We start from the raw sequence: 142,132 nt of genomic DNA on the forward strand, positions 1-142,132 counted from the left end.
AGTGATCCCAGGACTGGCAGATATAGTTGCTGTTGTCAAGTATTGTAAAAGTATTGCTATTGTCAAGTATTGTTCTGAAACATAATGCATAAATGCAGAATGATGCATTTACTTTGATTTCTGTCTGTAAATAAGGAAAACCCATAGAAGCCAACAGAAGAAGGATTCTGCAGGCCAGGAGGATAAAATCTGCTTAGGCGAGCAACAGTGTTTTCAATATAGTGTCTAGAAAAAAATGTGTTGTTTTGCCATATGGAGAGAAAGTATTGGAACTGCAGGGAGTTGTGTACAAGATTCTGCCACAAGAAAATCTTAGCCAAAGTTATGTGGTTTTGTTTGGTGCTTTTAAATTTAGTTCTTCCTAAATGTTTAATAATGTAGTTTCAACAGTGCTTTCCTGGGTAATGTAAGCCAAGTTTACCTGGTCAATACTATGTCCAGTATATTGAAACTGAAAAAGCTAATTAAAGGAAGTTAGTGAGAGAATTGGAGAGTTCATTAAATTGGACAAAGATTGGAGAAAGGCAGCAATCTTTGGTGCATTTTTAAAAAGTCAGACTTAAGTATTTGTAATTTCATTAGTTAATCCTTTGCTAGATACTTCAAAACAGAATAAATGAGACTTAGGGAAATGTTACTGAAATGTTACCATTTAGATAGTGGCCCACACAGTCCTGCAGACTGCAGTGGTTGCACATCATCTCTATGGCACAAAATCTGGCTATTGGCAGGTCCAATTTTAGTGGAGTTGTTATTTTTATCAGTTTTGTCTCCTCCATTTTGTCTTCACTGTTACATTTTAGAAGTAATCACTCAATCCTGAGCTTTGTAAGCATTCTTTTGTATCAAAGAATGAATTTTATACATTGCAAGTTCTGAGCTGGAGGTAGATATGGGAGAAGTTGGAACAGATATTAGTTTCTAGAATGGATAATATAGCTTGAATAAATATATTAAAGAATGCTTGAGTGAATTATCTTATTTCTGAATGTTTTAAGGGTTTGCAGTGACAAAGCTTTTGGGGGAAGGAGCAACATGTTCAAGGCAAGCTGAGATATGTTTAAAGAATCTAGGTTGTAAGGTGTGATAGGTTCCCAAAGCAAAGACATTGCAGTTAACTCCCTTGCCAAAACTGTGACCTACGCTCAAAATTGTGTAGGTCCTCCAAAAACTCAAAAAATTATCATTTATGTCACAGTTATGTATGATGTAGATAGGAAGTACAAGGGTAGCTTGGCCTGGGAATCCAGAGGAAATATTTGGAAGGAGTGGCTGAGAGAAATATGTCAGAGACCAACAGATACTTGGGAAGCTCAGGCATTGAGGCTTGAAGGTTATATTAGCCAGAGTGTCAGGATTCAGTGGGCCATACAACATCTGTCCTGTGAGCACAGAATGTGTGCATTGCTGGGCCACTGTAGCCTCTTCAGGACACCTCGTGGTCCTGTCAGTCTGCCACCTGCTCTCTGCAAAGCCCCTCAGCCTTGTGTAGAAGTCTGTTGGTGCTGCCTTCTCGCCAGGGCTTACAAACTTCAAAGCAAGCTAGTGAGCTTGTGTTGGTACTTATCATGTTGCAGGCCACAGCTGAACTCCTACCATGTAAGCCTGGGCTGCATGAGCTCCTGTCTCTTTGCAGGAGGCCTTTTGTCCTCTAAGAAAAGCTTGCATTTATCTGAGGATGAAAGAAATGAGCCTCTCACTCTCCCCAAGCCTTCTGTATTGTAACTATACAGAGTCAGTATGTATCCTAGTTCCAACCTCACCCTTATCCTCTCTGGATGTTGTACTGCATGTCTGTTTCTATTCTGTTGTCACTGCAGCATGCATGTGCTTAGTGTAAGCCTTGTGTTACTGTATTAAAGCCTCTACAAATATAAATAAATTATTATCTCATTAGTGATGGGAATCAGCTTTATCTTCCTGCTGCTATTCTGCCTGTCTTCAATGGTAATCAGCCACAGAAATGTTCCAGTTCAGAGTTTTTATTCTCCTTTCCTTTTTTTCTTCTCAAGAGAATGTCTAGTAATGTAGTCCCAGCCTATATTCAAGAAAGTGCTTAGCAGGAAGCAGTTGGCACATGACACTTCTAGCAGGTGTTGTGCTTGCTAAAGCCACCTGATACAAATTCATAGCTGGCTAAATATGAAGAGATTTCTTTGAAGCAGCAGTACCTTATAGGCAGGAGTCCTTATGTGCAGAGTAGTGAAAACATGGTAGCTCTTCTTTCCTCAGGGCTCCAGAGAATCATCATTTTGCCTTGGAAGGAGAGATGGACAACAGTGCCTACAAGGTGACACGGGGTCCTCTGGCACATCCCAGCTATCAGCTTCAGTTTGCTGTGCAGCAGCTTCAGCAGCAGAAACTTCAGTCAAGACAGCTGGTGGAGCAAAACCAAGCACGGCAACAGGTAACTAAGAAAAATTCCTGCCTGGGATGTAGCAGCACTGACTGAGTCTTAGGTGTGAAAACAAACCCAGAGACAGTACAGATGGCAGAGATTTTGTCAAGGAAGTAGCTCTTAGTGGGTTGCAACAAAACCAGGATTACCTGCAGTGATTTTAATAGCATTTTGATACTGTGTTTCCCAATAGCTTCTTCCATTATGTTGGCATCTTAAGAGCTGGAGAACCTATGAAAAAGGGCTGGATGACTCCTAGATGCCAAAGGTGGACCACTGTGTGTGGAACAGCATTTTCAATCTGCTGGGAGAAGCTTTCAAGGTTATAATGACTTAAATGATAGACTTGTTACCTTACTTTGTTATTATGGAGAGAGAGAAATGTATTCTGAGTGATGTCCAAAATGCTTCCCTGCTAAAAGGAAGGAAACCTTTGGGTGATCAAACCTTCATTCAAAACAACTTGGTCTCCAGTAGCAAGGAGCTGTTTGTTAGCAATCTGGCATGACTGGACTCCCATGAACAGACCTAACATATGGAGGTCTGGACACTCACTCTCCCTCCTGTGAAGCAGATGAGTCATTAGTCAGGGCCCTTGAGAATAGGTTATAGACAAATTGCCCTCATCCTTTTCTGGGAGTATCTTGAAGGAGAGGCCCTTGTGCTTTTTGCTCCTTGCTCTCCTCCTTTCAAGGCCCTTACTTAGCCATTAGTTACCATCCTCAACTTCTCTCACCTACAGTTTACTTGCTCTCGCTCCACGCAGGAGGTCTTTCTTTCATCTCTGTTCACTGGGCTTTGGGTGGGCAGATGTGGCTGCTCACAAGCTCAGGAAAGGGCCATAAACTGGCTTGTGCCTGTGAGGAGGCTGGAGCTGGCCATGGGGCCTGGCTGAGCCCTCTTCTAACTGCTGACATTGAGCTGATGTTATTCTTGGCCTGGGGCAGAGCCATTACTCAGGGGTTTCTGTTAAAATGATTCTTTGTTAAACCTCCTCTCACCCCCACAACATTCCCCCTCCTTTCTCTCCCTCCCTTCTCCTTCTGAGCCAAGCATTTTGGAGTTGCTGTGTTGAGGTTATTGCCATGCTCCAGGACTCAGGCTGCACTGAATTTGATGTTATTGAAGAAAAATACTTGCTGAACATGGGGGCCTTCAGACTTTCTGTCATGAATAAAAGGTCATCTTAATAAAGTGATTGTCTCTTGGACACTTCTGTGCAAGACACTGTATGGAGCCAGCATCCCTCCTCTTCCAATAATAGTTGCGTCAGTTCTCTGATGCCCACCCTGCCAGTCATGATACTACCCTTGCCTTCCCCGGCACCCTCTCTAGCTTTCTGTCACTGACCTCTTCTTTCTGCTAGTTAGCTTCTCAGACTTTAATCCTTTAACTTGGCCTTTATAAGAACTGCCTTCTCTTTTCTGCTGCTTATGCATTCTCTAACCTACATCTTCCCATTCACACTGCTTTGACTTCTGCACCACCCTTTCATGCTGACCCTCATTTGTCCTCCCTTTTTAGGCAGAGTTCATGTAGCTTATCCTAGCCTGCCTGGCTTTACCACATTTCCCTGTCAGTGTCACCTATGCTACCTATCTCCCATTGCCTGTTTTGTTTCTCTTCCTTCCCATGTATTGAGATCTACATCATCCTTTGTTGTCTTGCCTGTTACATTCAAATTTGTCAGTCTCCCCTCAGCAGAAGAAATATATCTCCCAAGACTGAAGGCCTATTACTTGAAAGAGTGTCATGATCTCTCTTTGGAGAATGCATGCAGGATATCCCTGAGACACTTTCATCTGATTGTTCAGGTTCTTGTTATGGTTAGAAGGCAGACTAGCTATTTGTCAGTAGCTGAAGTACATCTATTAATCAATGTATCTTGAGCTGCACCCTGAGTGTGGCATGACCATGCAACATGCCCAAGTGCCAGTCTTTCCTTCTGTCTCTGGCAAAGAGACTAGTTACATGTGTGACTATATATATGTGATCAAGTAACAGAAACACCATGATTAATAATACAGCAAATGCTTCTCCTGTACAGTAACCAGCTCAGTATGTTGGAGATGAGACGGAAATGCACTGGATGCACTGGAAAGCAGGGATTTTTTTAGTCAAGTATCTGTGTCATAAGAATCCCTCCATTTACCATGCAGTAGATCTGTCTTATCATGTGTGTTAACATGCAGGCTTGTGTGCTTTGTTGCAGCACCCACTCTTGGTTGAACACTTTCCAGACACGTAAGAATGATGATGATTTCTCCAGGCATTTAACAATCTGTGGAATATCAAATACTGTGTGGGTGGAGGAAGAGGAATTATAACAAACAGTTTTCACTCATTGTTTGCAGAAGCTAGTTCACACAGTGTAGTATGGTAAGAATAGACCTTTGATTACAGAATAGGTACTTGATTACTTGGACAAAAAGAAAAACACCAAACTGGCTGGATGAGAATTTAACAAACAAATGGGTGGAGTGATATGGACCAGGAACAGACACAGACTCTGAGAAAAGTGAACAAAAATAGGAAGGAGAAAAGTTTGAAAGTAGAGACAAGAAGCTTAAATCTGACGTCAGTAAAACCAAGGAACAAGAATTACAAAGTCAAACCAAAAGACAAGAAAAACAGGCTTATAGCAGTATTTTTAATGTGTAAAGGATACTTCATGTGACATGTTATGACCTAGATGTTATTATCACTGCTGCTGTTGGCAAGACAGTTAATATACCATCATTGTTTATTCTCTAATTGTTTCCTGTACTGGAAAGATGCCATTAGCTGTTAGGGAGGTTCCTTCTTTGTGTGGCTATGTTCTGTCTGCTTAGCCTAGCATCTACTGGATTTAAAATTTTATGCCAAACATTTCACATGGGAAAAAAGCTAAATTAAAACAGGGGAAGTACAATTGTATGGTGGAATGATCCCTGTCAGTCCTGCTTACATCAAAAAGGCTCATGTTAAATAAGACATGAATCATGTTAATGAGTTGTGTGGGCAGTTACGTGATCACAGTTTCAATCACTAGTTTAAATAGATTTTTATGCTGTAGAAGATTAGGCTGAGTTCATCTTAATTCTCCTCTCAGTCATTTAAAAATTGTATGTCCTCTGAAATATTCATTATTTTATAAAGTTCAGCAAATTTTTGTCTTTTTAATATTTGTGATTCCCTTTTGACGTACTTTTCATTTATTTAGATCTGACTGGAAATGCTGAGTACTGTGAATAATATTCCTAGTGTTGCTAGAACTATATTATTGCTGCCTGAGGATACAGGGCATCTCTGAATGCAGCCTCATCAAAAGTTTTCTAAACTGTTATATATTGAACTGCTGTCAGATTTGCAGTATCTCTTTTCCTTCCTTCCTTTTCTTGTTCATTCTTGTTTTGCAGCTTTCTCCCTCAGATTGTTTTCCCACTAAATGTGCTAACTGCCCATTTTTCCTATTTGAGTCTTGTGATACTGATGAGTCAAAGTCTCAGTGTAAGTAAAACAGAACAACCATTCTAAAAGCAGTAGTCTGAGCTGATTTATACCAGCTGAAATTTTGTCCCCATGTTTCTGATCCTGTCACTATTATTAGAATTATGGTAACGCCCAGATGTATTAACTGTCTTTCCAATACAATGATACAGCCCAATCCTTGCCCCAGAGAATACCAAGAGAAATAAAACAGAAGGCACAAGTCAACTGAATAAAGTATATTTTTTTTCTTCCTCTGAAGAATTTACCAAAGAGGACATGGTTCAGAGCAGTCTGTGCATACCATGAGCTTGTTCTTCTTCAAGACCCCAAGATACTCTTCTTAGTACTCTGTGGTAATTAATAGTACATTTTGAGCCTGCTCTTTATTGCCACTTGGTGAATTTTCAATGCAACCAATTGTTGTATCCAAACTGGTTTAACTGAACGCATTAGTATGTATTCAAATAATTTCCACTAAACAACTTACATGACTGGAAAGGTCTTCCGAGGCTATTAATTCTCTGTATTTTTGCAATGTTATCTGAAACTGCATTTCTAAAAGTGGTGGGTTGTGTTTTGTTGGGTTTGCTTTATTCTTTTTTTTTAACTTAAAACCTCTTTATTGTTTATTGCTTATAAACATCTCAGTTTGCAGTGTCAGGGATTTGGAACTAGCTGCACGGATCTTTATGCAATACATATGTGTGCGTGCATCTGTCAGTTCTCATACACTGCTGAGTCTCTCATCTTTTTCAGATTTGCTGATCCAATTGAATGTGAATGATTGTGGGATAGAAATCTCACAGCTATGTTTCATACAAATTACATTACAATCAAGAACCAGGAAAGGGTGTTTGACTACTGTTCCCATTAAGGCAGTGGCTTCACTATGAGACCACTCCTAATTAGGCTGCATAAAATCCAACACAAGAATGCCCAGACCCTTGAAGGGAGGCATAATTTGGGGTATGCTTTATATTAGATACTGTAAGACAGATTTGCAGGAAATGAGCTTCATTACCTCCTCTGGTCACACAGTGAACATGTTTTTGCTTGCAACATTTGTTCCATTACTGTGCTAGGGATGGGTGTTAGATACAGCGATGGTAAGTGCCAGGAACATTCTTTCTGTTTTTGAAGATCATTAATATATCTGCTTTTCTTCAAAGTACCACACTACCTCTGCTTTTAATCACTAACAGCCCAAGCTTAGCTGCTACTGACTGATACTCTTAGATGTTCATTGACCTTACTGACAAGGTATACACATTGAGATTTTCTAATTTAAAAAATTCCTTTTTTTGTACAAGGAATACTTTGTTTATGGTGTTGTGGATGTTGAAACAAGGAAATATTGCTTCAGTCTGTGATGTAGGGAAAAATACTTTCTCTGTCAGTGCTTTCCTCATGGGTGAGACAGGGTTAATGCTGTTCCTCCTGCCCAGAAAATTGTGCACAGGAATTAACTCACTAATTTTTTAGAGAAATTTAGCTAAAACGTCTTATAGCTTTTTTAGTATTCTTCAGATTTGTAGCCCTAGAGACTTGTTAGGGTATCAAATGTCTCCTCAACATCAAGTTAAATCTGCCAGCCTGGGAACTGTAATTGAAAGTTTTTCACTTGAAGCAGCAATAGTTGTAGGGTGCTGCCTGCTTCAGGACTGCATCTGTCTAGGCTTCTGCTCTCCCTAGGCCCTTGGTCTTCAGAATCATGAGCTTATAAGGTCTGTGTCCTATGTTTTGGATGTGCTAAAAGCTTCCCAACTCTTCCTTTGTGTGGTCAGGCTTCGCTCTCCCCAGCTGTCCTCTTTATTTGCACAGAAGCTTCTCCTGGTTTCCTGTCCTGTCCCCATGGAGTTCACAGCAGGGCAGAATACTTTGTAGCTGAATCCAGAAGCCATGGTCCTTGTCAGCTTCCAGTCTCCCCATCCTTGCCTGGAAGACAGCCAGGATCTTAGCACAGTGTGGAGACAAAGGCATTTTCAGAAGTCTGTAACCCCCAAGAAAAACATCCATGACCTTTCTTTAGGCAGGTTTCAGTGCAGTTTTTGCTGATCGGGCTTCGTTAGAGCATCCATGCTTGCTGTTTCTTCAGAGTCATGGATCTCCTTGCCAGTGTATATTAACACAGGCAAAGGGTTATGACCATTATGTGTTGTGAACTCCAGGATCTTAGTGATTTTGGTAACAAGAAAAAGAACATCCAGGAAAAATGCATAATATCAAAAGAACTTATAGGAAAGATGGATAATATCATTTCACAGTGAAATGTCACTGCTGAATGAGAAGTGGGTGCAGTGACTTCAGGGTCTCCGTTCCCAGCCCTACGACATGTCAGGCTCTGAGATGCAAGAGACTAAGTTCCAAGTTCCATTTTAGTTTGTTTTTCTGGGGAGAGGTGGGGTGTGACTGCTATTTTCCAGACTACTGCACTTGTACTAGCTTCCTTATTGAGAATCTGGAAGCTGCAATCAAGGTAGAGCTTCAGGGAAGGGAGAGGTTAAGAAGGATTGGGAGCCCAAGGGCATCTTGTCAGTGAGCTCTGCTTAGGAAACAGGCCTGTTTTGGCTCCTGCATTTCCTTCTCTCCCTAGAGTTCTGCCTGTCAGAAACGCCTTCCCACACACCACTGCTCTGCCATTTGCCAGAGAATTGCGGGGGAGAGGGGCTTTTCCTGTCTGTGTGCTGAGACTCAGCCAGCTCTCAGACTGTGGTTTTCTCTGGAGCCTGGAGCCCATTTGCTGTGGCTTTGTGTATTTTCCACCCGAGGAGAAACTGAGGACAAACTCAGTGAAGGGCACTGCTCCCAGGGTCACACGGAAGGCTCAGCTCTCCCCCTTATCTCCTATCACTGACCTCTAGATGCCAGATTACAAGGTTATGGTATTGCCTCTGTTCTGGGAATCTGACTTCGAGGAAAGACAAAGCAGAACTCCCAGCAGGTTGCTCCTTTCTGAAGAGAGTTTAGCAGTCTGCAGAGCTCCCATAGAGGAAATCTTCTCCACTCCCTGCTTTGCCAGGCCATTGCTTAGCTCTCCAGTGTCTCATAACAAGCAGATCCTTTTGTTCCTTGTGTCACATCTCCAACATGCTTACTCTCCCACATGCTATAGGAATAGAAATATTACTGGGGATTTCCTTTTTGTCAGCCGTGGAGTTAAAGTTCCTTTTTCAGAAGAAGGTACCCTAGAGCTTTTGTATTATTCCAAGCACCTACACAATTACACCAAATAAGTAGCATTGTATCACCCCATTTCTAGAACTGTGTCTGAATCCTGCCTCCCACATAAAGAATAATTTAGCAAGATAATACAGTCAATGTACTGAAATCTTTACTTATTTGTGGATGGAAGCCCACTGCAAGGTTAGATTAGGGTTGGGCCTCTTGTTTTTTAATCCAGAATAGTAGAATTCTGTGGCAGTTAGTGAGCTTGTCTGCCTTCCTAGAAGCTAGTCCTGGTTTCTAAGGGCATTGAATTCACTGACTTAACAACTTCTTATGTGTGGGACTTTCCCTGGAGCTCTGGGGTTGCCTTCACCAGGCAGCTATTATCCCTCACAAAAGTGTCACCCACCTCCATCAGTATTCTCAGCAACGTTCACAGAGGTAATCACCAATTACTAAGGGATTTTTTTCTTTTTTTACCCAGGCTGGTTTTCCCAACTACTCACAATCCAGCACCAGTCATATATCTATGCCAGCTGGCTCTGATGCCCGCAAGACATCAAATGCCACTTCTAGTGTCCAGAAGGCAGCCAGTTTGCACAAAGTGATGCCATCCCAGACTACAGCTCCTCAGCTGGTTCCAAAGCCTCCAACAAACCACAGACAGGCAGTGATCAGAAAGGCTGCAACCCAGAGGATATCCAAGTAAGTTATATCTCTTCCATCCACAATAGGGACTTGGCACTGGTTCCCCTGAAAATGAATATTGGAGAAGAAATTGTCGACATCTGACTCTGACAGACCTTTTTTGGCTGGGCTGTCCAGGATAAATCTCAGAATGACCTGAGGTGTACATACTGGAATAAGCATTGCACTGTGTGAAAGCTGTGTGTTTCATAGGGGTATGGAAGGTAACTGTAGCAGCACACAAAGGTAAGGACATAGGAACTGTCAAATTGATCCCAGAGTGGGATTCAGTAATGTAAATACAGGCTGCTAGTGGCATTTTGGATTCCCAGGACTATTCCACCTGACTTCCAGCTGCTCTTCCAGATGAGTACAGGTCTTTTGTAGTTCTTGTATTGTATCTGTCAGTCCCATGCAGATGTCTAAAATAACTTCAGAGCACCAATTAAGGTACATCTATGTTTAGGCACTTCAGTCACTCTCTCTGTCTAATCTTTGATAGGGGCTAGAATCTAGAAGAGGGTGCCAAAAAAAAAAAAGGCACCAAAAAAACCCAAGAAAACTGCAACAAAGCAATTCAGTATCTTTAACAAGATAATCTACCCCTGAGCCAAGTTTTCCCATAAATTTAACACACCATGTTGAATTTAGGCCTTCAAGCCCAAGTGTTTATTTCATTTGAAATGCTTATATTGTGCCTGATGTAATGATAGCTTTTCTCATTAACTGTAGAAATCCTTCTTTTAACTTTTAGTAAGCTTTTAGTTAAATAATGCTTGCTATTGTAGGGTAAGTGGATGGATTTGACAGTTATCTTTAAAAACAAATGCTGTCTTTAGAAACAAACAAAAATATTCACCATGAAATTTTGCTTGAAGATTATGAGTTTCCTTCCTTTCTATTTCTTGGTATGTCTTCTCTTTTGTGAATTATGAGAAAATGTGAGCAAGGCTTCTGGGTTTTCAGCTTCCTCAGCTCTCTGTTTATCTCCTCTTAAATGGCAGCAGTGCTTTAGTCTAAATCCTTCATCAAGTTTTTCCTCATATATCCTCAGGCTTGTTTCATCCTGAAAAATTGATTTCATAACTTCCTTCCTTGTACTTACTCTACAGCCAGAAGAGTTGTAAAGCTTTCAGAGCAAGCTCCTGTGAGGTTTCCTGATTCTGTTTTCACTTCCTGTTTAAAGAGAGAAGTTTTAGTTTTAGGTTACTGATGAAAGACACCTCATGAAGATGCAGTCACTGTGTGTGAATCAAATCTGGAACTGCAAGGCATATTTAAGGAACTTGAATAGAACTACTTTGGGGAAGTTTGTGTATTTGCTGCCTGTACTCTTGCTATCTTAAGAGATAGCACATAGAGTTAATCCCCCAAAACTATTTAAAAAGAAAACAAGATGTTAGTAAATTTTGTCAGCTCTGCAAATGCAGATGTGAGCACCAGGTCTGGCAGGTATGCTCTGGTGGCTTTGCTATCTGATTTCTTTCATGTTGGGTGGCTCTTGTTAGTACAGGTGACAGGCAGTGTCAGTGGGTTTCTCTGCTGGGCAGCAGGGATGTGTATTTGAAGATGCCGGTGTGCTGTGCTCACTTCTTGGCAAAGGAAATGTTTATCCTTGTGAGATGGAATTGCAGCTCCTTGGACAGACTTTACTTTGCTGCATTTTTGTGGTTTCTGCTCTGTGACAGGCAGGAGTGTGGGAAAACCGGAAAAAGTTCAGCACCAAAAATGCACAGAAGGGGGAAAAAAAGCAAAAGATTCCTTCAGAATTTCAGAAAACTAATCCAAGTATTGAAGGCTGCAAGGAGCCGCTCCGGAAATATTTTCCAAGTTGCCTTTCAGTCTCCAGCACAAGGCTCCAAACCCATTCTTGCCATTCATGGGATCTTGCAGTAACATTTTTTCACTTACATGGAAAACAACAGTGCCTAGCTGTATTTCCAGCACACTGAGAGCTGATCGTTTAAAAACTGCTATGTCTCAGACTAATTTAATCCATTCATTGTTGTCAGGAAAAGACCAGATACACATCTGCAGGGGAGAGTGAATGGAGAAAGGCCTCTGTGTCAAAGAAACATGGACTGGAGGAGAAAAAGATGTCTTGCATGGTTTAGCCTGTTTTCTACAGGCCCTGATAATTTGTACAGAGTATTTTCAGACTCATTGTGTAGTCTGCTTTCAAAAAAGTCCAGTGGTAGAAACTCTACTGTGTGCTCTAAAAATCTGTATAAGAATTTAGACAACCTTTTAATCACCTAGTGTCTCCTGATGTGCTGAATTTTTCTTTTGAATTCTTTTCTGAATTTTTCCTTTGTTTCAGCCTGTTGTACCTTGTTTCTCCTTCCTGAACTCTAAACACTTTCTCATGTAAATACTTTCCATCTTTTGAATATTCCTTTACTTCTTGGAGTAACCTAACTTTGCTTAGACTTGTTGAGGTTTTGTTAACCTCAGATAGTAGTTCTACTTGCCAAGTCCTTAATTGTCTTGAATTTACTGTATTTTCTTCAGTTTGTCAGAGTGCTTGGGCTGTGGCCCCCAAAATTGTACTTTCCCAGTGAGACTACTGTGTCCTTAGGTTATGACATGGCAAATATCCCTCTCCATAACATCTTTTTGGCTGCTTCATTTGTCTGTCAGGTCACTTTTGATTTGCTGCCTTCTTTCACTCTCTAATACTTCTTGGCTGTTTTTCTGATATCTTTCCTCAAAGGGGATCTCAGGGCTATGTATTATTTACATGAGACTCACTGAAACTAATCCCATTCTGTTGTTAGAGCTCTCATGTCTCTTTCTCCCCCCATATATTTCAGTAAGCCAGACCTTATTTCTGTTTGCTCTTGCACTGCCTGGCTTTTGTTTGACATCCTAATAAAGATCTTTTTGAAGTTGTTTCTAGAATTTCTCCAGAGACAGGACTGTGATGACAAAACTAAAATCAACTTTGTCTCTTTGACCTATCTCCTCCTTGCATGCATTATCAATTCTCTCCCAGCCAGCACACGTGGCTTCCAGAAAAGGAAGAAACAAGTAGAAACTCAACTACAAACAGAATGAGATGCTAAAGATGAACAATACAGACTAATTCAAAAACTGTCTAGCTTGGACACTTTCCTGGTTGAAACATAAAGGAAAAAAGTAATGGAGCAGCCAGACAATTCAGTTTTGTCTTTTCAGTTCCTGGCTTCTCTTGTTTTTGTAGAAGGTGGTAGGTTGACTTTATAATGGATTGTGTCCAAAGCAGACTCCTTGCTTAAACTAACAGAGTGGAAAACTGGGGCCCATATTAAGGTGTGGAAAAAGACTAACTGGGAGAAATGATTTAGTATGCAGCTCTATGCTGAAATATAGTGCCATAAAATGGTCTCACAGGGCCCCACAGTTTTGATCAAAGGTGCTTGTATCACTAATAGATATATTTTTGAACAGCTAACACAACAAGCTCTTTTTTCTTTCCCAGAGTCAGACTGGGTCTTTCCCACTGCTCATGTTGCCACTGCATATTGACAGGTAGTGGTTCTGTGAACCATGAAGAGACCTGCTGATATTTTGAGATAGAGATGACAGATACAGTATTTATAAGCAATGAAATGAAGCAGATGTTTCCTGGAAGCAGTATTTGGTGTATAGTGTCTTCACATTACAGATGACAGCATGCAAAGTAGAAAAATATATTAGATCAACTGTTCAGAAGAGTGAACTGGTGGTAGATGAAAAATCTTTCTGCTTTTAGGAATGCCTAAGTCATAATAAATACACATTTCTGTGCTATCATTCACAAAGTAACTTCTCAGAAACCTTCTCTCTGTGACAGTGTCAAGAAGAGTAAGGCTTTGAACAATGTGTGAACAGAACCATCAGTCAAAGAAAACATCTCAGAAAAATTATCTGTCAATATTAGGCCAGTGTATATAAGGAGAGGAAATGCTAGGTAGGGAAAAGGGAGTATATTGTTCAAAATGTTATCAGAGAGAGACATAGGCCAGTGTATATAAGGAGAGGAAATGCTAGGTAGGGAAAAGGAGCATAGTGTTCAAAATGTTATCAGAGAGAGACCAAGATCATCAAGTTTACCAGCAGTAGACTGGACCATTACAAACTGTTGGGGATATTGATCAGCATGGCAAAATTTCTTGTACTGAACATCTCTCTATAAATGTCATAACTCTATTCAGGAAGCCTTTTGAAATAAATATTTCTTTCAAGTTCTACCACCACGGAACAAAAATCTTTCTACCATGTTCTCTTTTGTTGTATGTGGTGCTAGCAGTAGAAGAGCCAAAGTTCTTCTTTATTGTAACTAGTACAGAAATAGGGTAGAAGGGAATCCATTTCTCTAGGGTTCAGGAAATCTGTCCCAGAGTGGGGAGGAGTTCTGACTGCAGTTGGACACAGAAGTAGCCAGCTTTTCTAGGATCCACTGGCCAAGCCTAGCAAATGTGCCAAAAGCAGATGATGATCACAGAGTGAGGCCCTGTAAAACATTGTGGCTCTGTTTTGTATCCTGTCTTACCCATGTGTGAAGTGTCTTTAGTGAGCCAGGTACATCACACACAGAAACTGAGTGCCCACTGATAAGAGGACAGGCAGCAACACATCTAACAGTCACTGGAACCCCTTTGGCTGTTTTGCTACTGCTGTACTGCAGCACACTTGTTTTTTCAGCTCCCGAATATCTGGGTTAATCAGGCTGCGTGACCCTTAGACATTTTTGGCAGTAAAAGCAGTGCATCTGAGAGACATGCCTTGATTTAACACCCTGACACAGCTGGGCTCACTAGACCTGTAGCTCGTAGCCCTTGGCTAGGCTCAGGTCATACACACAGATACACATGCAGGGGTACCCCATCCAAGAACAACAAAGAGGACCAAGCTTCCCTGGCTCTGGGTCTTTACTTCTGCTGCTGTCCTCTTGTCAAATTGGGGCTTTTTGTGATGTGAATGTGTTAGTGTCAGATCTCTCTGGTTCCACTGGCCCTTTAGATGCATCTGTAGCATCCCAGAAAGAAGTTGTTAAAACAAAGGTGTGCAAAATTCAGTCAAAAATATTTATCTTTCACCTGTGGAATGGAATTTGCAGTCTAAGGCTGGGCAGCTGAATGCTAGTCTAGTACCTAAATTAAGGAAGCCAGTATCAGTTTTGAGGAGGAGTTAGCCATATAGGAGATAAAAAAGAGCAATGACAGATATTTAAATGGAGGGGACAGTTGGGATTGTTTTTGTTAGTATTGAATAAGCGATGGAGAACATAACAACGGCTTGCACTGGAGAAGTGGAAGCAAAAACAATGGAGACATTGACAGTAGGAAACTGAGAAAAAGCAGTAGGATTTCAGTTTAAGCAATGGATATGTTCTGGCACTGAAGCTTTCATCAGGACAGCATAGAGAGTATGAGGAAGAGGTCTTGGCATGGTGGGAGATCCCAGGAGCAGAGCTGAGAATGAGCTCTCAAAATGAGGTGACTGCTGAAACTGCTAGAATCAAGGTACCCAATGGTGTGGGTAGGCAGAGAAGAAGGGCAAGTCTGTAGAGATAAAGGAATTCTCTGAACAATAAGGTAGAAGAGTGACTGTTTCCTGTTTTGCTTTTTTAATGTTGTACTTGCTGGTATTCATGATTAGTTTTTCAGCTACTAGTCTTGCATTCCACTTACAGAAGGGTGAGCTGAATTTGGCTGTCAGTTTAGCTGTGTAAACAAAGTGGACAAGCTAATTATGAGCATGGAACCTCTATGTAAGAAGCATAAAGATCCATCTGGATTCTCAGCTTCCAGAAGGACCATGCAATATCAGCAAAAAAACCCCCATAAGTACAGATCCAAAATTCTCTCCAAGAGACAATAAACACAGAAACAGGCACCTCATTTGACAATAGCATTTCCAGTTAAGACTGACTGAAAGTAAGGGATTGCGGTATGCAAATGTATCTGCATCCCTCTTCCTTCATGTGTAGACTGAAAGTCATTTCCCTGGAATCCAGCTGAAATAAAATGCAGGAGTTCCCTCTCTGTCCTTTTAGCTGTCAGAAACACCTGGATTTCTGGCAGTTTGCTGACCTTGAAATCTGGAAGCAAAAGGTTTCAGATAAAACCATAGAAACTGCATGTGTTTAAACGGTGAATTACTATTTAAACAGTGAGTAACAGTCAGTTAGTTGTCAGGGCATCCCATGGGGATTGGAGATCATGATGCTCTTCGGGGGAAGAGCTGACAGGAACTGTAACACTGCAGAGCTAAAAGAGTGAAGAAGGACTCTGGCAGAGATGAGTGTACACACAGAAAATCTGTAGTGATCGGAAATGAGTTGGGCCAGAAGGAAGAACAGCAAGGAGGAATAAGGGAGGAGCGAACAAACCAGGAATAAAAGGATAGTTGTATAGATTTTTAAGGACGGCATAGATGCTTGCAGCTGTATAGCTTGCCCTTCTCTTGTGAGTAGACCCAATTTTTCTGTAGGAGTACATGGTCTCAGTTTGCAATGAATCTTTCCGAGTCAAAGTGCAGTTGTAGTCTACAGAGTATAGTTTTGCTGTAACTCAAGTGCTGAGATCAATGCAGAAGGATTTGCATAAGGTATCTGCTTGAGGAATGGCACTGGATTACTGAAAATTAGATGCATCCCATGTGTCTCAGTTTGCAAGATAAGTGAGAAATCTTGACTAAATGAGCTCTCTCTGCTGAGGCAAGATGCAAAGACTTAACTCTTGAATGTAGTATGTTTTGACAGCATGTGCATTTCTGTGCAACAGTTGCTTAATCTCTTTAATTCAAATCATTGGACTAAGATGACCACAGCATTGCTATTTGCAATGTATGTTGGTGGTCCAGAACAATTTACTATCTTCTTTATACTCCAGAATCAGCTTCCAAGGCGTATGAGACAATTAAGTGTTTTAGTCACATTGAAATTTCCCTGGTGGCTTGAGTGTTCATTTGTCTTGCTCTGCTTTTTGGAGTCAGTTGCTGTCACTGCATTTTTCGTACCACGTTCAGGCACAGCTTCATGGTTACAGTCCCAGTGAGATTATGTAAATTAGGGGAGTTTTCATTTTTTTGTTTGAGGCTTCTATTCTTCCTTACTATATCACTTGCCTCTGTCTAATTTTATGGTTTTACCTCTTAGGTTGACCTCCACTGAAAAGCAACTGAATGGATTCCAGAACAGCCTTCACAATGCTGCACCCTGTGAGCCAGGGACATATTCCACAGGTGAGTGACAGTGCCAGAGACCGTGAAAGTGGGGATGGGTGTGCTGGGATGCTTTCATCTTTTTTCAAGAACTGGCAGGGGAAAAAACTTATCAGCAGGAAGAAACACAGCTGCCTCCTCTACATGTAGTGGCTCCTAGGTAACAGTCTGTGTTCAGCTGTGCAGGGAATTTATACCTCCTGGGATTAAAAAGACTAACCAGAAGGGAGCAGAGGCTGAGGTTTTTAGAGTTGGAAGACCCCCTTAAAATATGGCTGGGGAGGGAAAAAAACACCTTGGCTCAAGTGGTTCCTTTTTGCTTTAGACTTTGGCTCAAGATGCCCTCTTGTTTAAGCTTGGCCCGTAATAAAGGACCAGGACATTCTTTACATTTTTCTTTGGTCTTGGAAAAAAGCTCTTAGTGCAGATGCAGAAAGACATAGCTGAGACTTGTGAATCAGCTGCATAGTGAAGTCAAGTAGTAAATGTGAAAGCATCTGATAGAAAATCACTGAGAGTTACAGAATTAAATCTTCATCTTTCCCTAGTGGCTAATTAATTCAGACAGGTTTATCTGCTGATAAGTTCTGAGCAAATGAAGATCCAATCATTTATGCAGACCTATTGACAGGTAGAGCATAGTCTTGTAAACCCATACTATCTGTGGCTCACAGTAATTTGTGATAGTGTAGTGGAATATGTGGAGACAATATGTTCCAGAATGCTTTGAAAAATTATGTTTCTGATCTTCTGTTTTGAAATGGAACTGTGCAAACATGACTTAAGTGTCACTAATGCAGTGATCTCTGTGTTTTCAGAGGCTGAAAGAAAAGTTTGTGGAGGGGTTCATCTCTTGGATATTAATCTCTGAAACTTAAAATATGACATTTCCTTTATTTATGTCAGTGATTTTTTTGCTGATCCTCTACCACAAACATTCAGCTAATGCACTTAACATACAGTTCCAAACTGCCTCCCACACTTTACCACCTGCCAAAAACTCCAGTTTTCCTACCAGAAATTTTATAGAGTGAATGGCCACAGTCAATATAAAACACCCTATGGTACACTGGAACATGACAGTGTACTCTGGCATATAGTGGGATTATCAAAGCAAATAAAATTATGTCAACCCTCTATTATGTGTATAGCTAAATCAAAAGTTTTGGTCTACTGTATAGTGCAATTTAAGTTTTTAGTACAGTATATAAAACAAGGTTAGAGATAAATTTAAAAGTAAATGTAAAAATGAAGTTCTCAATATATTGACAAAACTGATTTGTTGAATGGACTTAAAAGAAGTCATGCTGGATTCTGCCTTCTTTTTCACATTTTCAAGAGTACTGTTACAGTTGCCACCCTGTAATTTTCACCTTTCCTGGAGAATCTCTTCATCTCCTCTGGATACTGTTGTTATGTGTGTCCATGATAACTGTAGGTAGCATTTTGCTATCCATCCCCATTTCTGTGAATACCTGCACAGTGCATGCATGAAGATGGATGATAATATGAATGATGGTATGCAACAGCCAGAGCTGGAGCAATAATAGAGGCTAGATAACAACTGTGAAGCTCAGGAGTCACTCCTCTGTGAATAATTGTAATCCAGTGAGAATTGAGAACTTCAGCTCATGTTTCCTTCTGTAGAACTGGTCTAGCTGCATTGTGCTAAACTACCCTCTCTGAAGCTGAAACAAAGGGTTAGCCTGCTGTTTAACTAAGAGGATCAGGGCTTAGGTAGAGCCCAGGTTTGGCTAGGGGTAGGCTAGTAGAACCATGATGGGTGGGTCACTCAAAGCTTTCTTGCTGCTAAGAGAGGTCTATAGCTCCAAGAACAGTGTTAAATATTGCCATGATTAAACTAACTAGAGCAAAATGTTTCTTTGAAACTGGGGAATGATATTTTCTTCAGCTTTGCACCAAGCTACTGGTATGTGTCAGAGGCTGTTGTGCCCAGTTTGTGTCTCAGAAACTACTCTGCAGTAGTAGTCCTTGCTGCAGGAACAGCTGTTTTTCTTCTTCACTCTCTCCATTGATTGCTTACACTAGGGCCCCAATTTCCCCTCAGCAGCAGTTTACTTGGGGTTACTGTTTCACATGTATTTAGTATCTTAGATACCGACTGGAGGGGTTGGACACACAAGTCATAAAGCAAATCACAGAATAAACTGCAAGCATTTAAAGATGGAAGGCTGTGAAAAGCTGCAGATACAAAAGAGGAACCAGGCAGAACCGCTGTATAAACACATACACACAGATGTTGAGAAATGTCTGAGAAGCTTGAATAGGCCTTCTCCTCTAACAGCCTATCTGAGAACAGTTATGGGGCTCCGTGAAGAACCATAAAGGTGTCATAAGTGATCTTACCTTGAGCCAGGATGTTGCTGAGAAGAGAGAGTCAGGCAGTATGGAAACTTTTAACTAGACTGTCCAGAAGACAGTTGACTAGTGGTTAGTGCTGCAGCTGTAAAATAGCAGTTATAGACACTGATGTGCAGTGGGTTCAGGCTCCTGAGAACAGATCCTTTGAAATAAAAGGGAAAATAAAAGTCACCATTTCTGCAAGGTAGCTCAGGATTCTGAAACAAGCCACCACTACAATAAAAGTAGCCTTATCCTCATTTCACAGAGAGGCAGAAGTTGTGGGAGCTGTCTGTCACTGGTGTAATGAGAGGGAAGGCAAAGAGCCTTATGACTCTATACAGCCAGGAATCTAAATTTGTAAGATAGCATATGGGGGTTATTTGTAGTGTCTGAAGAGACAGGTTCTTAGCAAAATTTGTGGAAGTTTAGCAGGATTTATTCTAATAAAGAAATACTAAGAATTACTAGCTCTAGGGAACATTTAAATTGCTTGTGACCTGAGTTTTCACTGAACACCCAGCTACTTTCAGTGGGTTACTGAAAATAGAGCCATTAACACATTGCTTTTTTTGTTCTGTGTTACTTTGAGGGTCCCTCAGCATGATTGTTTCCCTTTTTGTGGAATTCAGCATTTTAGTTAGTATTATTGAAACAGGGTGATTTTGAATTAAGGAACCAGTTCTCTTTTCAAAAAGTCTTCTTCAGAGTATAGCTTGCTGAGTAACAGCTAAGTACTGTGGTTGGTTGTTCAGGTCCAGGTTGTCTTTAGGAGGCTGTGCTTGGTATATGGAGGCTGTGCTTGAGTTCAAATGATGGTCAGGTTGGTCATTTTTGTTTTACTGTATATTTTAAGAATATAAGGTGTATGGAGACATTTCGCCATGTTTTGCTGGTTTATTTTCCTTTCCTCTCAAGTGGCATTAGATAAATAGTATGTGAGTTTGTTTTCTCCATAAAGTGAAGGTCTAGGAAAAAAAGTCATTTTTCACCAGAATTTAGCTTTTGAACAAGCTGGCAAGAAATATCAAGAATTTTTTTGTAGTTATGTGTTGATCTCAAAATTAGAAATTATTTCTATTTGATTATTCTTCATTTTTGAAAATGCTAACACAAAGGAGGTTTTGGGGAGACCAGAGGATGAAGAGCACTTTATGAAAATATAACAGCATAGTCCAAGCAGCTTCTCTGTTCCTGAATTGGACTCTTGTCTCCAAGAGTCTGGAGAGAAGAACAATCTTGAAAGTATAGTTAACCCCTCGGTGCATCTGTAGAGTAGATACTCAAGTTGATTTTATTTGGTTTGGTTTGATATGCAAAGGTTAACAGCAACTGTTGAGTTGCTGTATGAATGACACCTGTGTTCTTTAGGCTTTTATCCTTCATTTGCTGCCAGCTTCTTTAGAGTTTGTGACATTTTTATTTTAAAAGCTTCAGAAGACAGAACACCTCTGGGGTTCTGTTTTGCTATGACAAAAACATAATGTACTGATAAACTATATAATTACAAATATGAATCATTAAAGCTGTGCAAGACTGATGGCTCCAAACTTGACAGGACCTTCATCTTTCCATAATCAGACTGATTAACAGTAATGCAGTTTTATTATGCTGATGTTTATATTACCAGGGTCCACATAACTCTTCCACTGTGTCTGCTGAGAGGAAAATACATAAGCATAAGAATTAGAGGAGGTCAAAATTAATAATAAGCATTTCAAGTTTAACAGTGAAGATTGCTAATTCATGCAAAGTCTTGGATCTCTACCTAGTCGGGTTGAAAACATGAGTCTAAAACTAATTTATTTGTATTTTAGTTCTCTGGAGAATACTTGATGCAGAAAGTGAGTGTCAAAACTCAAGTCTGAAACTAGGATGAAACTTCTTGAGCTAGTTGGAATAGACTTGATTTTATTTCCCATGATTCTCAGTTCTGTAGTTGTGCTTAGTTGCAGGGTGATGAACAGTTGTCTGTTTATTTTAGACATTCACCTGCCTCTGTATCTGCATGATGCCAAGTCCACAAAGTATGCAACTCTTTGAAATAAAGTGTGTTATCATCTGTAAGGGCTTGAAACTGCATCCTGAACTGCAAAGAGACTAGAAGAATATGGGGATTAATAAAATGGCTTGGATCTAATCCATGTAGAAGACAGGCTGCTATTCTTAATTTTCTAGTGATATCCTCCTTTAGGCTAAGGTGGAGAGCAATGTCTGAAAGTCATCCAAATATGATGGGTGTGTAAGCAGTGTGGTCCAGTATGGAGCAATGAATGGAGCCTGCTTGTAAACTGGCAACACTAATGAGCACTTTTGTACTCACTCTTCTCACCATCTAGCATGCCTCAAATTTTTTTCACTTTACAGAAAAGCTACAAGTAGACTGTATATTTCTGAAGTTTTTTATATCCAAGATTATTGTATGGACCTTCAAAACAAGGTCATATTGTTATAGGTCTTGTTATTGGAGACCTGAAATTAGAGTTTGTATTGGAGGTGCTAAGTCTTGACTGGCTGTTGCTTACCCACAGCTTGAACATAGTTCTTGAAATGCAGCCTCTTTAGATTCCTTTAGCAGGTATGCAAATGTACAAGCTTCTAAATTGTCCTGGTCCAGGAAAAAAAAAAAAAGGCAAGTAAACACAGCAGGCATATAAACAAGACACATACAATTACTTAATATTTTTTGCTGTATCTAAACAAACAAAAAAACGTGTGGAATTTGGAGATTCTTTTATCAACAAGAATGTCTCAACTCTCTTGGAGCCTAAAGGGTGGGGATGGGATGTAATATGTACTGTTACCACTGTGCATGGCCTGTGTCAGTCTTCCAGCCATTTGTTACAGTGGAGTGGAATTCCCAGCTGCCCAGCCTTGTCCAGACTTCCTCAGCTTCTGCCAGGTTCCCTGCAGCCTTGGAAAGCAGTAGATTGTTGAACACCAATGTGTTTATTTTTATGTTGTTACCACATTCCCAGGAGGAACCTTGACTATGATTTCAGCTGGTCTCACCACACTGTCCAAATCCTTCATCAGGAGCAGCTGGGAATAGAAATCACTCAGGTTTCTCCACAGCACATTGCTGGTACACTTCCTCCTTCTCAGTAATCCTGTTAATTCCAGTCTTCATTTGCCACCCTCATGGTTCTCTGTGTTGTTGCTGTGACTGACTGCACAAATGGTCTTCAGTTCAAAAGATGACCTTCAAATGGGCACCTCAAGTAACCTCTTCCTCAGACTGCTTTGAAGACCCAGGCACAAGGTATCTTATGACACAAAAGAGCAACTTTTGATGTCACCTCGTTACTTGTCTTTGTCCAGGAATGGAGTGGTGATGAGCTCTTGCACATAATCCTTTCAGAGCCACCTGTCTGGCTGAGAAGCTCTGGGTGGATCATTGAAGAGGGAGCTCCTGTGTGATATCCAGCACTTTGCATTTCTGGTGCAGTCTCTCACCCTGCATATAGCCTTTGTTAACAGCAGTTCTGTCAGTATCTCTGTAATGCTGTCTCCATGCAGAGAAAGGATCATTGAGAAACAGAACTAGTCTCTTTTATCATACTTTGGAAAGCTGGGCTTGACTTGAATCCTACTATTGTGCCTCCCTTTTTGGGAGGGCAAAGAATCAGTTACAATGGAGGATATTTAGTTGCACATTTGTTCTTATCTTCCTAAAGCCATTGTTTTTTTATGCATCACAAAAACATCCTGAGTAATTTCTCTCTTACCTTACTGACTTCCACAGTTTTATAAGGAGAGCACACAGGAAGGGGTAAATATAATTTCACTGCCTTCTTTAGTTGCTCAGTCAGTCCCAGGTCAGATAATGACACGCAAGCCTCTAGTATCAGATGGGCCTGAAGGGAAAAGAGAATGGTAAAGAGGCTTTTTTATATCCCATTTCTTAGTACTCTTTGGAGGGGCAGGGAACTATTGTCTTATGACTAACAATGAGCAAATATTGATGTTTCAAATCAGCACCTTTAAATAGATACAAGTTATCAACAGGACATGACTGTGTTAGAGTTCTGAGAAAAGTGTATGTAAGTCTCATTAAGTCTCAGCAGAGTGTAAAGTGCTGCCAGAAGCAGCATTCCAGGCCCTTCTCAGATGATATTATCCAACTCAGGCATCGCCTCTCAGATAGAACTGAGGGTCAGTGTTCCCTTCTGATCATCAGAAATTACATTTATTCCTTAACTTGTGAGAGCAACCTGCCTCTCACAGCTTTACTCAAACTTTTGCCTTTCTTTTTTGAAAGGAAGGAGCTTTTTCCTGTTGCTGCTGATCTCATGCCACTGAAAGGACATTCCACATCTCAGGACTCTTCCTGAGAAAGCAGGAGAAAATGGAAAGAACAGTCTTTACAGTCAACTAACCTGTCTAAGAGCTAGAACTCAGCTTGAATTTTAGGAGCCTTCACTTCTGACTAACTCAGGAGCAGGATAAGTGATGACTGCAGGCAGTTGGCATTTTTGCCTGACAGGAAGCTTGGGCATTGCTTGTTCTCAGTAGTGAGGCGATGGCGAACTGCCTGTGTTTCCTTGCTGTGTTGGAAATGTCATTCAATATCAGGTGTGCAAAGACACAGGAGAGGTTATATAATATTTTTGCTGCTTCTGTCTCACATCTGGTCCTTTGGCATTAAGTTACCTATAGAGGGAATAACTTTGCCCATCCAAATTGGATTTTGTTTTAATCTGGCATTGTTTTACTGAGGCTAAAAATAGAAGCCACAATGCGTGTGAATAGGCTAAAACGTGTATCTGAAGTTATGAAATGAAATGTGGGGAAGAGCCAGAGAAGAGGGAGCTACAGTGAACCAGGGAGTAGAGAGGTGAATAGGAGAAATCAGAAAGAAGGCTGTCAAGTACAGAAGGACATTAGCAGTTGGGATGAGAGTGTGGTAAGTGTCTTTAACATGGGGAGCAGGAAGGCTCATGCTGACTTCCACTGGTATTTCTCTACTTGTCAGTGAGTCTGCTGGCTGCTTTTTTATGCAGGAAGACTTCTCTGGAATACAGTTGTATATACTGTTCATGGCATACACATCACACTCCCCATCCCCCAAGAAAATTTTCATGATTTGGAACTTCTGCTTTCCCTTGCCTGCCTGGTCCAACAAGTCAGGTTGAAATTGTGCCCAAAATATGGGGGGAGGGAAGGGTGGCTTTCTGTTTGTTGTCAGCTGTCCTGGCTTGCTAGTGTCAGTCACCCATGGATATAAATAAACCCCATTTATTTATTGCCTTTCTTAGTTATACTATATATTATCAAGAGAATGCTGAGCATCATTCTAAGATCAGAAATTCACTCTGGAATTAAAAAAACCTGAATTTCTAGGATAAATTTCTAGCTTTTCAGGGAGAAAGAAAGTTCCTGCTTTCAAGACTAGATTCAGGAGACTTCAAGAAAACTTTCTGCAGGTAAGATGAAACAGTCCAAACTAGCTGTAAAAAATATTAGCATGGGCTCCTGACCCAGTACTGTCATCTAGCCTTGTGCTTGTTTCTGTCTTATTCCTGCAGCTTGGAAGCACAGTAGATTAGGTGCCGGTTTGTGAACAAAGCTATGTACATCTGTGCTGGGAGTCTATGTGGCAGTGAATTTTAGTGTGCAGATATCTCTTAAATGACTTCATGCAACTCCTTTGATTTTCTTGTGACTCAGAATCATATCCATAAAAGGGAGATAATCCTTTTCTTCCCACTGTGACTGTTCTGAGTTTTTGAGGTGCAGTCATGGGTGACATAATAGTGTGTAAACATGTGGACAGACATATGGGCAGATACTTTGACACCTCATGGCAGGCAGAGAATAAAGGAGGCTCATGCTGTTGTATGTGGTGATTCACTGCAATGACTCTCTATCACTGGAGAGAATCAACCCTTAATGCTGGCTTCTGTCAGCAGTGAGCTTTTTTTCTGTTCCCACTACTCAACCAGAACCTCCATCTACTCAAATGCAAGGAGATGGAATGTTCACCAGTAGCTTTGAAATTATCAAACTTCAGAGCATTATATACATTCATATTTATGAAACTAATGAATTGTCAGTGAGCTCCACTCTTGGTAGGAACATACATATTTACTTGTAGACATAGGAATGTCCCTCTCTGTGCCGAGCCCTCAGGGTACAAGAATATACAAGAACTCAAGGAAAGTGATTTTAACTCAGTTTGTGAGAAAAGACAACTGTGTTATGCATTTCTGTAGGAATAGGACGGGTCAAACATCTTCAAAACAGGAAAATGGAGTTGAAGTTGGCTGCCTTCTCTCATGTGCCTTTGTTTCCTTAATTTCAGCATATTGCCAAGGAATACGTTTCTGGACTGGTATCCCATCTTAATGCACATGGTTGACAGTTTAGCTCCTAATTCAGTTTTCAAACTTTCTGTGTGGTGACATAGCTGGCAATTCCACTTTCTAAACATCTTTCCAGATCCTCTCTGCTCTGTGATGTTTGGCTGTATGCTGGACTTTCAAGGAGAGTGAGTGTATTTTCTTTAAATATAGTGATATTTTTAATAAACATCTCTCAACAAATGTCACTCATGTTTAGGAGCAAGCTGATGTGCCAAATACACAGGACAAGCTTTACCTACTAGATTAGCTGTAAAATGCAAGCTGTCCAAAATAAACTTGGTACATTTCTAAGTGTTTTGGTTTTTTCTTTTTAAAGGGCTGTCTAAGGATGTTTAAGTAAAAGAAGTGAAGATGACATTGACATTTTCCCATAATGTGCCTAAATAGTCAAATGCTGCAATATGTAGAAGTCAGAACTGTATCTTTATAATACTTGGGCGAGGCAGGGGGGGTGAAATTCCATATTCCCAATGTGTTTCTTTTTAAAGATCAACCTTTCACACCCCTAGCTCTCCTGCAGCAAGGTCCTCAGCATGTGTTGGAGTGGGGAAGTAGACTCCCATGCAAGCAAATGAGTAAAAGACCCAAAGAAAGAGATAAAGTATATTGCTATGGGAGAAAGATTTAGAGGAGGGTGCATGTGAAGAGATGAGTCACGTGAGTCAGAAGCAAGAGTGAAGAAGGTATTCTGGTGCTTGAAAGGAATACCAGAAGTACTTTTTCACACAGTAGCTTACTAAGTCAGGTTTTGTTATACTGGTCTGTGATCTCATCTGTTGTGGCAGAGAGGTTGTGTGATAGGAACACCCAGGTTTCTGATGATGGCTGAGATTTGCAGAGCAGTGCATCAGTTTTCCCCACAAAACAGTCCTCCATGATTGCTCAAAATCTTTGAGTAAAAAAACTTTGGTTTTTTTTCCCAGCTTCTGCTCGCAGAGAAGGATTGACTCAGAACTCCAGGTGAGGAATCCCAAGAGTTCCTTCAAGTATGGGACAAAGGAAGAAGCAGCAGCAGTGACTTCACACCATCACATTCCCGTATCAGGCAAAAAGGAGAGAAGAGGGGGCCTTGGTGAGAGAACAATCCACTGAAAAGGGTATCTAAACATCTGTGAAAGCAGATTGTGGTGATACACCTGCAAGCTGAGATGAATGAATGCTTCTGAGAGCATCTGCTGCTGAGTCTTTATCTCTTCCTTCCATTTCTTGCTGATCACTAACTGTGAGATCTTTCTGTAAGACAAAAGATCTTTACTGCAGCTGTTCTTCCTAAAGTCCAGGTTTGAACATGAAGTCTAACTTGCTCAGCCATCCAGTCTGGTAATAGCCAAGATTCCACGCTTTCATCACATGGCAACCATCACCAGAGAAAAACATTAGAACATGCAACTGGAGATGTCTGTGTTGGTTGCCATCTTGAATTTTGGCACACAGCCATAGAAATTAACAGTTTAAATAAAGTCATTTCATTTGTTTGTTTTGGTTATAATTTCAGTTATTAATTCACACACCCAAAATATTTGCTCTTATTATACTGGACAGGATTTTAAAGCTGTCTTTGTTTCACTGTAGGATACTTGTATTCTGTGTGGTTTATTTCTGTATTTTGATTTCTGTTTGTTTAGACTTTGTAAACTTTTTTAATTGGCTGAAGTTTGCAGACCCAGGCTTGAACCCTAAGGCCCAGGTGGCTCTTATCAGTTGCAATAGTGTCTTGGTGAAGCACTCCAGTTAAAATTTGCCTGATGTTGTGAAAATTAGTTTGCTTGTGTTAGAAAACAATGTCAGCAGCTGGAATTTGTATTGGAGAGAAGATCCATCTATCCTTAAAATGAACAGGAAGCAGCTTCAGCTCTGGCTCTTTGTTGGTGCCAAGTTAAAGGAAAACTTAGTATTTTGCAACTTCTGCCTTGTCCAACAGCAAGGGGTGTGATTGATAGTTCTCAAAGGTAAAAAATGTTCTGTTGCTTGTATCAGAGTCTTCAGAGATTGGATTCGACATTCAGTTTGATCTCTCTTTTTAATCCACTTTCCCCTGTCTTTTGTAGTTTGTATAGTCAGTGTTAAGGGATCATTCAAATATGTTGACAAGTAGATAGTGATCAACCCAAAGGACTGACAAAAGAAACTGTATCAGAGAGGGAAGGTGTTTTCTCTTGAAATTATTATGTTCATGTTCACTCTTGAATTCCACATATTTTCTGTCACTCAAGACCAGACAAATTGTGAGAAGGTTAAAGAATTATGTTCATATCTTATTAGTTTCACCATCATTCACTTCAGTCATGAATTAATAGGACAGAACATGCATTTTTCTGTTTCTGGTACACGCACACATATGACACACTGAACACTTGTCTGAAGTGCAGCTCTCTGATACAGCTGTTCCCTTCCTTAGCTTATCTTTCATTTCCATTAAACAGTCATGATCACATCCACTTTCTTCACACTTTTGTTGGCTCATGATTAGTGAAAGTGTAGCTGAGAAGTTGTTACTTCAGACTTGTGTACATTCTTAGCAGCTGTGGGCTTCAAGACCTTAGGTCTGTCTTCTCACAGCCTACTCTGCTATGCATGGTATTGGCTGTTGCCTCCAGCTCAGTCAGAGGGACTATTTCCATGTAAGATTGAGCTTCAGTAAATAACAATTCCATTCCTTTCTTCTTCCCAAAGGATCTGAGTTATCCTTATTCCACTGGGTGTTATGTACAGGATTGAGTAGCTGTAGGATAGACATCCTTATGGACCTCTCATCTCTGCTTTTGTTTTCTAGTTTGTTTGTTCAGGTTATTACAGCCAATACTGAAAATTGTAGAGAGGTTTGTAGGATAAAGATTTAGTTAGCTCAGGAAAGGTGATTGTCTTATAGGAATCATTGTCAGAAGCAACAGTCTTGCATCTTTGTCAAGAAAATTACCAATTAGTGCTGGCTTATTATGAACACAGGTGAATTGTGTTGTCAGCTTTGCCAATTTCACACCTACTCATTTTGGGATAATGATTTGAACTTGGTTACAGACATTTTTCCTGAACTTCTTTGTATTGCATGTTACATGTAGCCACCCCCCACATCTGTAACTGTGATTACTTGGTAGCAGTATATTAAATATCCTGTCTCTGAGATTTTTTAAATATTCAGGAAAATAGACAGTGCAGTCTAAGACCCTTATTTTGAAGGGGTGAATTTTGTCAGGAGCAGCGAGGACTTGAATACTTTTGCCTGAGAAAATTTTTATCCTGCTTCCGACAAAAAAAAACAGCCCAGGAGTATCAAGACTGGTCCTTTACCTGAAGCCAAGCACCTAGACCATGAATTCCTATTTATTCTCAGGATGTGCTCAGCCAGAGCATCAAATGACATAGCAGTATTCCTTTGTCTTGAGCATCTGCTGATCCCATCTCTGAACACAAATGCTGATACACTGGGAACATGTGCAATAGAGAATCAGGAACAAATTCTGCAATTCCTGGCTTATTTTTTCCACCCCATGTATTCTTCAGCCTGGAGTCCGTATGTCTTTGTGCATGGTGGGTGCTGTGCACTGAAGAGTAGCATGTATTTTGTCTCTTAGCAGCTCTGCTACCTCCATGTCTGTCCCTTTCCATAAGCCTCTTAATGCTGCAGTTAAGAGATTCACTGGTGAAGCATAGGAGTGTTTCCCACCCATCTTGGGAGAAAAAGCATTTTACAGGAAGTATTTTCTACTACAAGGGAGAGAAGTAGAATAGTAAACCGTTTTGGATATATAATAGTTGCACAAGGGGAGTAGAGTTACGTGTTCCTCACGTGTGGTTTATTTTTTCTCTGTATTCATCAATGGTTCCATCAGAAGTGTCCTTCACTGCAAGACAATTACTGAGAGAAAGTCCCAGCAATCATTCAGAATCTCAGTGGTGACAGTGAATAATGTAATCAAAGGATCCCCCTCTTCTGTGATCTTTGTATCACTTCTAAATTACAGAGCCTTTTCGAGTGACAGAGAATCAGGCTTGTTAGGCTTGAAAGCAGTAATGTGCACATCAGAGTCCTGGAGGCTGAGCTAATGAAGAGTTCATACGGCAGTTCTGCTCTGTTTTAGGTGATGAGAATATCGTGACAAAAATTAAGGGCAGAGTTGTTAAATTCTCTCTTTTCCAGAAGAGCTGACTTGTGCTCTATACGTGAAGTATCAAGTTTCCTTTTCACATGTTTTATCTTGACCTTTAAAACAGCCTCACAAGGCTTGTGAGTGCCATCAATGGGACATCATGTTGTGACCGTAGACAAACCACTTAGTCTTGGATGCCATCAAGATGTACTGAAATATCGATTCTCAAGACCAGGTATGTTTTTGGACAATTATGATTTCTTGGAAATGCTCCTCATTATGATGCCTGCAAGGTCAACAGGTCTATCTCTGATACTGGTTCCACATAGTGGAAGGACGTTTTGGTATGGAGACCTTTGTTTACTAGTAGGAATCTCAGTGCTGTGCCTTTTCCTCATAACAGATACTCTCCATATGCATGGAGTTGAATGGCTGGCAGTGCTAGACCATTCTTCTTTACCTGAGGAGCTCATTGGTGTACAGATGGCTTTACAGAGAACAGCCTTGGATTCTCAGCATGCATTCTCTAACACCTGTACCCTGTACTAATACAACACTTCCTGTAATTTTGGATTATTTGCTGAACCAAAAGTAGTCTGTCTCCCATTTTATTTTTTAAGATTTACTTGATGAAACTGCCTAAGACTTTTTACCTCAGTCAGTTCTCTATTTGCTGATAATCCTGGGCTCACTGTTTGAATCTGAATGGATTATTTGCTGGCGTATAAATAGTTGGATTTTTTTGGTTGCAGTTAAGTGGCTGATTGATCCTCTTCAAATGATTTCCTTTCTGAACATATTATTCTCATGGTTCTGTCATAAGTTTCTTCCAAAAGAAGCTTCTGAGCTTTACTTAAATCTGGGGCTGGGCTTTTTTTTTCTTCTACACCCTCATGTTTCTAGAGCTGAGACATCTTTATTTACAGCAAACATCAGGAGAACCTTATTTACCTTTACAGAACTGAGATTGCTTATACCAAGAGCTTAACATTCATAGTTTTCTTCATGCAGAAAGTGGTTAATTGGAAAAGAGATGAGCACGGGGTATGTAAGGGAGAAGCTGAAAAAGGAGTAATAGTTCACAATCATGCCTACTAGAAGTAGGAGCATCAAATGAAACTAACAGATACAAGTTTCAAAGAAAAAAAATAAAGAAATTGGGAGGAGATAGCAACTTTTTTTCCTCAGTACATACTTGACCTGTGGAATTTCTTCTTACAAGATGTGAATACAAAAAAGAGTATGTGGTTTGAAAAGGCAAGTAGACAAATCCATGAAAAATTAATCTGTTAGGGCATATGAAATATTAAAACTGGAAACCAGGAAGTTTCTAAGACTTTTCAAATTACTATTCTGGGGAAGTCTCACAATGGGCTGTTCCAGTTTTTAACTTGTGTATCAGGCATGGGCTGTTGACCTCTGTCCAACAAGAGCTAGGCTAGGTGGTCTTGCAGTCCAGCATTGTATGGGTTTTTTATTTTGACAGTTGCAGTACAGGCTACTAGAACAGCCAGGACAAAGCTACTTTCATGACAATGGCATGTTCCACCAAAATTCATCATGTGGTCCTTGAGTTTTCTCAAGAAAAGTGTCTGTTGCTGACATATGCCAAGTTGTCACATGCAAATTATGTATGCTTTCACCTGGCTGAGCACTATATATTGCAGAGGCTTTCAGAATGATGAAACTTTTAAAAACACATAAAGGACACCAAGATCCACCTCTAGACAAATTGGGATTTTAGAGGAAAGTAGGTTGCTGTATGGAAGTCATCCATAATATAATCCTTGTAAATGGTTAATGGTGTAAATATGGAAAAAAACCTTTCCACTAAGTGAAACTTTTAAATTATCTTATTCATACACATTTTGCTTCTTGCCATCTTTGTTTTCTAAAGAGCTCGAGTTCAGAGCACCTTCAAGGTGAATGTGCACAACCACAGCATGTCTTAAGGAACCTGGTAACTTGTCCTTCCCACTTTAGAACACTGTTGTCCTTTTCCAAAGAATGAAGTTTCCCTGCTGACTTAGAGATGAGTAGTTAGGAAATGCAGACTGATCTCAAAATTGTTGGATTCTGAGTCTTCCTCTGCAGTTGTAATGCAAGAGGACAACTCCACTGAGCTGAAGGTGACAAGTAACACCAGTCTGCCCTGAGGAGTCTGCTCTATTAACTTACCAAAAAAGGATTTTATTGGCTCTCATTGAAAAGGAGTTTCCACTGCTGTTTTGAGTTAAAAGAAAAGAATCACTGATCACTGTGGAGACCCTGGTATGAAGCCTTTGCCAGTGGTATTCAGTGAATCATTGTGGTTCCCAAGGGAAAAGACTATACTTAACAGGGCCTCTTCTCTCCAAGTCCACGCCTACAGCACAGACAGTGAGCTTGAGAAATCTTCTATTCTTTGAAAAGAAGTGGTTTCTTTATCTGACCTATCAGACAAATCAAATTTGCCTTTAAAAGACCAAATTGGATGCAGCTGTTAAGGATTTAGGGGCTGTTAAAGATGTGTCTTTTATTAACAAAATTTTTATCATTTGTTCAGGGCAGGTGAAAGAGGTGCTGTTATCTCTAAAAGCAATTTCAACACTGTATTTGACATTTTGCCTCCTGCTGTTCTGGAATGGGCAACAGAAAACAACTCCAGAACATGAATTCAATTTGGTGCCCCTGCAAGAATATTTTATAAAATCTTATTTCACCATAATTATAGTAATGGTAGTCTCCTTCCCTCACACAAAGGGGAGACAAGTTACAGTACTCAGTTATGTTCTAAAGTCATAAAATCTCCCCCAAAAATATTTTGGGGTTATTGAGCTGATCCCTCTATCTTGAGTATTATCATGTCAAAAATCAGGAGGGAGTCTTTGAAAAGTTTCTGTACTGACAAGTCGAAATGCTTGACTGTCATCACTTCCTCATTCTTCTATAAAGCTGTTTCTTTCTGAGTCTAGTGAAGAAAAATGGCAAGGGATTTTTTCCACAGTTTCCAGTAATTATTGTATAGGATTTACCTCATGGTTTTCATGTGGTTTTGCCTTATTTATATGATCTTTTGAAAAAGTTGTGCTGTGTCAGATATATTTAATATAATATAGATATATTTAATATAATATATTTAGTACACCTAGGATGTCTTAATACACCATTCTTCAACGTGCAGATGGAGACCTGTGAATCTGCTGTGAAGTTTTAGGCATCCCATGGGTGCCAGTATTTACATTACTAATGCTTCCAGTTGCATGATGCTTCCCCCATTCAATCTGGGCTTTTCTTCCTTCCTGAAAGTGTTTTCTCCACTATTTCTAAATCCAGAAATTCTGTGTGGAATTCACTTTGTCTGTGATATCAGCCTGGATTTTTTTTTTTTTTTTGTTATACACAGACCTACAAAACTCATGTCTCCATATGCGATTCTGTGTGGAATTCACTTTGTCTGTGATATCAGCCTGGATTTTTTTTTCGTTATACACAGACTTACAAAACTCATGTCTCCATATGCATAGTAAAACTTTCTTTTGAAATTATCTAGGAATAAAATTTGGTGGCTCCTTCTGCCAAATTGTGGCCCAGGTCTTTTGAATGCAGGCAGGTAAAATTGACAAAAATGAAGACAATTTAAAATGTGTATTCAGCACTATGTAACTGCTGCCACACTTTGCTTTCCTGAGATTTTATTGCCATCTCTTTTGTTTCTCTTTGTTTGTTCTGTTTGGTTTTTTCCAGTTCTTCAGATTAGCATGACAGAGCACTTAGCATGGTAGTATCTAAATGAGATCTTCAGATCCTGAAGCATACTTAGAGATTTTTGTAGCAAGTCTCCTCTGAGGGGGCAGATGTCAAATTGTGTCATGCAAGGCAGCTTGTTGCAAGCTGGATGTCTTTCAGAGACTCTAGTTGTGAGTCAGACTGTCTGCTACTGCTTTCCTCTGCAAGTGGAGTTTCTTACAAATCCTTAAAAACAGTGGATTTCTCCCCAGCATCTAGTCAACCTGCAAGAGGATTTCAGCACTTCAAAAGGCCAAAATTTTGTTTCAAGAAAGGGCCAGAATATGGTTACTATGACATACCCCAGTCATTACACTACATGCATTGCACAAATCCTGTAAGATTTGCCCCTGGCTGCACAGCAAATCTTTGTTTTGTCTGCTTCCTGAAGAGGATAATAACTTAGGAGAAAAAATAAATCCTTCCTGAAAAACGTCAGGAAATATGGTTTGATATGATCCAGCTGGTTTCTTTCATCAAGTGATGTATATGGACTGGCCATGATATATTATTAAACTACCTCATTTCTGAATCTGATGAGTGAATATCTAAACAGCTAGTGAGAACTGACTATGTGTTGGCAGACCAGAAAAAGGAAGTCTGCTTTGATTTTTGCAACACACCTAATGCCTACATATTAACTTCTTTTTCCTGTATTGGCTTCATGTGGACAGCAATGAGGTATCTTCTTCCTTTTCTTCTGTCACACCTGAAGGCTGGGTTGCCATGCAGAGGGATCTGGATAAGCTCAAGAAGTGGGGCCATGGGAACCTCATGAGGTTTAACAAGGTCGAGTACAAGGTGCTGAACCTGGGTCAGGGCAACCCTGGTATCTACACAGGCTGGATGGACAGAATGGGAGCAGCCCTGCTGGGAAGGACTTGGGGGTGCTGCTGGATGAGAGCATGGACATGAGCCAGGTCTTGGAGCCCAGAGAGATAGTTTGTATCCTGGGCTGCATCCAAAGCAGTGTGGGCAGCAGGACAAGGAAGAGGATTCTGCCCCTCTGCTCTGGTGAGAGCCCACCTGCAGGGCTGTGTACAGCTCTGGGGGCCCCAACAGGAACAGTAGGGAACTGTTGGAGCAAGTGCAGAGGAGGGAAACCAAGATGATCGCAGGGATAGAGCACTTCTCCTGTGAAGACAGAGTGAGAGGATTGGGTTTGTTCAGCCTGGAAAAGAGATGGCTTAGGGGTGACCTAATTGGGGCCTTCCAGTACCTGAAGGGAGCCTACAAGACAAAAAGAGACTTTTTACAACATCATGTAGTGATAGGACAAGAAGGAAACTGAAAGAGTAACTTCAGATTAGATATTAGGAAGAACTTCTTTACTGTGAGTTTGTGAGACACTCAGGCTGCCCAGGGCAAACGTGGATGCTGGAACCCTGGGGATATTCAAGGCCAGGCTAGATGAAGCTCTGAGCAACACAGTCTAACAGGTGTCCCTGTCCATTGTAGGCAATTGAAACCACATTAGCTTTAAGGTTCCTTCCAACCCAAACCATTCTATGATCTTTCCTAGTCAACTAGGAATGAGAGGCAAAGAATAGCACCCTTTACAAAGATCACAATTCTCCTGAAAGAGGGAGAAATAAGTCTTTGTCTTCAAAAGGTACCACTCAGTATTGCTTGGTTTAAGTTAACAACAGCAGCATAAAACAGCCTAGGGGACAGAATTTCTGCCTTGAAGCTGTTCACTGAGTTTGCAGGATGTGGGAAACCAATAATGGGGAGGAGGAGGGGAGGAATGGTTTGCCATAAACCACAGCTGTAAAGAAACCACTATACCATTAGATAGAAAGGTCCTTATCCCTAAGTGTATTTTTCATTAAACCATAGGCCAGTCATAGAAAGGGCTCAGCTGCATGGTTGAATGCCTTCAGACCATCTCTGTACCTTTCTAAGAAACCTAGCCCTACATAAGGGTGTTATAAAGCAGCCAAGTAACTGAGATCTTTAATCTTGGAAAATGGTCTTTCCTGGAAACACACTGTGACATCCAAAGTGCTGTACCATCTTCTTTCTGTAATTATGGGCATAAGTGGCATCTCAAATGCATTACTGTCATTTAGAAAATTACAACCATTAATTAACAGTTTTCATTTGCTGTATTTCTTGTTGATATACCAGAATTCATTTCTAAGACAATCTATTTCATAATGAGTAAATTGTCTTATCTTCTGTGTTGACTTGTTGCATGATAAAGGATCTTGCATTGGTATCTGAAGCCACTCTTCAAGACAGGATAAGAGACAGTGAGCTTTGTTGTTTCCGTCTGTCACTTCTGGAACTGCATAAGAAATTAACCAGGATTTAAGTTAATTCCCTGTATGCAAAAGAAAATACTGGTAAAGCAGAGATCTGAAAGTCCAGATTTTTTTTTTTACTAAACATAGTAATTTTATACAGCTTTTGACCAATATTTTCTACTGATTTTGAATGTAAAAATTAATATATGTTATTTTTAAAGAATTAGAAGGCATATTTGCATCCTTGCACTATATCCAAATTGCTGCTGTTATTCTAAGCCACAAATAGTGTAGATTATAGGCAGCCAATAAGGCCACAAAGTAGTATAGTTTTCCAAGTGTGTAGATACCACACTGTTGACTCCATATGTATTGAAAACTGTGTTTTCGTTATTGACTTCATTGCCTTTCAATCACCTATTAGAGAAGACAAGCCAGTACTACAGAGATGCTCTTTTGTATGCCACTAGAAACACTTAGAGTGGGCAAAAGACCTTTTCTGCACAGTGGAGCTGTCTCTGGAGTTGCATTGTGGTCACTGTGATACTCAACCTGCCCTGCACTGGACTTGAGAACCTATTGAAGACATCTGCTTCCTAAGACATTGCAATGCATCCTCTTCATGGGATGGCTGTAGTGATTGCATTTACAAAGAAACCTGAGCCAGACCTCCTGTATATTTGCTCTGGTGAGGACATTCTAATCACAGATAAAGAAAGCTTCAAAGCAGCACAGAAAGATAAGAAAAGGATCTGTGAACTGAGAAAATGAAAATCTGATAGCCACAGCAGAGAGATATAAGACATCCCAGGACCCAGCAGAACAGAGCTATGATGTTGCCAGAGGAGTGGACAGGTATGTTTGTCTTTTATTACTTTTGGGCACAGTCCATCTTTCTGACTGAGTGTATTGATGTCTGTTGGTTATATGGAAAGGTGAAACCCCAAGCAGCATATCCCAGTTCACACAGTGGTAACAGGGATGGGCTTTATGTAAGTGCAGTGGGATTGCTAAAGACCATCCAATTCAAAGCCCAGGGAACAAAACTCAGTCTGCAAAGTCCATTCTTTGCTGAGGTATAAGTGTACATTCTGTACTCGCTGAAGCAGTGTTCCTCTCGGAGCTCTACAGTGCACTACAGCCTGAAAAACAAGGTGTTCAGGTCTAGGCCTTTTACATACTATAACAGTTTGCCACAGAGAAACAGGGACTGCACAGATGGTTGTTTGATCATCTGTGTAGGATCTGCCTTATGGCACTGCAGAATAGTTTTTTTTCACTATTTCTAGCCATTGATCTTTGTTAAAGAGACAAACTGTGCTGGGATTGTTTTCATCAGCTTTTGTTTGTTTCTGAAAACAACAAAGGGGAACTGTTGAGAGCTGTATTCAGTGTTGGCAATGAAGATCCCACTTTTTCTTTCCCATTGTCTTCTTCAATTTGCTAGCTAGTAACAGCACAGTAACTGCCCTGTGCCTTCTCACACAAGTGTCCTGAAACATTTTGGTACACTTGCACCCAGGAGTGTTACTCCTGGTCAATCTGTTATTAAGCCCCATGTAGCTAGTATAGTTTGTTGCTGAATTATAGCTGAAACACCCCTAGAAAAGTGACTTCAGTTTTAAGAAAAAGAATTCAGAGCCTGTCTCACAAATCTAATCTCAAATGTTGCTACAGAAGTGGAAGGCTGAACAGAAAAGCAGTAACTGAAATGTGTTTTATCTCAAAAATTACTGTTCCCCTGTGTATACCTGTGTCCATACTGGTTGGACACCCCAGAACTCTTTACCCCTGATTTTCCATTGCCATTTTGTCTCCTTTGCCAAGAGGCAAAAGGCTTGGTCTTTCTGCCGCCCCTTCCTGTCACTGAGGAGCAGCAGTGAGCAAGGGTTAGTAAGACAGTCCCATCTCAAGGGGCTGCCAGGGTTAATCCGTGGGTGGTTCCGATGTGCTCCAAGTGCCACACAGAACTTTGGGTGTGCAAGTGTTCTAGCTCAACCCTTTGCAGCTCCCCCTCCTTGCTTCCCCCTTTATTAGCAAGGAAGCCCTTCAGCTGGATGGGGAGCAAAGCCAGCCCAGGGCTCAGGAGGAACAATGACCAAAGAACAGACTGCAGCTTGTAAACCAAAATCTCCCTTGAGGCTGCTACTAAAAGGAGATCAGAGGGAATTCCTATGCCAATAGGCATCTGGATTTCTCACACACACACTCTCTTGTAGCTAGTAAATTTCTGGCCCATTGATCAGCACGGTGGTGTAGTCATTTGCTCCCTCCCTGGGCAGGTGGCAGGGAAGCCTGGGCATGGAGAAGTGCACAGGGTGCAGCAATACTCTAGTGCTGAACTGATCAGAGCTTTCATCATCACACCAATCACACACGTCAGGGAGCCCCAGAGATGAAAAGGATACAGCACTGGGGAGTGCCTCTCTCAGGGCATGTGTGCCCTGGCCAAAATGGCATACAGGTTGGCAGGCTGCCTCCACTGACCCACCCTTGCTAACCTCTGTCCGGTTGGTGATGGTTCAGGAAGGGCTGTTTATGGTTTATTAAGACATTTGAGTTTACATGGTTTGGCAGCCTCACATGAGGTATATGGAAGCAGCCACAGTTGCGAAGGGCTTGATGGAAGAGCTGAGTTCTGCGCTGACCATGGGAGAGGCCTGGCCACAAGTGATTAACCAGCTAGGTGTCATTTTACACTCAGTTGCTGGGGACCGGGAACTGGGAGGAGACAGGGAGGAATCTCTGTGGTCTCTAGAACAGAACTTTTAAGTAGCTGTGTTTTGGCAAGTCAGAGACAGCCTCTGAATCTCACGTGGCATTCAGCACCAGGGATTTTTACCTCTGGGAGTATCTATGGCTGCAAAAGCCCATTTAAAGGACTACATTGATTTCTTGCCCAGGCAGCATCTGTAATCTTTTTTATGAACATGAAATCAGTACATGAGAGGAAGGGTGTGTTATTTACCTGGATGTACAGGTCTGTACTGGCAGACCATATATATCTTCAAACGGACATATGACATTTGTCAGCTGTGGCAACAACTGCATTGCCTTGGATATTTAAACAGTATTGTTGAAAGTGTTCTGTGTTTGAGGGGAGCTTTATATGAATCTATCAAAAGCAGATGCCAGTGGTGATGTACATATCTGAAGGACTAGGTTGGAACAGGGCACATTTACACCAGGTACAGTTTAAGGGTAATAACAAAGTTCCATTTTGGGATTTTCTTGCTGACCTAAATACTATCTGTTCTTTTGAAGAAAAATTTTGGAAAGGGCAAGAATTTTAGACTGAGTATGCCACAGCAGTAGCAGTTTAAAACCAGCAAATCATCTAACCCTCCAACAAAAAACTTGCTTGTGAAAAAATTAGCATCTCCCCCCACCCCCCAAATATTTATTTTTTACAAAGTTTTTGAGATTACTATTTTTTAAGTCTTGGCAGGTGAGACCAAGTTCAGGTCATCATGCAGAACAGGTGCAGAACACCCCAAAGCACCTCACAAACCACAACAGACAAGAGGTCCTCAGGGTGTATCAGATCACAAATGAATAGGCCCAGTGTTCAGGTACCCACAGATGCTCCTGCTCTGACCCTGGAATCATATCTTAGAAACTCCAGGAAGGTAAAAGAGCTGAATGGAGATGTCAGTCCCTCTGAAAATGGACTCTGCACCCTCTTTCCTTGTATTTGCCCACTGTTGGTAGGCTGACTGGGAGCCTTGCAGTTTGAATTTGGAACCCAATAGCCAGGATCTGTCAACTGAACTTAGAGGTTTTGGCAGACACAGTTTCAGTTGCAGGACTCCTGGAGCATAGCTCTGAGGAACAAAAGTCTTAAGTGTATCTCTGAGCACTTCTCTTAGCAGCTTCCCTGCTTGGTGCATTTTCCTTCTCTAAGGAAACCTTCAAAAATTCCTCCTACAGGGAAAACCTTTAATACTTCAGGCTAATGGGGAGGGCTGAGGTCTTAAGATAGCTAAAGCAAGAATAGAAAACATCTCCCCTTTTCCAGTCTCCCTTTCACCTGCTTTCTCATTCTCTTGCTTTCCCATCTCAACTACCCAGCATTCAAATACACTGCAGTTCTTCCACATTATCCTTTTCTTCCGCACCAACTGTCCAGCCATTTTGGAGAGCGTGGCCTTTGTGTCACCAAAGTACTTCCTAGAAGGAACATTACACTGCCAAGACGACCAAGGAGTGTTCCAGAAGAAATCCCCGAGGGCTGCCAGACTCTCAAGGTTTGGCACTTGGCCTTCAGCATGCGTAGTCTCTGACCCCCAGTTCTCTTTGTGTTAGCCTGGGAGCAGGAGAGTGGGTGCTGACAGTTTTTTCCTTGGCTTTGGGTGGGCCAGGGGCCTTTCAGCTGCACTTGCAGGATTTCACCACCATGTTGGAGAGCTGCTCCACTTTGGGGGTCCTCCCGACATAGTACAAGATAGTGAGTGGCTCCAGGTCCTGGGGAACACAGCAGGGCGAAGCAGATGCCTCAGGGTTCAGCGTGTTATATAAACCCAGCACCTGCAGGAATGAAGGAAATGTTGTGACAAGGTCAGGAATACATTCGAGTTGGTTGAGGACAGGAAGGGGCTGCCAAGTCAACAAGTCTCTAGGTGTTTGCACTAGATTCATCAGAGGGTATTTCCCTGAGATGAGTAATACTCCTCTGTCACTTCCTGATCACTGCCTGCTTCTAAATGGTCTCACCTGCCCTGGCCTGACTCTTAAAGAGTTTTCTGGGATTTTTTCTTCCCTAATTGTAATACTCTCTGTGACTGATGCCTAAGGGTTGAAGGAGTGCAAGTAGTTGTCTCCTTTCATCTCTAATTTGGTACAGCAGTGTGTCACAATTATTGCTTTTAACAAGGTTGGGTGTAACCAGCCTGGGGCCATGCTGTCTTGGATTCTATTAAAGAAACCAGAAGAAAGAATATCAGTGCTGCTTATTTCAACCAAAATCTCCAGATAGCACTGGATGGATGCCAGTCCTCTCAAGTATCCACAATTCCCTCCCAGCTTTGAACTGTCTGATGCCTTCTCCCTCTGCTCCATCCTCCAAGTCATTCCACTGCAACACTGGAGCCAGGACAGTGTCCTGTGGGACCCCACTGGATTCCTCTTCCCAGCTGGCCCCAGCCCACAGATGACTATACACTACAGCCATGTAACCACTACAGAACAGTTGCCACATTTCTTGCCAGGGGTGACCACTTCTCAGCAGTATGATCTCACCTGCACTAGTGTGGTCTCTTCAGTGCTTATCTGGACAAACATCGGGGTCTGGCACATTGTATTTTAACTACTTTACAGTCTTCGGGGATGAGAGGTGCTAAGGATACATCCTGTTCTATCATCCAGACCCATGTAATCACTGTTGTTGTGGTAGAAATTCTCTGGGATCTTAGCAAAGTACCCCTGGCTGCACCACAGGGTATCATGTGCTCTGGGCCACTACTCAACCACAAGTTAAACAGACTGGTGAGAAGTTTTCTTTTCATCATGTCTTTCCTAAGTGGTGCTGGCAAGCTGTCAGCAGCTATATTGTTCTAAAGTTTTTTTGATCACTTCACTGACCTTAACGCTTGCTCATTTCCTTTCTTGTTTAAGATCATTAGGAGTCATTCTAAAGTCTCCTTTGTCTCACACTGATTCAGTCCAGTTACCTTCTGGAGAGCTTCTCAGGACAACCAGATGGTAAAGCTACATGCCCATTACCCTTTCAAAGCTGTTAATTCCCTTGCTTTGTCTTGTGGTTACTGCCCAGCATCTGTTCACTTCTTCATTCCCACAGATCAGCTGTTCCCACTGATATTAGTCCTTGAGCTTCAGTGAACCTTACTGCTATGCAGACTGTCAAGAAAATGTTAGCATCTTTTCTGAAATATCATCCTTACCTAGTTATTTGTTCTTCAGCTGAATCTGCTTCTTCCAGTAACTTTTTTAGTGAAAACTGAAGTTAATTTGCTAGTGAGCTGTTGCATTATCAGGATTGCTGCCTTTTGACTTTTGTGAGCAGAAGCACAGGATTTTCCTCTGACTTTTTCTGCTTCAGCAGTGGACTGTCTGATCCTTAATCTGTCTTTTTCTCTTGATACTTCTCCCATGCCTGTGTTATTCTATTACTTTTATTTTTTTCTGCTCTAGCCAGGCACAGACTGTGTTCTTCCCAAAGGCTGACCAGAGGTTGTACCTAAGTTACCTGAAGACATTTGCTTTCTGCCAAGTTTTCATTCAAAAATCTCACTGCCTAGTAGCTTCCTCCCTGCTGTGGGTCAGGTAGGATTTATGTAGCTGGAAAGGATACCTGTGAAAAAGGAGATCTTACTGAGTGGCTGTGTTCACTTCTGGAAATGGATGTGGATTTCCCTGCACTTTGAGCTATAGCTGCCCCTTTAGGAGCAAATGGCAGGCACATGCCATTGCACAACAGTTTTTCATGAAAACCTGGCAGAGAGTCTAGAAAAATCCTCTGTCCAGTGCAAACTGCAGGAGAAATTTAGGAAGAAAATAATTACTGATCCAACTGATGTTGGATGTGAACAATTCAGTTAATACTATGGCCGCTGCCAAGTAAGTACCCTAAAACCATCAGTCCTTCTGTTTCACATCTTATCTAAGAGACAACAGCATCTTCCTCCTCAAGATTTGCCTGAAAGCAGACTCAGTACTGACTCCAAGCACATTTTCCCTGCTGAACCACCCAGGCTTTTTTCTGCGGTTTCCTTGGAATGTTTTTCACAAATATTGATCTGAACTGCTTATGCTGCTTTGAAGAGGCTGGATATTGATCAGACTTAGGGAGGAAGGAGCAGTCACAGCCACAAGCCCTGGCAGGATAACATCCTGGACGTACCGTGCTGTGAGTGGTGTCTGCGCTGCGAAGGTACGGACAAGGGCCTGAACAAAAGTTAGCAAAGTAGCCCTTAGGCTCGTGGACCCATTTCCAGCCAAGGTCCTGTCGGAAGTCAATGTACAGAGGACGCACGCAGCAGTTCTCCTCCAGGTTCCTGAAACACAGTAGTGAAACACGGTGAATCTAAAGGGGGGCCTTACGTACAGTTGTGAGATGCAGCTTCCTGAGCAGAAGGACTTGTACCAGCAGTGCTGGTGGCTGCATGTGCCAAGCGCCAGGAGCAGCACAGCCAGGCAGCGGTGGCAGCTCAGCAGCCGGGCACTGCTTGTGCTGCTGGCAGGCAGCTTTCCCAGGGCCCCTGCCAGGCAGCACCCAGCTGCTCCAGCAACTGGCACGGGGCTGCTGCGGGGCACTGCCCAGCCTGTGTTCCTGGAAGGTGCTTGTGGGTCTCTTTGAACTGGTGGCTCTGGCAGAAGCACACAGCAACTCTGCTGAGCCGGCCAGTGGCCCTGCTGACACCATGGTGACCCACAACCCCCTTGGAGGGCTCTGCCTTTTCCGGTGGCACGGAGTCTCGCCAGGCCTGCCCACCTCAGGCGTAGGATCCCAGCAGGCTTCTCACTCACCGGAAACAGTAGTTGGTATCCAGGGCCCGTTTCTTTCTTTGGCTTCCCAACACAGGGCTCTCCAGTCGATGTGGGGGTAACATCATCAAGATGAGGTGGGGATTATGCAAGTCTTTCTGCTTTTTCAGGCGTCCCAAGTCCCCGCGGCCATAGTCATCCTCACTGTCAATGCCTTCAGAAAAAGAGGATCCACAAAGAAGAAGTCAGCGTGGAAGTGGAGAATGCAAGAAGACCTTTCAATTTAACGCTCTCATGCTTGCTCTTGAACCAGGTTCAGGCACCATGTCTACTTACTTCTTCCCTCACAGAAACCCCTTTATTTCTGGTAAATTTGACTGTTGCAGGCCTGAAATAGAGGCTTATGGGCCACCTGTTTTACCATTTGCAAACTGCTGGTGGGGCCATTAATCCATCCCACTCACTCCTGGCTTGAGTCCCAGGATAGGCAGGAAGATGAATGGTTTAAAGAAGATGTCAGATAATTGGCACTCTGCAGAACAGCCTCAGAAATGGAGCCTGTGGGGGCCAGCGGCTGCTGCCCAGGGCTGCAAGCCAGGAGGTTCCTAGTTCTTAGGCCAGCCAAGCCACTGACTCTCTGAGCCACCTCTCAGAGGATGCCTAACTTCCTTGTGTTTCAGTCACTCTAACTGGAAAGTGGAGCCACTGTGGAAATCTGAGAAGGCATCAAGTTGAACTTCCCAGAGAGACACTGAAATATAAAATTACTCCTTTCCCTCATGCAAACCCACTCAGCCTGCCCTTACTTCATTTTGTAACCTATGTATATAGTGGATATACCCATATAGTGAACACACAAACCCAGATGTGTATGTTTTAAGACAAATGTTACACAATGTGAAGTGCTGGAATACACAAAGCAAGATCTCATTTTTTTCTTTATATGCTTGAGGCTTTCCCTTCCCCAACAGCCTCCCCTAACCCAGCTCTTTATCACCTTTGAACTTGATCTCCAGGACTTCATGCAAATTCTCCAAGATGTCCCCGTTGGGCTGAAAAGTGTGGCAAGGACAGTGTATGCTAATTTCCAGGCCAAGGTTGGACTCTGCAAAGAAGATGACTCTGTGAGAAACAGTCTTTGTCAGCTGGGATAGCTCCTGGCATAAGGAAGTTTTAAGGAAGTTTTACACAGCTGTGCTAACTCCTAGACAATGGGTTGGTCTCAAAGTCAGGAGTGTTATCAGAGTTGAGGAACAGATGCTGCCTTGGGAAGAACAGGAAGAAAAATCCACTAGCTTCACTTTTGCCAAAAGCCTTGCTCTTGCTAAAGGGACTTTCTGGAGAGGTAAGAAGAGTGCTTCTTGTTACTTTTTTTGGGCTATTCAGCATCCAAAAACATTTGTGAGTTTCAAGGAGCTTCCCTGGGAAAACAAGTATTTTGGAGAGCTGGCTTTTGGTATCTTAAATCAGTTTTGCAATCCTCAGTACCTATTATCTGGCTTCTGCTTAGTGTCTGAAGGAGAAATCTGAAAATAAGCAAGTTGGATATGGACAAGTAATTTTACTGGAAGCATTCTTCTCAGCAGCTGCAACCTTCTGTTTTATTGAACTGCTTGCAGTCTAAGTCACACAGACTTTCCAGAGGCAAATCTACTTTCATAATAACTTCCTGTACCAGTCATGCTGTGTGGGCCTGACTACAGGAACATAAGACTCTTATGAAAGCTCCTTTTTTTATGTTGTGCCATGAATTAAAACATCTGGCTTTCTGAGGCATTGATGAGGTGCCTAGCACCTTTTTTCCTCAGCACTATATATACTCTGTGATGTCTTGTCAGCTAGTGTGCCTGCCCAGAGCTTGCTGCAGTTCCAGCTCTGAGCTTCAGCCATCAGGACACAACTTAGGTTGCTTGAAATAGGAGGAGCCTGCAAGCTCACAGCTTACCCTTCCAGGGAGCAGCTGCTTGCCAGTACCTGCATTCTGGTCTTCAGTGGCACCTAGCTTCTATCTGTGAGGCCAATCCAGCTGTGAGTGACGATGCCTTATGCTCCAGCTGTGAATGGAGTCAGTGTTCCTGCTGGGAACTGCCCTGTAACTATCTGTTGGGCTTCCAGCAGTGGCAGAGGTATGTTCTCTGCAGTATTAAAGCCTCCAGCTGGCTAGGTGTGTCAGCCTCTGGAATTTCCTCACCTTTATACCTGACAAGCTGTACACAGCTAAATAAACCAGGATCCTTGCTGCTTTCTCCGATACTACATTTGCTTTAATTCACATGAAAAGTTAAGTAAAGCATTTGTCATTTTCTATGATCATTTAGACAAGCAAAGGGGACCCCTCTGGGCTAAATTGTAAAGAATTTCCTCCAGGGAATGGATCCTCATTCTGACTCAGCCCACAGAGCTACATGGTGGGGCCTCCAGGAAAGAGCCAGGAATATAACAAATGTCACACATTGAGGAAGCTCTCTGGAGGAAAGCTTGTTCTCAGACTGAAAGAACCTGCCTTCTCTGTGACCCAAGCTCCTGCAACAAGGGGAGCAGAAAGATACTTCTGTGAACATTGATCCCCATTTCCATGGATGCCTTGACACACAGTCCAGCTCAGACCCCCACCTCTGTGCAGAAGCCACTCCCGCACGGTCTCGGTGACGTCGAAGGACAGCCACTCAGGGGAGCCCCGTGTCTGTACGTTCCTGCCACTGAGGTACCGCTGCTTCGCTATGTGCTCATCTGGCCGAAGGATCTGTGTCAGAAGGAGTGGTAGAAAAAATCAGCCAGTGCCATGCAGAAGGAAGGGATAGCCTTTAGTCTTTTCTTCTCCCACAGCTTGCTAAAAACTAATTTACAAAGTTGGTCTTGGCAAGTGAGATGCCAGGAATACCCTGGGTCAGGTGAGGATGACATGCTTCACAACCAGCTTGAACTCTAGAGATCTACACAGTGCTTATTTCTGTGTCCTAAGCAGCTCACCTCTCTCAGTTCAGAATTGTTTAGTGACACACACATAGAGGCAGAAGCACATGGCAATTCATTTAATGGATGGGTTTGTTTTTGTATACAGCTGTGGAATATGGATCTAGATTTCAGAGCAGACCCACCAGTGGTAAATGCAGCATCTGGCCACAAGTCACCTGCCCAGGAAGCCAGTTTATTGAGTTCTCACTGTGGCATTTTCAGGTGTCCTACGCTCTTCAACTTTTGTCAAAACACACCAAGGTTCAGGTTTGGAGACCTCTGCTTCTGCTCTGACATCTCTTTCCACTTCCAGACAAACAACCACAGCACATTCAAGGGGTTCCTTCCTGCAGACCCCAGGCTGACTCCACGGACCACTGAACCTATGGAGAAGCTCTGAGAACACCTCCTTGTCAGTGGTGGAGAATTGCTCTGATCTTTGATGCTGGATTCCACCCAAAGACAATTTTATCTGCGATCTTATGGAAAAGTGGACAGACATGAGCCTGTGGGAGTGTGCTGCCTGGATGCTAGGCTGTATCATTAGGTGGTCCACCTCAGCCTATTACCACTCCCAAGCCTGAACCACACCTTACTCTGTCAGTCCCTAGGTTAAAAAAAAACTCCCAATAAGTATCTGGATGAACAGGTGGCCTGAATTGTGCTTCTGGTGAGCTATTGCTGAAGGGAACATTGAAAGCAAGTGCTGTTTTTCTAGTAAATCAGTGACAAGACAGAGTTCTATCCATTGAATTAGCACCAACTGTGCTGCAACACAGTTGGGAAAAGGGCAGCACCACACTGTACAAGGAAAGGAAGGTGACTGTATCACTGCATATGGTGGAAGAAGCCTGGGTTACAGCATGCACTTTCTTCTCTCTTGTATGGCTCTGCACATATCAGTTCAGACAACCATTAAGGAGTCAAGCTATTCTGGGCTCAGACACTGGGGAAGGTGGTAAGAATACTCACCTGGAAGAGCTCAATGCGCTGCTCACTGCGTTTGGAGCTTGGGTTGGGCACGCGCAGCACCCGAAACTCAGCCCGGAATAGGTTGGTGCTGTTCTTCTCTGCTGACGACACATTAAAGCGGAACACATTGGAGGTGACACCTTTTGGACAAATGCCCAACTCATCTAGGAGAAAAAAACAGAGAAACACTGAGAATCATATCTCTGAGGGGCAGGATCTCAAACAAATACTGAGAAAGAGCTTTCCAGTAGAGACTTGTCATTCAAATGTCTTGCCACCTGTGAAGCACGGCTACCTTGCTCAAGATAACACAGGATGAATTCACTCAAATTTGGTCTACACTGCAACACTTTGCAAACATTACCACTACTGCCATCATTATTTCAATGCCACGAGAGGAAGAATCAGTAGAGATCAACCACAGTATGTTTATTATTATGTCTTCTAACTCTGCTCATCAAATGTTGCTAATACTCATGAGTTGGCTGCATCCAAAATGACAACCCCAGCCTGGGCAATGGGACAATTCACTTGCAGTTAGTAAACTGTTCCATTTCCCAACAGCTAGCATGCTGTTACTCTGCTCATGATGGAGACATGAAGCTACATACAAAGTGATCATTGCTGCTGAATCTTAGTTTTACAAATCTTGACATTGCCTCCTAGAATGGAAGCCACCCAGTGTCAAAAAACACAAAGCATGAGGTGTCAAAGACTCTTTAGGGCAGTGATTATCCAATGTGTACTGAAAGAACTGAGGTTTAAATTTGGTTCTCACTCACGAACTGGAGAAGGAATTCATTAATACTACTGAGCCTGTAAAGACCACACACATGACCAGGAAATAATACAGCAATTTTCTGCTTCCATGTGTGCCTGCTGAACAGAAAAACCCATGTCACAGCCTCAAAAGAGAGGAGGTAAAACCTTTAAAGTACAAAACAGAGTCCTCAAGAGCAAGTAACACTCTCTTCAAAGGGATCATTTTGGTCTCATGAAGTCTTTGCTGTTGCTGTCATTTCTCTCCTATTGACCTTGTTAGCCTTCAAGGCTCTAGCATCATGAAAGCTTCCTGCAGACAAGACACAGTGGCTCCAGCTCTGTGTCCACATGCAGGTTTGTTTGCAGCCCTGCAGAGCCTCTCAGATGACCTCTGACTGTTGTCCAATACAGCAGGAGGTTCTTATATCTGCTGATATTTAAGTTGCTTCTAAACAAACAAAAAGAAACAAAAAGAAAAACTATCACCTGTTCCCAGATATGGTTCCAGCCTTTGACAATTAGGCTGGAAGCCCTATCTGGAACAACCTTCAAGTTACATTCCTGAAGTCCTGCAGGCCCCTCTTTTGATCCCACCATCACTATCCCCCCTGAGAAACAGCTTCTGAAAATGGGATAGTGTGAAACAACACCTGAGTGCAGAGGTTCACCTCCCATGCCAAATTCTGATTTCAACAACACTGATGTACACTCATATCAATGGAGATTAAGGTCTTCCTCTTGTGCTACACACAAATTCAGCAAGCAGGACCCTACCAGTTTTCAAGGATTTGTTTTTAGGGTGCTGAATTTTTACTCAATAAGCTAACGACTAGATGCTGACATTGGGCTTTAATTGGAGGTTTTGTCATTAGTACTACTGAACAGAACAACATTCCCATACAGGAAAGTCTCTAGCTGTTACTGAGGAGGTGGCTGTCCACAAATCCCAGGAGACCAGATCTCACTGCAGGCATGAGCTGGCCTGCCCACCCCAAAAACCCTGCAACACAAAGAGTACCTCCAGCTGCACACGAACTCCTACTGTGGGGACTCCACGTCTGTGACCAGTTCAAGGTTTGATGCTGCAGAAAAGCCTAGCAAAACCCCAAGTTTTCATTAAGTGCCCAAAGCCATCTTCCTAGCTGAAGTCTAACACTGATTACTGTTCTGTGTCCTAGACCTTGGCAGATACGTGTTTCAATAGCCCCTGAAGCTGCTTTGCACATCTAGCCCTATTAATAGTGCTGTTAACAGCCTGCCCTTTCATTTCAGACCTGACTGCCTGGCCCTAAGGGGTGTCCCAATTATCATTACAAGTGCCTTTTTGCATCAGACCACTGGTCAGTCCAGCTCAGTGTGTTTCCAACAACAGTGCTTTATCTGACAATCTATTTAGATGCTGCAAATACAGTCCTACAGCACAGAGCTGGTGAAAGACACCTAATGTGTTATCATCTCCTTAATGGTTTTGGCCAAATTAGACAGCCATGGTGATAAGACATTACACCTATTGTAATTCACCTGCTGTGAAAGAAAGAAAGCCACATTGCTTTCTACCTACTTCACCATCAAGGTGCTGGTCTTGGGAGACCTTCCCAGTGAAAACAGTAATAGCTGTTTTCCCTTCCCTAAAAGTGTCATGTTCCTTTTGTACCCTGGGAACAAGCCCTCTGTGATGCAGAAATGGAGCTGTGTTCTGCCCAAGCCCTGGGAGACTAGAGCCTGTTTCTCATAGCATGGGGTTCAGGATAGAGGTCTCACTCCCAGGAAGCTTGACAGCTTTGGGGCAAAGAACTTTTTTGCACAAGGTCACAGTCAAAGGGAGCAAGGGGATTTTTCAGGGAATTTGGTCCAGACCCAGCTGAGGTGTGGTAATCACACTGGAATCCAGACCTGTTCACCACCAGCACAGAACAAAGCCTGGAGGCAATATTGCTGCAAGTCCACAACTCTCAGTGGCAGTAACCAAGCCTGGTGACCAGGAATCTGTGACACCCTGTGCACCCATGCCAGGCTATGTCTGGTAGGACAGCCTCGCAACTGGACCCAGCTATTACTGTGGAGTCAACACCCAGAGCTGTTCACTGCACCAGTGAGGAGACCAGTAGCCTCTTTGTGGACAATGTGATACGGACAGCAGGTTCTTTTGGGAGCTTCCACCCTCCTGCCACTGCTCTAGGTGAGGTGCAGGCTCACCACATGCTGCTGGATCCAGCAGAAACAGCTGTTGTTTCTGGCAAGCCCCAGGAAGGCTGATGGCTGTGCAGTTTGAGTTTGATGAGAAGGGTAGGCTGGCTGTGAGCAGGTATTGCCTCACGCTGTGTTATACCCCTGAATCACCAAGGTGTTTCATGCCAAAGCTGCATAACTGTAGAGAAAAAAGTTGATCCATCTGCAACTCTGTAGGTGGCAAGTTTGGAGGCAATAGCTGCTTGGCCCTAGTGACCCGTGACTTTAATTGCCTTGTCTCTCAATCTGCCTTGGAAAACAGCATCTGTTTTTCCTTCAGGAAGGTAAGCAAAAAGCTATTTGCAGGACTGTTGCAGATGCTTCCCAAGCTTGAACATAACCAAGTCAGGTCTGATCACATGAGTTTTATGAGATCCCTGAAGTGAATGGCCGGTCAAAAGTAAGTTATTCTCTGAAAGAAAATCCCTTTTAATTCAGGCAGTGTACCTGAGAGGCACAGGGGAAAAGACCATTCCATGAGTCACCAAGCAGCTCAGAGAAGGAATGGAGAACTTGGCTCTCTTGCCTGCTATTTTTGCTCCTCAGCTCTCCTCACTTTTGGGCTTTGCATCTTTGAAAAGGATGAGTTCTCTGAGCCAATATGACACTTGACTAATAGTCTGGAGCTAGAACAGTTTGTGTGAGTGTGCACACATTTCAGACTTGTCTGTATCATCACTGCAGTTCCTTCAATGGAGTAGTCCTCCCCTTTCCCCCCCCGCCACCCCCCCAGGAGAATGGCTTTGGCTCAGAGCATGCTCTTAGATCACCACCTGGCACAGTGACAGAGTCATGGGAAAGTTGAACACCAGCCACTTCTGAAGATGCGGGGCCAAATTCAGCCATGGTGTAAGCGATGAAACTCCCCAGGTTTCAAAAGGAGCATGTCTCTTGCCACCACAATCTGTCTGGAGCTAATCTCTCCCAGTGTGACCAGATTACAAAGTTCTCTCTTTCTCTGGGTGGTGGCATCTACACTGCCCACTCCCAGAAATTTAATGTCAGCACTACTTGGTCTTTTGAACCCGGTGTCCTATGGGCAGATGGGACAGGGTCATTCATTTCCACAGGAATTTTCCAAAAGCCACAATCCCTACTCATCACTCCTTTTCATGCACTGTTTCTTCAATCCACTTTCCCCTCAATTTTAGCCAAATCCACACCCCTAACTTCATTTGCCACTGTTGTGCCTTGTGTTTTCCCCACTTCCTTCCCCCCAAAAATGCTAGTGCATAGTGTGGCTGTACTTTTTGCAGCTACTTGGTTTTCCCATAAGATATGTTTAGTTTCACAAATGACACTTCAGTAGGTCAAAAATGCTGAAATACAGGTAACCTTTGCCCTTTCTGTTCCTTGAATCTCAGTGTCTCCTGAGCTAAGAGCTAATCGTATAACCATATGGCATGCAGTCTGCTAGAGATTAAGTAAAATTTGTTGCATTACCACATTGTAGCTTATTCCAGCTCATCATATGTCAAGATTAACATAAACCTGGCAGAATAACTGCATTCTGAGACTGCCTCCACCAAGTCAGAGCTCCTCCCCAAAACTGCTGGCGTTCAAGTCTTGTCCCCAGGATGGCACAACATCACAGGAGAACACCGTGGATAGTGGTATGAGTGCATCTTCCAATTCTAAGGAATCCTAAACAAACCAAAATGACTGCTTGTGCCTACATGTGCTCAGCATCTGCAATCTGCTTTGAGTTCACATCTGCTCAGTCTCTGTATCTGCTCAGCTCCTGCACCTGAATCTGTTTAGTGTCCACATCTGTGCCTGTTCATCATCTGCTCCACACCTGCTCAACATCTGTCATGTTTCCTCAACGCCTGTGCTCCCTTGGGGGTCCCTTTGGCATCACTGTCTGCTTTACACCTGCTCAGCATCCCTGTTGTCTTCTGCTCGCGCTCTGAACGCTCACACTATCTGAGTAACACCTTCATCAGTGTCCTCCTTGCAGCAGTCTCCTCAGCAAGTACCTCTCCACGTTCTCTACTGCCGGCGCGGGTGCTGCACGGACCGGACAGTTGCCTGTATCTCTGCGGCAGGCGCCGGAGCTTCAGCAGGGAGGAGCCGTCTACCTGCTGTCACCCCAACAGCAGACCTGCGCCGTCTCCGAGCCCGGGGCGCAGCATTCACCCCGCCACCCGCACGGCTTCCCCTCCCTGCCTTGTCCTGATGTCAAGGCTCTAGGCACGGGCTTGGCTCGCCGCTCCCGGACCCTGCCACCCACCGTCCCCGTCCCCAGTGCCGGCCAAGCCCCGCGCCGTCCCGAGCGGCTCCCGCTCACCTCCGTACCCGAGCGCGGCCAGGCGGAGACGCGCCCGCCGCCCGCCTCCGCCCCGCCGGGGAAGCGGCCCCTTCCGCGGGGCCCGGCGCCCCTCGGCCCCGCTGTTCGCCCCTCCCCCGCGCCCGGGATCCCGGGCAGGCTGCCCCGCGGGCGCGGCACCCCGGCCGGCACGGGGGGAGCCCCGCACTTACTGTGCTCGGGGAGGCCCTGGATCATGTCAAATTTATGAATCTCTTTGGCATAGTATTCGGACTCGGTGTTGTCCTGAGAGCAGCTCTCTTCCTTCTCCTCCTCCATCTCCTCCAGCAGCTCCCGAGTGCTGTTATAGAGGGCCAGGATCTGGTAGGGCACATGGGCCGGCCCCACGGTCTCCGGCGGGCTGGTGAGCCGCAGCTTGCTCAGGATCTGCCCTCGGATGGCCTCTACCCTCTTCTTCTTGATGTGGTCCAGGTCCAAGGTGGTGCAGGACGACAGCGAGAGGCTCACGGTAGCGAAGCTCAGCAGGGAGAGCAGCACCAGAGCCCTTTGCACGTACATCTTCATGTGTGAGGGGGCGGCGGCGGGGGCCTCCAGGAGAGACCCCCGAGCGGCGGCGGCGAGAGGGCGCGGGGGACCGGGCGGTGTGCTGGCGGCAGCCTCCCCAGAACCCGCAGGCTGAGGCTTGGCGAGGAGGTGCATGAACTCACTGCGCCGTGCGCGACTCAGGACTTCCAGGAAGAGCTGGCAGCGCTCCGCAAGGAGAAGCGGCAGGCGCCGTGCCTCGCCGCGCCGCGCTCCTTCCCCATGCGCCGCCCCGCGCCCCGCGGAGCCGGGGGCGCCGCGCCGCCCCGCCGCCGCGGGGGGAGCGCCGCGCCCGCCCCTCTCGCTGCACCATTCATGCCCCCGCCGGGCCCCGCGCCCTACATCGCCCGGTGCCCGGCCCTCGGCGCCCGGGAACGTGGCACCGCCGCGCTTCTTGCCCAGCCGGGAGCGCTGCCGCCGGGCCGTCCGCTGCGCCCGTGGGTTCCGCTGACCGCCGTGCCCTGGTCCGCACAGCGACACCGCTCCGCACCGGCCCGCCCGCGCACACTGCCGCTCCCCCGGCCCCGACGCTGAAATTTTATACCTCCCTCCCATGACGTCCCCGGGACGGGGCTCGGGCGGGGGAGGGAGCTCCAAGCCCGGCCTTCGGCCGCGCCAGCCCCGCGCTAATGGCTCCAGCAGCCGCACAGCCCCCGCGGGCGCCCCCTGCCGGCGGCACTGGCGCGGCGGCGGGCGGGCCCTTCGCGGTGGTCCGGGCGGCGCGGGGAGGCCCCTCCCGCTTCCAGCTGCGAAATTGCATTAAAAGCCGCTAAAAATACCCCGAATACTTTCCTGATGTGGTTTCTTTCCACAGAGGGAGGGGCCGAGCGGCGGGGTTCGGCCGCCGCGCTGCGGACGGGGGGCTGCGGCGGGACCGGCGGCCCCGCGGGCCCAAGCACTGTGGCGGCAGCGTCAGGGCGATGCCCCTCGGCCCTGAAAGCAGGTGGCAACCAGAACTCCGGGGAGTGCCCGGTCACGGCAGCCCTCGCTGCGCTGAAGGGGCTGCGCCGGGCATCCGCTGCCCTCGGAGGGGCCAGGACCACAGGCGCAGACAAAGCACCGGCCGTGCATGGGCTGTAATTCGCAACCCGGGCCCATTCGGGTCTCTGTCCCGGGGCGTGCCCTCACTGCGGCCGCACCGGCCTCCGTGCCGCGGGCTGGGCCCGTGCCTGCTGCCCCGGAGAGCTCTTCTCTTGGCATCACCTGGAGCCTGCCCCCAGCACGCAGCCCTTCTCCCGGAGCCAGCAGACGGGCAGCCCCTGAGCCAGCGGCTTTGTGCCTTCCCAACCCATGGCAGCCGCTCGCAGCACTGGCAGCACTGCCGAAGGAGCCAGCCAACCCCAGGGTTGGCGGCGCCTTGGAAAAGTGGGGCAGGGACAACTCTTGTGAGCAAAGTGGGATGTGGGCAGAACTCTCTGTGGAAGCAAGTCCTCTTGCATAAAGCAAGATCTTTGTGCTCTGGGAGAGGTGGGACACCGGTGGCATGTGGCCCCTTGGAGTGGTGGTGTCCAGCAACAGCAGGCAACAGTGCAGCTGGAGGCATCTGGAAACACTGGGCATAGCTGCAGGGAGCCTTCCCTTACCTGAATGTTCGGGGGCCTTGGGTTGGGAGAACACTGCAAGCTCAGAGGACAGCAGCTAGCAGCTCAGCCAAGACATGGAGTGTGGAACAGGAAATCCACGGGACAGCTGGGGGTGCTGGATGCCCTGTGAGCCATTCTGTGCAGCTCTCAGGAGATGTAAGGGTGAGCTGCTCACTGTTTGCTTGTACTTTTCTTGGGGAAGAGGAATTAAGAGTTCTTTGATGGAGTGACAAAGATGTAACAAGGGCTAGTAGCTTCAAGATGATGTCAGGCAAATTTTGACTTGAAGTAAAATGCAAATTCTGACTGTTGACATTAAGCATCCATGGAATATTGTTTAGGTTGGGATGGATGTTTCTAGAGCTCCCCAGGCACTTCTGAAATGAATTTTGGATGCTTTTCCACACTGAGATCTCCTCTACCCTGCTGCCAGGTTGGAGGTCACACTAAATGGAGTCAAACTGATTGCTTTGGACTCCAGTAATCCATTTGCTACAGTGCTGCATGGTGAGTAATTAGTTAAGATGGAGATAAGTACAGAAATCATAAGAAATTACGAGAGTTTCCCAGAGGCTGGTCCTGGGCCCAGCTTTTATTAATGATCTTGGCACGCCAGAATGGATGTGCTAATAAAATTGGCTGCTTATCCAAAACTGGAGGCATTGTCGATACAGGGGAGGAGTGGGATATCCTATACGAGGGGGTAGGCAATTTTGAAGGCTAATACAGGAGAAATGGGATGAAATACAACAGTACAAAATGCAAGATTATGTTGCTAATGGCTGAGATCAGACTTTTCTGTTACAAGTTGACAGTAGGAGTTTACTGCTTGGAAGTAATATAGGAGAAGGAGGTAGGTGTCCTGCTGGTTCCAGTATTGGGCCACTCACTTTCTGCTCCAAGTGTTGGTCTGTGGTTTGAAAAGAGGTGGGGAAGCTCCATGGTCTGACATGCACTGGAAGCAATGCTGGTGGCTGTGAGCAGCAGTCATTAACAGGTTGCACATCTTGTACATGCTGGAATCCAGCTAGGCTGAGGGAGACCCTGACAGGGCTACTGAACATGTACCATAGGAAATATTTCACACTTGGCAGCTCTGGCCAGGGTTTGACAGTCTGAGCTGGGGCTGATGTAACACGAATGGCATCTGTTCTCATGGCGATCAAGACAGGCAAATGTGTGGGCCTTTGCTGCCTGTCAAAGCCCCTTCCACCTTCCACAGGGAGGGATGTCTTGCTTGAAGCTTTGCAATTGTTAAGGGATTTTGTTCTGGAGCCTACAGAAATAAAAATATTTGCAGTTGTTTCCCTCCTCCAAAACCCCTTAGAAATTGGGAGGTGCATGGAGGAAAAAAAACCTGCAGAAAAATTAAACTGAGATGCTTGGAGCTGGCAGCATGCTGCTAATGTGGAGCAGGATACAGCAGCAGTCTTTGCTGAGTGCTTTGCTTCCCAGTGGAAGCTTAATGTTTTAATGAATTGGCCCATATCAAAATTGGGAGTCTGGCTGGCTGCCTGATGTGAAGATTGGGTGGGGAAGAAAGCACTGTGCTGTGTCACTTGTTGCTACTGGAATTGCCCTGCATCCCATAAATCCTACTGCTGTCAAAGACCTGCTTTAGAAAACTTTTGGCCACTCTGAATAAGGTGGTCATTGTGCAACCATGTGGGCTTTCCACCATAGCTGTAGCTCTAACTACATGTGTGTGCCCTTGCTTTACAGGGGGTCTAGGACCAGAAGCATATGGGAGGGCTCAAGTGTGATTGCTTTCCCTGACTTTCTCATGGATAGGAGGACCAGACACAAGCTCTATTCATATGTCTGCCAGTCAAGGAGAAATCAACAGTAAACAGCACTAGTGGGGGACTCTGTTAGTCCTATTCTGTGTGATCAGGTTTGTGTTGAAACCAGATGGAGAGAGTCGGTGTTTAGATGTGAGAACTTGCCCGTGAAAGGAATGCTTGCGTAGTTCTTACTTGCTGTTCAGCTTAGAGGGGTGGCAGCAGTGTGATCTACAGAGAGGGCAGAACCAAACAAGTAAGGCAGACTGGGAGCTGAGAATACACCTGAAACCGTACACTGGGAAAGGCAAACCCTGGCACCACAGACCTGAACTGGACAGAAAGCAAGCACTGAAAACAGCTTTGGACAACCACAGCAGCAGCCGACATTTGTCCTGGTACCTGGCTCCTTCTCAGCTGGTTAAGTGGAGCCGATGTAGGCCCAGGGTCAAATGCTGCCTGTTGTGTCACCAGCAAGACAGAGGAGAATTCAACTGTTCAGAAAATGTAACACCAACACTAAAGGCAAGCAAAATCCACTTTGGCCACAACATGAAATGATGGATGAAAACTCTCTTCCTCCTGTTGCCCTCTCCAAGCAGGGAAAACTTTCAGGGGTAGGTGACAAACCCCATTCTAATAAGTGGAATCCAGAGGGATTGGAGGTGGGACAGATTTTAGATTTTGTTCTTTCTGCACATCTGCTCTTCTCTCTCATTGAGAATCTCTGAAGTCAGGAGTCAAAATTCTGAGACAGGCTCAGTTCCCCAAGTCTTTACATGTTTTCTTTCACCCTCCCTCAACTGGCCTGAGACTTCTCTCCCTGGGGTAGGCAGCAAGCAGCACAGAGTATCTTGGGGGAAAGTGAGAAGTACAGGTATACTGTCTGGGATGGGGACCCAGGGGAATTGTGAGGAGAAGCTTGAAGGGGGAGGGCAGTTCCAAACAAGTGAATGCACTGGTCATGCTGCTTCATGATCTGTCTGTCCAGGATGGCAGCCTGTAGGCTCTACCCTGGCTCTGGGAGGATCACCCTGCCAGCTACCTGTGTGGGAGGACAGCTGGCAATGTACTCCTACCCAAGGCTTCCTGCCCCAGGAATGCCTTCCTGTTTTAGCAGACATTGCCCTGGATGCTATCATGCTCCTCTTGGGATGCTCTTTTTTGGATCAGAAGGTCAGCTGTAAGTGTCTTGTAACCCCAGAGCTACAGTCCCCTCTGTCTCCTGGCATGTGTAGCTGTGTTGTTGCAGCAGCTGTTTGGAGGAGCTGGGGAGAATTGAGAAATGCAGGGCCATATTCCCATGGCCCTGTGGTGAAGCATGGGGCTAGGTGCAAACTGCCCTCTCTACCTCATGAATGCTTGAATCTGTAATTAAAAGAGAAGAACAGAGTATATGGAAGATCATAATTTCATAAAGCCCAGTGAGCCTGGCTTCAAAAAAGGAAAATCATGTCTCACTTACTGAATTCCTTGAACATGTCAAGATTTGTAAAGGGAGATAATATCTTTTATTAGGCCAATTGATACAGCTGGAAAAAACACACAAGCTTTCAGGCACAGAAACCCTTATGTTTTCTTTTCCAGCTATATCAGTTGGTCTAATAAAAAGTTATTGCCTCTGCCCACAAATCTTATTTCACTTAATCCTTAGATCATCACGGCACAACTACTTCAACATGTCAGAATGGAAAAAAGGAGAATTATTTGATACAATTTATTTAGATGACTTAAAGTTCCTCAGCCAAACCATGAGCTTCTACAAAAGCTAAGCAGGTATAGAGTGAAATCTAGTGCCTTTAGTAAAAGGTGTTCCTGGGAGGCTTAAAAGTTTACTTACAGAGTCAATTTTCATCATGGCAAAATGTTAACAGCGTAGTTTGGGGTGTGGTACAGTTCTCTATTGTAGCAGCAGAAGAAATTATTTAGGCTAATGAGGATGGGTGAAAATTGTGAGGAATGTGAGATAGCAGAAAAAAAAATAATAGGCAAAGGGACAAAGTACTGGAAAACTGAATGTTTGTTAAACATGTGGAGCTAAAACCAGATTTATTTACAATTAATCTGTACATCTGTCCAGCCAAGAAACAGACTGGGGTAGTTTTATACAGCTCAGTGGAAATCTCCGCACAACTCACGGCTGAGAAGCATGTGTGTAATGATCGTTGTGCTTACATTTGATCCTTGGCACCGCCTCCACCGCGGGCTCTGGGGACCGGCTGCCGCATCTGGAAAGCTGTGTTAGAGAGCCAGGGAGAATTGGGAAGAGCATCAGAAGCCATCAGGAGACTTTGGCAAAAGCCTCTATCAGGAGACACATGTGTAAGGCTAGGATTTATCTACCTTAGTGGGAACTTAAAAAGTGTCTACGGCAAAGAGCTGGAGAAGGCAGAGCGTCAGACTGTTCCCGGCCTGCCACACCGCAAGTGCAATTAGAAAGGGCTGAGAACCCGCATGAGGTGTTGCAGCCCCGGTGTCCCCCTCAGTCAGGCCAAGGTTCTAAGACTGCTGCGGGGGCGGATGTTTCTGCGGCTGCCAGGCGCCGGGTGCTCGGCCAGCCCGCGGGGGCGGTGGCCGGGCGGTGCGGGCCGAGCAGCGCGGCTGGGCGGGCCGGGAGGCGGCTGCGGGCTCACACCTGCGGCCAGCGAGGGCTGTGCGCCCTGAGGGCAGCGCGCCTCGCTGCGGGGCGGGGCGCGGCCGCGGGGCCCTGCCGTGCCGTCCGGTCCCTGCAGGGAATGGGCTCCTGTCCTGTCAGTAACTGTGTGCCCTCTGCTCCTCCGTGTGTCCCCCTGCACTACAGGTACTAAAGATGGGCCGTCGAGCCCGCCAAGACCTCTTTGCAGGTGAAAAACTCAGCAGGAAGAATTCCCCGTCTGCTTCCCTTGGAGAGGTGGGTGTCCTGTCAGGAGGGCTTGTCTGTTGTCCTGCTGTTGTCTCCAGTGGAGAATTATTAATTTCTTCTGAGATTCCTTCCTGCATGGTGTGCGTTGCCCGTTGAATTTTGTCCTTAGATTTGGGACTTGTGACTGCCCTGTCCCTTTCTGGTGTTGCCCTTTGTATCATAGTTTCCACACATGGTCCTGTCTAGGGCTATGGTTTACATGTCAGGTATGGAGGTATGGTTTACATGTCAGGTATCATACAGTATTGGGGCCTCTCCCTTCCGTGCATGCCTATCTTCCTGATATTTTAATTTCTAGATTTAAAATATGAGCTGGCACATAATTTTGTGACCAGTTTTGCCACCATCTACAGTAGCAAGGCAGATAAACAGATGCCTTACTTTTTTGCTTTGCTTTGCTAGAGCCAGAGTACATCTGACATGGTCTCTATCAAGTTTGTGTAGTGATGCTCTTTTTCATTTTCTCTGTGCATGGCTACAAAGGTTGTGCTAGGAGCCAGCTTTGCAGCATCTGGGACTTTTCCGTGTGCGTAATAATGTGCAAACTCAGCTCCCACTTGTCTTTGGAGGAAAACTTTGGTTCAGAGGCTGTTCTATTAGTACATCTTCAAATGATAGAAGGAGGTCAGGAACCCCTCTTTCTCAGGAGAGTGAGGCAACATCCTCAAGTATCCAGAAATAGATCTGAACTGTTTCAATTGATATTTTTGCTTAGTGTTGCAGAATGCTGAAATTCTTCCTGGAAGCTTTCTATTGGATGTTAGCATGGCTCCACCACAGACACCTCCTGCTAGAAGGAGCAGCTCTCAAGAAATGACATACCAGTTTTGCTCCCTGAGCAAAATGTCATCTGACAAAAAATGTCATCACCTTGTTGGCAGTGATATTTGTTTAAATGAGGTAATGCTTACTGTTTTGAAATGTCAGTCAATGATCTCCAGCATACCATATTCTTGGCTTCTTTAAACTGGAAACCATTTTGCCCTGCTGGCCACCCTGGCACCAACTCTGCTTCAGGCTACTCTGCTCACAGCCCTGGGACCTTCTGTCTTGGAGTGGCTACTCCCTGATTCCCTGTGCAGTGACAAAACTTTCCTATTACACTGAGTAGCTGTGTCCCAGACATCTGTGCCAAAATGGTTGTAGGGGGTTTTTTCCTTTAAGACCCTGTGATACTGTTGAAAATAGCACTATTACAGCTCAGCTTACAATAACACCTCATAGAGCAAGACTTTTTTTCTGGAGAAAGTATGCTCTTTTTTTGATATACATAATGGAGAATAATCTTCCACCTAGGGGTTCTCCCCTTGGATATGCTGTAGGCATTCAGGATGAATTCTGTGAGGGAATGTGCAGAAGATGCAATTTAAGAAATAGAAGTAACTGTTGACCTCATAGGTGAAGAAAGTCTTAGGGAAACCAGCTGGTGGTTTAAGGGGGTGTAATCATTAGCTGGCCTCCACATTAGGGTGGCTCACTGTCAGATTGTTCTCTTGCTGGAGCTGCCCATCCCGATTCTCTGGTTTAAAAGAGACCAGGGCATTGTGTAGAGGTACAGCTGATGGACTGTAACTTACTGCAGTTTGCTTGTGCTTACTGCTCACACCACAACCATTTCAATAGCTGGGAAGAGATCATAGGGGCTCCAGGACTTGGGCCAGTCCTGAAGAAGAGTAAGAAATATTTACAGTGTTCTGTTTGAGAGCAGTGAGTTTTTCAGCAGCAGAAGGGTAAGGACTTCCACGCCTTACAACATTCAAATATGTTAGTACTGGATCTTAACCACCAGGAAGAATAGTTTGTGTCAATAGTCTCCCTTCAGACATGTCTTTGTTGCTAAATGTTTGTGTTAATCGAGAACCTTGGAGGTACTGGAAGAAAGACAAAATCCACTGTGAATAATCCTCAGCCTTTTCCTTTGCTCCAAAATTGAAGGTTTTTTATACGTGACCATATTTGTTACCAAAGTGAGTATTTAACAGAACTAATAATGTTTTTTCCTTCACCCTAGACTGGAAATCGCCTTTTACTTTTCTGGAAGTTTGGCCTTGGCTTGCTGTTAAGTTGTGGGGTTACAATGGATATCTCATTCAGCCATCTAGTCATCTTGAAACCTTCATAAGAAATCTTCCCAAAAGAAATGCAAGATTAAAAAAAAAAACAGTCCTTTTATTTATTTTTTTTTTTGGTGGAACTGGCAGTAGGGGATCAGGCGCCAGGTAATTAATTTCAGCATAGAAGGTTTTATTCTTATTACTGATTTTGAAGGCAAAGGTGTTTGTCATAAACCTTTGCCATATTTACACCCTCATATGCAATTTCACATTCAGGTTAGTGATTTTGCTTTCAGAGGTTCCTCAGAGTTTTAAAACTGGTTTCATTCACCTTGACTCTTTTTGAATTTTTTTTTTTTAAATTCCAAGCCAATCCACTCAGTTTCCACCCATCTCAAATTTCTGGTATGAACATACCATTTGTGCTATTGTTTGGGTCTTTTCATAACACTGAGAAGCATCCAGGAAGTGTTTTCCTGTCAGAGCAGCTTGCTTGAAGGAAGCAAAAGGTACCTGTCTATCCATGTTTCAACATCTGGGCTTATTACAAGGAAATTCACTTAGAGGGCAGACAATTATTGTAATTAAAAAGATCTTTGTTTTGAAGTCAATAGGCAAATCATCTGACTTGAAGCATAGATCTTATCAGGTTACTGCTGATCTTTGCTTGGCCTGGGCTCTTCCAAAAGACACTCCAAACTGTGTGCTGCTCTATTCAACAAATGTGTGTTAAAACCTCCTTCCCCAGGGCACAGTTGCAATGTCTTGTGCCTTGTAGCCTAGTCTACTTCCCCCAAGCTCTATGAAAACACTGTGATATCTTAGTATTTTTTCAGTGCCTGTTGTGTGTATGTATTTCCCACAAAATTATTCTTAACTACAGCAGCAAATCTGTAATTCCTCTGTCCAAATCTCTACTTCATAATTCCCATTCTGTGTGGAAGTACCTGCATTATCTTCAGATGTAGACCTCCTCAAGGGGCTCATGGAAGGTCACAAAGCTCACACTCTGCCCATGTGACATACAGAGCATTCCTGCCTTTTCAGAAGTACAAGTACTAACAAACTACACTGCAGCTATGTGTTCTTTCACCAGGCAAGATCTAACATGATTATTTGCTGTAATTGGTGCAGTTGGCACCCTCCTGCAGCAAAGGCTGTGTGCGTTCCTGCCTTCAGAGCTCCTTGGCAGTTCAGCAGGCACTTCTTGGGCACCCAGGGGAATATGCTGTAAGTGGGAATTCCTAGAGATAAATCTGCTTGCTGCATGCCAGAACTCCACATTTCAAACATTCATTTCAGAGGGGTAATGTGTCTCTTTTTCCATTGAGAGGCCTTTCCCATCCCCTGGCTTGATGTGGTACATTTACTCATCTTGATGCTATCAAGTTTGTGACAGAATGGGAGAGACTCAAGCTAGTTGTGTTATTTGTATAATGAGAGGGACAGCTCATACAATGAGATCTGTTGAAGATCTTTGCTATCCCATGCTAACAGGACTTCTGGACACTTTTAATAAAAGCCAAACCTTTTTCCTGGCTCTAACATCACTGCACCCAACAGCCTGAATGCTGGCTTGATGACATCCATCAGAAGAAGTTGTTTGGCCAGGTTTGGAACTCTTGATGAGATTGATTTGAAAAGATGAGTGGAAAAACCTTTAAAAAAAAGTATCAGCAGATTTTTCCTTTCCCGTTTCTTCTCTCAACAAGAGTGAACTATTTGCTGTCCTGTAAGAAATCTGTATGCAAAAATATTTTAATGTTATCCTACTTCCATGGTCTATTTTTTCTTCATCCTACAGTGATGTGATTCCCTTGGGACCTTTTTTCAAGAGTTCCCTGGTTTCTGCCTCTTGCAGTCTCACTATGATTTTGCCAGCATATCTCTGGCAGCACTCAGTCCTTTGAATGGAGACTGCTTTACTAAGCAATGGTCAGCCTAAAGGATGAAGGTTCAAAATAGGTTTCCCTATTTTGAAAATAATTCCACACAGGTAGGACAAAATGACTTTATATCAGGGTTTGCCCAAAAAAAGTTCCCTGCTGGTTCTCTGCCACATTTTACCACAGCCTGGGAATAGGCTCTGCTTTCTCTTCTGAAAATATGTTCTTCTCTTGTTGTCCTAGCTGGTATTTGTAAGCTTGCTTATGTAGTTGTGGTCCTTGTGTGGTAGCTAAAAAGCATGTAAAATGCTGTAAAATAAGAATTGCTGAGGGTGAAACACACGTAAAAGATTGCTCCAAGAAGTGGTTCTTTAAATACTTTTCCTGTATGTGTTGCCCAGCTAGATTTTCTTCCATGCTGGTGCAAGTCTTGTGCCACTTGGGCTCTGTACATCCAGAGAAGCTTAGGTCATGTGGACCCCACAGAAGCCAACCTTTCTGCTGTTTGCTGTGGGAAGAAGCAGACCCCTGGCTGACAGATACATCCTTCCAACAGATTTTTACCAGTTGGGCAAATCTGATTTCATTTGTGCTGCTCATTGGTAAGGACACTTTTGTACTCCAGCTGCTCTAACTTGTATGTAGCCCCACTCTGCTCTTGTTGTAGTAATATCATAAGACCAGATGACAGCAAAGACACAAAATGAACTCAGGTACCAAACCACTTCTAGGAGAGGTATATGCAATTTATAATCACATGGCTTCCATGTTCCACAGGGGAGATTATTTAATCCAGAAGAAAAGTCAGGTGGGTTAATGGAGTGTTTCCAGCCATCCTATGCATACTCCTGGTGTAGAGTCACAGGTCAATCTAGAATACTCTAAATTCTCCTCCACGTGGTTCTGAACACTGTGATTTCTAGAACAGCATAGAGATTGTTGGGTTCCTAATTACCTCCTTGCATTTGGTGCCTAACAGCACTGGTTGTTGCAACTGCTGGTGCTGACAGTCTGCTCATCTAAAAGGTTCTCAACCAGTTTGCAACTTTCACAGTGATTAACAGGCTGATTTTCTTGAGTTACTTATCTACCCCACAACCAACCTGCTCCTTTATAGTGTTAGCTAAAGATCATCTGCTGAAGCTAACACTGATGGCAGCTATGCCTGTCTTACACTAACTGCTGCAACCTGTGCTCTCAGGGGAGAATCTGAGGTTGCCTTGAGAAACAGTAGCTTCTGAAAAAAGGACTGTAGCCTGCTACAGTGTATAACCCCTAGTATGACTGGTCCAGCATCAGTTCTAATCTCTGGCATGGCTGCAGTGCTTCTCCATATGAATCCTTCTAGGATCCTACACACCTGAATAATTTGAGATTTATCATGCTATAGGGAGAATGAACTGAGTCTGTTCTCTTCTTGCTCATGTTTTGGGGTGGTTTTTTTTTTTTGGTGGGTTTTTTTGTTGGTTTTGTTGGGGTTTGGTTTGTTTGTTTGTTTGTTTTCTTTAAGTATCACAGTTGGCAACTGCATAAATGATTGGATATAAAATGTTATAATGGTGGGATCAACTTTGTGCTTTGTTCAAGTGAATAAGGTTGCAAAGCATGTGCTGCAGGACACTCGTAAATGTCAGTCTTCAAGCTGTTTTGTGCAGGCTTCCATAGTGCTTCCTTTTAACTTCTTTCTCTCTTTTTCCCTCCTGACCCTTCAAGGATGAAGACTATCAGGAAAAGGCTGACCATGTAAGACTCAAGGCTTTCTAGGTAGATGCTGGCTCCTCTGAAGGGGACTAGTAGGATTAACCTATTATGTGTCTGGAGACTACCTTAAGAGGGTACTCTAGTACTGGAGAATAATATAAAGTTTGCTTTGGATGCAGTGCCTTTCCTGCATCCTCTGTTTCTGTTGCTGACAGATTTTTAATTATCTTTGAAACAGCTGCTCTTATCAGCTGCTGCATCTTGTTTTGAGGTCACAGATGTATATGTGGCCACTGAAAAGATGCTCTATTTTCATCTAAAAGTCAGGACAGCAATTAGCTAATAGAGTACAAAACCTGACTTAACCTAGATTGCTGTCCAGTATGGTTAGTTTGCTCTTATAACATGAGAACTTATCTTTAGGGATGCTGAAGTCTTGCTGGTGCCCCAGAGGAGAAGGCCAGGCAGTAGTAACAAGGACATGTGCCTTTGGATTTTCTATGACTCTTTTCTTTTTATTGCACCAGCATTGAATGCCAGAATCAATAATAATGTCACAGTGCTTCTTACCAGGCTCCTGTCACACACAGAGAAGTCACACATATCCTTTCTTATTCTGCACCAAGGCTAAATACGCCTTAGCATTAATTTAGCATTAGAAGCCATTCAGAACAACCTGAGAAGTTCTACCTCTTTCTCTTGAAGTCTTTGGGCTAGTTGCCTTACGCTCTTCCTAACCATGGAATTGGTGTTGCCCAATTCTTCCTGCCTAGAGTTTCTCTCTCTTTGATAATTAAAACACCCTCTCCTGTGCTCTTAATTCCTTCTGCTGAAGGACCACTCCAGTACTGGTAGCACAGTAGATTCATCTGTGAAATCTAAAGCCCAGAAAAGAAACCCGCATCACCCATCTCATTAATTCTGGCCTCAGAAGGATATGCTCATCACAAGGAGGCAAGGCTATTCAGATTAGCTCAGTTTTCTCTTGGTAGTGCAAGAGATGATATTGTAAAAAAGATCCACTGGGTTTATTTGGCAGTGATGGATGGTTCAGGACTATGCCCAGAGCACTTTTCCATTTATCAGGCAAAGAGACCTCCCACTGATGGGTATAGTTTTGGGGACTGGTTGTCTAATAGAAATTTTTACTGATAATTGATCTAATCTTCCTCCCCGTGCCCCCGCCTCGCTGGAACCAGTCCTTACAGTCATTTCACTGAAACTAATTCCACCTCCATACAGTGCCCTAAATCATTGATTCCCAAGGTCTGCTGTTGAGTGCTGACTGGTCACATGCCACAGGCACCTTGCTTCTGGCTGCTAAATTTCATTAAAATAACTTTACTGATGTGACTCTTCCACATGAGCAATTGTTGCTTCAGGGATGTTATGCAATGGTGCTTGGCAAGGAGATTTACTTAGTATGAGGGAGCCTGCTTTGAAAATGGTTTTGTTTGGATAATTCCTGTGTCCTTTTTGCAGGCTTGTGCTCTTAAGCATGACAGTCACACTTTATAGTATTTTTCCATTTGGAAAAGTGTGTAAATGGTATAAAATGGTTAACTGAGCATTCAGAAATCTGACTGATTAGTAAGCTGCTTGTAACTTATACTACAGTATGCTTACAAACTTCTGTTACTTATATGATAAGTCTCCTCCAAATCAACTGTTAGTGGAACTTTGTGTTATAAAATGTGATTCAAATCTTGTTGCAGTATATCTCTGCCTTAGTCATTGCCTGGCCAATCTGAAATACTTGGCTTCTTGAATCATTTGTCCGAAGCTGGCCCCTTCATCCCCCGGATGGCTCATATAACCCTTCTCTGAACTCCCTTTGGGCTTTGCTGAGTGTTATAATATGAACTCTTCCTGGATTTGGTCCCTTTCCTCTTGCTGTGCTGAAGATAACTTTGTAGCTGCTTGAATACTAACAAACAACCTCATCAGGGTTGTTGATGTCAACGTACCTGCTGAAGTCCTGCCCTCCAGCCATCTGCCTGCTCTGAAACTTGTTTTGCATCCCTTGGCAAACCACTCATCTTGCATCTGAATTTTTGCCAGTTGAATCACTCATTTGGCTGCACCTTCCAAGACTGCCTGGGATATTTAGCCAAAGGCTGTAAGGCTAATCAATGGTATAATAAAGGGTGTATCCTAATATTTCAGTTAATTTGCAGAAGCAGAATAAGCAGGATTATGAATGTGGTTGTGAGCCAAGATTTTGCTGGGTTCTTTTTGTGGCTTTGCCATAGATTTGCTTTGGGACCTTGGAGAAGTCCTTCCACTAGTTTTCTTTAGTCCCTATCTGAAAGGAAAGGTAGAGCTTTATGCAGAAGCACTGTGGGTATTCCCTAAACAGACCCACAGGGGGATTTAGATGCCTTATCCTCATAACAAAATCCATATCCTGCACTGGGTGCCTGTGTAGTACATAGATAATCTCAGGATGGGCTGGTGGGTCTACTGCGATGGTAAAGAGTGGCTGGTAATGGCAGTGTGTGCTTCTGTGGAGTTCTGGCCCCATTCTGTGAGCTTTGGGAGTGCATGTCCTTGCACTACCAGTGAGAAAGCCTGATCCCCATCCTGTGTTTTCTAGCCTTCAGAAGTAGAGCAGGGCTTTTCCTTCCCTTCAGGGACCTCCATTTCCTGAGTAAGCAGATGTTCATTTCAGTGTTGGAACCTCATGCTTTAGACATAGAGATTAAACTGGCCATCTCCTTTCTAAGCTGGAAAACACTGATTTTATTGTCATCTTCCTTCTCTGAGAAAGATGTAGCAAGTAATGTTTGCCACCTCCATAAGGAATATTATATATCATGACAAGTCTATGAGCTGTTCTGAGTCTGAGAAGGCTCTCAGTCCTTTCTGCTGAAGCCACTCTGCTTTGCAAATGGAACCAAAAGAATTTTGGTACGATGGGAAAAGACTTTCTAACTGAAGGCAACAATATTTGAGTGGGAAGACATCAGTTCCAATGGGTCCTGCTGGGACCTCATCCTCTAGCTGTGCTTTGGTAGAGGTGGCATAAGTAGTCTCAAGGTCCATCACAGACTAAAAATAGGGAAAGCACCTGATTTCTGACCCTTATACAGGTGAATGCTGGCCTCTGTGACTCTGTATCACTCAGTGTTTGAATGACAACATGCTTTAAGGCAACAACTGGAAAGAGGATTTGAAGATCTGACCTTTCCAGAGCAGGCATCAAAGTCCTTTTGTAGTTCTCATTGCCAGTGCTTCTAAAACATTTGAGTGGAAAAATGGGCTATTGCTTTTTAGGGTAGGTCAGCATGCCAGGATCAATTGTTTTCATTCAATGTTTGTTGGAAGAACAACTATAAAAAGAACGTAAGTACCTGAAATATAAAGCCAGTTGTGTTCTTAAATTGCTAGGTCACCCAGTTGGGTGAGGTTGAGTGAGTGTATTTGTATTCTAAAATACAGTGCAGAATGATGTGGAGATCCCCTGGTGAGAAGCGACCTGCACTCTACCTGGGGAGGTACTAGCTTCATTACCAGAAGTACCTAAAACAAGACAATTTCCAGACTTGAGCTGACTCATGTGGATCCTGCTTGCAGGTGTGTCTGCACCTGTGGTGTAGACATGGCCTGGGGCTTGATATGATCAGGGCCTTTAATCAGAGCGGTATTTTCCTGACCCAGTTCTTACCCTTGCATAGTGGTTGGCACCCAGCTCTAAACTCTCATTCCATTGTCTGGTCTGGTCTGGATCTGTGCAGCAGCCACCCCCAAGTGCTCTCCCTTACATTCCCTGAAACTTTAAAACATACAAGTGAGGAGAGCTCTAAACTCTCATTCCATTGTCTGGTCTGGTCTGGATCTGTGCAGCAGCCACCCCCCAAGTGCTCTCCCCTACATTCCCTGAAACTTTAAAACATGCAAGTGAGGAACCCAGCACCAGCTGTACTCGGCTGAGTGTTGATCAGGGAACCTTATTTGTGTAAAAATAATCACAATGGTTTGGGCACTGTCCTTCCACTCTGGTTTAGAGAGTTCATGACCTAGGAAGTCATAATTGTAATGTAGTCACAGTCATTTCTGTATCTACAATTTGCACTGCAATAAGATCTAGAGAGTGTTGGTGTATGGCTGGGAGAAAAATTTCCTATTCCCAAAGATCTTACAGTCTTACTGCAATGTTTTCCTCTAGCATCCTGTTCTCCCCTGTGATCTTCAGCTTGTAGAGGAGCCTTCAGCAGGGGTAGCTGCATTTTGTATATGGCATGTTGCCAGGGTTTTGCTTTCTTAGGCATGCATTTGGGAGTAGGGTGAACTGGCAGTAGATAGCTCTTGAAGCAATTGGCATTTCTGAGAACCTGGGAGGGTTCTCTGAGGCAGAATTTCCCATAGCTACTGCACACTGCCAATGCCCTCTCATTCACGTGGTCATCCTGGGCTGAGCTGCATTTGTCTCTCCATGTCCCAGGGTTTCTGTCAGGTGTTTTGATTCTTGCATTATTCTAGTAAATACCCTCCACTGAAAGGATCCAGCATCCAAGGAAGCACTGGGTTTTTTACCTGATTCCATTTTACAGGGTTTGCATATTTTTTTTTTTTTTTTCCCAGAGCTCTTCTGGTTGCTTGTAGAAATGCTGGACTCCCAGACTGTTCCTGGGGACCTCTCATCTGGAAGTTGGCCAGATTCTCCAAGAGGAATCTCAAAAATGCAGCTGAACTTTTGTTCCCTAATTAGGCTAACTTCCCCAGTGTGAGCCCTAGCACTGCATGGCCTGGAGCTCCCCAAGGCCTTGTGCAGCCTCTCTCCCGTGCACCCCGACTGGCTGACCAGCAGGGCAGTTATTTTCAGCTTTCTGAGCTTATCTCCTCGCCTTTTGATGACATCTTCTGAAATAGTATTTCTAGTCAGCCATGTTTCCCAGCCTTTCTAGCAGTCCTGCCTGCTTGTCTACCTTGATGTGGATTAGGGACAATCTCATTGAAAATAATTTTATTAAAAGCTTTTCCTTTTCCACACATTTATTTCATACTTTGAGTGCTTCTGGACCCACCTCAAGTCAACAAAAGGACTGTAGGAGGTGGGAAAATGTCTGACCATATGTAGCATAAAGTGGTAGCAAACTTAGAAATGTTCATGCTTGGGAGGGCTGGAGGGGCACTTCACTATAACTATGGGTTGTGAGAGGATTCTACGTGGTGACCCCTTGTTTAGAGAATCAGATTGTTGTGTGCTCAGTCACTGTTTTCCTGCAAGGGAGAGCAGTAACTCCTCAGACAGTTTCAGGTGCCAAATCCTGCAAAGGTGATAGCTTTCCTCAGGGGTGCATGTCAGCTGACAGACAGCTGGCCACTGTTTTGGGAGAGCAATTCTTGATTAATAGCTAGTTAATTATATGAACTGCTCCTTTACCTGTGATAGATGACAGAGAATATTTGAAGGCCCCCAAGAACTTCTGTTTCAGTAACACTTTCCCTAGTAAAGGAAAGCCAGTGACTGTGAAAAGAAGGACAGTTTGTGGATGAAATGCAAATCCAGTATTTTCTGCTGAGTATTTAAGACATGCAGAAGTCCTTGGAGGGTATTCATTAAAATCAGACGCACTATTTGTACTGTCTATGGACATGATAAAGAGAGACAGAAGAGATGGGTTGTTCTTTGCAAAAAGCTCAGGCTTGCATAGATCTTGGAATTGATGTGTTTTTGATATCATACATGCTCTGAGATCAGTATAGATTATTTTATGTGGCTGTTTAGGAGCAGTGAGGCTGCTTGACTTATAGCTCTTTAAATGGCAGTAATCAAAACCAATTCATCAGGCCTCGTTGTGGAGATTTGCTTTTCTTCAGTCAAGGGAGCCTCTGGCATCTTGCTGGAGAAGAGAATCCTTAAGACCGCCCATACTTCTTTCTTTCCACTTCTTGGTCAACGGATAAAAATAAGACACCTACATACTGTGTAAAATCTCACAGTGTTTGTATATTGGAAAAACATAGATTCTACGTAATTTAGGAGAAATATGACATGATAGAAGAATTGTGTGTCCTCTGATGCATGCTCTCAATGTCATTTGAGTCCCTGCATCCCTGCACAGAGTGCTCAGTGTTTCAAAGGAGTTGTCATGTTGATGAAGGTAAATTAATCCATATTTCCAGACCCACCTGAGCATCTGAGGGACTTAACCTGCCCATAATCTACCTCTGTTGTGGTAGGTCCTAAAAGAAACTTTGCTGGACCTTCAGGATTCAGAGACACACAGGATAGTTTCTTCCATGGGGGAAGCAGTATTCAAATGACACCTTCAGAACTGTAGACGTGATCTGACAAGTAGCCTGGAAATTTCTGCTTTAATGGGGAAGCCAGATTAGAATTCTGCATCTGTCTGATAAGAAAGGGCCTGGAAAACAATAAAGAAGAAGGCAGAGTTTCTACTTTGATGCAGGAGAGATGGAATTCAGGCCAGTCATTTTTCCAAGGGAGAGATAAAATACTGATTGTGGATGTAGTATCAAAGTTATGGTATGGAAGGTGGCCTGAGAAATACTGGAAAAATGCCTTCACAAAGATGGTGAGCTGAATTTCTGAGGGGAAAAAACCAAACACAAACAACGAAACAAAAAACTCAGACCATGGCAGTTTTCCTTGGAAAAGGGACAATCTGCAGAAACTCAAGTAGAGGAGATCTTCTGGAGATAAATAATGGATGAAACCGAAGTGGAAAGGAAAATCCCAGCAAGTAAGTGATTAGTTGATGCTGTGAAAGAGACTGAGCAGCAAGGACTGAGAAACAACACTGTTGTCAGGAGCTGGTGGAATCTCAGTGTTTTGAACACTAAACTGTTTGGATATAAACTGTATAGCTTTATATTTGGGAATATACATACAAATCTTGCTTAAGGTGTAACAGTAGGTACCAACAAATTCTGCTCATTTAAATCTCCCAGACTTTTTCACCAAAAAGGTATGTTTAAGAGCACATTTGCTGCATTACAGAAGAACAGTGTACTCTCTTTTTGCTCTGATCCCTCTGGGGTTGACATTTGTCCCACTTTCTGTCTCAAGCTCTTGCTTGCAGCTGCAAAGTCCCTACCTGTCACCATATTATGCCAAAGCATGACATTGCATTCTCAATTGTAAATTACACTGAGATTTTGGAACTGTGACAGTGTATGAAGGTAAGTTATTTACTTGACAAAAGTGTATGTGGCATGTGACCTTATTGCAGCACTTTCCAGGCAGCTAGCAAAGAAAAGCTATTTCTCCTCAGCTGACAGTTAACATTGCCTTTGCTGTTGCTAGTGCTCCTGTAGGCAATTCAAAAAGAATTACCTGATTTATTGCAAGAGGAATAAAAGACCTGTAGGTGTATGTGAAGTGTTTTTTCAGGATCTGACAGACATTCAGGGTTGCCTGGTGTGTATGATCAATGAGAACACAGTATAACATTGGCAAGACATTGGAATCAAACTCCTAGATGCCCTGGAGTCATGCCTTGTGCAAAGACTGGGCCAGACATTGTCATCCCTCTGATCTGGTGTGCCCCACTTGAGTTATTTTTGATCTGAAGGCTAGTTTTTTGATGAGTAAATTAAATTGCAGGGGCACTGAAGTGCCCTGGACATGCTGCATTTTCCCTCAGCCTTACGGCCCAGTTTTTTTGGTGTGATTTTTGTAGCCCTGTGCACCTTTGTGAGGAGTTGTGAGGCTGTGTGTTGGAAATAGGATTGCTGGCTATCAGAGGGATAGTGTAAGGGGAAAGGGGGTTGTTTGCATGGGAAGCTTCTGTGTGGGAAGGAGCGTGGTTTTGAGTTAGGGGTGTATGTAATGGGAATGTTTATGTCGGCATGCACGCCCATATGTGGTGTGTGTTCCCACTTTTTCCTGGGCTCTGGGTGTGTCCAGATCAACTGAATTCAAAATGCTCCTTTTTTGGCACTGTAGCCTCTTCTCTGGTTTGGCATCTTAAGAATCTGGGGGAATCATTTAAAGATCAGAAAACTCCATTCACTTGGGCCCCTGAAGGCTTCACATTCTGTGACATGGTCATTCCAGTCGACTGAGCTCTGTCCCCTACGGATGAGCCCATATAAGGAGGCTGTTTCCTGCGTTTCACGCTCCCTGCCTGTCCCTCTGCCCTCCTGTGCTCCCTTTGCTGAAGAAAGTTGGTATTTTGGGACTGCAGCTCCTGCCTCATTCCTGCTCCCTGTTTATTTTTGGAGGATGACTATTTTTGCTCCTATCAGAGAGCTATGCAGGGTCATACCCCCTCCCTGCAGCAGGCAGAGGCTGCCCCTGGCAGGGTCTCTTAATTTCCCACACTCACAAACAATGATTCTACTTCAAGAAATAAACATGCAAGACCCCTACCATCAGGGTTAGCTCGACCCTGTCCTGATCTGTGGCAAGAGGCAATTTAGCTTTTGCTCAGGGTTGACCCCACCACACATGCAAGGTCCTCTCTGAAGTCAAAACTCCTTGGGAGTCATCCCACTCATTCACTTCCTTAATAAAAGCTGTGGAAGCCACCTGTGTCCCCACCATTCCTTTGCAGTTAGCATTTTTTCTCTGTTTTGGGACATCTTTTACCCAATCATTCTTTCTCATGATGGTCCATTCACAGGTCCCTGTAATCCATCTTCCCTCACTGGGCACCATCAATTGGGAGCTATGTAAGCTGGGTTCACCTTGCCTCTGCTTTCATCATTGCCTGCCATGCAGAACACTGAAGGCAGTGCTGTGCAAAGTGCCTCAGGCTGGGGGAACCAAGCCCAAAACTGTAAATGGCAGCTTCCAGATGGTGGGAATTCATGGCCCCATTTGGAAATTCCCATCATAAGCCCCAAGCTGAATTCCCATTTTCTCTTGCCATGTGGCAGAGTGCCACACAAGACAATGCAAGAAAATAGCAGGGGATGTCTTTAAGCTCCAGATGATCTTCCCCTTTGGATTTCAGTGGTGGCAGTGGTGGGATTCATCCCAGCTAACTTTGGAAGAGTTTGGGTATGGATCACTCTGTCTGAACTTGGCATCTATCCTCCTATTCTAAGCAGTGGACAAAAGCAAACTTTTTAGGAACAATTCCTCATGTAAAACAAGATGTCTAAAACATGCTGTCTTGTACCCTAGGAAAGGCATAATGTGATACCTCCCACTGATATGTGGGCAACAGTGATGAACAAGTTCCCAGTGAACCCTATTTTGTCAGGAGAGCACACCCTCTGTGGATCAGTCAGCTACTGTATGTACTGTGTGTCCTCCAAATGTCAAAGGCACATAGACCTGAAACTTGACAAGATAGGGTGATGCATCTTTTGTTTACAGAAAAGCTTAAAAACTTGTAGTTTTTGTCTTCCTTTTATTTTATGACTAAAGAGCATTTTAAACACTACCTCTCCATTATTTTGTAAAGTATTACATTAATGTGGGGACCTGGTGTCTCAGTTGGCTTGACCGGAGCTGTCTGTAACATGTCTCTTCTCTTTATTAAAGGTTCCACCACCTAAGCCCCCACGCCGGCAAGGAGGCTGGGCAGATGATCCTGTACTGGCACCTACCAAGTGAGTCCTCACCTCTTTCCTTTTTAAGAGGGGTTTAGGTGTGGAATGAAGGAACATCACTAGTTGGACCTTGCTGTCACAGACATTGGAACAGTTTTCCTGGGTCTTTCAGATGGTCTTTCTTTCCAATATCAGTGTAACTTGTTCAAGCCATTTGAAGTATTGCTTTTGCTTGGTTCCATTGGCTAATTGATTTGGCGAGGCTTAGAACTGTGTACATGTCCCTGTTTGCCAGTGGCAAATTATATTATATTCCTTACCTGGTACAGTGCCTGGAAGGAGTCAAGAGCATAATAAGCATGTTAAATGCAGGAGCTGGGATGGGGGGATTTGAGTGGTTCCGTCCTTTCCGGGAGAGTGACACATGACAGCACCACACTGACAAGAGTGCAATGAATACATCAGGATTTAGTGATCAGCCTCGACAGTAAAGGTGAAATTTGTCAATGTTTATGTGTGTATAGGGTTATGGTATAATGGAGATGGATGGAGATGGTCAGCAAGAAGAGATGGGAGGAAAAAGTATACAAATTGTAGAACATGTGTTGAGAAGTCTGATGCTTACATGAAGGACACATAAGACAAGGAAGTATCTGGACATGGTATTAGAATAGTTATGAAAACTAAAGGACAATTCAGACTGGGGAGGAGATTACATGCTTTCAAATAGTTGTGGTTCCAAGCTTAGAAGTTATGCTGATATTATATTTTATATTCACAGAACTGAAAGGCTGAGCTGTGGAGTGATGTGAGATTGCTTGTGTAGTTAAAGGCCTGTAATGAAAGTCTGTATGTCTTAACATATACTTTGGAGGCACTCTGATTTATGAAAAGTTATGTATTTTCTTGTCCGAAACTGAGAATGGATGAGGACTCCAGAAACCTGTTATACAGTCAGTATTTTTTGGGAGGGGAAGAAAGGTGGTCTGTATTCTGGGATAGCCTTTCCAAAAAACAGTACTTTCCTGGGAAAATTATCACTCCATTTGTCTCTGAAAAATAAATAGTCTGGAAATCTGGAGACTAGAATAAAGCAAGGGAATTAAGATCTCAGTCTGAACTGCTCTTGCTCTCCAGTTTAACCCTGATAATGGTTATTTTCATAGGCTGGCTGCAGCTAGAAGTTGCCATTGCAAAGATGCATCCACCTCAGGGTATTAAAAAAGTGCCACCAATGATCCTGGATCTTTGTAGGATTGTTGGGTAGGTGAGGGACTCCATTGGAGGTGATACATATGCAGGGCTGTGCCTAATGTGCCCTGAAGGACAGTGAACAGGTTCCTAATGTAACACCACTGTGCCATGTGCTATTTTACCATGTTTTCCATTGTTTGGCATTAGCTTTATCCTATAGATTTGCAGCAGTAGCTGTAGGTGGTAGCTCCCCCAGCATCTCGATTGCATGGGTTACAAGACATTGTAGGTGTCTGGAGTAAAGGCTTCTATGACACTGGATGTAGTTCATCTGGAGAATCAGAACAGGACACAGGATTGCAGACTTTCTGTCTCTGAGAATCTGCACACTGGGATGTGAGACCAACATGTGTCCCTTGCTGAATCATGCATGTGAAATGTCATATCTGACAGTGTTCATTTGTAATAAGGGTTTTTATTGAATAAGTTTTATTAAGAAGTTTGTTCTGACTTTCTCCAGTCATATGAGGTACAAGGGTTTTGTACAACTAATTCTCCTGTCTTTCCTTTCCTGTGTATTCTCCCCAAGCTGATCTCTCTTCTTCTCTCCCTTAAAAAAGTCTGAGATGCTGGCCTGTAGGGCTTGCTTTTTGACATATCCCAGGGTAAAGCCTTCATGTGAAAACTCTGAGTCATCGGCTGATGTCATACCAATGTTGCTGTAGCTTTGTTGTTTCTGTTTTCTCAGGCTCTATCTCCCCCCAGCTTTTCAACCAATTTGACTCAGTTTGGAAGCCATCAAGTTAACTTGCTCCAAGTTCACTAGTGTAGATGTAGTTAGAATAACATGCTTCTGTTGTTATATCTGATTTAGGTTTAAGCCCTTTTTTGACAGTGTAACTGAACCTACACTTGGGAATAGTTCTGTTAGAAGTAATTTGATTTTCAGAATTGACAATGCTAAAATCTGATTATTTCTTTCTTTCACTTAGAAAGGAAGGATGAGCAGAGTGAGGCTCACATGAGGCTAAAGTTAGATTTTCTGTGTTGTGTAAATGTACTGTGGGTCAGATGGAATACTGCAGCCACTTGTGCAATGATCTTGTAGCTATTTATGTTATTATTTCTCCATTTGAACTCTTAGCTTTTAGTTCTGTTTCTGACAGATTCAGTCAGTTACGACTGCATAAGTGTTGCTTTTCCTGCATGGATGCTTTTCTGCTATATTTCTAGTTCAGAGTCTTATCAGTATGAAACAATCACTTGAAATTGTTCTTTTTATTTCCATTTGGCACATGTTAGAGTAGAATTTAGTTTGTAACCTGCTTTTCTACCTTTGTGCTCTCTTTTAGTCCCTTACCTGCCCAGCTCATGTCATGCTTATGTAAACTTGTAAATATTCTCACCATCTTGCTGATTATTTCCATCAGACTGCTGCTCTCCCAGACTGTTGCAAGATAGGAAGAGGACAAGGACTCTTAAAGTTTTCCAACCTAAATTATTTTTTAAATTAATTAGCACAGATGGTGTGTGAGATACAGTATTTTATCATGAGTTCCCATAGCATTTGCAAGTGTCAGATATTGAAATTGCTGAGAACTATCAAAATGATCTATTTTACTCATGTTTTCGAATGCCAAATGTGGGAAGATTACTTTGCACTCCCAGTACTCTTATAGAACAGTTGTCATTGCTAGGAGTCCCGTTTTGTAAATCTGGATAATGATGAGGACCACTGTAAGTGTCTGAGCAAACCCCCAGGTCCTTTGCAAATAGCAACTAAGTGGTTCAAAGTAGTGACAGAAAATTAATTTTTCCATACTACCAGGGCCATCTGTACCTGAATCTGCTGTATCTAGTTGAACTGGTACTCAGAAGAATCATTCTCTATGAGAAGAGGTGGTCTCATTGTTGTCCCAGCAACATTCTAGCCCCAGTGTCAGCAGAAAGGGGACCAGCCAAGAACCTGGGCTGCCACTTGGGGCCTAGTAACCTGCTGAGATAAATAGCAGTAATTACAGCTGGGTTTTCCTACAGAAGCAGCTCTCTAACCACTGGATGGAGCCCAAGTGCCATTCTGAAAGCTGTGCTGATGTCCCTAATGACATCAGTGCTGACACTTGTGACAAGCAAAGCAAGCTCTAATGTCAGGTTATCTCACGCATCAAAAGAAAGAAACACAAAGTGCCTGCCGGTGGGGGAAGGAAAAGGGAACTCAGTTTTTCATACTGGTGAGGATTTGATAAAGGAGGGGTGCTTCCATGATTCATTTAATTGCAAATTCTTTTGATCTTGTCTCTCTGACTTTCCTCATAGAATTTCTTCTATTTTCTTCTCTAACAGTATCATAATTTCTTTGCTTCTTAGGTCTCTCAATTTGCTTAGGTGCTTGATCCCTTTGGTCTTGCAATGAGCCCCGTAAAATGCCTACAGCTCTGCAGGCAGCAGCTAGGGTTGTTAAGGAATAAACAGCTTGTTTCAGGTAGCCCTGCAAGCAAACACAAGTGCTGCTTTCAGTAGGAAGTCCTTCCAGTGCCTGCACATGTACCTCATTTCTTCTACACGGATGATGGCAGTTTAGCAACAGGTGCTTCAGCTACAACTGACATTTCCCCTTTCTGACTGACAGGCCACACAGAGCTGGAATAATCAAGGCTTGTTTAGGCAAATGACCATGCTGAAGTATTTTGGAACAGAAGTGGTACAGTGTCCAGGAATGGATTTGTCAAGAAGGTGAATATTAAGTGCCTGTAGGAAGGAAGAGGATGCAGTTGGGGTGACCTTTAGAGGAGGGTAACCCAGCCCCTCTAATAGCATAGATATCATTTAAGGCTCTGAATGGTGAGCAGTGGTGAAATTGCACCCTGGAGCCGGAGGAAAGTTATTTAAGAGATTAAGGGGTTTTATGATTCAAGGTCTCCAGAGATAAGTAAAGTTAAAAACCTCCTGTTTCAAGAATATGGGCTTAAACTATCCTGTATTCTCTCTATAAGAAATGACCCCTGAGAGTGCGTGGTTGTAGAACCTCTAGCAATCCCCGTCTTGCAGATGGGCGTAGTAAAGTGCTCATGAGTTTCTTGGTCTGGGACAGAGGGGGAAAGCTTGTGTCATTGCTTCTGTTCTCTACTTCCAATCCAGCAGCATTGTGGCGAGTCTCAGTCTGGACTTCTCTGTGACACTGCCACATTAGGAGCAGAGCCAGACTCCTGGCTGTATGGGGGATGTCTTGCTCTGCAGCTTGCAGCCATCTGTGGATGTCCTTAGTGAAGTGAAAAGTATAGGCAGAGAGGATCAAGGCTGCCAAGTGAGGGGGCACAACTTAGAAGGAGAAGAAAGAAAAGGAAGTCTGATTAAGTTTTGTCTTGAAGTGTCTGTTTTTGGGTTTGTCCCTGCATTGATCTGCAAGGGAATGAGGCAAGTAATGGCCCCTTGGGGACCTTCAGGACTTTCCTCTCAATGTCAGCCGTCATTTTCAATCACCCTCTCCCTCCCAGCCATTAATTTTGGCCCAGGATCATGGGGACTTGTCCATCTATCACTCCTAATTGACACTAAATGATCTGTCAGTTTATTGATGAACGGCAGGAGTGGAATTGTCACAATATATTTTACTTTCTAACAACTCCTCCTGACAATTTTACCTTGTCCATCTCACTCTCCTCACATAAATCTCCATTGGCCTCTCATTCCTTCTCTTGGGCTGATCTGGTGCCAGCCACCTCCATGCCATCAGCACGCATCAAGGACATCAAGATGGCGGTGAGCTGCAATGTGCAGGCCCAGGGGTGGGTTTTTTCCTCTCTCTCCCTGCCCCCTCCTCTTTTTTTTTTTTTTTTTTTTTTAATAGGCTGGATGTTCCAGGAATGCTAACAAGCTCCTGTCCTCTTGTCCCTTCATGTCATTGCTGGGGTGAGCTCTCCTTGGTGTTTCTGTTTAGACTCAGTAAAGATAACTGGCAGAAAAAGAAAAGTCCCTAAAAGACAGAAGAGTTACCTGAGAATCTCTCAGTGCCCTGGATGTCAACTGGGATTTTTACTGCTTTTAAACGTGCTTAGTGTGACTTGCAAGAATTTCCTGCAAGGGGAAAGTGTTAGACTTATGTCCATTTATGTCTTTGCAGTGCTCAGAGGAGCATGGAGAAAGAGTTTTGCTTCTTCTTTTTCCTTTTTTCCCCCCTTTTTTCTTTTCAAGATTTTTTTTACCATTTTTACTTTTTTCTTTTTCTTTTTTTTTCCTCTCTTATTTTTAACCTAGATTTCTGTTTAATTTTTCCCAGTTAGTGATGTTTTCTTTTTTCTGGAAAGGTACTGGGCAATGGAAGGTCTAGTAGGATTGCAGCCTCTTGCTCCCCTAGAAATGAAACTTGCATGACAAAAATAGGAGTGTGACATTTTTGGTAATGGTCCATGTAAGCTGCTGAAGTGGCTGAGTATTCTCAGGGTAAAGTCTCTTTGATTTTTTTTTTTTTTTTTAATGACTGAGGACAAAGCATCTTTCTTTCTTATTTCTCTGCATCTCCAAGAAATTTCCCAGCAAATTTAGGGGATGCTATTATTGCTGTTCCAAATATTTGTATTTTAAAATAGCAAAACCTTCTTGAAGAATACATGCAACTTCCAACCCTTTTGTATCTGTCATAGCCAAGGCTAAAAGCTTGTCTGGCCATCGTAGGTCACCTGTATGTTGGCTGTGAAGTCTAGCTTAATGCAGTTTACCTATTGAAAGGGACCTGAGATGACTTGATGTATTTGCTTGGCCCTATTTTTCCCTCCCCCAGCCCCCTTCCCCATAAAACTCCTCTACTATTCTCAAATTCTTAATCCAAGTTCTTAAAATATCTTCATCCAGAAGCTGTTGCTCTCAGATGACAGACCAAGACACCATTCAGTAATAAACACCTAATTCTTTCTACTGTTTTTCATATAAATGTTTTCAGTGAGGCCAGTCATAAGTGAAAGGTCTTTGAACCTCCTAATCATGGGTTTGTTCTCTATTGTGAGATTTGGAAAAAAACCCAAGCAACCTTAAATACATCTGCTGTCTACTTTAGCAGTCAGTTTTTTGCTATAACATGAGGATCCAGAAGTGTGCTTTTTTCCTGTAAAAGGAAGCTGAAATGCTCCTGTAACTTCAAGAGTAATTTTTTGGGAGAATTGGGCTTTGTGCTTGCTGGAGGCCAAGAACATGATCACTTGGATAGGAGCCCCTGTTCTCAGGGACCAAAGATATGTGGTGGATACCTCTAGAAACTGAGCACTGCTTTCTGTTTTCCCACACAGCAGGAATTTGTATTGAGTGTTGTTGTTTTTTCTGTTGCTCAGTGGGAGCTCTGAATAGCTCTGCTGGTCAGTTCTCTACCAGTGAGCGAGAGGGGGAGCCCTGGGAACATCTGGTTCAGGAATGATGCAGTGAGTGGGCTGAGGTTCTGTGATCCTCGGGAGCACTCTGGCAGCTTGTACTTTTGTGCCAGTTCCTAAAGTCCTGCTTGCCAGAGCTTTCCTCCTTCGTTGTTTCTGTTGAATAAGCCCGCATATTAGGACATGAGGACAAACAAAAACACTTCAGCTGGAGATTAAGTGCTTCTCAAGTCCATTTCAGCTGGAGCTGACCAGCAGCAGTGTGAGATCCCATCACAGAGCATGCCTGCTCATTGCTGCAGCCATGCTCTTCCAGAGCCATGCTCTGGGGCAGTGTGTTCAGCGTGCGCTCTGACCAGCACAGGCAGCTTGTGAGGGGCCAGGAGGTGGATGGCAGGGCCCTTACAGTTTTAAAACGTGTGTGTCTGCCCAAAACCCCGTTATAGTGATACAGATAGCCATGCATCCAGTGCTAAGAAGTGGAGGGCTGTAAGGTGACATCCTATGATGAAAGTAAAGGCTCATAATCATGCTGAAGTCAATGGCAAAACTTGCCTCGATTGTAGGAGATGTGAAGATTAAACTCCTTAATTTTGTAAAGGAAGACCTGGCTTTTCCAGGCTGTTGCAAGCCAGGAAGAGAGGGTGGAAACTTAAAACATCAGAGCTCCAGAGAAGGTGGAATGGAATAGCTGAGAAGGCACCTCGTGGTGCTTTCCAGCACGGGTAGCAGTCCTAATTTACAGACAGTCTTGGTGAATGTGTCTTTTCCTGTGCCACGGCAAACAAGCATTGGCTGAGACCCACCCTTGGAGAGCCCGGAGAACTATCACTTAGCACTTGTGTGTCATACTGGATGTGTAACTCAGTTGTGCCTTAGGCTGTTGAACAAGCTGCAACTCCTAGCTCACCGCCTACTCACTGTGGTGATGGGCGTTTAAGGAACATTTCAGCAAGAAAGTACAACGTCTTTTTTAATATTTTTCCCCTCCTCCCTCAGGCCTAGACCTGAATTACAGTCTTTGCCCGAGAGGCAAAAGGCTTCGTGCCTCCCTGTGGGCTGACCCAAGCCCTCGGTGTTGAGGTGGGTCACGGTTTTGGATGGAAGCACTAAGGCAGAACGCCGGCTGCCGATTTGCTCACAGGGCACCCAGCCTGTCTCTGCCCGCCCCTTGATCGCCCTACTGTCTCCAAACAAAATACATCTCTGCATCTCGTCTTCTCCTTTTTCCCCTGTTTCATTCTTTTAGCAAGAGGGATGCTTGGAGCGGCTTTCTGGTTCCACGTGATTCGTAGCAGTGGTTGAGGCATGCCAGGAAACAGGCCAACACACACAGGGGCAGACGAGTTTCTCCCGCGCTGCCCTGTAAGTTGAGAACAGCCCTCGGTCCCAGGGGCGGCGGGCCCGGGCCGGCCCGCGCTGGGGCTCGCAGTGTGGCTGTGGAGGCTGTGGCTGTGGCTGCGGCGGCGGCGCGGCCCGAAGCAGCCCCGGGCCCGAGCGGAGCGGGGCGGGCACAGCTGCCCCCCCGCCCGGGCGGAGCGCAGCCGGGCCGGCTGCCCGCGCTCCCAGCCCTCTCTCCTCCTCCGCCGCGCCATACCGGGCGCTCCCGTCCCGCCGCCTCCGTACGCGCTGTAGCAAGCTGCGGTAATTCCTTCCCTTTTCCTTAGCTGTGCCGCCCGCCCTCGCACCTCCCCGGGCGGCAGGAGGGAACCTCCGGTCCTGCACAGAGAACTCCTTGGAGCCTGGCTGTGGCGCGGTGCAGGACGCAAGTGTGTCTGGAGCTCTCAGGAGCTGTGGACATTAAAAGCTTTCAAGGACGTTTTTCTCCATTCATCCCAGTTATGTCCTCTGCTAAAATAGGTTAACGGTGTCTAATTAACCACTGCACATTGTCATGCTGCATAAAGATAGCATCCTGGCTGTTCTCTGAGCCCTGCCACTTTATCTCCATTTAGATCTCCGTGGTAGCCCATTAAATGAGAAAGAAACAGTTTAACAGAGATGATGTCTACATTGGAACTGCCTTTCACCCTTCAGCACAGAAGTTGCAGGCAGCTCAGCTGTACATCAGGGTGCTGTAAGGTCTCCGGTTTAACCCGTTCTCATTGATGTGGACGAAGGATTCCTCCTGGGCAGAACTGAGCAAAGACAACACTCAAGAGAGAGATGAGATCTATATCCTCTGCTGGAGGGCAGACCTAGGAGACAGATAGGTATTCTGTACTGGGAGTGACATACCATGGGGTTACACAAGGATTGTCAGGGTCTTTCACCCAGTCTCACAGCTATTCAATACCCTGAAATAGAGAGGGGATAAGCAGCTGTCCAAAGCCAGAAGGAATATTCTGGGATTATGATTATGTTTAGGAGTGCTGACACCTCTCAGGGAAAGGCAGTTTAAAGGGAACTGTCCAGCGGATGGAATGAGTCCCTGTTCTTTGCCCCTCCAGGTTCAATGGACTTGGAACATAAGTGAAAAAAACAGATGTATTCCTGTCTCATAAAAATGGGGAGTGGCTGGTGTATAATACAGGAGAATGAATGTATTTCTGAGCACTGCTCCTGGGATGGTATTGCTTTGTTTATCCTTACTTGAGTGACTGTATCTGTAGTTCATATTAAATTGCTCATTTTGTAAGTCCTTGTTGCTGCCCTCCCTGGGCTGTGCCTGCTGCTGCAGCAGACAAAGCAGGGAGTGTTGCTGAGAACATCAGAAAAGAGTAGAGATGCTGTGTATGCTGGCTTGTCAGGTTCATTCCATGTCTGCTTCCACTCACTGCTAGAAAGCTCACAAGATGAATGAAGAGGGTGCTGTTTTTACCTAGACCTGATATTCCTGAAGGAGGAAGTGTTGGTCTCAATGTGTGCCAGTTGGCATTGGTAAGATGAGACTATTCTTAGGAAAGGGTACTCCACATAGCAATGTGATAACATCGTGAAGAAATCCTGTGATGCTGCCCATAGTACTTGGAGAGCAGAGACAAGCAGGTGATTGGTTCTGCAGGAATACTATCTCTAGGTAGCCCTCAGCTAAGTTTATGGAATGGACAGAATTGAAGGTAGGGCACCTTTTGAAGATTTTGAAGATATTAATGATTTCTCTTGCTGCCTTGGAGGTTTTTAACCTTAAAACATAAGACAAAGCTTGTCTTTCCCCTCAGAGTCACTTTGTTACGTAGATTTAGGTACTGCAGTTTTGCTAAAAAAGCAAAAGACTAGTTAGACCAAGAATGTTTTGTGATTTTTTCCCCCTAGTCTGAAACAAGAACTCACAAAGTAATTTGGCACCAAACAAAATAAAAGGAAAACTTAATAAAAAAATAGAGGAAATAGCAGGTTGCATGATATCTTTTTTGCTTGATCATTAGGGCTACAGAGAGTGTAAACATACAATTCCTTCCTGTGCTATAGAAGCTTCATACTATATTTTGGGATAGTTTTCTACACGTGAGCTCATGAGCTGACTTGAAATGCTAGTTTCATCAAATAATGCCATACCAAATCATATATTAACAGACATATCCAGTACAGGTGACTGGAAGCAGATGTCTCTCCTGAACAGAAGAGCAGTCATTTCTAGCTCCTGCACCAGTGCTGTTAGTATATAAATGCTCTGTATAAGCTGCCGTACTGTCAGCATGAGAGATTTGCCTCACCCAGTGCCACCACTGGCACCTGTGGCACAGGGACTGAGGTGTTCTCCTGGGGGCACTCACCATGGGGCTGTAACTTGCCCTGGGAGAGGAAGGAATGGTCTTTGATGGGAGAGTTCTAACATCTGGGCTCTGGTATTAAAGGGGCCCTTGCCCTGGGAGAGGAAGGAATGGTCTTTGATGGGAGAGTTCTAACACCTGGGCTCTGGTATTAAAGGGGGCTATTCCCCCCATCCCTAATGATGAGTTTGTTCCCCAGATTACTGTTTTTTCCAATGTATAGTGCAGCTGTTTCATAATGAGGTATTTGCTTGTTGTCCTGAATAAGTCCTTTCCTAACAAGACGGAAAAGTTGAGAAAGCCTAAGTCTCACAACATAAGCAAAGCAGTTTCTGCCTCTAAGACTAACATGACTGCCTTCCCTGTGGGCCACCTGGATATTAGTCATGACAGGGAGCTTAGGAAGAAGAAACAGAAATTGCTTACAGGGATAGTAGTAGTGACCTTTTCTCCTGGGAAGTATGAACATGTGGAGTGTTTCATTCCTGCCTGGAGACAGGAGCAAAGATGTAAGGAGTGTGAGTACTGAGGGAGAGAGTGTTACTTGGGGTTGGACAATCATCAAGAGTAACAGGATCATCCCAAGAAGCTGTTAAATTGAACCCCCAGGAAATCTATGCATGGCTGTGCAATGCCATCATTTGGGATGTTTCAGCATGAAAAGGGCAAGGCTATGTGGGAACCAGTTCTGTGAAGGCATAAAGGAGGAATAAAATAGGAGAAATCTTGCATCATCTTTCTACCTCTATCTTCTCAGAAACTAAACACCACTGGGTGCTGGTGGAGGGCTCTCTGAAGCCATCTATTTCTTCCTCCATAGTATCAGGAGGTTCACAAAAAGTACTTTGTGCTACCACTGGGGAGAAGGATGGAGCTGGACAGTTCATTCTCACTGGAAGAGCTCTTTCCCCAGTTATGTTCCATTTTTGCCTTTGAACGGAGGGTGCAGATATAGCTGAAAGCCCAGGTGCAGATGTCACTACACAGCTGCAGTTCTGATTATAGCAGTCGATGTTCCTGGGCTCACATCACTGATTCAGTGTCATCTTTAGCTTCTCACAGACTGCAAGCTCCAGAGAGAGCAGTAGAGACAAAGGGCTTTCTTCTCCTTATACCTCTTCTCTGTATAGCTAGACATCCTCTCTGCCCTAGTCCTTGCTCTTAAAAGAGTAGATTATTCACAGGAGAGCTAGATGAAGACTGTGGCTTGCTAGAACAGAAAGCAGATGAGGAGAGGCCTGTGCCATGTCACAAAGTGCTTTGAAAAGAGCAATGCAAGGCAGTGAAGCAACTTTTCTTACATCTTGGTGCATCCTGGGACAGTGCATGTGATGGAGGAGAGCCCCATGTATTCTTTGTCATGACACTTGGACTTCAGGGGACGGGAGAATATTTATTCCCAACACATAGACATGAAACTTCACTCTGCAAAATGGCCAAAGCAATCAGCGAGTGATGGAGTATCTGCTAAAAAGAAACCTGGCATTTAATTAACTTTTCAAAGTGCTGGTTCAGCAATCTCCATGTTTTACATTTTGAATATTGAACAAGCGTCCCTAATCGGGGCTGAATTACTTCTGGGCTTGCTGGGGTGGAGAGCAAGGGAGCTGCCATTTGCCAGCACCTCCCTGCCATGTTATTATTATGAACTCCTGTTAACTCAGCCTGATCAACCCTGATTTTTTGCCATGACTGCATGACCTGAGCTTGGCCAGCTCAGGTGGGACTCCTAATCTGAAAGGCAGTGAGAAAATCTTTATGTACAACCATGGGGAGGAAGAAACTGTTGATCTCTCAGGAGTAGGGAGACAAAGTATAGCACCTTCTTCACTCCTTAATGTGCCAACCTCTCTACTCAGGTATGGCCAGCTTTACCTGCAGCTGATGGTAAAGGGGACAAAAAAGTATCTGAGAAACTAAAGAACCAGGGGATATTGCCATATTTAGGCATGGCTGTCTTTTGGGACCCAAGTGGTTTTGTTTCAGTATGTCTCACTCAGGGACTTTTTGATACACTGGCTTAATAGTCACTCAGAACTCTTTAAGGTATGATGTGTTATGTATCAGACCTCATGCAGGAACTGTTTTGCACAATAACAATCATATAGGGAAAGGTGAAGTTTTTCATTTTCTCTAGCCTTTTCTAAACATAAGCCATCCTTGTCTTGCAGGTCAGGAAGAAAGCATGCAGAAGAAGTAGAAGAGTAAGTTCCCATTGTCGCTGAGACTTCTTCCACAACTTTTACATCTGATCTGATCATCTGACCAGTACACCAAGATCTGAAAGTTGGGAAGGATGCAGAGCCTGTCAGGCATTCATATCATGTGTCTTGGGATGGAGCCAGGCTGGTCATTCTATAGTTCCCTGGATATAGAGTAGATGATGGATCTGTCACTTCCATAAAATAGAAAGAAAGAAAATGAGAAAGCCACTGCTTTCCTCCCAGACCCACCCCAGGCCCTACTGTCTTCAGCCTAGGGGTTTGTCTTAGGTACATCTTGCTTAAAGTGAGATTTCTGCTGAGCCCAGCATTGAATGGTATGGAAGATCAGTCTTCCATGTGGGCTAAGCATACTTGGAAACTCTCTCCTTGACAGCATACTTGGAAACTCTTCTCCTTTGCAGTTTGTGGGGAGGAAGGGGGCACAAGAAGATGTTTTTCTGGGCTTGTAATTGAAATTCTTTCTTGTGCTTTGCTGCAGCCATCGTCTTAGACAGCAGAGCCTGGAGGCATCAGATGATGGAGGAGGTAAGGTACTTGACTGCAAGAAGTGCCTTCATGCATGTCTAGGGGCTCTCCAGTAAAGTGAGCCCAGGCATCTTGTAAGAAATTGCAAGGAAATTAACCACTCTGGGGGTAAACAAATGTAGGAGCTGCTTAGGTCTCCCTGGGTGAATGAGGGAGAAAGGGTAAAGGAGATGGAGAGGGAGGATGAGGAAGTGAACTTGTAGTCCAACTCTGGCTCTTCATGAACACAGAATTAGGGAGGACCCTTGGAAAGCAGGAAAGTGGCAAGGACACACTTTTCTCTGTAATTACCTCCATGGAGAATAACGGACTGGGCAAAATGAGAGCTAAAAGCACAATAAAAGATTAAGAATGGTGAAAGAAGTCCCTGCTCTCCTCTGGCTTAGGTGGTAGCAGGCTCTGCTTAAAGCATCTGTTATCTATTGTAGCAATATCCTTGTTTCCTGGAGTTTCTGTCATGATGGAATTCTTGATTTAAAAAATCTGCTTGCCCTTATCCAAGATCATAGATCATAAGCTAAACATAAACACTGGTGGGTAATCCCATCTCATCCCTTTACAGGCTGCTATGAAATCTACTGGCCTCCTGACTTAGCACTAGTTTTCTTTATAGTGTATATTGCTCTTCTAGGACTGGATGAGTCAGGAGAAATCTCAGTAAAAATATGAATTTCAAGACAAGCAATAGACAACTGTGGGGAGCACAGAAATTCATTAAAGCCTCTAATAAGTACCTCAGTTTTCAAGGACTAAGAATTTCCTAGAGTATATAAAAAGTTGCATCTGTAAAATATCACCAAGCATCAGAAGAATTATCTGGAGTCACAAAGGATCAGACATCAGTATGGTTAATGAGATTAAATGAAGACTTATTTGGGTCTTCCAGACAGATTAAGCATTGCAACATATGACTGCCAGAAGTGGCACCTTTATAGCATTGGCATCTTCAGAACAGACTAAATTTTCCCCCTGGGAAGTTCCTTGGGCTTCTTAAATTTCAGCGTATGTCACTGAGGCTGGTAGTCTGTTCTGAACAGCTCTGTTTGCACACATGCTGTCCTTTTTGTTGAACCCTGGTCATGTACTTGCAGTATGACTATCTTTGCTAGCCAGGCATAAAAATGCTTGCCACATGTTTGTTTGTAGCATGTGACTTTCAGCACTCCAAGACCTTGGGTAATAAATATAGAATAGGATTGATGCAGAGTGTGGTATGAAGACATGCTGAATCCTAATAGACTTCACTTATTTATTTGTGTCTAACCTGTGGTTAGCAGCTGAATTTGGATTGTTTGCAAGCTGGCATTTAGCCTTGGATTAAATGTATGCATTAGAAGAAAGATATAGTGTGGTTCCTACCCAGGCAGCTTCTGGTATAAATACGCTGGGTTGTGGATCTAATTTGTATATAGAAAAATCTCTAAAATGGATGGTGCATTGCATAGTTGTGTTCCTATTCTGACAAGGAGATTAGGCAAACTGTACCGGGAGAGGAATTTTCCATGTGAGCTCAGCAACTGGAGTGAAGAAGAGTGACATATAAACAAACTCCAGAAGAAGATTACTTTTTTGAATAAGCAGAGAGATACAAATAACTGCCTAGCGTAGAAGACAGGGAGTAGCATGCAGTGGCTGTGGCTGTGCAGAAAATTGAGCTGTATCAGCCTCCCCTTTGCATAGAACTGCACTTCAGTTTGTGTCCTTAACTAGAACAGTAAAGCCCAGAGTATAAACAAACAAAAATCAAGACATTGGTGTATGGATCCCCAAGGATGGGTCACGGTTATTTTGTGCTGCATAATGTCTTAGCTTGTACACCTTAATATGAACAGGCGCGGTTGCGTAATGATTGCTGCTGTCAACCAATACATTTGGATCGCCTTCCTTTAACCTGTTAAAAAGCTGAGCTGTACCATTCCATTAACATTGTTTGTCCCCCATCCAACCTTTTCATTAGAAGAATGAAGGACAAAACTATATGCCCTTAAAAAGGTGTTCTTATGAATTTGAAATGTGCTCAGTTGTCATTTATACATCTCTAACAACCAGAGGCTCTGAGTTTGGAGTCCATTTGAGAACGTGTTAAAAAAGTATAGGGGCTGTAGAGAACCCAGTTTGGCAGGTGGAACGTGGAGGGAAGTTTGTACAGCCAAGTGGAGACTTCTGGGCTTGACAGGCTTTGTAGTTTCAGAAATAAAAGTAGAATTCTTTCACTGCTCCTGGCTTGTGTATGAAATAGCATCTGATTCCTTATCTCTGTGGGAGTTTGGGGGAGAAGGATGGACACTTCTCAGGCTGTGTGGAATGAGTGAAACAGTATGGGAGGTAATAAGTGGGTGGACCAGACAGGGACATGCATGGAATGATCTGCAGTTTCAGCCATTTGTTATGGTTGCACAGGGAAACTCAGAAGGTGCAAGACAGTTTTGAAAAAGTGCAGCGTCTCTCCAAAAGTAGCTCTGGATTATCTAGTTGATGGCGAGGTTGATTTCCTACAGCAGCCACTGCAATCTTAGTGCTGACCCTCCTGAGCACATGGTGGTACTCGTGAGAACTCAGGCACAGCAAATGGATAATGCCTCTGTTAGTGGGTGTGTGCCCACTGGACTTTGTCATGGGGGACCAGGTCCTCTGCATGGTGAGAAACCTGCTTTAGCAGGATTTAATGCATGACACTTGAGGAATAATAAACCTTCACAAGCAACACAAAAGTGTTTAATTCCTAAAGGACAGGCCTAGTTAAGTCACTTTCGGCCAGGGGCAATTGGGGGCTTAATGCTTTGTATGTAGCAATCTGTGCAATCTGAGAGAGAGGAGTTTGAGGGTAATTGCTCAATTTTCTGTCCATGTCAACAGGGAAAATGAGCAGCAGTGAGTGAGCTCTGTATGGCAGGGAAACTGCTCGAGATGGGAGATGTGAGACCCTCTGTGGAATTTAAAAGGTGCTGTCTGCAGCACAGTGCTTCCTTTTCTGTAGCAGCTAAGAGCTTCTGCCACGTGCAGACTATCCTTTGTCATGAGGTGGGAGGGAAGATGGGACAACCAAGCTGAAGTTGAAGGGCTTTATCCTCCCTTTGCTCCTTTCTCCAGCAGGGCATAGAGGGCTTTACTCTGTTCGTGTGTCTCTTTCTGTCACAGAGCTAGATAGGGCTGTTTCCTATCAGGGCAAGAAATGCTAACATTCCTCCCCCACTTTAGCAATCTGATTTGTCCTTTGGCTAGAAATTTCTTTGTTGTTCCTTTCTTGTCCACCCGTTCTGCACTGCTGTGTTGTATTCCCCCTGATGTCTTTCTCCTTAGTACTTTGCCCTTGAATTTTTCTCCTCAGCACTTTATGGGAACTTATTAGCTAAGGTTGTTCTCCCTCTCCCAGGTGTTCCCACATCTGATGCCCCACCATCAGAAGTCCCTTTTTGCTTTCTCTCTTTTACTCTTGGGATGCATAGCTCCTAGAAAAGGGCTTTTCTTGGAGGACTGGGATATCATGTGTATTTTCTGTCTGCAGGAACAAACAGCTTGTTATTTTAAAGGAGATAGTGTGTGTGAACGAGACAGCTGATTGAAATGAAAGCCTAACCATGCTACATAGACAACTGGAACCTGACCTGCAGGTGAGGAAAGCTGCCAGGAGACAGTCACAAGATCTGTGCCCTCAAGGCAAAACCCCTTCCTGCCTGCTGGGAAGCCTCCTCAAGGAAGCAGAGCTGATGATTAGACCTCTCTATGCAATGTCAAAACTCTAGAAGGACTTACCCTTCTGGCATGTGCCAGCAGCTCCTTTGCATTTGAACAGGATAAGAGTCCAGACTTTGAACAACAGAGGGGAAGTGGGCAGATGCCATGGTCCCCAATCCTTCTGGGTAGTGATATCTGTCAGGTGAGAGGTCTGTAATTCACAGCCATAAAATATCCAACACTGCTTGAGCTGCATGCAAATATCCACCAATGATGATATTGCTCCAAAGACCTGAGAATAGAGCACAGTGAGGGTTATTGTTGGCTCTATCATTCCTGATCAATTTTGCCAGTTGCTTCCCTGGTGAGCTGCTGTTTCCACAGAGCACACCAAGTGCTGGTGGATTCCAGAGGCCATGAGCTGCAAGGACAGCTGCAGTGGCTGAGCATGAGGGTAAGAGAGGGCGGAATCTGTAGGAACAGTCAGGGATATGGCAGGTGGCTACTTCATAGGCTCAGAAGGCAGTGTTGGAGTGATTTGGGGAGAGATAAATGGATGAAAAGTTCTGAGCATCAGTGAAACGGAGACAGAGTGAAAAACATGCTGTTTTGGAAGTGTTATGAATGGGCTGAACAGAAGGTTTTGGGGCAGAGAGTGTCAGTGGTTATTGGGTCTCTGTGACACTGCGTTGTGACTTCATGTGTGGCTCTTTCAGCACACCACAGCTCTCCCCTTTGCTGCTCCCCCACCTAATGCACTACTCTGAGTCTCTGTGCAAAGTCACTGAAGGGCAGACTTGGCCCAGCCTGATGGTTTCCACTGAGCTGTTGGTCCAGGCCAGTTTGAACTCCTCCAATAATTGCTGGCATTGTGATCTAGAGCTCTGGTGCTGGAGAAAGGCTCTCTCTTGAGAGCCACAGTAGGCAAGGGAGAGCAGAGAGTATGTCCTGAGAGACTGTCTTGAAGCAGCAGACCACTGGCCAAGGGTCAGTGGGCTCCTTAATTACAAGGGAGCACATACAGCTTGTTGAGGGCTGAAAATGACAGTCTGAGGAAGTTGCTAAATTCTGCGATATGGTGGATACACAGTCATATTGGCTCTGTGATTGCTGAGTCCATAAATGTATTTGACGGACTAGGTTTACCTAAAATACCCTTTAAGAAAAAGCTCTTGAAAGATGATTACAGAATTGAGACACCATCATTTAAAACTGCCTGAGGCAAACTCCTTTGAAAATTGCAGCAGTGGAGGGACAGAGAGAGAACCGCATAGCCCTTGATTGTAGTGTCGTTCCCTCAGGACCCGTCCCCCCTCCTCCTCAGTTTCTCATCTGATATGAGAGAAAGCAGCAGTAAGATTCCTCATCTGTCTTATGAAAATCCGATTCTGAGTGGCTCTGATCAAACCCAGCTGGCTGTCAGCAGCGGTGGCCTTGTGTGGAGGGAGGGAGGCTTCTGAGGAGTTGCTGGATGTGGAGGTGTCATGGGTGCTGCCGATCAAAGAGGCATTTTTTAATAAATATATATAAGAAAAAATAAAAAACCTAAGGATTTAGCATAAAAGAAGTGTAGTTTGTCTTGTTTTTCCAGTGTAACATGAAGAGGATGAAATAGAATCAGGCATGCCTGCTCCTGAACATACTTCCACAGGAGCATCCTGAGAAGCTGCTTTCCCTGCCCCAGTAATGCTCTAGCACAAAGTCCCTTATCTCCAGCGTTGTTGAAGAGGGTTTTATGTTTCTGAGTTCACTAGACCCTCTCAGGACACCTCATACCTTCTCATCTGATGCCCTACTACCTTCTGAGTATGTTTTAGCAGGAGAGTAATGCAAAGGAGCAGGGAACAGCCTTTGAAAAGAGGAAAACACATGTTACTGGAAAGGAGGGCAGGTGTACTGCTCTGTCAGGGGGCTGTTGGTAAGACTAGGAGCTGTGTTACCACTCTAAATGCTGATAACCTCAAGGAGCATGGTGGATGCCAGGTCCTGGACCTGGCCTCCAGTCTCTCCTGTCTTCTGCTGCTGCTGAAGAAACCTATGCATTAAGAGGTTCCTCACCTTTAAAGCTGTCAGGGTCTGCTTCTACTTGCAAAAGTACAAGCCATGCATTACTGCTTGTGAAGCGCTGCACTGAGCCCAGCAACTCATCTGATAAGACTGTTCTGTGCCTCTCCTCACACGTCAAATGCCTGAAACTGGGCAGAACCTTTGTGTCAGCACAGCCTTGGGAAGCAGCAGAAATGCCTGATGCCTGTCCCCTGCAATATGAACACACCACACTATTGAGGCAAGTAGAATGTCACCCCCCAGCCAGTCATCCATCTAGCTGAGATGCAATATTATGCAAGGCAAATGTATAACCTTTTAATGCAAGGCTGGAGGGTCAGTACTGAATCTGCTGTATGACCTTCCCTAGATCCTGTGACTCCTCTGGCACCTGCTCACAGGGTGACTTTTCCTATCAGCTTGGCCCGGTTGTGCTGTTACCGTCCTCTTCTCAGAAGGAGGCTTTGGGACATGGGACTCTCAGGTTATCTTCTGCTTATCTCAGCTTTTGAGACAGTGCCCTGGTAGCTGTGGTTTTGTCTGCTTTTCACTCTGTTTTCATCTTCCTGCTGGTTGACCAGGCAGGTACGCTGCTCCATGCTGGCCTACTAGTAGGGTGATTTCAGTCAGGGAAAGATCCCTATGAAATTAATGTCCCAGCATCCAAAGAAGCATTCTTTATTCTCTCCATTTGCCTGCTGCTCTCCTGAGAAAGCTTCCAAGAGGCTTCAAGCTTGTTTGTGTGTTCAGCAGAAGCTGTCTGTGTCCCTTGTTCTTTATGGTTTTTTGACGATTTTTTTTGCCTGTTGCTTTCCACTTTTTATTTTTTTTTTTTTAATTCTCCATTTTTCCACTTAGAAAAATTATTTATTACATTGAGATGCACTAATTAAAGCCGTTTTCTGGTATTTGGTTACTGAAGTGTTTGATGTCTCTCTGACAAGACCATGAAATGCACAGAGTGTCCACAGGGACAGAATTTGCTGAACACGGTGCTTTGTAAATGAGGGGACACAGTGTCGCAGCAGCTCATGAATATGAAACGCCCATGATGCTACCTCAGTGGACTTGGGAACACAGATGAATCCTGTCATGTGCTAAATGAGACCAATTTCTTTCACTTAACTTCATCTTCAATCAGACCTTCCATTTGCCTGTTTAAAATTCCCCAAACGTGATGCAGAAGGTAACAGCATTCAGTAAAACAAAGTTTTGCAGCAGCAGAGGTATTGTAATTATTTCAGTTTTACATTTTATAAGCAAGCAACATAAAATAAAGTTCATTTTTATACCTGCTTGATGGTAGGAGACTGCCAGCTCCAGAGGCCACTGCCCTCTTTGTGTTCTCTGGATATGGTGGTGTGTGCAGAGGGAGGGCAACACAGTACTCACCACAAAAGTGTCCATTCTGAATGGCCTTTGAAACACTGACCCAGCTGGGGAAGTGGATCAGACTGAGTGAGATGGAGTCTTCTTTGTGTGTGGGTGCCAGGATGGAGGCTCAGGGTACTCTTAAAGCAGCTTAGGGAGTAAGCAGCACACTCTTACTAACTGCAACCTGAACTGGAACATGGTTTCTAAATGCAGCTTTGCCAGTGATTTATTGCCTGATCTGGAAGAGGTTCTGTCTGTCCTGTCTGTTCCTGGAAGAGATTTTATCTGTCCCTATTCATGTGCCATCTTGTATTTAGCAGACAACTTAGTTCTTTGGGGCAAGGACCAGATCTTACTGTGAGTTTACAGGATTTTAAGAGACCCAGCCTACAGGTGTTGCTACTAAACCAAAAATCAACCATGCCTGGGAGGGGAGGTGCAATTTACCAACTTTCAGGAGCAGCTGGGTATTAGATTGGTACTGATTCTCCCATCTCCTGCTTGTTGCTTCTGTGGTTGTCTTCTTTGCCTGTCAGTAAGTTATTTGCTAAGAGGTAAAAAAGGTGATGTTTAGTACATGTACTTTAATATGAAGACATAAAGCTCTCCTTTCTGTATGACTTGAAAATTTTTTGACTGTCTGCATATAGCATGGGTTGCCTTTACTCTTTCCCCTCCATCTTCTCCTCCTCCCATTCACACACTTCTGTCTTACAGCATTGGTGCCTTGCCATAACTTAGTCACAAAGCTCTTTTTGTGTAAGACCTGGCTAAGTTCAGCTGTTCAAATAAAATATTATTCTGAATTATATGCTGGGACTTAGATGTTCTGGGACAATCAGTTTTGTGCAGTGACTTAACCCCCCAGTTAGCCGACTTGGTACTGGTATCTCCTGCCACACCATAACTTCCATATGAGTAAGCTCATTTTGATTTCATTCTTTGTTCACTTGTTCATAACCATCTGGGAGGTGGAGGGGAGTTTGCATTTGTCATCTAGCGTTTGGTGCTCACTCATCTTTGCACAGGCCATTTGTTCACTGCACTGAGCTGGTATCTGTGAAGGTGTGTCCTTTTTTGCAGTCATTTCTGAGGTGTGCCTACATGGGCATGAGAGCTTGGCCAGTAATGTATGTGTTAAGGTTCTGCACCAGAAGCACAGGTTTATGGAAAATGATCTGAAATCCCCACACTGAACAGGAGAGGAAAAATGCGGGTGACAAAGCACACAGAGTGGGGGTTTGTTATACAACTTTGTTGTCGGAAAAAGTTGCAGTGGATTGGGAGGACATGGTCCTGTGAACATTTCTGCATGTACTAATGTTGTATGTAAAGCCTCCCTGCAGCTAGTGGGAGTATTAAAAGTAGAGCATATGCCTACCCCTGCAGCACAACAGCCCGTGCTGTGCTATCCCCCTGCAGCTGACACGACACAGCTGTGTTACCAGAGCTTATAGGAAAAAAGATGTGAATCTTTTTTCCTATTATTTAAGGAAAAATTATTCTGACACGACACAGCTGTGTTACCAGAGCTTATAGGAAAAAAGATGTGAATCTCAAGAAGAGCAATAAAAACAATTAAGAGGCTGGAGAATCAGTGGGGGTAAGGTTGGGTCCTTGCTGATGAGCGAGAGCTGAGACTCTTTGCAAACTGTACAGACAGAAGGGAGAGGGATTCTGCTGAACTGGCACCATGGGAATTGGCAGAGGGAAGCGGTAGTTATGAGTAACAAGTGAAATAAAGACCCAAATATTTCAGGAACTATTTGTCCCTGATAGCAGTTAGCCCAGGGACCTGATATTTTCTTAAAATTGGAGACATTTATGTACTGTTTCCTGTCAGTCTCACAGTCCTAAAGGGCATTGCTTCTGCCTAGAAATGGACAAGGCATCTGCACTTTGCAGTAAGAACAAGCGTGCACTGGCCTTTGTTGGAGGGGCTGGCAGGGGCCCCCAGAGCTTTTCCAACTCTTCTGTCTGAAATATTTTCAAAGTGTCTATAAAATATAGAATTTCTTTTGGAAAGAATTTCTAAGTGATCGCCTGAATTTTGCTAATAGAGTGGAGGTCGTGCTCTGCAAGGGGTTTAGAAATCTCTCCATGGAATTCACTGGCAATGAGATAAAATCAGCACTAGAGAACCCAGGAGTCTTTGTGAACCTACAAAATGGAAGGAACATCACTGATCAGGGCCCTAAGTTTACAGCTTTTTCTAGTGTAAAAAGAGATCAACAAAAACAAAAGAGAACTGGCAAGAGAAGACTCCTGAAATAGCTGCCAAAATGAGCACTGAGTGAAGAAATTCAGTTTCCTGCAAACACCTTTTACATTTCTGCTGTCAAAAGTGGATAAGGATCTGACCTTCTCCTGCTCTGTGGGTGAAGACAGCTCTGTTCCCAGGTAGCTTTTAATTTACTTGTGCTTGCTGAGAAATGTTCATAGTCTCATCATAAAAGAATAAATTAGTTCAGGAGAGGTTAAACAGTTTCTCATTCCCATGCTCATTTTCCTGGACTTAACAGGGCACCTCTGCACAGAGCTTCATTCCCCTCCTTGGACAGTCTGTTCCCTCCTTGGTCCTTGTTGCTTATATACAGGGACTTTCTCCCACATTATCCCTGAGCAGATTTTACCAGCTGCCTCCGCATGTTGGTCTGTCTGTCCCTGGAGATGCTTTTGTCCCATAAGTGCATTTTGGTACCAGTTTTACCAAGAGCTGGGAGCTTCTGCAGAAAGGAGCCAGTGGGATAGCAGCTTCTACAAGGTATTGTCCTCACAAGCAGAGCTGGGGAGATCTGCCCCAAATGGCCAGCGATGAGACATTCTGTGCACTTGCCTCCTCTGCCTTACGGACAGCCTAGGGGCTGTTGCTGCAGTTTCCCTTTAAATGTCTTCGGGAAGTTTGCTGCAGTTGGAGAACCTCTTCAAAAGGCACCTGCTCCTTGGAAGCTAGAAGGCACGGCTCTGCTGAGGCCGGCCAAGCTGTCACTCCTCTTGCTGTGGCCATGCTCGTGACAGCCCCTGTCCCGCTCAGCCTTCCTCAGGCAACCAATTAGCGAGAAATCCCACTGTGTGGCCAGCTCCGGCGGGGCACTGCGCCGGGGCCCGGCTGACCCGTGCCCTGCTGCAGCTGGGCCAGGGCTGCCTCCTGCCCGGCGAGCAGGGGCACAGGCGGACGTGCAGCAGGGGAGGGCAGCTGAGGCTCTGCGCAGCTCTGACAGGCGGCCGGACTGGGGGCTTCTCGGGAAGACCCTGCCCAGAGCCCTGCCACCAGGCACCATAGGTGGGAATGTCTCTCCAGCTCCTGAATATTCATCTCAGCCTGGGCTGGAAAACGGGGCAAAGCCAGGCTCAGCTGCCTGCTGCCATCCAGCAGTAGCGTTGCTGCTGGCAGATCTGGGAGCAGGCTGCTCATTCCAGTGCTGAAGGAGCCAGCTCTGCCTGCTTACTGGGCAAGTGGAACCTTTTCCCTGAGCCAAACCAGCTTCTCCATGATTCGAGGGCTTGGGGTCTCTGGAGAGCCTTTGCAGCCTCGAGTCTTTAAGAGAGCTCTGTATTGGTGTACTCTGTTCTTGCTTTGAGCCTCCAGTTACTTTGCCTTCTCTTTCTCCTTTTTTTGCACTAACTTTTTGCAGTGCTTTATCAAATGACAGACTGTGCAATGCTTTCAGGGCCTTGCTTCTTTTGTAAGATGCAAAGCACACTCAGTTCTTCCTCCTATCCTCAATTCTTCTGTTTCTAGCATCCTTTTTATTTGGAGTAGCCATTCTCCTTGTACTGGGAATACCCAGTGAACTTCAGCCATTCCAGGATGATACTAGAAGTCATGAAAAAGGTTTGTGACAAAACACCAGACGTGTTCCCTAGTGTTTGTATCTGCTAGACCATTAGCACTTCCCTCCTGAGGAAGGTCCACAGGCCTCTGCACAGCCTGATACCCAAACAGCAGATCCTTCAACATGTGGACTCTCTCAGTTTCTGCCCCACGTTTCATTTTTAACAGTCTAGATGACTGCTGTCTGAATAAATTATAACACATAACAAACAAATTCTTGTCAGTTGATGATGGCAACATAGGCAGCAAGTGGTACAGGGGGCTTCTTTTGGCTTCAAGGTTGTGTTCAGATGCACAGTACATGGCCTATAGAGCCTTACCTGGATTAATCTGTTCCTCTTGCAAGATTTCTTGTGACCTCAGACTTCAAAGTTTAATTGCCTTGTTTAAACATTAAACAATATATTTTTAATTATTGCTAAATAACTGTTTTGTGTTTCCCTCTAATAAGAAACAGGGTGCTTCATATCTGTGAAGCAATGGAACCTTTGTCTTCAGTGAGAGGAGAGCACAACACTCCCCACTTACTGCTGCTGCTTTCTCTTGTTGCAGACATTCCTGTGATCCCTGACTTGGAGGATGTCCAGGAGGAAGATCTGGCCATGCAAGTGGCAGCTCCCCCCAGGTAAGAGCACTGCCAGGTGCTCTTGAGGCTCTCATCAGCAGTGCAAACTGGCTAGTGAAATTAAACCCATCTTACTCATGCTCTGGATGTCAGCAGCAGTGCTGTTCAGCAGGATTTGGTGTGGTCTTTTGTGACAGTAGTGCTGCAAGCTGAACAGTGCAAAATTCTTGTTTCCTATTACACAGAGAAAGCAAATAATGCATATTCTCTCTCTATATAAAAAACCTAAATTAGAATTATGTATTTGATGTTGCAAAATCAAACTCTCAAAAGTAGGGAATTTCTTGATTTAAGGTTGTCTGCATAACCCCAAATGTCTCCAATGCACATGCATTATCACACATACTTTAATTTTGATGGTTGTAGGCTGCTTTGTCCTCCACAGGATATTCTTCTTACTCAAGTGCATAGTTAATTTGCAAAGTACAATCTTCAAAGTGTTGTTTGAAGGGGCTGTTGCAGTAGCCTTGGAGTCAGCTCAAGAGAGACCAGAAAGTTTTAAGAAATGAAAGTTTTTGGCGTTTTGTCTTAAACATACCAGGAAAGTCTTCTTTCCTCTAATGGGCCTATTGCCAAGGTCACAGACTGGGATTTCTGTTGATCCTTACTTGGAGGGGTAGGATGGCCTGGCCATGGCCACAGATGCCTCTCCCACCAGTGAGAAGTAATAATTGTAATTATATAGCTGTTAACAAAAGTAATTGACAGTTTATGTAGTAAATTTAAAATTACTGTGTCTCTCACTGGAATTAATTTCTTTTGCTCTCTCTTTATTTTTTCAATAAAGTGATCAGATCCTCCTGTATTCATAGTTTTCTTGCAGTAGAAAAGACAAGTGATTTTCATGGACAAACACAAGAAAATTAAATTAATAGAAGTCTTTTCTATAGTGTTGGATCACTTGTGAAGGCAGGTGTGGTACCAGTGTATCACAGTGTATCACCCCCCTACAGCATGTTTTTCTTGGAAGGCTACATTTTAGGAAGTCATATTTAATAGCTCTGATGCAGCTCAGACATAAAAAGCCAAAAATCCCTACTATTCTCTAGCTTGTATGGTGTTGCTCTCAGAGGTTCCTTTGCTAAGACACTGGGGCTGTTTGAATGCTCACTATGTTCTTCTCTTCTTTCTAGCCCAACTAGTCTGTGGATCTTGTTTTGGCATGCTGGTTTCTCTGAGGAGTTCATGGTTGTGCCACATCCTATTTTTATGCATGTGCATGCTCTGGTACTTAGAGTTGTCAATGACTGTTCATTTGCTGACTGAGCTGTGCTTCTGTCTGGGTACATCCATCCCAAGAGTCCGCATGGGGGATGTGGACACTCGAGATGTCACCAGATGACTGTTCATGACACCCTTCTCCTCACATGTGCTTCCACACTGACACTGGCTTGTTCTCTGACCCTTTCTGGCTGCAGTGTGCAGGTGAACCGAGTGCTGACCTACCATGACCTGGACAAAGATCTAATGAAATATGCTGCCTTCCAGACTCTGGTAAGTGGATTTTGCTATGGGCTGGCCAATGTGAATCCTCTCCTTCTGGGCTCATGTCATCCTCCACAGTGGTACTCAGCTGCACAAAATACACAGCCTTATCATCCAGAGAACTTGCAGTCTCCCTGTAAGTCTGTTCCTCTCTGCAACATGGCTTTTGTACTTGTGTCTGTAAATATTGTGCATGTGGTATCTATTTCTCAGATGAGGTTCTTGCTGTTGTCCTGGACAAAGTTACCCTTATGAGGCAAATGTGGCAATGTCTAACAAATGTATCTGGTGAAATGATGGTGTTCATTTTCCCAATGTCTGTAAGACTGTAACTCTGAATTTTCATAGGATGGGGAGGTAGACCTGAAGCTCCTCACCAAAGTTTTGGCTCCAGAGCATGAGCTACGAGAGGTAAGTCTTTGTTTTGTGGAACACCAACAAGGTAAAAGTTTCTTGTTTGTCTGAGACTGTACTAGGAAAGGAAGCCTTGTCAGTGGGGGAGAGAAGAGATGTGAGAAGGAGCTTGTCCAAGCTGTTGGAGGTTTGACTTCCCCAGCAGGTGATTTTTAAGATAGATAGTGCTTTCTTGGTGTGAGTTTATGGCATCACTATGATTGGCCAGTATGAAGGAGCTGGTCAGGAAAATGTGCAAGGCCTGGTACTGTCAGAGACCCCTGCAGAAACAGTGCTTTGTCCTTTGGTGGCCACCATGAGCTACAGGTGGTTCTGCAGAAAAGTACAGAGGGACAAAGGCAGAAGGCATTTTGGGTTTGGGCAGGGGGTTTTTAAAGCGGGACAGAACAACCTCAATACAACTGGGTGGGCAGGAGCTCAGGCCTTGCAACAAAGGATTTCTGCAGCTTTGAGCTGCACATGCTTCAGCAGAAGTGGAGAAGAATGGAAGGGCTTCTTTCTGTGCCCTGCATGGGAGTATCTAATATTAACAAGTGTCAACAAATACGTCCTTTTTGGAATTTTAGAACATGAATAATTTTGTCCACATTTTAAAATTGTAGCAGATATTCACATTTCTTTCTGGCTAGTATTACTGGTCTAGCCAGCTGAATCTGAGACTTCCCTGGTCAGGGCCTTTTGGTTTCTCTCTTTGCTGTTCTGGCATTGTTCAGAGAAATTTGGGTAACACAGTAACATTTCAGCATGTTTGTCTTTTTTCCTCTTGGTAGGATGATGTCAGCTGGGATTGGGACCATCTCTTCACAGAGGTGTCATCAGAACTAGTGACTGAGTGGGACCTGGGACAGTCGGAGAGGGAGGACCACCTCAGTCTCCCATAGAGCTCTGACACATCAGATGTCTCATACATCCATCTTCTGTAAATAGTTAAGCACCTAGATTTTCTATTCACTTGTTTGTATTTGAGAATATATTTCAGACGTGAAAATAAATAGGACCTTGCTTCATAGAAAAATTCTCTTGGGAGAAGTTTTGGTTATTTTTTAATAAGAATTTTTCTTCTCAAAAGAAATTAAGAATTCTAAACACAATAAAATATTTACTTATAAAGTAAATATTTACTTATTCCACCTCAGTAGCACCTCTACAGATAACTGCAATGGTTGATCTTTTCTCTATAGAAACGCAGCCTCTCTGGAGTGGACCATCATACAATGGAGTGTGGTTTGCTCTGATGGCTATCAGAGAAGCTTGGGCTGATATGACTTATTTTCATAGGACATCCAGGTTACCATCTTCCTCACAACAGACACCTCAAGTTTTCAGGATATCTGATTTACATTTCATCCAGCACCCTTTCCTTGTTAGTTTAACCTCTCTCTTGGAACATTACCTCTGTATTGACTCAGGATGCAGCACCACCTATTAAACTTCCACTTGTTACAGCCCCTCTTTATACCTTGAGGTTTCCCAGCTAAATTCTGACCAGGCATAACCTCACTTAGCTTTTGCAATCACATGAAACCACAGCCTGAATGGAGATTGCTTCAGGCATGGGTACTTTGCAAAGAAAATGTTTATTCCACGTGCATGAAAGAATGGAGCCTGATGCTCTCAAATAAGGTAACTCCCTGGTGGGTGTCTCCTTGGAACCAAGTAACTCACTCTTATTGTCATCTATATAAAGAAAAACTCATTTTGCTGTTAATACCTTGTCCCTGTAGAACTGTGGTGATTATTTGCAGGAAACAGTAACATTACGTCTAAACCAATGTCCTTCAGAGCCTTGCCCTGTTGGAGAATCTTGCTATATACTTCTGTGGAGTGCAGGTGCTGGGAGGAAGCTTGCTGTGCTGCTTTTCTTTGCTTGTTTGGTTGGTCTAACAGAGCACTGCATTCCCACTTTTGTGACAGCAGGACAGGTCAAATAGCTCACTGTGATTTCACTACTCTGCAGAATTTCAGGTGAGAGCTGACATGCCAAACAACTTTACCAACAAAAAAGGAGTTGGCCCCACTCTGGGGCCACAAAAATAATGGGAGACTTATCTGTGTTAAGGAAACTGTAAGTTTTTTACAACCAAAACATCTCTCCTATAAGTAGAAAACTAAGTGAGGCATAAGCTTGGGAGGTCATTGTATGGAAGATAATCTGAAACTCTTTCTCTGAGCAGAAAAACCTGCTTTGGTAGGAGCAGAAACTTCACAGCTGAGCTGGCACCTACTTTTCTGTGACACTTATGATTCCTGGCCAAAGAGAATTTAGAATGCTTTGTACATCCAGGAAAAAAAAAATTAATTCGGCAAACTAAAATAGGTTAGTAAATCAGACAACAAGCTGGTCTGAGAGGGAAAAAATATGGGTGCTTTGGGCAGCTGGGGACCCTGGGCAGGGCCAGTCCTGTGCCCAGTCTGGGACCTTGGTAACCCAGCAAACACCTGAGTATAGAGCTGGAGAGATGGGCTTGAAAAAAAATGCCAAACTCATCTATTTTATGTCAGGAAGAGGTATCTTTGATTATTTAGCCTCACCTGCTATAATATATGCCATGGCAGAGTCCTGTGAGAGGGGGCTGAGGTTTGCTTGTGTTTTAGAAAGGTAGACAATATATTTAAAACTCCTTCATGGTTACTTTTTAATAGATTATTGCCCTTATGGTTTAAAATCTGCTTTATTTCTAGACTCAGTTTTTGAGTTTCATCTTTTGTTTCTCGAGCCTGCTTGCTTTCACCTTTCCACAGCCATGCTGTCAGGTATTTTCTCCTTGCTTCAGTATTTATGTGCACTGGGATCAGGTTGTCTCTTTAATTTCCTTCAATAAACTTAATAGACTGAGACTTGTTTCCATGTCTCTTCCACTCCTTGCACAGCTGGAGGAGGGGAGGTGGGTGTCAGGCTCCTGGCCCTTCTCCAGTAAGCTGTTCCCACCCACCTTCCTTCCACAGTTGTGTTTTAGTTGCAGTGTTGGGAAGATGAGTAAGACCTGTTGCTTCTTTCTCAGGTCCTGGTGCTGTCACACACAAGTTACTGTCCTTACTAAAGAGGAACAATGAGCTGCTTTTTCATGCCCAAGCTTGTCATGCACCAGTGTGTATTGGCTGTGACAAAGCTGCCTCGGGAACCCACAGTTCTGACAAGTCCTGTGGAAAGAGCATGCAGGAGAGGAAATGGCAGGTGTAACTTTTCCCTCTAGACTGCAAAGCAGTTGCTCTGGTTGAGCCTCACGTGAGGTAAGAACTGTGTCCCCAGTTCCTAGGAACTCAGATCAGCCCTCTGGGCTGTGCCTGGCCAGGGCATAGAGTAGTATTCCTTTGCTGGTCTCCACAGACCCTGTATTGCAGAGGGGTAATGCAAGGTACAGTGGTGTGCTTAGGGCCACACAATGAATCTTTGGCAGAATCAGGCTTAGAAATTAAGGACCTCAGGTTCCCAGTTCCAACATGGCTTTCATGTACCTGGCAAGCGTTTTTCATCTTCAATTCAAACGTGGCAATTGAATGTAGAGCAGTCTTGCTTTGTTCTGCTCTGTACTTACATTGCTGAGGAAGAGCTGCAAACCTGTCAAGGTATGTGTGTGTCAACAGCATGTTGAGCTCAGTGAGCTGGCATGAGGTGTCTGCCCAGGGACTTGCTAGGATTCTGGATGGGTGTAAATATCTACCTGTTGATAGCTTCTGGCAGACTCAGAGCACAACAGAGCAGTACTGGGCAAATGGTGAGCCTCATCACAGATAAAGTAAAAGAAGTGCCTAAAGGAAAAATTAAGTCTAGGTTCTATCAGTTTTAGAAATCTCTGGTTTTGCTTGTAATAATACATATGATATTTATAGGCTTTCTTGGTGGAGGTGCCTCACTAGAGTGCAGTTTGTCAGTGATGAGAATATTGGGGCTGAGACAGCCTAGGAAACCCTGGAAAAAGTGGAGGAAATAAAAGCTGCAAAAATGCCAGACCCAGCAACTTTCCATTAAAGAACCTCTTAGAGGGACTCTGGCTGGCTGTTTTATTAAGTGTGATAAAGTGAGTGGAGGTTGGGGGGAGCTCCTATGTTAATAAGTTGGAAAGGCACTGCCGTTCCTCTCTCCAAAGCATCTCAGGGAAAGTGGAATTAATTCATGGCATATGCTCGCAGCATCTGCCGCGGTGCCCCGGAGAGGCGGGAGCCGAGCGCCAGGCAGTGCGAGCCAGAGCCTGTATCCCCGCTGCTCTGCCGGCCTTGCGCAGCGCTGTGCCCGGGGCTGGGCGTGGCTGCTCCGGCGGAACACACCCAGCTGCCAGCCTGCCCGCTGCCCTGGCGCTGTCACCGCCCGGGACACGGGATTTCTGCCTCTGAAGAAGGAGAGATGCTCTAGGCTTGGGGAGGGAGAGGGGGATGTTTGGATATAAGAGACCAGAATTGAATTAGCTTTTGAATGAAAGCTAATCCAGTTTTTCCCAAACAGCCTAAATTCCTCCCACAGCATTCCCTGCCCAAAACCTCCCTTCTCCAGCCATCTGACTTGTTGTGTCTTGCTATGAGTTTTCCTCTTCCTTCTTTCCCACCATATCTTTACAGATGATTTGATCCTTTCCTTGAGAGAGAGAGCAGACATATTTGGTGTTAGATGGGATTTCATTCTCTGTTTAATGGCTTCTGGGAAATAACTTTTCACACCTTATTTCCCCTTGACTGACCCAGACCACTAGTAGAGTGCTGTGGTAATCTTTGCCTGTGCTTCATGATCTGCCCATGAGCTCTCCCTCAGGAAAGGGCATCCAGAGCCAGCCCTCCAGGCTGCTCTTTCTGCAGCCACATCCTTCCACCTTTTTGGACAGCTGCCAGAGATACAGGACGCTTTCATGGCCTGGAGAGCTGACAGAGCCAGGAGAAACTGGAGTCGTGGGTGATCCCCAGGCAGAGCAGAGATGCCCCATGCTGCCTACGTGCTCTTCCAGCAACTGCTCCTTGCAGCTTCCCCACTTGTGCTCCCTTTTGAAATGTGGTGCTCCAGTCCTGGGCTGTGCAGGGATGGTGCTGTGCCGAGTGAGGGCCAAGGCAGGGCAACAGGGGGGATTCACAACTGGGTGCCCTGGTGAGACCAGTCCTCTCAGGGCCATGCTTTATCCAGGGGTGTGACCTGCTAGGTTGGCTAGGAAGGACCCTGATTGATTCAGTCATGAAAGCTGTGTGGCATGGACGTCCAGAGTTCCTGAGCCCGCTAATCCCTCTGCCATGATCCCTGGGGAGATGAAACATTTCCTCCTTGTGCCCTGTTACTTGCATCTGCCCCAGCAGGCTGCTCTGCACAGACCTCACTGGGGCCACAACAGCTTCATGCCATGGGCTCTCTTATCAGGCTCCATCTCCTGTCACTTTCAGGACCACTTCATTATCCTTTTATTAGCCCTCTTCTCCTGCTTATCGTTATTAATAATCACACTGGATCAGCTGGAGTGCTGACAGCTGCCCCTTGTCTATTCTTTCTGTCTATTTTAATCCTGCCTGCTTATCTGAAATAAACCTGATCCTTTTTCTTTTAATTAAAGAAATTTGGTGAGCCAGCCCCTCCTCCATGCAGAGATAGGACTGATCACACCAGTGATATGGAGGGAGCAGGAAAAGGGGCAGATTACTGGGTGACAGTGTTTTCCACAGCCCAGAGATATGGGATGTCAGAGTAGAGGCTAGAAGAGATTGAGGCACATGTGTTGTGAGAACACAGCACTGGGTCATTGTGAGGTGCTTATTTTGGGGTCTCTTGTGTCTGAACCAATGTATTGATGCAGGGCTATGTGACTACATTGCACCAGTGCAACACAAACAAGGGAGGTCTGTTCCCCTCTCTCTCTTTAGCATGGATGGCAATAGCAAGGCCAGGCCCAGAGCCAGTGTGAGTGGCCTGTATGAGTGGCCAGAGCTGCTGGGATCACTGCAGTTCCTACAGGGGCTAGAGGAATTTGTTTCTCAATGCTTTATAGTGCTGCCAGAAGATGCAAGTGCTGGTCTTCACAGTGATGCTCCTGCTTTGTGCTTCCACAGGCATTGCTTCCTGGGGCCACCAATCTCATTCTAGTCTCTTAAAAATGCCTCACTGAGCAGTTTGCTTGAGTTGAAATATTTGTGATGTCTGTAGGGACAGGTCACTCAAGGAAGAGCTTTGCAAATAGGCTGGGAGAAAATTGTTGTGCTAATTCACACTTTTATGAACCCATAAACTCAAATCTGCATTCATTGCAATCTGCAAAGTGACTGGAGTGTGGGCTGAAATGCTTAGAAAGTGTTAATCAGGGGTCCGTAACAAAGCAAAACGCTCTGAAGTGCAGCAGCAGGAGCTTGGCCATAAGCAGCAGGAGTATTCAACCTTAGTGCTAAACAGGCCAATTCTTTGGCTCTCAAACGCTTCATTTGAGATGCTCACGTTGCAGGTTGACTGAATGCGTATGTACCCTCTGCTACGGAATATGGCAGCTGGCTCAGATTTGTAGGGCTGTTTCACCCCAGAGGCTGTGGGCCCAGGAAGGGTATAGGGCAGAACTTCCTGATGCTCAAGTGAGAGTGTAGCTTTGAAATCCTGTCAAGCAGAGCCATGCTGGCTTCTGTCCCTGTGCTTCTGTTGCTTGTGAGTATTGCAGCTGACTGGGATGAACCTTAACCTGCAGTTCAGATGTTGGTGATGGAGCTGCCCCAGTACAAACCCATGTATGTGGCTTCACAGATCATTTAAAAATATGTGATTCTCTAGCAGTCACAGGCAAGAATTGTGTATGGTGGCATTTATGCTGTTGCTTCTACGTGAAATGTCCTGCTGCTTACAGAAAATCTCTTCATCATTACTTAATGTTGAACAAAATCTTTGGAAGATGAGGACATGCAGGATTCACTTGCCTAAACTGATATCAATGTTAATTGATCAGCTTTTATTATCTGACCCTGCTCCTTCAGCAAAAATCACTCATTTTTTGGATCCAAGTAAGGAAAATTCTCAGGATGGTTTTTGGCCCTGAAATGATGAGGGACACTGTCATTTGGTGTTGTGGAACATTTCGAATCAGCCAAAAGAGATAGACTTCAGTCTATCACAGCTGTCCATGTGATAGACTGAAGTCCTGCTCTGATCATTATCCTGATCAGCAGAACACAAAGCCAGGAAAATGCCTTGGGAAATTGCCAAAGAATTTGATCCAGTTCAAGCAACCTTCTGAGTGCCTGGAATTCCAAAGCCAAATTGGGCTCCCTGTGGCCTGTGAGGTCATATGTGCGGACAGCTGTAGGCTTGGTGAATCAACCTCACAAATAAATGGGCAATAATAGGCTATGGTAGCTGTACCTGAACTCATGCACAGCTAGTCCAGACAGCAAACCCCATCTAACTCATCCAAGAAACAGCCTAGATTTGCCCTACTGAGTGCTGTGAGTCCTCTTTAGGACCTGAGTGACTTCCTTTAAAGCCTCTCTAGTACTGGCCTCTGTATTGCTCTGTGCCCCACAGAGATACTCTTACTCATTTCCATGGCTTTCAAACCCGTAGTTCCCAAGACTTAAGATCCTGTGTGTCCCTGTGCATAGGGGATTGGCTGTTCTTCATTTATTACAGAGGGACCAGAATTGTAGGCTGATAATTCAAGTTCTCCAGGGTCCCACAGTGAGACTGTGATACAGCTAGGAACTGAATCCAGCACCTCTGAGCATGCATCCAGTTTCACAGCCACATTACTTTGCTAACTGAAATTATGCACAAGGCCAGTATATTTGTTCATTTTGATTTTCAGCCAAGAGCTGGTTTCAGGCTATGGATCTCCTTCCAGATTCTTAAACACAAAGTAAATCTTTATAGTCTCTGTACAAAACATCTTCCCCAGGAACAGCACCAGCACACTGCCCACCTGGTAGTATGCCTCCTAAGATAGGAAACTGTAATCATGTCCTGCAAAAACTGCTTTCTACCATAAGGCTGCTCTGCTTATCCCAGAAACAGCCAGGAAAAGGGATGAGTTGTAAATGAGCCTGACTATTTTCCAGTGCAAACTCTGGAAGTCTGAAGCCACTAAGGCTCTTCAGCCTGCTGATGTCTCTCTCTACAGAGAAAGTTCTGCTGAGCTCAGTAGAGGATGACCATAAAGTAGGGATGGAAGATCTCCATGCTGAGAGATGCACAGACCATTCAGTAAGGCTTTGGTAAATCATACAGTGGCACACTGCCTTAAGATTAACCAAGCAAATGCAGTGGGGTTTTTTGTTTGGTTGTTTGCTCAGTTTCTTAAGTCACACATGGTGCTCAAAAGCCTTTAACAAAACTATGGGCCCTGCCTGTTCCAGGGCCTGTATGCTCTGGTCAGAGGGTATCCCAGCCCCAGCATAGTTCTTAATGAAGTGAGACTGGTTGTGGCACTGTCTGTGACTGCTTCTTGTGACATAAAACAGGCAAAGAGAGAGCTCTGTAAGATACCTATGCATGACAGTATGGAGTTTGGAGAATATTTGTCCAGTAAAGGCAATGTCACATTACTCAGATATACCTGGAATAGTTGTATGGGTCTAAAACATCCATCTTGTCAGATAAACAGGTTTTCTGTTTTCCTAAAGTGGACTTCTATCTGTGTCATACTGGATACAGGCCTTTCCTTGGGTGGAGGGTGTCCCCGTGCCATATAGAGCACACCTACATCTCACCAGCTGAGCAGGTTCTGTCTGGTTGGGCCCAGGGATCTGTTTGTCTATCAGTATAACATGCACATGCGCCAGTGATGGCTGGGGTTGGAAGTATTTATGGCAATTAAAATGTTTTGCCTGGAAGCTGTTTTGGGGCTTTTTTGAAGTGAGGATTTTCAGACTTCAAGGTGTTAACAGCCCCTCTAAACGGTTTTGTTTTTTAATTGCAGCAAATGACTGTGGAGCCATTAAACATTCGCCTCTCTGCAGTTGTTTCTAAGCCCTTTCAGTCCTTCTTCTATTTATTCTGTTTAATTCAGTCAGGTAGCTTCGGGGCAGTGAAGATCAATACTTTACTTTGATAGAAAAGAGTCAGGTTTGAAACACAGAGATAAAACTGACACATTTTGTATAAATTTAATTAAAAATGCACCTTTGGTGGGTTGTTGCAAGCACAAAGCCACCCCTCCATCTAGCTATCGCTCTGTCTCACTCTCTGTCTCTCTCTTCCCTTTCTTGTTTCTAACAGGAAGATCTCTAAATCTGCCTCACCAACAAAGCACCTCGTTTTATGATTTTTGTCTTGAAAGTTTAGCACTGAGGGAGCAGGATAGAAGGGATGTGAAATTCTAAACAGACCTTCTGCTCTCTCTCTGGTCCCATTCCTTTTGGTGGTGGTGGCTGGGGGAACAGGGAAGGAGCCAGCTCCCCAGTGGAGAAAGGAGGGGGAAGCAGCAATTTCTTAAAAAATATATATAATTTTAAATTTTTTTTTAACCCAGCAGATTGGACACCCTGGGGCACTTTCTGTTTGGATCTGTAGCTTTCCTCCATTCCCCCCCCCACCTTCTGGCTTTGTTAAACTGAGAATTATTTTTCTGACTACACGTGCATCCCTGATCCCTCTAGGACAGTGCTGGCTACAAGGCAGTGTCTTTATTCTCTTTTTTTCCTCCCCTGCTCCCCCTCATTTCTTCTCTCTCCCTCTCTCCCTCACCCTGCTGCCAGTGGGCACATTTGTCTTGTGTTTTATAATATGGCCTCTTTCACCCCCTTCCCCTGCATCTCTCTTTCTCTCTCTCTCTCTCTCAATCCTGTTTGGCTCAGTTCATTTTTCACTTGAGTGCCTTTCCTCCCAGACTTCCCTCTGCTCCAGCCTCCCTCTGCTCAACACCAATAAAACACACACAACACAGGTAGAACAAGGTGCCAGGGCTCAGTGTGACAAACGACTCACACACCACTCAATAACCAGGGCTGTAAATTGCCCTCTCTTCACCCTCTGCCGCCTTCTGGGGACAGCAGCTTGGCTGGGCCCTTGCAAAATTGGCTGTCCTGATACAGCGTGGGATTGGGAAGTCCTGTGGGAATTGGACACTGCCACCACTGTGGCAGAGACTTTTCCAGCACTGTCTTTAGGAGTTGTGGGATTTAGTGTCTTTTTTTCATTTCCCACGGGGCCATGCAGCCCAAGGGTCTCCAGGGACTTGTTGGAAAATGGGGGTTGTGCCACTAAGGGGTGCGAACAACCTGCCTGGCCTACACACCACCTACTTAATCATATTTTGTGGCCAAGAGTTTCAAGATTTGTTCCATCCATACAAGCTTTGGAATGGATTTAAAGGGAAAGATGATTCCTGAGGGTCTCTCTTCCTGGGCTGGCAGCTCTGGCTGAGCACCATGTAATCTCTGAGAGCAGGGCCTCCATGGTTGGTGTTCCCTGTGTCTGCACCTCAGACACATACTCCCTACTGCTGGTCCATGGCCTGGCCTTCCCTGGGAAGCAGCATTGCCCTGGCTGCACACTCACCTTGCACATTGTGCTGCTGAGTGCTCACAGGGCTTGGAGCTGTGCACTCATGTTCAAACAAACTTACAGGAGAGAGAAGTAAACCCCTGAGCAAAAGAGACCACCTGTCAAGGAACAGGCAAGGGCAAAAAAAGGGTGACAAAATAAATGTGAACAGCACCTCTCACAAGCCATCAGCACCTGCAATTGGTTCTTCCTGTGTCTTTGAAAGCCCCATATGCTTGGTACATTATGGATGGTGTGGAGAGAGGGAGCGAGGGGACACTAAGCAGATGTCATTAGGAGAGGCTGGACAGAAAGAAAGGATCTAGGAGATAAGAAGCTTGACCCTCATACACAGGCCAGGTGAGCTTCTGAAGAAGGCTGAAGGACAAAGAGGTACAGCTGCATATACTGATGCAGCAGCAAAAAATAATTTGCATGATGGGGCAAAGAAGAGGTGGTGTCGGCTTGCCTTTCCATGGCCCAGGTAATCTGGGGGTGTGTGTGTGGCTGTCTGTGGGTCAGCATGCAGGCAGTGCCCAGCTTGAGGCAGAGCAGGGGCTTTCAGATCCAGTGGCAGGGAGCGATGTGCAGCTACTGCACAGAAATGTACTCTTTGAATTCCATTGTGTCTGACTTTAGCTGTCAAACTGCAGTTGCTGTGAATTTTGCTTGAGAATCAGAAGATGCTGTACAGGTGGTGCTGAGTAGTTTAACAAGATGCAAAGTGGGGTCCACACCCAATGGATTTCAGCTGCCAACTCCTCTTGTCTTAGGTAGTTGCCAACTCAGATGGCTGTGTGTGTTTCCTGTTACTGGTTTCATTTGGCTCTGGGATTCCTCACCATCTCTCCCTGAGTTAATCTGTGGCAGTAATATATGTAGAACATCTAGCCTTCTACTTGCAGGAGGCTGCATTTCAGCTGTGAGTGAGTAGTGTATTTTGTAATCTTTTAACTAGTATTTTAGCTCGTCAGTGTAAAAGGAAAATACTGATCTTTGTATCGCCCTGTGCCTCATCCTGTACTGGTGTCTCTGCTCTGCAGTCCGGCTGCTCAGCTTTACCAGCAGTAAAAGCACTTTACCAGCTGTAAAAGCAGAGAGATTCCTTGCTGGGCTAAAGCGTATGGGTTAACTCTGTCAGTTTGTCTACATAATATCGGCTGGAATACCAGTTCAAGTTCTCCTGAGTGATTCGTGGAGGTGAGTGCTGAGGGCTGGTTTCTCAGGGAATGCGCCGGGAAGGAGCGTGCCGCACAGTGCGCGTCTGCAGCCCGACAACTCTCGCGTCTGCCGCCTTTAATCATGGCAAATGAAAGTTTCTAAACAGCGGAGGATGCCAGGCTTTGTGTTCTGCCACCGGAGCTGCCTCTGCGCCGCCGTCAGTGCCGGTAATTGCAGACAGAAGCTGCTTTGTGTTAAAATGGCATCGGTAATTGAAACGGAATTCAGAATCAGGACCCTGCAGGCACCGCTCGGTGAAAGAAGAAATAAAGATCGTTTGGGTCACATCTTTTGTAATTTGCGTTTAATAATCGTACCAGGAGGTACATACAAAGGGAGAGGAGAGATAAGACACAGCCCACTCCCCCTCCTCGCTCTGCCTTGCAGCCTTCCCACGGAACGGAGGAGCTGGTGGGAAGCCCGCTCTCCCCCCGCCTGGGCTGGTGCTGGGAGCGCTGCCGGCTCGCTCCCACCGCGGCTCGGGCCGCTTGCTGAGGCCAAGCTAGGAGAGAGAGAACGGCTCCTTGGGTTCGTGTTAAACTGGATGCTCAAGGTCTGGTCTTATGGTTAGGCTGAGGATTTATAGGCCCATGTGCTGGCTCTTGCCCAGTAAGTCTGGCTCAGCTCTGAGCATCAGAGGGCACTCCACTGGTTTGCAGTTTCTGAGTTTCCCATTGCAATGGGATCCTTTTGGTATCCTTCAATGGGCTTCTGCCTATGCAAGAAAATGCAAGCTGTAGGATGTGGCTTATGATGAAATGTCCCAAATTTCTCCCACCACAGCACAATAAGGCCTTCTCTGTTCTGCTTCTGGGAAATGGAATATTGCCTGTGCTCCCCACAAATTTCAGCCAGGCTGTGCCTGAGAAGGCACAAGCTTGTGGGCACCAGCACTATGCCAGGAGCCTGCCCATGCTGAAAAATCCCCAGCAGCAGAGCCCACACCCTTGTAAATTCATTTGTGTGGTTGCAGCCTTGTGGTTTCCTTCTTGACGTGTTTGGTGAGTGACTTTTGATCTCAGGATATTGGAGTTACCAGGGAAAGCCACATAGTAATAAAAATATTGCAGAAAAGCTCAGGAGAGGACTGTGGTACAAGACACCAAGATCCTGTCAAAGACTGTGAGAAAAATGTAGGTGCATGCTGAGTGCAGGTAACTTCTGTTCTTTTTGGCTTCATGCAGTGCTTAGTTGATGCTTGTTTGGCCCTAGAAGAAGACGGATGCAGTCTCTCTTTCCTTCATATTAAAGTGCACAACGCTGCTTCTGCTGCAGCCAGTTCTGTTCCCTGTCTGCCTTTTAGGGCAGGATAGTGGGTGGGATGGCCCTTCAGACTAAGCTGGTACAGCCTATTTCTCTCATGCTCCTGGCAGCTTATCATGGTGTGCTTCTGCTGGGCTTACCATGGAGGTTGGGCTGAAGGCCCCAAAGAAGACACAGCAGGGTGGTGATACAGACCTTCTCTTTCAGCCTCATACTGGTCAGGGACATTCAGCTGTTCTTACAGTGTACAAGTATGCACTAATAAGTTTCTGCTCTGAAGAAGCATCTTCATCATCCAATACAGGGTTCCCCTTAACCTAAGGCCCTGTTCCTGGAGGAGCTAAACCTGTCAGATACCTCCACCATAACCTCTGGGGTGGTTGAGACCTATGATGTCATCTAAAATACGAGAACCAAGATGATCTGGTTCTATGATCATATAGTCCACTGATCTGCCCTGTGATTTCCCTTAGCTTTGGCTCTGTTGAGCCTTACTGTAGTGCAAATATAACCCAAATTTCTTCTTCAGTAAAAAAACCCAGCAACACTTTTATTTCTTGTGCCAAATCCAACCACAGGAAACACATACCTAAGAAATGGCAGTTTCCATTCACATATATTCTACTTTGGTGATTTTAAAACCCAGTGACAACCTGGGTGCTACTCTAAATCCAGATGAGATGAACACAGATGGAAGCAGAAACAGTCCATTCCATCCTTGAATAGTCGATCTCTTTACCAGAGATTTCTAGTCCATTATGGGGAACAAACTCAGCTGTTTATCTTTGTTGGTGTCCTGTTAATTTCAGTGGAAAGAAGCACTGCCTGGGTGTATTTCATGCAGTGTACATTTTCTCTACCATTAGGCTTGGCTCAGGGACAGGCTTCATTGTCACTTTTGAGGATACAAAGGAGACATCTCCAATGTCCAGCAACTCCCCTATGCTCTGTATTGGTGCTGTAACCTCATGGTTTCCCTTGCACACAAACTCTGCATTTCTTCCTTAAGCTGCTTCTGGCAGCTCACCATTTCACAGTTCTTGCCTATGGCCAGGAAGAGCATCATCTGTCAGCTACATCTGGAGCTGCCATCCTGCCTTCTCCCAGAGAGCCCAAAGGGTCCTTTTCAGAGGGCCAGAGCAGCAGTTGTGACAGGAGAAATTTAGGCTGGGGAGAGGTACCTTGGCTTCTGCTAGTTGTAATTGCAAGGAAGAAGGTTGTTAAATTTTAAGAGCCAATATCTTGATTTTTATTTAGCTTGCAGAAGGCTAATCATGTCTTGGCATCCCCCTGCTCAGATGTTGCCAGTAAGTACTCAGAAGTAAATACCCAGACACCTGGAATCAGAGGAGGGAGAGTACCTGAAAGAGGTAAAGGAAAAGAGTTACTGGTGGAGAGAGTGTCCAAGCTCTGTGCAGACACCCAACCTTTCCTTCTGCCTGAGAAAATAAGACTGAATTAGCCTTTGGGTGCAGCAGCAGAACTGCTGGGGATGTCCCTAATTAGCTGAGGGGATCCATACACGGAACTGTGGATGCTTTGGCCTTCTCTCTCCAAGCCTTCCTCTCACTTCATACATGGCAAGGATTTAGCAAGCATCACCACATTAATCCTGCTCCTCGCCACCATTTCAGGAAATGACAGTGTCCTGCAAATATACCCAGGTGAGCTGCACTGCTGCATATGCTTGGCCTTCTGGCTGGACATGTGCTACAGTGTCATCAGCCATGGAGAGATGCTGTGGCAATACTGCCTTACCACTCTCTTTTCTCCTTGGTTCAGACTCAAATCTTCAGGTTTTGGCATCTCCACACTCTTCCTCAACGGAGAATGCGAGATCTGAGGTGGGTGGTCACACGTTAGGTGATAGAGAAAAGACAGATCTTGAAGAAGAAATGAGCCCTCCAGGCCTTGCCTTGTTTTAGTAATGCTTTTGGGAGGCAGTTTTCCTGGACCTGCTGTTTGGCCCTCTGACAGCTGTGTCTCCTTTATGCTATTCTGTTAGAGCTCCTTTTGTGTGTTGCAGAAGATGTCATTAGGAGGAGGAGGCCACAAAGCTGTTGAAAACATCTTTCCTGTACATCTTTCTCACACACCCCTTCCATCACTACCCATCCCCACACAGGGGATTACATCTGCACTTCCCACACACTCACCTGGGAACCCCATACACCCACACCTACACACATTGACACAAATGCACCAGAGTCTTATTTTCTGTGTTCCCTGACCTTCCTTTCCTCTTCCCATCTGTTTGTTGAATAATTCCTGGCTAAATAACTTTCTCTGGGCAGCCCCTGGGCTGGGGCACAGGGACTTGCCCCCTCTCCCGCCTGGCTGTCCAGGGGGCCTTTGAACATGTGTTTCTGGGAGGCAGACACCAGCTGGCTGGGTGACATTTGCATAGTCAGCTAAAAGCCCATGAGCTGAGCTGGGAACGTCTGGAGGAGCCTGTGGCAGGATGGAGGGAAGAGGGAAGCGCTGGTCAGCTCGAGGTCAGCTGGAACAGATTTCTCAACAAACAGACAGATGGTGAAAGGAGATGAGGGGTGGGGGGAGCATGCAAAGGCTCCTACATCAAATATGTTAGTCACTAAATGCAGTATAAGTGACCAATGTGCCTACAGGCAAGGCAGTCACCATGCTGCTTCCTTCCAATCCCATGGGATAGATGTATCGGGAGGACACAGGCTCTCATTGCTCTTCGCGCAAGGAAGAGGAACAGGGTGGAGCAGGGAAGGGGCAGGGAGAGGCATGATCCCAATGCTGTGAAGAAGCAGCAGGAGCTGGAGGCTCCATGCAGCCTCCTGCAGTGAGCCAAAGGGGCCCTGTTTCCTGGCTCCATCCAGGCACCAGCAGGGCTGCATGACTGTGAAGATTGGCCCCCAGTTGGTCTGATCACACTGAGCTCACAAAGCATCACCCAGCTTGGCAGGTTTGGGAGTGGGGGTTGCACAGTCCCAAGCACAAGGTACCATCCCTCATTGTACAGATCCCCCCCATCCCTGTTGTTGCTGCCTGCTGTTTGCCCCACTTCTCCCCCTACTCCAGCTCATTTCATTGGACTGAAAATAATAAAGCAATCTGTATGGTTTTGCTCCTACAAGGACATGTCTTTGCCATTCCAAAATAACAGCAAAACATATTTATGAGCCCCTGTGCTGCCTTTGCCCTCTCTGCTGATCACTGTTCCCGGCTGCCTGCCTGCTTTCATGCTCTTTTCTCTCTGCACAGCCCATTCCTCAGGACAGTAAATACACTTTATTTTTTCATCCCACAGCACCTTTTGGAGGACTGGAGAAAAAAGCACTCCCTTATCATGGGAATTACTCAGGCAGAGAGAACTGACGTTTGTCCCCAGTGCTTAGAGTGGCCACAATTGAATACTTCAGGATAAAAAGGCCAGGAAACACTATAATGGACAATTAGGGGCTAAGCCACCTGGAGATTACTGTTTCCCTCCTTCCAAGGTGTTTAGCAGTTGCCACATGTCCTTGACCAGAAAGGTTCACAAATTACTTGTTGTCTTTAAAATCCTGGGCTTATATCCTCCATGTACCACTGGTAACTGCTAGAGGCTAGTTATGCACTGTAATATGAGGTATTCCCATTACATACCCATGTTTTGTTTTATTCTTTAGGAGAAATAGAAATGCAATGCATTTATGTAATTTTTAATGCAATTTGGGTTTTACTTTTTTTTTCCCCTAATGCTGTTGCCTAGATAGTGCTAAATCTCCTGAGGGATGCAAACACATGTTACACATGTTCCCCGTGATGACTGCAGGCAGACAGATGTTACAGGAACAAATGCAATGCATTTATGTAATTTTTAATGCAATTTGGGTTTTACTTTTTTTTTCCCTAATGCTGTTGCCTAGTTAGTGCTAAATCCTTTCCTGAGGGGTGCAAACACATGTTACACATGTTCCCCATGATGACTGCAGGCAGACAGATGTTACAAGAATATGTAAGGAAGGCTGTCACTCAGACCAGTTAGAGCAGGGAAATTGCACATAAACTCCTTGTGTGTATAATCCCATCCCATGTAAAGGGGGTCTGCATGTTAGGCAAAACTCACAAGGTTCTGATGGCACCAATAAGCCTTAATTGCCCTGGTCTCACCTGAGACCCACACCCAGGAGCTTCATTTAAGCTCAGCTTGGGCCACTCATCACCCTCCTGAGCTGTGCTGTAGTTCTGCCTCTCTCTAGCTTGGCCTCATTTCCTGACCTCAGCCCTAGGCTGCAGCAGTGTCTTCAGCCCCAGCTCTTGCTGCTCCTGATGGGACTCCCTGCATGAACCCTGGGCCTGCTTCATCACTTTGCCACGCTAGGCCCATGGGTGGGCCCTGTAACCAGCACAGCTTTACCTCTGAGCACCCCTCCAGTTCTGCAGGACCATGCCTTGATCGGTGAGGTCTGGGCTGGGATCATCCTTGGCTATGATCTCGTGCCAGAATTTCTTTGTCACTTTTACCTTGTCCTGGCTTAGCTTCATCACAGGTTTTTTTGGAAGTCCAAGTAATGGTAAGTAATCTATTTTCTCACAATTATATTCAGAGATTTTTAGTAGGCTGAGGATGGCTGATTTTCTTTTAGAAAAGCATTTCTGACTTTTCCTCAGTTTCCATTCCTTTTTGATCTTCCAGTTTTGTTTGTTCCCTGTAGCCTGGAGATGCTGATGGGCAGAAGCCACTTACAGTCTAGACAGTTGTGGGCAATGGTATAATCCTCTGCACTCTGAGCAGTAAACACAGAAATTCCCCCTAACTGCTCAGATCCTGCCTTCAACTTCCCCAGTTAACTGTAGGGCTTTTTAAAGTAAGAACACCTATCTGGAAGAAGCGGATCTTATCTTTCAACGCTACCTGAATTTCTAACCTATTGAGTATTTTTGTTAACCCATAGTTTCTTAAATAATTGACTCCACCAAAGTACCAGGTCATCTTAACTCACCCCAGCTCCCTTTGCATTTGATCTAGACATCTCTGTTCTGATATACTTGAAATGAGCAAGAGATGTCCTTTGCAGTCAGGAAAGTGTCATGCATGCCTGTTACAAGATAGAAATAGTACTTGTTATTAGAGCTCACTATATATGAAGCAAAAGGAAATGTACTGCCATTGTTTTTCTTAAAAAGTCTTGAATTTGGTCCTCAGGGCTTTATTTGTCACTCAGAAATATTCACATGCCTGTTGGGATTTCATCAGAACACTTGCAAATCCTCCACGTTTTCTGAATTCTCACAGAGGAGGCTCTTCTGTCTTAGGTGTAAGTTGTTCTGTTCTGTGCCTCATGTTTATTCTCTAAACAGGGAAGAGAAATGTTCAGTGCAAGTGTCCCACACAGTTGTCAGAAAGCTGCATTTGTGCTGTGTGGGGAAGAATGGTGGGATGCAGCAGGGCAGAAGGGGGGCTCACCCCACAGGCTGTTCCCACCTGCCACTTGTTCTTGTTCGGGTCAGCTGTGCTCCTCAGTCTGAATGCACCTCTGCACTCTGCTGCACTGTCTGAATTGCCACCAATGAAGTATGCAGGGAAGGAGAAAGTGAGGTTGTGCCAGCTCCCTCTGCATACACACATGGACACCTTATCACAAACCCTGCCAGCTCCCGGAAATCTGAGTGCTTTTGTACCTCCAAACTCAAATGTGTGCTTCCCACTCTGTGGGCAGCTGCTGCCAAATGTCCAGCTCATGTTTTGTTTTATGAATCCCTTGCTTCTATGAGGCTTTATTATTATTATTCTTTGAGCTAAAATGGATCCATGACCTTGTGGGAGAAGGACATCGGCCTGGCTGGCAGTGTACATGCTTTCTTGTGCTCACACTCTCCCTCCCCTCCACAATTACTCTTCATGCAGCACAGAAAATAAAGCTTTCCAGCAAAATATGACTGCCCCTCTCAATGGGAGGTCACCAAGGCTTGGGCTAGCACAAGAAAAAGAAAGCCCAGGGAAAGAGCTGCTGCTTTTTGATTTACGTGCTGGCTGGGCAAAAGGAGAGACTGCTGAGCGCAAGGAAGGTACTACAGCAGCTGCTAATTGAGTAATGGCAGCTCAGAGCTGCGGAGAAGGTGGCAGGAGCAGCAAGAGAGACCTTCTCTCCTGGCTGGCAGGGGCCCTTGATTTCTTTTCTTGCCATGGGTTTGAGAGCAACAGGACAGCTCTACATATCTGTTTTGTGACATTGCATAGCACAATTGCTGTGCCTCTGCCTTAGCCAAGTCTGCCCCTGCATTTGGCTCTTTTCCTCATGTTTTCTTTCAAGCCTTTCTCATACCTGGAAAGTTTTATGCACTAGTTGTATATCTGAATAAACAAACACTTTTCTTGGCTCTGTGTCCAGCCCTTGGTGCAAAGAGTTGGGAAGTTGAATAGCTTGCCTTCTCCCTGTGCTGGCATGGGATGCTCATCATGAGCATGTCCTTATGCACACTCCACCATCCTTTCTGTTCTCATCTGGACACTGGGGTTTTTGAGGCTGAATTCAGCAAGAACTAAAATCACATCTTCCTGCAGCTGAGTGCAAGATGCTGCAGTTGTCAGGGTTGTGCAAGGGGATATGACATCTCCTGGTATGGCTGGGCTCAGACAGGGACCTGCTGTTCCTTGCTGCTGCCTCTGTCCACACTGAGCTTCAGCCCCTGAGGTTCCTGCCTGAATGTAAATTTCAGGCACGTGTTCCACATGGCCACCAAGGTGAACATCATTTCCCAGCACTGGTAATAATCCATTCCCCCCATGCTGAATCATATGCCTGATCCCAGGATCACTCTGGAGCTCAGATAGCTGCAACTGGAGAGGCAGGTTGTGAGCAAGACCTGAGCCCATGCCTTTGTCAGTTTTTCTGAACTCCACAAGTCTGGCATAATCATTCTCCTGAATTTGAATACCACTTTTCCACCTCCTCCATGGATGAGTAGATATTATTGTGATAAGCCTGTGTTTTTCTCATATTCTGGAAGAAGACTATTACTGCACTACTCAGAGCAATGAAGACATTTGTTTCTGGCTGTGAGGGATGCTCAGAGAGGGAGGACAGGCAGAGTCCCTCCAGCATCACTAGAGGTCTCTCTTTATCTGTATGTGCTTGTCTGCAGGCGAATGGGAGAAAAATATATTTGCTCAGAATAATTTCTTTATCTGCTTCTTGGCATGTCACAGCCCTGTAGAGCATGCAAGCCCAGGAATTCATAGGGCTGAGTTCTCCTTGGCTTAGTTTCTCTGGAGTGCCTCTGTCTGGGATCAGTCTTCTGCTGATGAGCTCTCCCAAGCCCTCATCTTCTCCCAGCACTTCAGGGCTCTTCAGCTGGGTGGCATCGATAGCCCTTTACCCTCGGTCAGCCCACCCAGGCTCAAGAAGTGATTTGGCAAAACCATGGTCTGAGCTTTCTAGGGTTTAGTGAAGAGCTGGTCCTTGCCTGACTCCTCACACTCTGGACAGGCTGTCAGCAGTGTCTCAGCTTGCCCTTCTGTTCTCATGCCTCTGCAACTCCTGTGTGCTTGATGGGTGCTACAAAGTCCTCCAGCATCCCAGCAAAAAGCACCACCAGGAAAATATTGATGTTGTTTGGAGTTGGCAGCAGTGGAAGGAGGCAAACTGTGTGGCTGGTGCTAAAATTTTTGGATCATTGTTGCCCGCTTTCCCATGTCTCACTTCATTGCAACACTGGTGAACCACATTCTCATTTTGCAGGCTTGGAGTACAAGGCCTTCTCAAGGAGCCAGAGTATCCACTTTTATGAGAAACACTTTGGTCTGCACACTGTGGCTTGACTTCCATGAACTGTTCAGTGGCAGGCAATGAGCCACAGCGTGGTGACTTGAGACACAAGCACTTCCCTTTGATGTGAGGGCCTGGGCCCAGCACTGTGATGAATGAAGTATCAACTGCTTTTGCAACATAGGAGGAAAATTTGCTTCTATAATGTTTGCTTTTCCATATGGAGAGATATGGAACAGCCATCACTATGGTGCAGGCAATGCCACAGCATCAGAACTCCTGCAGTAGTTCTGCAGGGTGATTTTGTCAAGGGCAAGAGTTACCCAGCCTGTAACCAGACTCCTAGCAGGCAGTAGCTAGCCTGGCCTTGCAGGCACTGGATATGCCAAAAGCAGCCTTTGGAGTGTGCAAGTAGACTTTGTGTGGCTTCCACCTCAGCCCTGCTGCATGTTGAGCTTGTGTGTCCCCTAAATACAATCACTAGTAGCAGGGGTGAAGGATGTGCTGCAACTTTTCCTGGCTCTGCCCAGCTCTTGGGCTCAGCTTGTTATGCAAGGTTCTCCTTTATTTTCTTCCTTCTATTTTCATTTTTTAAGGTGAGAAATGGATGAAATGTTTGGGCTTAAATAAGACATATAAGCATGAGATAGGCTGCAAAGCCAGACTGGTTCTCAGGGCTCTGTCAGTGCTCCCACAGTCTCTTCTGAGCTTACTGCTCTTCACTGACACAGGCTTGCAGCTCTGAAAGCCCAGCCCAACAGCCTTGCTGCCAGCTACCAACATGAGCTGTAGCCCTTGATGGCAGTGATTTGACAAGACATGTGGATCTGGAAATCTAGGCCTGGTGGTGGGAAGTGAACTTAGAGAATCCCTGCCATGGCCTAGAAAGGTGAAAGTACGGTAGACACAGGTGGTGCAGCCTGCTTGCATGTAGCTAGAGATACTGATTTTGGGATACATCTGGCCTCTTGGAAGTCTTTTCGATTAGATCTTTGTCTTGTTTTGTATGCGTTAACTACTCCCCCTGATATATCCTTGCTAAACTTCTGTTGGGCAGAAAGATGGACAATTCATGACATGGTATATGAGTGGCTTGGAAAACATGAAGAAATAGAGTGCCTGCAGCTTTCTTGTGATGCATTTGACTTCTGAGCCCAGCAAGACAATGGTTGAAATAGACTGGTTCGTTCATTGATTATTTCATTTTTTTCCTATCTGCTCCTTTGCTCTTGTGCTGTGCTAAATGCCAGCAAAACCAGTGAGATTGTCATATTCCATGCAGGAATATTTTCTAAGAGCTAACAAATGCCTGTCTCTCATAGATAATAAAGATAGACATTCCTGAGTCCTGGTCCTTATGATGAGGTCCTGCCATCTGCTTCTCCTAGCTGCGTGTGAATTTATTATTTTTATTCTACCCCTTTGACAAATTTGCAAAATTGTTCACTGCTACCTTTGCATCCTGCTGTGGGTTCTTCTGTGAGGAGCACTGCAAGGTGAGATGGAGTTAGGTGTTCTGAATGCTGGAATCCTGTAAGTGTGTGAGGCCTGATGGTGACAGTGACATGGAAACCTGCCTCAGTGCAGTGAAGAGGGAGAGAAATGATGCAATAGCTGTGCACTGCTCCTCTGTGCTTGTTCCTGGAAGGGTGAGATGCAGTAAACCAGCTTTGGTCTTGCTGGGTCTCTGCAGCCCAGAGAACTGCTCTGAATTAGGAGCAGAGTGGATGTTGGGATGTGCTACTGTCATTTGTCTTTCTGATAGATTTTTCCCTTGGATAATCTCTGAGAGAGCTCAAAAGGAGAAAAATGGTTCCTAGGGCATCTTTTCCTCTGCATATACATAGCCTCACCCAGGTCAACATTGGGCACATTTGCAGAATCAGCCAGCTTAGTAAAGGCTAAGAACATGAACTGTATCTGCAGAGAAGGGGTGTGCTTTGGTTTCCCAGGCAAGAATTCTTGCAGGGAGGCCACTGTGTAATAGCCAGTCCAAACATACCTCCAGAAGAACCTCTGGCAAAACATTATGTCAGATGGTATCCTTCACTGTCCTGGGGATTAGAAACTTGGTGTTTGGCTACAGTATGCATGGTGAAAGAGAGTCAGTGCTTGAAATACAAAGATTGTCTGAATTTGTTGCTTGAAAAATGGACAGCTTCCCAAAGAGGGCGAAACCAGTACATTAACTGAGATCCAAGACCCAGAAAGGATGGACACAAGAGATGTGCCAGATCGGGTCTTTTTAACATAGTGCACTGGTACATAAAACCTGGATATATTTATCCTGTCACCTTGCATCCACCAGGGAACTAGAAAACTTGCCAAATATGTTGTGAGCTGGGGAAAGAGAGGATTGTCACCCACAGACCAGGAACTTGCCTTTCTTTACCTGCTTTCAGTGCAGTGTGGTTTATGCACAGGTGTATTAATATACCTGTTATGTATGAGAGAAGCAGAAAGTGATGCCAGCTGCTGTTGCTGGTTTCAGTGGGATTTAGGAAGCCTAAAAGCCTGGCTGTAGGTCTATTTAATCCTACTCTGCTGTGTCCTTGCATCTCAGAGATTACTGTACATGTTTGCAGGCACACAGGCAATTATCTGCCTGCGTTTCACTGTGTGCTCATGTGTTGGTAGCATCTCCATGCACCCGAGCCTCTGCCTGGGGGTACAGTACAGTGCTGTAACCAGCAGTGTCCTGGAGCCAAAGCTGCTGTAGTAATTACAGCAGATAAACTGCTCTGCTTGAGGGTTGCTGTCCACACCAGACTGCAGGCAGGCAGCCTGGCTTTATCACTGAAGTCTATTCATTTTAATAAGAGGGACACCCTGTGTTATTAAGAAGAGTGTTTATTACTGTCGCAGCATGCTGACAGCAGCTTCCATCATCGTTAAAAGGCAGATGTGGGGGAGGAGGGTAGGAAGCAAACTGCTCCTGTCTCAGAGGGTAGGACCCAGCTGGTGAGGAGGCTGAGGGCTTCAGGGCTTTCCCCTGGACCCAAAAGAAAGTTGCTAGTGGAGAGGCCTTCAGGGAGGATGGAGAGGGAAGTGTGGGGCTCTGTTCAGTCTAATCTTCAGGTTCCAGACTAAATAGAAGTCTGTTCTGTGTGGGAGAGAGCCTTACCTGCCTCACACTGTGCAGGGAATGGGAGGCTACAACTGAGGAGGGCAGCAGCACTGGGTACTTGCTGGGAGAGGAGGGTGTAGGATGCTCATGTGGCTGCTTGGTCCAGGAGAAAAGTCTCAGCACCTTTCTTCACTCTCTTATTTAGTGGTGGCACTAGCACCGAGCTGTATGGTTTGTACAACCCTATCTGGGGCCCCTCACCTGTGACACGTGAGAGGACACCTTAGTGTACAAAAGCAGGCTCTGACTAAGGGAATGGCACAAGCAGACCTTCACACATCGCTGTCTGGATGCACCTCTCATTTTAGCAATTGTCTTATAAATGAGATATCCGGCATAGTTCTGGAGTTTGTAGGTTTCAGGGAAGAGTAGGAGGAGTTGGTCAAGAGGTGGTGCTTATGCACTGAGTGAACAGCCAACATTAGTAGATGGCTTTGTTGAGGTTTTCACAATGCAAATGAAACCTGAAGTTTAGAGAAGCCACTGGCAGTGCAGGACAGGAGACGAGGCACCAGTGTAAAAGGTCTGCACACTATGTTTCCACTCTGCCCCCAATGCTTTCACTTTTCTGAGCACCCAAGACATGGTAGTTCTCAGATACAGGTATTTATGGAGCCAAATCCCTCCTGGTTACAGCTGTACTGGGGAAATCAGCTCTCCCGTGCCACTTTCCCTCCTGACGAGTACATGGATGAGGGGAACAAGATGACCTGGGTAGTGACTGTCATAGGATGGAGTTGATGATCCATATGGATCTTCCTGGTGCCCTTTGTCTGCTACAGCACCTGACATAGGTGTTAATGGAAAAACACACCCCCTCCTGTGCTCCCTATAGAAGTTAAAGCTCTCTGCAGCCCCAAGAGGAGCAATTCTTTCCCAGCAGAGGTGTGATGGAAGACCAATCCTTAGTGGAAACTGCAGGAGTCCTGTAACTTCACAATGGAAGCAGCTGACCAATGTACCACTCGTTTCATCCTAACAAGCAACAGGCGAATGTGAGGGAGTAGATGGAAAAGAGATATATGGCAGGGCATTCTGCAGGTGAGCAGAAGGCTGGTGGGAGCTTGGAGGAATGTGCCAGTTAGGGAGAAGCCTGCATCCTGAGCCAATGGTGTGTGCTCTGATGCGCAACTCATGCTGCAACTGTGCTGAGTAGAGATGAAGAAGGGTCCTTGTTCTGTGTGACTTAGTGCCTTGCTGACTGTAGAAGCTTTTGCTGGTCAGATGCCTCTGGTGGCTGGGGACAGCTCTGGCTGCTTCCCTGGCCCTCACCCACCTCATTGAGGCTCTCCAGCCATGTGTGACATTAAGGCTCCTCTAGGTCTCGGCAGGTTTTGCAAGGTTGATTGGGACCAGCGCGTGTCACTCTCAGCCACTTCCTCATCACCATAACTCTGGGCTGAATAACAAGAGGCCGAGAATCTGCTAACGCAGGCCCCGGCAGAATGCCCCATCACTCTCTTTTATTCCTACTGGAGATTTATGCTGCCTATCTCCCTTCCCTTTGTCCACCAGCCGGGCCCTATAAGTCATGTTCCTGGGCTGACAGGTCACGTGTCCAGTGCTGCTGCCCTGTCACAGTGACTGATGCCAGGGGGTGATTAAAAGAGAGGAGGGGTGAGAGGTCAGCAGCAGGCGGCATGATGCGAGCGGGGGGATGTAATTATCACTCCTGTGACATACTGCTGAGGGCTTTCATGGATCGTCACCCGGGCTGGAGGTGGGGAGGGCGGTGCTGGAGAAGGGAGGGGGAGTGGATGGACACAAGGCAAGAGTGGGCAGTAGGGTTATGGGAGGCAGGGACTTTCTGCAACCAGAGAAACCAGAAAGTGTCAAGCCCTGGCTGTTCCCCAAACTGAAAACTTGTGCCCTGCAGAAAGACAGAAAGGGCATTTGGAAAGCTGCTGGGATCAGGAAGCAGCCCTCTGTTTGGAGAGGCTTTTGGCCACTTAAAAACGTTTGAAGTTCCCTCCACTTCTGCATCCCAACCCTGACAACACACAATAGACAAAAGTGCCTTCAGACATGTGTGTGATTTGATGGAGAATCCTAGTATGATTTGATGGAGAAACTGGCAGCCTCAGTAACCCAGTGCCTTGTGCTGGCACTGCTCATTTCCTTCTGCAACTCCCTTATCTGGAGCCTTTTATGGACAAGATGATACTTTCTGGGTAAATAGTCTCCCAGATACACCATGCAGTCTATATCTTTGGATGTCCCCTTGGAGCTCCAAGGTGGCAGAGATGGGATCTTCAGCAAAGCAAATAATGAGGAAAAAGTAGTTGAAGACAGACTGAAAGGTAAATATCTCTGTCCTTGAAAAGAGGAGTTTAGATGGAACAGAAGAAAAACTATCATAAAACCATATAAATGAGAGAAATAATTCAGATTCTGACAATGGGAGGATTAAGAATGCTGGCTGGGAGATATGGGCTGGAGAGCCTAAGATGATGCTGAGAGTTGTCTTAGCAATGAGCATAATTCTGAGTATGGTTAGACTCCAGCACTGCTGAGCTTTGGGGCAAGAAGTGAGAAGAGTTCACTGTTTCTGTCTCTAGTAGGGCTTACATAATTCCAAGGTACTAAAATTTTGCTATGGATTCTTTTTGTGCCTTTGAAGGTTCCATTGCCTAAACCTGAATTTCTAGTCTGGTCTTGTAACTGGGAACCACTTCATCAAGGTGTTTCCTAAGCTAGGACATAGATACTCTCAGCCTCTAAGAGTATACATAAGACCAGTTCCAGTTCCCATGGTTTCAGTGACTCAAACTGTCATGGTGAGCCACAGACTAGCACAGGTATCTCTTATTATAAGCCTGCAGTTTAGCATTAGGCTCTTGGACTGTTTCTAGGAAGTGCTGTCATGCCCTTAGAATTGTGAGAGGCAGGAATGCCCCTGTAGGATAGGCAAGTGTGGCTCATCTAGGCCCACAGCCAGCCTCTAACAGAGCTGTCATCTGTGAGCCACAGAAAGATTCAGGAGACAGCAAGATGTGCTCCATCACAAAGGTGTTTTCCTAAACTTTTGTAGTTGGATGATGGTGATGTGGACAGCTGTACCTGGTGCCATTTTGAGCCTTTGATTACTGTTTTTGACAGTACAGGGAATGACATCTCTTCATACTCAGGGGTGAATATGTACATCAGCACTGCTCTAGTTGTCTCTCAGAGGCAGAGATGGAACTTTTTGGTGAAATTCCATTGGCCAGAAATAATTTATGTTTAGAGGAAAAATATCACTGAGTCAGCTAGGGTAAATATTATTCATGCAGTGTGAATTAAAAGATAAGTGTATTGTAAACATTGTCTTTCTCACCAGCTCTGGACAGAATTACTGTCACAACTCATTGAAGCTCAGAACTTAATTTATCATTAAATTACCTAAACTTAGAAAAAAACCTCAGCAATATTTGCAGTAGGTAGTCTTCAGGCTCCAAGTTGCCAGCCATCTTTGCCTTTCATTCAGAGGAATTAACATTTCCTTCAGACACGTTCCCTCAGATTCTCAGCATTATCATGGCACATGTAAAGTGTCTCTTCTCTCTGCTTTGTTTCATAATAGCCATGCTGGGAGGCATAGGCAGGGCTTAGTTAATGCCTCATATATTATCATCATTCATGTGCTAGTGTGGCTCCACTGTAGGTTTTCAGACACGTGTTCATTTCTGGAAGGGACTATGGTTATGGGTAGCCTCTGTAACATTAGCAGAATGTTGTCAATATATTTACGGATTCAGAGAAAAATATAGAAGGAAGGAATGCTAAAAATTAATCTAATCCAGCCAAAGTATAATTACATTATTCCTTTCAAATTCTTCCCTACCTTAGTCTTTAAGAAAAATTATACACTTTCTAACCAAATTATTTCTAGATTTCACTACGTATACATCTAAAAAGATATTTGAGCTTCCTGAATCTCCCTTGATGTAGTTTAAGGCTGCAATTTTTTCCTACATTCCAAAGACCCTGCCTCTTGAAAGCAGCCTGCTATGGATTTGAAGATTGCCATTATGTCTCCTCCAGTCTTCTTCTTCTGTAGACTAAATAAACCTGGTTACAGCCTTTTCCCTGCAGGCCAGATTTTCTAGATCTCTGACCATTATTTCTTAACTTCCCTGTGGCCTTTTGGATTTGAACTTCAGTGAAGAGTAAAGAACAAGGAAGGGTCAAGAAGTCCAACATAGACCTTAGTAACACTAAGGAGAGCACAAGGATTAGAGGAAAATATACTTTACTGGAAATCAGCTCAGAAGGTGTTGAAAATTTGAAGGGTGGGAACTGGGAACTGAAAAGGATGAACCTAACCAATGTGGTGTCCACTGAGTCACCTCCTATTTGGTGATGCTGGAACAGATGCCTTTTTTAGTGTGGCTTAAAGAAATCTTGTCACTTAAAGTAGTAGGGACTGAAACTGAATGGGCTTGGGAAACATGATACCAAAAGTTAAAAAAATCTGTGTGAATACATCCCAGATCTTTTGCAACTCTTAACTCTAATAAAAAGTGTGATTCCTTGTGTTCCTTTTCTAAAAGAGTTCTAGGTAGTGACATTGGCAGGAAATGTTTGATGGACTGAAAATTTTAAATCGAGGAGGAGTTCCAGATGTGAAGTCTGAGTATTTGTGTTGGAAACCTGGGTTGTAGGGCTGATGTAGGTTATTACAGCATATGGACTAGAAAGATCTCTTCTACTCCAAATAAATCAGTTGTAATCTTGCACGCTAAGTGCAAAATCCCTTTTTTCTTTAGTCTTCAAATACAGATTCATTCCTCAAAAACATTTGATGAATTTCAAACAGCAAATACACTTGAGAGAATGCAACTGAAACAAACAAGCTGTCAGTGAAGAAATGGGCTAAATTTGGCAAATAGAGTATTTGCTGGATATTGCTCACTTAAGTTTACAGGGGACTGGAAAAGACATGCCAAAACAGCTGTTTCTAGTCTTTGCACAAAAGATGTTTCCTTGAGGAAGGCATTAGGAGTCGCTTATTCTAGAGGAGAAAAGATAAGTGAAAGGCAAAATTTACTGATGATGAGCTCTGGCAATAGTGATGGGAGGCAAAAGGATAGGGTAGTTAACAGAGGAACTGGATGATGATAGGCAGGGACAATGAGAGCAACAGATAGGAGTGGGAGACACCAGAGGGGTGGGAAGCATAGGGGAGGAGGTGAGGAAGTGAGCCAGGAGAAGACAGCGTGACTGTGTCTGATCTACACTGACGAGTACCAATGTTAACTGTCACCTCTCATCTCCAAACTAAATCACGCCTGGAATTGGAGGCAGCAAGGAGCTGATAGAGTCAGCCTTAGAGAGCCGACAAGTCAATCAGAGCGGAGATGCGTGGAGAGACACCAGCTTTATAGGGCTCGGTGCCTTCATTCATCGCAGGATTTACACCTGTCAGGCTCCCGCGGGGGGAGCGCGCCGGGACTCGCTTTGGCACCACTTAAAATGGGACAACAGACACATTACTGCAATCACCCTCTGCCTTCCTGTCCTCTGGAGGGTGTGTTTTATATTACAGGGAGCTCAGCTGCCTTTGTAAGTTGAATTTGAAGCTGAACACACCTCTTGCTATGCAGGAAGGGATTGCCTGCATTTCAGCACCTGGAGGGCTATTCCCCATGCACACCTGCAATGCCCCAGACCAAAGAGGGAAGGAGGGCTTTGCAGGGCAGGGGGAGATGATGGGATAACTGTTCACTAACTAAAATGCTTCAGGAGCTATGTGGGCTGTGCAAACCTCATTACCTGAGTCTGACATAGTATCTATTAGAAGAGGTCAAAGGAGGCCAGAACAAGATCTCGGCCTTCCTGTCTTCTTCCCAGCTCTTCTCAAATACCTGCTGTGCTCCATAAAGATTCTTCTCTCCTTTCAAAAGAGTGCCCAGATCAGAACTCTTCCCTGCTGGCTAAATCCTGGGTACCAAAGCTTGTGATACAGGCTTTGAGCTGCCTGATCTCTTAATCCAGCTGTGTGTATTCATTTGAAACTGAAAGCAGCTCCTTTTTGTCGTCTGCTTCTCAGCATTAACTTCTCTTTGATGTAATTCTTGCTTCCGATGCTCTCTCCCTTCATGGGGAAGATTAGTGTGAAATTGGCCTGCTTCTCCAGAGACTGCAGTGTTAAGCCTTCAACACTTGGTCCTTATTGGAAATCCTTAACCCACATCGAGAAGAGGGGGAGGGAAGGAAAGTGTAAGAGTTCCAGATTTGACTCTGCCAGAGCTCTGATGCCTCCTTTCCCTTCCATGTTTTGGGAGTGGGGAGCATGGGTGTTGAAGGACTTAGGGATGTTCTCTGAATGATCCATGTATTTTAAAGCAGGGACTAAGATGCCATCCTAGCTGCTAAGCATACATCCTCTCAGTTTGAGAAGTGAGGATGGCAATGCAGGGCTAATCAGAGGGAACTGTGAACATGCAAACAGTATGGCTGAGTTGGTCAGAGCGACATGTTTTGGGAATTAAGCCACAAAATTGATGCTAATCTGCTTTGAGGAAATACACCTGGAGATGGGTTTCCTATGTCTGTGTGGTGGGGATGAAGTGCAAGAGAGTGAATTTCTCTCTTCTTGGATAGATGTGGGTACAGGGTTGTCTTAGACTTCATGTGGAGCTTTTTCTTCATGAGAAGACTGATGGGCTCAGTGGGGAGAGACTTCAGTGAACTCCACTACTGCATTTCCTGAGTATCTATGCCTTAGACAAGTTCAAAGTTGTGAGCATTTCCATTTTCCCTTCCCCACAGTGACAGGAGAACATTCCTTGCTCTCCCTTTCATCCTGCTTCTTGCTCCTGCCTCCCCTTGTATGTCTGCTTTCTGCTTGTCTTCCATCATCCCACCATTACATGAACTTCTACTTTAACTTCACCGACCACTTCTATCAGCCCTTGGATCTGTGCCTGCTCCTTCCTCCTCCATCAGTCTCTTTTGCACCCACTCTTTCTCCTGGTGGCTCTTCCCTACTCCCCACGCTCTCAGGTCCTGACTTTTGCTGCATTCCAGCTCCACTATCCCCTCCTGCTTGGTCCTGCTCCATTGCCCTCCCCACAAACACATGGTGCCATTATCTAAGGAAGGGCCTTGAGCACCCCCCTTGGTTTAGCCTTGTGCTTCCTCTTGCTTGGTCACCCCCCTCCCCTACCCAGGTCTGCAAATCACTCCTTCCCATGTCAGCCAGCAAATTGGTTTATCCTCCCCCCATCCCAGCTTTCATTACCTTGCCGAAATGAAGCGATATCTCCTCAGCGGAGGCTTCCCGTCGCTGCAGCCAGTACCCAAATCATGAGAGCTGGCATAATAAATGAAGACAAAGTGCCGGCGGCCCGGGCCATCTCTCCCACTGCGCCACTAGCCGCTGCCAGCTTCATTATTCGCTTAAGTTGCCGGAGAAAATTACTTAACCCTGACCCGTGTATTAGGGCCCTGTATTAATGCTGCGACAGGCGTCTCTTACAGCAAAGAACAATTTATTAGAGCCGAAACAGGCTGCTTTTCTCTGTCATTTTTCCAATCTGAGCTTTGAACACACATCATTAAACTTGTCTGACTCTCTCCCCTTCTCCATCATTCCTTTTTTATTTTTTTAAACAGAAAGTGCTGTAGAGAATAGAGATTGTTCTGAACTCACTGAGTGCCTCAGACTTTGCCCCCTCCTTTCTCCTGTTATGCTCTTTCCTCCAAACATGTCTCCATCTCTCTCTGTCTAATTCACCCTTACTCTTCTCCCATTGTAGTCACATACCTGTTTTTCAAACTCTTCTTCCTGAAGTTCTCTCACATTCTCTGCTTGCTTACCTGTCCCTCTTTGTATGGGTGTCACACTTTCTTTCACTCCATAACTTTGGCTAATCTCATTTTTTTCTCTGGGCCAAATTGGAAGAAATATGCTGGAATTGACATGTTCCCAATGTCAGAGTAGGGGCTGTCCCACTTTTGTTCTGGGATTTCCTGGACTAGCAGAGATCATCAGAGCATGGAGTTGCCTTATGAACTCATTTTCAGTACCACTATCCCCTTCTCTCCAAGGGCTCACCTAACCATTGTTGGGGCCTCTACATCACCCAGCAGTCCCCAGGCAGTGCAAGCACCAGGAAGGGTTTCAGAGGACTAGCTGGGGCAGGGAGCTTGCTAAAATATATGCAAATACTTTGGTGGCATTCGGTTATGCTCTCTTCTTTAAGGTGACTCAGTGATTTTAGTCATTGAATTGACAGTGCACAGTCTTCAATTGGGATAGATTTAGCTGGAGGCTAACCATGCAATTTCTTCCTTTCTCTATATTTGATGGGCTAGAGGGAGACAGAGAGGGAGAGATGAGAAGCTGCCATACAAGCTCTTCCTCAGACCTCATTGGTGAAGCCTTGCAAAGCTGGTGCCAGAATACTAAGGAAGAAAACAGTAACAGAGGGTTTTTCAAATACTTGATCACTTTTTGTTTGATATGCAAGGCCTAGACTTATTTACTTGAAGAGAACCTGGGCAATGTGAGTGCAGAATGATAGCTCAGACTGGATATCCAAAGCTGGAGGCTACCAATTTATAGCAGTCTCAGTGGAGTCTCAGCTGTTTAAGGCTTGGTGAGAGGGTATTTGGGTTCAACTGCCAGGACTGAATGCTTGGCCCCTGGGTCAGGCTGCCTATTGTGCTGCTGTAGATTGTCTCCAGAATCCCTCTGGCCAGAAGTCACATTAGCTGAGGGGCTGGCATGAAGCTACCTCTTAATAAAGAGGGAGATTCTGTATGAATTAGTTGACTGATGATACTAGAAATTTTAGGCTAAGCCTTCAGCATCGTTAGAAGGAGACAACATGAGTAACCCAGAATTTCAACACGCAAGCTACTTATGGCAAACAGTCTTCTCCATTTCCATTGTACTGGTGATTTGCACTAAATGTACACTTTGTTTAAAAAAAGCTAAATATAGAGACTTTCATAAATCATTACGGTTTGAAAGGTTTCTAACTCTAGTTCTGGACCTACTCTTAACTGTCTGTTAATGATTTGCTCATTGCCAACAATTTTGTCATGGGAATACATGCATGAAGAGAACCTGCTAAGGATTGAATAGATCTTGGTGATCACCGTGCCCTCCAGTTTGCTTTCCAAGAGACCATATATTCCTGGACATGTCCTTTATTTGTCCAGCAAATGAAACTTGATGCTAAATGGGAGGCTTTGCCTCATGTGGAGGGTCTACTTCTCTCTGCTTCTGTCTGGATGGCCCTGAGGAGCTGGAGATTACTAGAAATCAACATGTGGTCACGCATAGAAGAGATTAAGCTAAGAAGGGGTAGATCTGCCTGGTTTGGGAGTTCAGGGAGATTATTTCTGCTACTGTATGCAGAACTTTATACACTGCAACTGTGAGCACTTCTGTTTGCATTCATGGTCTCCTGTGTGATCTATGTGAGAAGTATTTCTGGTTTTACATCAAGTTATTGTAAATCTTATGGCGGATTGATTTTTCTGCAGCCTATAGAGTGGGACAATCTGCCCCTCGTCTTAAATCTAGAGGAATGGATTTGTCAAAGGACGAGGAGAGTTCAGACCTCATAGTTTTTTCAATCTGCAGCTGCTCAGTCGACACTCTGACTTCTCTGTTGCACCTTTTCTCTTCCATATGGACCTTTCCAAAGACCCTTTGTCATCTCAAAACCAGATTTTGAGATTGAGACTTGATAGTCTCAAGTATATTATTGGCAACAGACAAACAATCCAAAAAACCATAATAACTAAAGCATTAACTAATATTAATTGTGGGAGTAATAGGCTATATTACTCAAATTTAGCAGAAATATTCTTATCTTCCTGTCCACTCAAAATTTGTCTGGGATACCAAAGCTTTATACTGAAAAAAGAATGAAAATTTAAGTGATGGAGTTTTTGCATAGAATCATTCACATTCAAGGTGGGAGTTCAACTTTTTATCCTAGTCTCATCCCCTAGTGCTTATGTGGGTTGGATAAATTTTCAAGGCTGCTTACCTTCACAAAGAGGGAGAAAGTTATTTCCAGCAATGTCAGGAATCAAGGGGATTCTGTAGCTATTTGTCAGGGGAGTGATTGTGAGCTGAAGGACAGGAAATTCATGAAGACATAAACATGGTACATGAGATGGCTTGGGGGCTGGTGGGCTGTACCACTGCAGTGATACCTCTAGAATAGAGGAAATATCTCAGGAGGCACACACAGAAAGAGTGTGCAAAATCTGGATCACAATACAGTATGGGATAGTTTCCTCCCCTTGTACATCATTTCTGTGACTGATTCAGTCAGAGGTCCTAATTTTTAGCCACCTGTTGAGGGATCAGCTAATGCAGGACACTCTGAATAGCCATGCATGGCCTTCTCATGTAGCTGGGAGGGAGGCCAACACTTTTGCATCTTCTTCTTTGGCCGTCAGGGAAAGGCATTTTAGATGAGCTGTGAGGTGGTCCTTTAGGAGCTGAACAGCTCCAGTGGGCTTTTGTGTAGTGTGCAGGCTCTGCCACCACATAAAGCATCTCTTCAGTCACTAAAACTGCTGATCTGTGGAACCTCTTCATTGCTTTTTCCTCAGATGTGAGTAAGTGGTCACTGGCGCTGACATGGAGAAGAGAGGTGGAGGAGATGGCAGTGAGGGTGAGAGGGGATGGTTGGTTGGTGCAGCTGCCCTTCTGCTGGGAGTCCCTCCCGAATTCCCTGCCACTCTCCTGTTTAGCCTGATAGCTCCTCCAAGTTCTCTAATCACCTTCTTGCTGTAATGAGCCTCTCATCTCACTGATGGAAATCAGGGTATTTGGTTATGAAAGGGACACTGTTAATAACACGATCTCTCTCTTCTCCACTCCATCCCCCACTCCCCCATCAACCCCCCTTCCAGTTCTCCACACAATTCTCTCAATTAATGATAGGCAGAAATTAATTTTTCCCCTGGACTGAAACAATTGCTTGGCGGAGGATTGCCAGCTCGGTTCCAGATAGGGACCTTTCCCAGCAGAGCCCAGAGAAAGGAGGAGAGACCGAGGTGATAAGCAGGGCCCTATCAGCAGCCACAGGACGCAGTAATACAAATGTTATCCTTAGAAATGTATTTAAAGAGGATATGTTTATAATTCGAAGGGGATTGTCAGGACTGCTCCCCTCCCCCTCCCCACAGATCGATGCTGCTGCGTTCTTCCTTACCAGGAACCGCTCTCAACCCTCTGAAAGGCTTGGCAATGTCAGCACCCCAAGCTCCCCCAGCCACAGTATGAGGTAGGAGAAGGGGGTGCCTGGGTACACTGCTGGGAATGGCTGTGGAAGGCCACAACACCCAGCAGGCAAAAGTCAGGAAAGACAGCAAGCAGGATCTTCTCCAGAGGCAGGGACTTACAGCAGTTCTGCTTGGATTTTGAGCAACAAGAGGCAAGGAGTGATAAATACAAATATGCTGTGCTGAAAGAAAGCAGTAGTAGAAGAGTGAACAAGTACATGGAGGTAAGGCAGGTGAGCCAAGCCCTAGCTGCAGGCTGGTCTGGAGGGCAGGGGGAGGTTAAGTACAGTCTGGAGCAGGGATGTAGTTGCTGTTGCATGTCACTCAGAAAATGCTGTCCTCTTGGTTGCTTTCTAAAACTACACATTGATAGATATATGTAAAATAGCTCCATGTTTAAAAAAAGCCATCTGGCCCAGCCCAACCTACAGATGCCAGCCAACAAGTGTGCTCCTGGCTGAAACACCCAGCCCAGTTCACGCACCCATGGAACAGGGCACTTTTACCTTCCCCTCAAATAAGGAATGACAACGCACTCAGTAAGGCCTGCTGGCAACCCCTGCCTGCCCACCTCACGCAGCCTTGTGACATGCCCCCCAGCTCTATATAAGACCTGCTGTTCTTCTTTGTACCAGTTAATCTCACTGAAACAAACAGGCAGATAATCACAAGACACAAGGACAACAGGAGAGGAACAAACAAGAGAGGCCATAGAGGACTTTCAGGAAGCAAAACCTGCAATCATTATGACTGCAAAAGACATAATTCCAGCCTCCCCAAGGCTTACCTGTCCTTGTGGGTGATGCCCACACTTGGCTGTGCTGGGTTGCTTTGAGGCCTATAGATTTTGAAACACCACTTGTTCTTGCTGAGGGCAAGCTAGCACTCAGTTCCTGCCCAACCACATTAACATCCACAATGCTCCAGCCCTCACCAGCATCACTGGTACCACTGCCTGCTCTCTGCTGCCGTGGCAAATGTACTTCTTTTCTGATCATTGAATCATCCTCAGGGGATTTAGTCAGGTCCCTGTGGCTGGCTGGTAGTCTGCACCTCTGGGTGTCTCTGAGGCCACTGTTTTTACACCAGCAATGGCATTTAGACAGGCACTCCAGTAAGAACCCAGATCACTCCAGTCCTATAGAAGTCCTTGATCAACTGCCAAATAAAGCAAAATTATAGAATAAAACATGCTAGATAAGAGATGTTATGGTCATGTAGCTTCATGACCAGGCTTTCTGTTGCAAGATTAAAAGGAATCCTGCAATTTATTTAGTGGTTCTTTAGTTCCTGACCAGGCTTTCTGTTGCAAGATTAAGAGGAATCCTGCAATTTATTTAGTGGTTCTTGGAGCCTTGCTTGCCCTCTGTTTCTCTTTTCCTTTAGTTCTTGCTTTCAAATTACAGCATTAACATCCTCTTTCTGTCCTTTCCATGGAAGAAACCAAGTAAAGCTTATTTCATTTTATTAATTTCTTTCTGAAGGAACTCTGCATCTGTGACACCTTGTCTCTCGCCTGTCACAGTAACAATCACATTTGTTTTATGTTACCTCACACCTATATTTAGTGTATTCTTCACAGCAATCAGGAGTTTGATTTGGCCATATCAGCAGGTGTGGCACCTTGTCACAAGTCCCAGCACTGCATCCTGCACATGGTAATTGCTCAGCCAACTGCCAGCAATGATGGAGTCCTCATGAATCCTCACTGAGGTAGGATCTGCATCGCTATTCAGTGCTCAGCACACAATACTGGAAGGAGGGTTCGTACACACCAGGTCCCACAAAGCCTCTGGTTCCCCTCACTTCAGCTCACTCTGTCTCCAGCAGGCAGACTGTATCGATCCACTGCCACATGTGTGAAGGCAGGCACCAGTCCCAGAAGGCCCAGAGCATCTCCTGGGGCAGAAAGGGTGGAGGAGGATTTGGTAGACCCTACTGGCCTTCCAGTACAGGGGAGCAGTGTTAGACCAGAGAAGATCTGATTCAGTGAGTCTGAAGAAAAGACACATGTTTTAAAACATAAAATCAATTTGTTGTGCAGTGTGAAATCCTCTTTCTTTTGCTGGGCACAAGTGAAATCTTTTGGCCTCATGTAGAGGAGCTGTGGGACAACAATAAAACCTAAAATCCAGACCACATTTAATGGAACTAGACTGACTCACTGCAAGATTAAAATACAAGTTTTGCAGACAAGCCAGCCCTACTTTCTATATTACTTCTTGTTCATAGCTAGAAAGTTCTTTCAAGCACTGTGGAGTGTATTAGGGACGCTGGAAATTAAACACAGGCCTGTCAAAGGATGTTGAAATAGAGGTCAATCATTTGGACTATCAGGAACCCTTAAAGTCCAGATTAAAAGGATACCAAAGATGCTGGCAGCAGATTTAATAAATGTATGCCTGAGTTTCACTGCACCCTCAAAGATACTTGGGAACCAGAACATATTAGGGGAACAGCACCTGATGCTTGTAGAACAGTAACCAGAAATAAACCAACCCTGTCTGTTCCACAACTTCTGTTGGGCTTTTGGCCCAACATCAGGCAAGGGTCCTGATGTTGGGCCAAAAGCAAGAGCTTTGACTGTAGAGTAAAAAGTATTTACTGCTGTGGTCTGTAAAAGAATGCAGACTGGATATTTGCCCTGCAAATGACACCAAAGAAGAGAAAACACCAATTTTTTTTCCCCCTACTGTCTCTCTTCTGTCTGCTGACTCCCTCAGCAGCATGGTTTCTCCACCCATTCCCAGTGCTGCCAAACAGCTCCCTCAGATCAGCACATAGTGATATTGGTGGTGTTCGGGTAATCTGTGTCACAGGAGCATGTGGTGACTCATTTTTCCAGGCCCATGGGAGTCACTAATTTGAACTGTTACCAGCTTCTTTGGCAACACCCATGGAATGATATGGGAATGTGAAGCTAGGATATGACCCACTCCATAAAGGAAGGACACAGAGCTATCTCTGCAATTGACTGATTCGCTTGAGCTTCTGCAATGAAGTTCCTGGATTCTCTGCACATCATTTGTTCCCTCAGTGTTTCTCACTGTTGCTAAATTGATAATCCTCAGTGATGTGGTGGAGCCACCAATCCTGGTGACAGTGGAATTCTTCCCCTTTTTCATCATGTTTGGTAGTACTAAAATATTCTTAATTGATAGTGGCTTGTCCAGTTACTCAGAAAGAGCTACCATGAGGTCCACCATTAAAGCTATCACTAGATCAGTTTGCGTGGCCTTTACTAGCAGGAGTTTGCATGAGCCCAGTGGTACAAAACACCAGGAAAGAAGCTGAGCTCTGTAAGTGTGTTTGGATTGTCCTCCCTAGCTATATTCTTGGGGCTGGTATTCAGTGATTGTTGCCTTACACACATAGCCAGAGCCTCCATGACAGCCTCCTCCCCCACCTTGCCATTTTCACACAGCTTTTGTCAGTGGGCTACCCATGCTGAGCCCGCCTGGCATCGCCTCACACAAATGTCAACGTTGGTGGACTGACACCTCCAGATGGGAGCAATCCAAGGCAGACTGTACCAGCTCCCAGGGAGAAGCTCCTAGAAGGGTCTTGACATGTGCAGAGCCTCCCAGATGCCATTTTTGTCACTTTCAGGTGCTGTTTCAACTTGGACTTGGGAAAATGGGCTTTGAAGGCATCTGAGGGAGTGTTCTTCCAAGACAAGTAGACACAGCCGGTTAGTCACACCAAGATGCTGGTGAGTGTTTGATGCACAGAGAAGGTCTCTCCCTCTGGCCAATGTACACCTATTTCTGGTAAGGACTGGATCTCTAAGAGTGGGTACATCCCAGCACACCCACACAGCTGGACCAAACTGATAGCCCAAGATTTTCCAGAGCGCAACTTGCAACTCAACAGCCGAAGTCTTCAGAAAATCCTTCCAGGTAGTGGGCAGAAAGGAAGCGTGGCAGTACAGCCTTGTCCACCGTGCACTTCTCCCTCCCTCGCTCCCTCCCTCCCTTTCAGTCCTGTCCTTTCTCAATACCCAGGAAAGATTAACTCCTCTTCGCACACCAGAGAAAGTTATTATCATTAATGAAGAATTAAAAGAGAGTGATTAATAAAGGGCCCTTATCTGGCCATGAGGAGGAGGCTGGACAATGGAAGGAAGATGGAGAAAATGAAAAACAATAAATATGAAGCGTAAAAGGAGGCGAGCACTGCTCCCACTTGTTAGATCGCAGCTGCATCTCCTGAGGGGGGAAGGCTCCAAATTGCTAATTACTGCCTCTGAAAAGACCTCGCTCTGATATGTTTTCTGCTGAAAGGTTCCCATTAATGAAGCAGCGATGATGCCGTTTCCCTTTGACTTGCCTTCAATTCCCTCCCTGAGCTTCCTCCCAAGCCGGGAACAATGAGGCCCTGGGAGCTGGCGGCTCCCACAGGCCTCTCGGAGACTAGGCCGGGGGCAGCCGAGTGAGGGGAGCCGAGCCGGCTGTGAAATATGGAGGGGGGAGATAAGGCAAAGACAGAGGAAAGAGGCTCACTCCCAGGAGCCCAGGGAAAATTTGCAGTTATTATGAAGGAGATGAGACAGATTAAAAGCCCTTGTGTTCTGCGCTGCCCTTTTATTTAGTGGCTTCATCTCTGAGATGAAAGAAGTTGGAAATGACTTTCTCCGCATTTTGCTGCAAGAAGCTTCACGGCACATTTTTTGACTTTATTCCTCCCTTTGTCTCTTGTCCCCTTTCTGTCTCTCTTTTTCCTTTTAACCCCTGGAAGGTTTTGCTGGGAAATGTCATGGGACTAGGCAGAGCATTTGCTGGGGTAGAGCAATGACCCTGCTGCTCTCCCCATCCTACTGGGCTGTACGTCTCCCGCTGCCCACCGAGGAGGGAGCTGGGCCAAGGCACGGCCATGACAAGCAGAGAGCAGCCAGCCAAGCTTCCTGTCCTGCTTGCCTCAGAAATGTCCCTCACCACTAACACACCCTCTCCTGCCTCCAGGCCCAGCAGCAGCTCAGCACAGGTGACCGCAGCCTCTGGGCAGGAAAAAACCTCATCCTTACAAAGCCAAGTGATGGATAAGAGTACATGTGGGGTAAGAGTGCTGAACATTTTGTATCCCTGGAGCATTTAATGAGCAAAATTAGTGCTGAGAAGTTGGGACAGTTCCCATTGAGGCAACCTACAAAGTGCACAGAGAGTAAACAATTTGCCAGGGATGAGGGATGAAGTTGAATGCAGACAAGGATTCAAAATTAACTTTTGCTGACCCATGTCAGGGGTCAGGACCTTGTAAGACTGGACAGAAATACCATAAACTGCTCAAAACCAGATTATCCCAACTGCCTCATTATATTTCTTGAACTCCTATTCAAATTTTTCTAATTTTTTCCCAGATACATCAGTGCTCCTTTGTGGTACCCTTTTAGTTCTTGGGACCCTTGCAATTGCAAGAGCACTTTCATTCTGTCTCTTGCTTTTGCCCTATCTCTCTCACAGAAAACTGACCCTGTGTACCAGTATGTTGTCTTTACTCAGGCCAAATGCTGACAACATCTGCAGAAATTTGAGTGTTGAATGTGGAAAAAAATAATGGATGGGTGAAGTAAAATTTATACCAGTTGCAAAACATTTTGTTGACCTACAGAAACAGCAGAGAACTAGTTGGGAAATGAGGGGAAAATAAAAGAAATTAGAGTGGGCATCTGCTGTCATCTCCCCAGGACATCTGAATACAGGATTTCTTGTACACAATTGTTTGTCTGGTTTGTTATCCTGCCTGGAACGGCAGCCAGTATCGAGTGCTTGAAATGAAGGGGTAAGAAGCTCTGAAGTGATGTTTACAGAATAACCTTCCCATCAGGGGAGTTTCTCTATAACCCAGACATTTTGTAGCTGTTTTATATCCTGAAGCATGAAAAAGGATTGCAGCGGTGAAACAGGATTAGATTTTAGGAGGGATTTTCTCTCAGATCTGAGAGTAAAAAGAAAACCCCTGTATTGAAAATAGGAAACTGGCAGGGAAAACAAAATGCTGCTAGCAAATAAGGTGAGTTACTGCCCCAGAAAGGGTTAAAAAAACAAAAGGACAGAATTTTACAGGCAAATTGGTACACATAAAGTAACTTTAATCAAGTCAGCTATTGGAAATGGGATTTTAAAAATCTACCTAATGACTGCTTTTCTTCTTTTAATATTTATTTTCTAAGGAAATAATAGCGAACTACAAGGAAATGAAAATGTTAACATGACAGCTCAGACTGCCATCAAGGACTGGTTAGATAAACAGCATGAAGAAAGTTCAGCAAAGCTAAATGAAGCTTGTCCTATTGGGGTGTAGGAATCAATGGCAAACTCAAGGATTCAGTTATTTTT

The 142,132-nt window shown here is 44.6% G+C and overlaps 3 protein-coding genes across 16 annotated transcripts in view; 2 read left to right on the plus strand and 1 right to left on the minus strand.

Moving 5' to 3' along the window:
- The window catches only part of TTLL5 (tubulin tyrosine ligase like 5), a 125,159-nt gene extending 98,040 nt beyond the window's left edge, over nt 1-27,119 (plus strand). For 7 of the 11 annotated variants that reach the window (XM_039705368.1, XM_039705371.1, XM_039705370.1 and 4 more), the window contains 4 exons: nt 2,233-2,407; nt 9,519-9,739; nt 16,845-16,930; nt 26,559-27,119. In XM_039705368.1, the coding sequence (XP_039561302.1) occupies nt 2,233-2,407; nt 9,519-9,739; nt 16,845-16,930; nt 26,559-26,599 (523 nt within the window). In that variant the 3' untranslated portion in view covers nt 26,600-27,119. Of the gene's footprint in view, nt 1-2,232; nt 2,408-9,518; nt 9,740-16,844; nt 16,931-26,558 lie in introns of those variants that run through there. The other 4 variants (XR_005627094.1, XR_005627096.1, XR_005627095.1 and 1 more) reach the window with 4 other exon arrangements.
- A 7,439-nt stretch (nt 27,120-34,558) lies between these two features.
- On the minus strand, nt 34,559-53,617 carry TGFB3 (transforming growth factor beta 3). The gene is made up of 7 exons (XM_039705335.1): nt 52,583-53,617; nt 47,111-47,274; nt 45,797-45,926; nt 44,181-44,288; nt 43,226-43,397; nt 42,600-42,753; nt 34,559-40,267 (listed from the first exon to the last, which is right to left on the minus strand). Exons 1-7 carry the CDS (start codon nt 53,505-53,507, stop codon nt 40,109-40,111), a joined length of 1,812 nt encoding a protein of 603 aa, XP_039561269.1. The 5' UTR covers nt 53,508-53,617; the 3' UTR covers nt 34,559-40,108.
- A 5,293-nt stretch (nt 53,618-58,910) lies between these two features.
- IFT43 (intraflagellar transport 43) lies at nt 58,911-103,023 on the plus strand. 4 transcript variants are annotated; one of them, XM_039705514.1, is made up of 10 exons: nt 58,911-59,206; nt 59,934-60,118; nt 64,872-64,901; nt 74,323-74,390; nt 86,766-86,798; nt 87,298-87,344; nt 98,827-98,899; nt 100,318-100,393; nt 100,733-100,795; nt 101,569-103,023. In XM_039705514.1, the coding sequence occupies exons 2-10, from the start codon at nt 59,984-59,986 to the stop codon at nt 101,677-101,679; spliced, it is 636 nt and encodes a 211-aa protein (XP_039561448.1). In that variant the 5' UTR covers nt 58,911-59,206; nt 59,934-59,983; the 3' UTR covers nt 101,680-103,023. The 4 variants fall into 4 exon arrangements, with proteins under 4 accessions (XP_039561448.1, XP_039561449.1, XP_039561450.1 ...); XM_039705515.1 differs by lacking the exon at nt 64,872-64,901; XM_039705516.1 differs by lacking the exon at nt 59,934-60,118.
- Nucleotides 103,024-142,132: the final 39,109 nt, after the last annotated feature.

Source organism: Passer montanus, unplaced genomic scaffold, assembly GCF_014805655.1.
Source record: "Passer montanus isolate IOZ18808 unplaced genomic scaffold, ASM1480565v1 scaffold18, whole genome shotgun sequence".
NCBI lineage: Eukaryota > Metazoa > Chordata > Aves > Passeriformes > Passeridae > Passer > Passer montanus.

What these genes read in the sequence shown, in the direction of transcription:
- TGFB3 (XM_039705335.1), bottom strand. Translation starts at nt 53,507, where the DNA reads ATGGGAGGGAGGTATAAAATTTCAGCGTCGGGGCCGGGGGAGCGGCAG. An exon ending in GGAGTGGCTTCTGCACAGAG is followed by an intron (nt 44,289 to 45,796) that starts GTGGGGGTCTGA and finishes TCTTCTTTGCAG; the next exon opens with AGTCCAACCTTGGCCTGGAA. An exon ending in GATACCAACTACTGTTTCCG is followed by an intron (nt 42,754 to 43,225) that starts GTGAGTGAGAAG and finishes ACTGTGTTTCAG; the next exon opens with GAACCTGGAGGAGAACTGCT.
- IFT43 (XM_039705514.1), top strand. Translation starts at nt 59,984, where the DNA reads ATGGCTCCACCACAGACACCTCCTGCTAGAAGGAGCAGCTCTCAAGAA. An exon ending in ATCAGGAAAAGGCTGACCAT is followed by an intron (nt 64,902 to 74,322) that starts GTAAGACTCAAG and finishes TCTTTATTAAAG; the next exon opens with GTTCCACCACCTAAGCCCCC. An exon ending in CCTGTACTGGCACCTACCAA is followed by an intron (nt 74,391 to 86,765) that starts GTGAGTCCTCAC and finishes CTTGTCTTGCAG; the next exon opens with GTCAGGAAGAAAGCATGCAG.